Here is a 141,059-nt window from a genome sequence, read left to right on the forward strand (position 1 = left end):
CTAATCTCCGCTCTGCTGCTTTTCTGCTGTGTGACCTTGGGCAACTTACTTAACTTCTCCGTGCCTCAGTTTCCTCCTCTCTAAAGTGTGGATCAAAAAATACCTGTCTCCCTCCTCCTCAGACTGTGAGCTCCATGGGGGAAAATGACTGTGTCCAATTTGATTGCACTGTATCTACCCCAAGCTTAGCACATAGTAAGTGCTTAACAAATTCCACAATTTATTATTATTGTTATTATTATTATCTCTCCATCCTACAGGGGATGAGCCTGTAGAAAGACCCTAGTGTCTCACAACAGAGAAATGGCAGATCCAGGATTCATGATTCACAGACCCGTGCTCTTTCTACTAGGCCACTGTTTCCCATTTAGTAGTAAGACTCTGGGCATCAAGTTTGCCCTACAAAGGATTATGGCTAAAAAGAAGCTTTCTACTTTGGATTCAACTCTCCTTCAGCCCTATAGCACTTATGTATGTATTCATAACTTATTTATTTATATTAATGACTCTCCCTCTAGATTGCAAACTTGTTGTGAGCAGGGAACGTGTCTATTGTCATATTTTTTAAATCAATCAATGGCTTTTATTGAGCATATACTATGTGCAGAGCACTGTACTACACCTCATATTGTTATATTGTATTCATTCTATTGATTTACCTGAAATATATATATGGATATAGATACATATATATGGATTTATTGCCCTCTATATCCTTGCTTTGCAAATTAAGATCCTTATGACTGAGGAACATGCCTACCAACTCTGTTGTATTGTACTGTCCCAAGCACTTAGTACCGTGTTCTGCACACAGTAAGCGTTCAATAAATATGACGGATTGATTGATTGATTGACTGACTGAGTTCCCTGATGGGCTTGGAGACGGTCTCCAGAAAGGGATTGGTTAAGGAAATGAAGACCTTAGGAGCGCACTCACAGTTCACAATACGCAAAGCCCCATTCTACCAGTTTATGCTCTGTCTCCCAGCAGGGTAGAGTCATGGCAAAAAGCTCTCTCCTCTCATGCTCTCCACCATTTTACTCAGGTGGAAAGTAGTTTTATCAACTTCCATTCCCTTTTACCTGCACTCACTCACATCGTCCCAAATTTTCTTCCGCTTTTCCCATCCGTGAATGGTGTGTGTTCATGCCACCCCCCAGATTGGAAGATTCTTAAGGGCAGGAAGCAGGTCTACTTTACTCTATAGTACTCTCCCAAGCACTTAGTACAGTGCTCTGCACCCAGTTAGCACTCAGTAAATGCCATTGATTGAATGATAGTAAGTATGGAGATTTTTCCTTGAGATTCTGTTGCAGAATCAGGACTTGAAATGCTAGCCTGACATGGACGCAAGCACAGTAGCATGAGAATAGACTTTGAAAATTGATAAATATTTGGAAGAACGGATGCTATGGGACCCAGATCTTTCCTCCAAGGAAGTGACCACTCAAGTGGGACTTTCCACTCTCTCCCGTGTATAAACTGTGCTGCTATTTCTGACCAAACAAAAGGGTACGGTAGAACCAGCTGTCCAAGTACCCGTAAGTGCCGAGAGCCTCTGGCTGAGTCTGCGTGGGACAAACGTCTGTTTGAAAACCTCAATTCTGGGCTTCGTTTGTTTCTTAATGGCACAGAGCCGCGGCCTCATTTTCCATCAAACTGAGTCGGGTGGAGGAGATGCAGCTAAGGCTTTCTGTTTCAAGTAACAGAATGCATTTGTAATTTTGGAAGTTGAGGTCCCAGGAAAGATTTCGGCTCTTGAGATGGCATTGTCATGCCTGATGATGCGGCCTGCAGCTCTGCCTACTGAGACTACTGCCTGGCGCTGCTGCTTTTCCTTGGCTGTATTAAGAATTCATAGGACTTGAAATATGGATGATATTTCTATGGGCTTCTGCCACCACGAACGTGAAAGAATGAGAACCACCTAAATGTTTTACCCACTAGGGATCAATTCTTTTCGCGGAGGGGCTGTAGTTTGCAGGAGTTAAGGTTACATGAGTTGGAGTCAGAAAGCAACTTTTTTATTGATGTTTTTCTGAACCAAGGCCCAGCTTCTCTCTATCCTACCCCCTGGTCTTCCTGGCTTCTCTAAATTCATTCATCCTAGCAAGCTTTGGCTTATAGGATCCCAAGCCAGTCCCTGGCATCCTTCCAGACCCTCCAACTGCTACCATCTCCATCTTCTCACCTTTAATAATAATAATGTTGGTATTTGTTAAGCGCTTACTATATGCACAGCACTGTTCTAAGTGCCGGGGAAGATACAGGGTAATCAGGTTGTCCTAGGTGAGGCTCACAGTCTTCATCCCCATTTTGCAGATGAGGGAACTGAGGCACAGAGAAGTGAAGTGACTTGCCCAGAGTCACACAGCTGACAAGTGGCGGAGCCGGGATTAGAACCCATGTCCTCTGACTTCCAAGCCCATGCTCTTCCCACTGAGCCACACTGCTTCCACCCTTGCCTGTCTGGCTCCTATGCTTTCAGGGTCCTACGTCCCCTACTTAGGCTTTAGCGTCCTAAACTTAGTCTTGCTCTATGGAGTCTCTTAGCTCTGTCTCACTGCTTCTTAATGATTTTTCAGGCATTTACAGTTGAGTATTTTTAATGGTATTTGTTAAGCGCTTACTATGTGCCAGGCACTGTACTAAGCACTGGGGTAGATACAAGCTAATCAGGTCGGACACAGTCCATGTCCCACTTGGGGCTCACAATCTTAATCCCCATTTCTGAGGCAGGCAAGAGTAAAGTGACTTGACCAGGGTCATACAGCAGATAAGTGATGGAGCCAGGATTAGAATCCAGATCCTCTGACTCCCAGGCCTGTACTCTATCCACTAGGTAATGCTGTTTTTCATTTCCCCCTTCCTCCTTCCCCTCTCATTCAATAGTATTTATTGAGCGCTTACTATGTGCAGAGCACTGTACTAAGCTCTTGGAATGAACAAGTCGGCAACAGATAGAGACAGTCCCTGCCATTTGACGGGCTTACAGTCTAATCGGGGGAGACGGACAGACAAGAACAATGGCAATAAATAGAGTCAAGGGGAAGAACATCTCGTAAAAACAATGGCAACTAAATAGAATCAAGGCGATGGACATTTCATTAACAAAATAAATAGGGTAATGAAAATATATATAGTTGAGCAGACGAGTACAGTGCTGAGGGGATGGGAAGGGAGGGGGGAGGAGCAGAGGGAAATGGGGGGAAAAGAAGGTTAAGCTGTGGAGAGGTGAAGGGGGGGCGGTAGAGGGAGTAGAGGGAGAAGGGGAGCTCAGTCTGGGAAGGCCTCTTGGAGGAGGTGAGTTTTAAGTAAGGTTTTGAAGAGGGGAAGAGAATCAGTTTGGCGGAGGTGAGGAGGAAGGGCGTTCCAGGACCGCGGGAGGACGTGGCCTAGGGGTCGACGGCGGGATAGGCGAGACCGAGGGACAGTGAGGAGGTGGGCGGCAGAGGAGCGGAGCGTGCAGGGTGGGCGGTAGAAAGAGAGAAGGGAGGAGAGGTAGGGATTATTTCCCTGTATGACATCCAGTCTAATAGTTAGGGATTGACCACCCAACTTCCCTAGATGGTCCTTTCTACATTCCCAACACTCCCCCTGATTACCCTTATGGACAACTCATCGTAAACCTTCTGATATTCAGTCTACACAATGTCCTGGGATAACAAATTCACTATGATTAACCTCATCATCCAAACAGTACATATTTGTCTTCTTTCTTCGGAGCTCCCATGAATGTGAGTTGATTGGCAAAAGCAAATTTAGTCTTCAGTTTTCAGTAGTGATCTCCCCCTATTTTGAAAGTGTTTGCGTTCAGGCCTGTGGTTCTTGGAAAAAGTTGAGGGTGATTTCTCAGTACAGGATAATTTAAGATCTACCTCTATCACTAGACTGTAAACTCCTTGTGGGCAGGGATCATAACTACCGAAAATTATCATGTACTTTCCCAAGCAATTAATACAGCTCTCCGCACATAGTAAGCACTCAATAAGTACCACTGATTAATCAAACTCAGACTGTAATAGAACTAGATTGGTTAAGCTTGATTTGGTCCCTTTCTTGTAGGCCACCTAAATTCAGTTCTTTGGGATGGAACACCCAAGCAACTTCACATTCTAGCTTTTCTTATTTTCTCCTGAATTTATATCCCCTTGAAAACATGGAAGAATCTTTCAGAATATATTGTCGAAAGAAATCTGAAACATGTTTCAATTAACTTCCCGGTCTAGTTAGGTTTCATACAAAGAACTATTTTCAGCAAATTCTTTTCACTTCGCAATTTCCCAAATAGCAATGGCCTTGTAAGAGTGTAGAACTGGAAGCCGGTCATTATGTACCACAACAAAAGAGGGAAAGCAAGTTAGTCATGTTATATCATTTTTCTCCCTTCCAAATTCAAAGAGCCGTTTTCTCAAGATTGGTAATATAAATCCTCCAAAGCTTATTTTCCAGGAAAGTAGATTTGGAGATGAAGCAGCAGCCGCATCAATGGTGCGGCTTAGTGGAAAGAGCACAGGCCTGGATTCAGGCGATGCAGATTCTAACCCCTCTTCTGTCACTGATCTGCTGAGTGACGTTGGACAAGTCACTTTGCCTCTCTGGGCCTGTGTCCTCATCTTCAAAGTGAGGATAAGATACCTGCTACCTCCACCTCTTAGACTGTGAGCTCCAGGTGGGACAGAGTCCGTGACTGATTATCTTGGATCCACCCAGCGCTTAGCATATAGCCCGGCACACAGCAAGTGCACAGTAGATTTCATCGTTATTGGTGGGGTAAAGATCAACGTGATGCCAGAGATCAAGAGCTGACAAGCTCTCCGAGAGGAGTTATGGAAGCCTCAGACCGTCCGCTGAGTAATGCTCCTAGAGGAGCCAAGGAAAAATGGCGCTCAATAATCTGTTGCTCTACACTCATAGCAAATGGGGTTTAAATGAGTAGATGGTTACAAAACCAGGGAAGCCAATCCGGCATCCAAATGCAGATTTGGAACTTGTTAAAGAAGGATCTGTTTCATTTTTAATGGAGGGGACACTCAAGCCCAACAGCTATGTTTCACCCCCACAAGTCAGGGACTGCTTGAGCATAAGGCAGGGTAATTCAGCACACACTTCAAAGCACACGGGAACCCAAATGATTATTTTATGCCCTAAAGTGATGGTGTTTTCCTAATTTTGTATTTAGGCAATGACTTTTCAGTTGCCTCCATAGCAATGTGGTGTTGTGTACACAGTGAGAAGCCCCGATGCCAGCAGCATCTCTGAAATATGCTCAAACAATCTAAATTAGAAAATGTCAGCTCTTTGGCTCGAGTTGCTTCAGAGTTTCTTTTTCCTTTCTTGTGCCTCTATAATTTTATTGGGATGACTAAATCCATGAACTATGTTAGCAGTAAACAGAACTAATTTACCCCCTGCTTCTTTGAAACAGCTGCTGACAGCTGCACTATAATTCAATCAAGGATCTTTGTAGTGGAGCTTACAAACCATATTCATATTTTTCATTTTGTTCCTTCTCTCCTGTATTTAGCCCAAACAGCTGCAGTATATACTTGACAAGTACCCATTTCCCTCTACCGGTGGAATGACCAAAAAACTTATTAAAAACAGCGGAAGAAGAGTAGTAGGCTGGTTTGCATACGAGGTGGAAATTCTAATTCCAGTTTTCAAATCCATAGGTAGAGTGAACCCAGAAAATAACCACACTGGCCTACAAGATGAGATTTCTTTTTTATTGTAAAGTCCAAATTCTTTTATTTTCCTATTTGTACAAAAGTCATCTAACAACAACTGCTCTATGAAAAGAACCAAAAATGTGTACATATATTTTGCCAACTGTTAATAAATATCTTCTTAAATAAGGAAACAAATGTGTCTTAAGAGAGATGAGAATCAGTTTCCTCAGTGAATAATGAGGAAATTCAGAGATGGAAATAAATAATTTTTTTTCTGCTTTGTGACAATTATTTACAAAAAAAATGTACAAACAATGATGTTTACCCCAAGCCCTTGTGTTTCCACAGCAAGGGCAAAGAGCAGATTTTGACACATTAACACAGGCCCACGAGGGCAGAATTGTTGCAGTTTCGTTTTAGAGTCAAAAACACACAGGGTCCCTAAGTACCTCTGCTCAGGTTAGACGAGAAAATAGTAAAATCTAGGTGGTCCCTCCATGGTTCACTAGTTGGACAGCCTCATGGACTAACCTCCTGAGAAGAGGAAGGCAACCGAGCTCCAGATGTATCTATTTAGCTGTGAACGGAACAGAAATGGCCACCAGCTTGAAGCGACTGAAGGGCGTTTCATGGCTGCCTTACGGCATGGACTGTGAAATCTTAAGATATTTTGGTTTTCGATGCTCTGTGTATGTAGTGTATTTGGTAATATCTTCCACCCTCCAAAAGCTCAACTCTAACTCACCTTCACCTTGTTTCTCTATTTTATATCACCCAGTCCCTTCAACTTGCTTTACCTAATAGTTCCCTGACAGTAAAAAATAGGAAAAGAGCACCATATATCAAGAGCCTTGGCTTTCAATCTGCCCCTTCTATTTACTGGACCAATCCCCAAACTACCTTTCCTTAGACAAACTGGTGTACATGGACGGTGAGTTGCACACAGTCCACAAGCCACGCAATCCAGCACATACCTGCTCGTGGGTTCTGAGCCTGCTGATCCGAAATGGCTCCAAAGAAATGGTTCATTTGTGTTTGCCTGCTCGGTTGGAAGGGTTAGGGCTTTCCTTCTCCTTTGCTTGGAATTCTTTTAAAGATCCATTATCTACTAAATCCCATTTTCAAAGCCAGCCACTTTCTGATGATTTTCAGAGGGTGCACTCCTGGTGTCTTGCCCGAGGTTGCCTCTCTTCAAAATAATTTACATATTCCTGACAATGTTGGACGTGCATTCAGACTTCAAAGAGGCAGTAATTGAGAAAGAACCTTTCTGGAGTCTTTATTTCTACAGGTTGCTATGGATAAAGAAAACCGACAACTTGAAAGAGTAAGACAGAAAGCCCCAACTCTTTGAACGGGGCTACATATAGGCTATAGTTCCTGTTCTTCCACAATAGTTAGTAGCATTTCTAACACACTGCCTCAAAACCATTATGTAGCCAATGTTTGACACGAAAGAGTTGGAATTAAACCACAGGTTATTTGCCTTACTGTTCCCCCCTCAATTTCATCTTGGGAATTTTTTTTTTAATTCTCTCCTCCCAGAACTGTAAATTAAAATGTTCACTGGTGCTTGAAATCCTAATTTTCATTGCCACCATAGAATACAAATGAAAAGAGCAAGCTTGTTGCTTGAAGTTTATTTACTTTTCATTTTGTTTCTCTACCAATTAGTATCCACATGCCCCAAAAGGGGATTTCATTTTCCATGGCTGCTCTTGCGAGTGAACAGAAAATTTACTGTTGCGATATTAATGTGAACATAATTCGCCCTGCTACATAACCTTGGATTTTGTTTATGAAGACAGAGTAAATAATGAATCTGGGATAAATTGTTTAGGAAGATTCATTTGCTGTGTCCCAACCATTTTCTTTTAGTTATTTTATTGTGACATTTATTACAGGAACTTTCATATGCGTTTTGCTTAGCACATACCCAAGTGTACACACTTTTACACCCACCCACACACGCACTCACACACATATCCTGCTGGGTGGCCTCCATGCAGTGGTGTTCATAATTATCCCTGGAGAGTGAATCATCTCTGGGTGAGACATAGAAGTCAATTATCGCAGCCCAGCATTATTTAATACGGGTTTGCTTCTCTTGCAGCAGCTTGCAGCATCTTGCTTCCAAGAAGTGAAAGAGGAATGGATCAAAAGCCACCTGGATCCCAAATTCCGTACATTTTGTCCAATCGCTCGCTCGCCTAAACGAGGAACGAGGCCCTCCCGGATGGTGTTTTGCCGGCTTCCTTTAAACGAGCTCGTTGAGGAAGGCCTCGAGCCTCTTGCCAAATGGCACGGAGACACTCTTTCCAAAACGCATCAGCGTCCAAAACGGGTGGTTAGGTTGGGGCGACCCTAATGGCAACCACAGGCCCGGACAACCATGTTCCTGTATTTTTTTAAAATGACATTAGAGCTGTCATCAAAATAGAGGACGGAGATGGCATTGAGTTGCGTTGGGGCACAGCAGGGTTTCGGCACAGTCTCTGGATTTATAAAATGCACCTGGGAGACAACAAGGGTAAAAAACGGGGAAATGTTCAATCACGGAATATTAATATTATTATTAATGCTACTGGTACTAATAGCAATAACAATAAATGATATGTGTTAAGTACTTCCTATGTGTCAAGTATTGTGTTAAACACTGGGGTAGGTATAATACAATCAGATCAGACCCAGTCCCTGTCTCACATACGGCTCAAAGTCTAAGGGGGAGGGAGAACAGGTTATCGAATCCCTATTTTACAGATGAGAAAACTGGGGCACAGATAAGCCGAGTAACTTGCCCCGGGTCACACGCTAGGCAAGTGGCAAAGATGAGATTAGAAGCCAGGTCTCTTGACTCCTAGGCCTTTGCTCTTTTTATTAGATCATGCTGTTTCTCTTAGAGACTCTCTTTTATCTCTCCTCTGGTAACAGCACATAATCGTAATAATTGTGGTATTTGTTAAGCGCTGTGCTAGGCACTGGACTAAGCGCTGGGGTGGATACAAGCAAATCAGGTTGGACACAGTCCCTGTCCCACCCGGGGATCCCAGTCTCAATCCCCATTTTACAGATGAGGCAACTGAGGCACAGAGAAGGGAAGTGACTTGCCCAAGGTCACACAGCAGACAAGTGGCAGGGTTGGGATTAGAACCCATGACCTTCTGACTCCCCAGTCCATGCCCACATCTTGGACAAAACACTGTAAGCACCTTGGCAAATAAAGTCAAGTCCAAACAACAGTATTGTTGGGCAAACTCTATCATCTGAGTTATGGCTTTGAGCCATAGTGCTCAGGAAAAATGAGGAATCTCTTCAAATACCGAGCAGAATTACTTAGAGAGTAAAACAGCACTGCGGCTAAAAACAGTGCTACACCACTATTAATTAATGCTATTATTAGTAGTAGTAGTAATAAGCCTTACCTGACTAAAAGCTCATTTCCTCTATTTGCGCTCCCTTCTCTGTCATCTTTGTACTTGACTGTACCCCTTGAGCACTTGATATTCACTCGATCCCAGCCCCCAGAGCACATATGTACGTGTTCTTTGCCCTCTCTCTCTAATTTACTTGAGTGCCTATCTCCCCGTTTAGACTGCATTATCTTAGTGGGGAGGGATCTCGTCTACCAACTCTACTGTATTGCACTCTCCCAAGCATGTAGTGCAGTGCTTGGCACAAAATGAGTGTTCAATAAATGCCATCGATTGAGGTATTTGTTAAGCGTTTACTATGTGCAGAGCTCCGTACTAAGTATTGGGATTGAAACAAGACAGGCAGCATAGAAGAAGCATGGTGTAGTGGACAGAGCCTGGGCCTGGGAGTCAGAGGACCTGCGTTCTAATCCTCCATTTATCTGCTGTGACACCTTAGGCAAGCCACTTAACTTCTCTGTGCCTCTGTCACCTCATCTGTAAAATAGGGATTAAGACTTCTAGTCCCATGCATGGACTGTGTCCAACTGGTTATCTAGTAACTGCCCCAGTGCTTGGTACAGAGTCTGAACTAGTAAATGCTCAATGAATACTATGAAGAAAAAAAAAAGAAAGATCAGACCCAATCCCTGTTCCACATGGAGCTCAGAGAACTAAGAGAACGTAGTTTTCATTTCTGAATCCACCCATATTGTGGGGTGGATTCTAAATTCATTTGCCCGTAAACGTGTTGCCCAAATCGATGCGCTTAAACTTCCTGTTTGCTCTGTGATTCTACATTTCTTCCACCTCAGGGAGGTTGGCAGCCCAAATCCACATCCAGTGTGAAAGATTATCTTTGGGAGCTGTGTAGCGCCTCCACTAAAATCCAGCTCGCTACAAGAATGGGGATCAATACTACAGGAAACTCTTGGGCTTCTCATTGCCTGAAGTTAAAACCCAGGCTCAGGCTAAGAGTTTCCCTCCTAGCAAAAGCTGGGAAGATGAGCTGTTTTCCAGTTGCAGCAAGGATCCTTCCTGGCAGAAATTTTCAGTTGGTAGGATATCTGCAGTGGAGGCTGTCACCTTCTCCTCAGCTCTCACCCATCGGCTTCTCTACCTACATCTGAATATTTTTTGAACTTCCCCTCGCTTGAGAAAAGAGGGAACCAATTCTTATGGCCTGTAAGTCTTTTGAAGCCAAGCCAAAAGAAGAAATTCCTTGTGGCGAAAAGGGATTTCTTCAGTTCTCCATCGCCATAAAATTTCACAGCCCAATCCTTCGAGGCGGGAAGACCCTGGATCCCTACCCTACCTGGAGACGGAGCATCAACGACACTGAAAACCCACAGTCTCACGTGGGACAGGCCCTCAGAGGAAATCCAGACAGTCCTCAGTCTCCAGATCTGGCAAGTGGCCTGAGGATATTCTCCCTGTGCTTATAGCACCGTTAATGCCTGTAACCAAGAGTGATTAACCCTGCATGCAAATATTTATTCTGGCCTTAACACTCTGCCTGCCAAATGAAAGGGCAGCATTATCTGGCAGATTTCAAAACACAAGCCTACCATCCACTGGGAACTCTGGGATGGTTTTCCCCAGCTTAGATGATTCAGGCAGGAAACGACAAGCCGGCTTGCCTTGGCAAGTGAGGTTGAACCTACCAGTGTCTGAACAATTGCGTGGTTTGTGGCGTTCATGTAGGAATTCAAGGGAAAGGCACACTCTCCTTCACAATAGTAGGCGGCATAGCCTTCAGGAGCGATTATCCAGTCCTGGACCAAGAAGAAGAAATATAGGAAGACCAATTTACGAAAGAAGCCACTGAAATTCAAACCACTGGTACACCAGTTCAAGGCCATCCATCAACACCTTGGACAAATCACTGGTGCAGTGCCATTCACTAAAAACAGTCTTATCTCATCAGGATGTTCTGAAGAGAAAGTGAGATCACTGATATGGCAATCCTTTAGAAAAATAACAATCACTGTGCAAAAAATAAGATATTATTATTATTATTATCATTATTATTATTATCGTTATTGTTATTATTGAGAAGGTGAATTTCCTCTAATAAAATGAGGCCACCTCTGTTATATGGAGCCTTGTCAGTAGTCAGCACCCTACAGCAACACACTAGTCTAGAATAAGGCATAAAGAAAGTGCCCCATTCACTGGAAGTGGGGTCAAGACATTTAGCCAGTATTGTAAAAGTGTCTATTTCTCTTCTAAATATCCCATTAATATTAACTTAATATCCAAATGATAGCCAACAGCTGGATGGGCAGAAAGGCCCAGAGAGCTGCTTACCTGCCAACCGAGATCTCGGAAGCTGACGTAGAGCTCGTGTTTCTTGCAGGCCTGCCTCTGGTCGCTGCTGCTGTTTTCTGAGTTAGAACAGAAATGCACATTTTTTTTTTCCTTTGGTGGGGCCATCGCGTGAGCAGCTCTCGAATAACAGAATCTGGGAGTGTAAATTTTCCAATAAAGGCCGGGCCTTTAGAGGCCTAATGACTGGCTATCTCCAGCTTCCTCTACCCTGGTTGGGCAGGATGGCGTCAGAGAAAGCGGCACCAAAGTCTCCCTTGTCCTTACTAGGCAACGTATAACACTTGTCAGATCTTTGTATCGGTTTCAGTCTCTTATATTTTAATGATGATGAAATCAGGGCTGGATTCAATAAAAGTAATCAAGCCCCCATCTGGCTTTCCGCACAATGCCACAGAAGCCTTGCTCAGAGTAATCTTTTTCAGAAGGCTCTGAACCGACCCCGCCTGCCGACTTGCAGAAAAGTTCCTCGGGGAGGATTTTGAAACCCCAGTTTTCCTGAGCTGAACTCAAGTGTGCCAGGAGAATTGGCCAAGGAGATCTCCTCATTGCCCACTGTGTTCCCTGGGGAGTCTCTAAAGTAATACCAACGTGGTTGGTGGGAGGGAGGATTGGCACCTCCACTGGGTCTGGAAAGAGGGCTAGGGAGTCCGTTACTCTGAGTTTTAATAATAACAATAATTATGGTATTTGTTACGCACTTACTATGTGCCAAGCACTGTTCTAAGCGATAGGGTAGATACAAGGTAATCAGGTTGACCCACGTGGGGCTCACAGTCTTACTCCCCATTTTACAGATGAGGGAACTGAGGCACAGAGAAGTGAAGTAACTTGCCCAAGGTCACACAGCAAACAAACGGTGGAGTTGGGATTAAAACCCACATCGGCTCATTCCCAGGGCCATGCTCTTGCCACTAAGCCACAGAAAGCAATATGGCCTAGTGATCTGGAAGTCAGAGCACCTGAGTACTAATCTAAGCTCTACCACTCCCCTGCTGTGTGATCTTGGGCAAGTCAACTAACTTCTCTGTGCCTCAATTACCTCATCTGTAAATTAGGGATTAAGGCCGTGAGCCTTGTATGGGACAGGGATTACAACCTGATTAACTTGTATCTAGCCCAGCGCTTAGTACAGTGCCTGGCATATAGTAAACACCTAACAAACACCTTTTTTTTAAAAAAAAAAAAAAGGGAAATACTGACATGATTGGTGGAAGGACTGGCACCTCCACTGGGCCTGGTAGCCCGGGTAGCCCAGTCTCAGAGCTGGGCTCTGTGCCACTGGGCCCTGGATGGGAGAGTCCCACGTGAACAGTCTATTTGAGGTAGCACATAATGGCCCATTCAAAAGCAGACAGGGAGCAAAGGAGGCTCACACTCCCAGAAGAAGAGTGGCAGCTTGTAATTTTGAAAGAGAAGGCCTGATGGAAGGAAAGAAGGGACATGAAGTGACTAAAGTTCAATTAACCCAATCAAAAGAGGCCTTTCTTGATCAATGAACCTGCAGTGCTCTCTGAGTGACCCAAACCATCAGTCCTGCTTGTTCTCCTATATGTAAACACAGATGTTTGACTCAGCAGGAGACTTCCCCCAGCCCATCCAAGTGTACCAACTCGTGGCAAAGGTCACAGGAACATGAGGTGAGAGAAAGAAAGTGGGAAAAAAGAGCTGAAGACAGTGGGGGAGAGAGGAAAGAGATGAAGAGAATAAGACAGATGTAGACAGACAGGGGAAGTGAGAATGAGTAAGGAAGAGCTGGAGAAAGAGAGGAAAGAGGGTAGGGAGAGAATTAATATGCTCTCTTTAGTACCTAAAGGCAAGTCAGGAAGCAAGGTAAACAAGTGCAAGTGAGGAAACACGGGGATGTATCCGAGAAAAGATGGAGAAACCAGAAATGACTGGCCAGAGATGTAAAGGTGAAGGTCTGAGACTCTTCATTTTCAGCCACTGAGGCTTAAAGTGGGTGCAGGAACTAACCCCTGCTAACACACCAATTGTTACAGCTTTAGTTTCAACCCAAGTGATTATTTTGGCTTAACACTGAGCATTGTGATACATCCCAGAAGTTTTAAGAAGCTTAAAATGGTTGGCCGGGACCTGTAGGGCATGTTCGGCACAATCCCGGCTGTTGGGAAGCCAGCAACGTATCACGGGGCCTAAGCCTCTTACCACTAGGCGGAGACTGGGATGTTCCTTTCCTTCCAGGAAGCAGGAGCAATGACCTTAATCTCCTGGGACTTTCCAACCGAATTCCATCAGCTGATAAGCCAGCCTCACGGAAAGGATAAGGAATTTGTCTATGGGACCAGTGATGAAATGCGCTGGAATACAATGGGACACAAGGCGGGGAATTGTAGGGTGTGAGTGCTCTGAGCCAGAGGGGAGGAAGGGAAAGAAGAGGAGAAAGGGAGGGAGCTACCTGTGGTATTAATTATACTTCCCTCTTCTGATGCCTCGAGGTCTCCCCTGTTCAGATTGGTGCAAGGGAAGGTGAGATCCAGAAAGTCTCACTTCCCTAAAGTAAAGGGCAATGGGGATTGCAAGGCTCAGCGAGATCCACAGATCATCTCCAAATGTCATTTCGACAAACGATTTCAACTTTCATCCCGGCAGAGCTTTGACCGGAACTGATAAAAAGCTACAGACTGATCATTTGAATTTTGTCTTCTTTCCCTTGCCTTGATTAATGTTTGAAGAAGAGGCCGACGAGCGGTGAAACGGGCAAAGCAGATGTCAGGGATACAGGAGAAATGACAGGATATAGATAAGCTCCACTTTGAAACATCAGCCACTGGATTGGCATGGATCAATTTGGAACAAGTTCCAATTCCACTCTTGATGGAAAAACAATTAAAAAGGTCAAGGACACAGAAGAAAGAGAAGAGACCACCTACCATCCCCCATATATTATTATTAGTAACAATAATAATAACTGTTAAGTGCTTATTAAGTGCCAAGCACTGTACTAAGCATTGGGGTCGATACAAGATCAGGTTGGACACACTCCCTGTCCCCCATGGGGCTCACATTCTAAGCAGGAAGGAGAACAGGTATTGAATCCTCATTTTACAGGTGAGGAAACTGGGGCACAGAGAAGTTAAGTCACTTGCCCAAGGTCACAAGCAGGCAGGCGGAAAAGCCAGAATTAGAACCCGGGTCTTCTGACTCCCAGGCCCATGCTCTTTCTGCTAGGACTTGTTGCTTTCTTTTCTTCAAAAATACATTCCTTCGAATGGATGCATTAAATCCGTGATTTAAAAGTCTTCCTACTAAAAACGAGTTTCTCAAATTCAGACTAGCTAAGATCACTGCCAAGATTCAGACAAATTATCTAACTTGGAAGAAGGCTATCCAAGAAACACTACCTCACTTAGGTTCGTCATTTGAACATTTGATGATCTGAACTTGCATCCAACCCAATTAACTTACCTATAATTGATTTTAGTATCTCCTTCTTCACGTATAGTGTAAACTCTTGGAGGGTAGGGATCATGACTATTCACTTAGATCTCCCAAGCACTCAGAACAGTGTTCTGCACCATTTTTAAGTACAAAATAAAAACTAGTAATTAACTGTTTCATTGAGTTTATTCTAATTGCATCTACTAGGCCTCTCCAGCCCCATACAAAGTGGAGGTGTTGCCAAAAGATCACAGTGATGTCTGGGACAAATGTAGGTGCTAGAAGCTTCCCTCCCTTACTGGGTTCCTCTCTCCCAACATCCCATTCTTTCTGACCTTTGTCTTCTAATTGGTGGCATGTACTGAGCACTTGCTGGATGCCTAGCACTGTACTAAGTGATTGGGAAAGTACAGTACAATAATGTTAGTAGACACGTTCCCTGCCCACAGGGAGTTTCCAGACTACAGGGGGAGAGAGAGAGACATTGAAATAAATTAAAAATAGACATGTACCTAAGTGCCGTGGGGCTGAAGGTGGGGTGAATATCAGAGTGTATAAGAACAGACCTAAATGCATAGGTGACACAGAAGTGGGGGAGAATAGAGAAAATGAAGCCTTAGTCAGAGGAGGCCTCTTGGATGAGAGGTGATAATAATAATAATGGTATTTCTTAAGCGCTTACTATGTGCCAGGCACTGGGCAGATCTTAGCAGGGTTTTAAAAATGAGGAGAGTAGTGGTCTGTTGGAGATGAAATGGGAGAAGGTTCCTGACCAGAACGAGGATGTAGGTAAGGGGTCAGCAGCAAAGAAGACGAGATCAAGACACAGAAAGTAGGTAGGTGTTAAAGAAGCAAGAGTGGGTGAGTGGGACTGTACTAGGAGATCTGCAAGGTAAGGTAGGAGGCGGAGTTGACTGAGTGCCCTAAAGTCGATGATAAGGAGTTTCTGTTTGATGCAGATGGGCAAGGAATCCAGCAATTACCCTGCCCCATTCTCCCTTCCATCCCATCCAGAATCCACTACATGTTTTCAATGAGACTTAATGCCTGCCATGAGGGGATTCTTTGGAAAAGTTTGTGCTGCCCAGACCTCCAGCACGGCTGGAAGTGTTCATGAAAACCGCCGGTTCTCTACCTTATTACCAAGTCGCAGTTGATTAATTCAAGGTTCCCAGGGAACTGGAGCTCAGCATATGTGCCCTGGCTCATTAACATAACGAAAGGACCATTAGGAGAATGATGGCTTCCTGGCGTGTCTTACACTGCCAACAGTACAGTGGCTCAAAACTGGAGGCGTGGGGCAAGAAGTATGTTGGAGAGGAAGACGGGGGGAAATGCCAACCTCCAGTGGGAGACAGTCAGTCAGGCAATCCTATTTATTGAGCACTATGTGCAGAATACCGGACTAAGTGCTCGGGAGAGTACAATATAACAATATGAGACGATTTCCCTGCCCACAGAGGGTTTACGGTCTGGGGGGGGGGAGACAGACATTAATATAATTATAGATATGTATCTAAGTGGTGTGGGGCTGGGAGAGGGGAGGACTCCCACTCCGTGAAGCCCAGTCTTTGGAATGGGGAAAGTGTGCCTAAAGGTCAATTTGAAAATACTTGTCGGAAGATTACTCCATCCCAGGATATCTTTAAATATAGACCGAACAGCTACTGGTCCTGGCTATTCACCTGCCTAAGGGTAAATAGTCCCTTAGGGGCCTTACCCAACTAGGGCCTCATTTCTTCTTCTCCCACTCCCTTTTGTGACACCCTCTATTCACTCCTCCCTCAGCCCCACAGCATTTACGTCCATACCCGTCATTTCTTTATTTATATGTCTGTCTCCCCCGCTACACTGCAAGCTCATTGCGGGCAGGGAACACGTCTACCAAAGTCTGTTATATGGTACTCTCCCAAGCACATAGAACAGTGCTCTGCATACGGTAAGTACTCCATAAATACAATTGATTGATTGATAAGGGCAGGGGCTTGGCCTTCAAGGTCCAATGCAGCTCTAGGTTTCTAGGATTCAGGAGAGTTCTCCGAAGTTCAAGACAAGAGAAACGGTATGGTCTAATGGAAAGAGCATGGGCCTGGGAGACAGAGGACCAGAGTTCCAATCCTGGTTCTGCCACTTTACCTGTTGTGGGACCTTGGGCAGGTCACATCTTTCTGAGCCTCAGTTTCCTCATCTGCAAAATAGGGCTTCAACTCTCCCTGGCCCCTCGACTGTGAGCACCATGTGGGCCAGGGACTGTGTTTGACCTGATTTTCTTGTATTTAGTATAGCCCTTGGCATATAGTAAGCGTTTAACAAATACCCCAATTATTATTATGCTATTTTGATGGACTCAGGAAGACAAGCCTGGAAAATACAACTTCAGCTGGGATGAGGAAGGAGTACCATAGAAAACTCAGGACGGAAGAGTCCTTGATAGGTCATCTAGTCCATCCCCCTGCTTCCAGGCAAGGTCAAACTAGACCACCCTAGGCAGATGATAGCACTTCTTGTTCCTAAACGCTTCCAGAGAAGAGATCCTATAACTTTCCAATTAGACCTTATTATTCCCAGGTCTAATCTCCCTGTCAGGATATTCCTCCTTGTACCTATCAGGCTTCACTTTTTGCTCATGTCCTCATGTTTTGTCTTCAGTAGAATAAAAGAACTACTACTGGTCATCACTTCCGAAGGCTTTCATTAAGTCGCCTCTCAGGCTTCTCTCAGACACTTAAAATAAAAAAAGCTATGAGCAGTAACAATTAGCTCCATGAGGACCTACCTGCTATATTGGACATCCTCAGAGCTTCCTGGTTCTTGGGGGTTTTGGATCGGTTTTGGCTCCGTTGCTTGCCCCCCGCGGACCGGATGCTGCGAAGGTGCACTTCGGTGGCTTTGAAGAAAGCCACCATGAAAGGCTGCTTGTTCTGGGGCCCGTGTCTTCCGATGAGACCTGCTAACTTCGGGTTGATGCTTTGCCCTGAAGAAAAAGATCATCCACACAAAAACAAAGATACATCATTCTTTGGAGACTAAGTACTGCGGGTTTCCATTTAGATCAAAAACAATTGGATTGATCAACTATGATCAATCAGCCAATTGTATTTTTTGAGTGATGACTGTGTGGAGAGCACTGCACTAAGCGGTTAGGAGAGTACAATATAACAGAGTTGGTAGAAACGTTCCCTGACCACGAGCTTTGGGTCGAGAGGTGATACTGCCCTCAAGACTCTTCACATCCGCATAGTGGGAAAGTTTCTGAATGAGACCTGGGGTTATTTCACACACGTGGCTAACTTTACTTAAATTTGGTACTACAGTTCTTTAAGTTACATATCCTCACAATACAGTTCTTACTGGTATGCAAAATAAAACTCGACCGTCTATAATTATTTTACCTTAAATCCGCTTAACATTAGATTTTCCTACATTCTTTAGCAAGGTTTCTTTAAGTTCACCAACCTATAATTTGAAGTGATCCTATAAAAGAAACCATAAAACATAGCCCACAGGAGCTATAAATTCTCTTTGGAAGGTTATTAAGTCAAAATAAGAATGCCTTGCATGAAATTTTGACACCGTTCCAGATATATTAAATTTGAAAGATGCTTATGGTTCCGAAATGTAGTTCTGATCTGGGGGCAGTTTCTGAACTGTTGCAATTGTCTAGAATGTGATCGCCAATTCAGACACACTGAGGCTTCCTATTAGAGAGATTTGATGCACTCACTGCTTATTTAGCTTTTACCGACATAATTGAAGAAATAGAGTGAGAAGTGCTGACCTCTCCAGAGTCCATTTCATCTTATCCCCAGAACTGTGAAGACCAGGTGATAGACAGCAATTTTCCCCAGTCATTTCAACTTCACCCCACAGAAAAGACTTCTAAGAGCAAGTCTGCCTTTATCATGACAGAGTATGGATGGACCACTTTGAATCAAGTTGCCCATAAGCAATTATTACTACTACTAATAATAATGGTATTTATTCAGCGTTTACTATGTACCGAGCACTGCACTAAGCGCTGGGGTAGATATAAGATAATCGGGCCCCACACGGGGCTCACAATCTAAGTAAGAGGGAGACAGGTATTGAATCCCCATTTGGCAAATGAGAGAACTGAGGCACAGAGAAGTGAAATGACTTGCCCAAACTGACACAGCAGGTAAGTGGTAGAGACCAGTTTAGAACCCAGTTCCTCAACCCCCCCAGGCCCACGTTCTTTCTACAAGGCCATGCTGTTCCTGAAGATCAATCAGCTCATCAATAAATGTATTTTATGAGCGCTTACTGAATGCAGAGCTTGGGACAGTCCAGTAGAGTAAGGGAGACAGTGATGGAATTGGGATTGGCTTTCAGATATAATCTCTCAAGCAATTATACAGTATTCTGCACTCACTAGGTGCTCAAGAAATATCATGGATTGGTCAGTGACAGATGCAACCCGGTCCCGAACAACTGGTTGGAGACGAGTAAGAGGCCATCAAAAACCTGCCAATGCCATCATTCAGTCTGACACTAAATATGAAATGCCAATTTGAAGATAATAGAAAACCCTCCCCTATGCCCTTGGTTATTCTAATCTTTTCTGAGCATTCTTCTAAAGGTTAAGAAATTAATATTAGAAAGTTAGGTGTCTACCAACTCTGTTGTACTGTGCTCTCCCAAGTGCTTAGGACAGTGCTCTACATACAGTAAATGTTCAATAAACACCACTGATGATGATTACCAAGTGAATTAAATGACATTTCTCAAATAGGTCTTGAATTACACCTGTGTTCTTGGGCATCAATTCCAGAGTTCTACATGAGTTCCATGTGGATATTTGTCCAGAAAATACAGTCCCAATCTGGCCAAAACAGGTAACCACCATGATTCAGGAAGAGAGAAGTAGCTTTTTGGTTTTGGGGGTTTTTTATGGTATTTATTAAGTGCTTTTTATGCACAAAGAACTGTAAAGCACTGGGGTTGATGCAAGCTATGAGGGAACTGAGGTACAGATAAGTGAGGTGACTTATCCAAGGTCACACAGCAAACAAGTGACAGAGCTGGGATTAGAACCCAGGTCCTTCTGACTCCCAGGCTCGAGCTGTATCCACTATACCATGCTGCTTCCACTAGGCCATGTAGCTAGAAGGAAATGACACTTCTGGACAAATGCATCCAACTCCTCCTCTGGTTCCCCACTGTCTAGCAAGGGCTTGAGTTCTCACAACTAGAGTTGTGTGGGGGCAGCTGAAACTCTTAAAATAATCCAGGCTGTTTGAAATGGCCACCGAGTGCTTCTTTCCCTTCCTTTTTCTGAAGTGAGTGGATAAAACAATCTGGCCAGGACGGTGTTTTAGCAATATTCTTCCCTCACTTGAAAATTGCAAAAACATCCCCGTAGAGAGTGTCTCCTTAGAGAGAGGATGAAAAATAGAGATTATCTACCACAGTGCTTAGCAAGTAAGTGCTTAATGCCATAATAATAATCATTATAGACAGACAGGTATATAGTCAAAACCTGGGAGAGAAACTATTCAAAAACTTGTGAAGATTCCATTTTGGGAATGTTGAGTTAGGGTTTCTTTTGTGGGCTCCTGGTGCAACACTCAGGCAGCGGCATTTTTCATTGTTTCAGAATACAACTCTCCTGTTTTTAGGACCGCGAACATCTAACTGCTCTGAACGAGGCCCACTCCACAAGGACTGTATGTTCTCCATTAAAATAATTGTGGAAAAAACCATTATTAATTCCAGTCATTTATTTCAATTTCTTCATATAGCCAAGGACCAAATGTCAAGTGAGAATGTGGTTATATTTGAAGCCATCTGCCGAGGCTTAATTAACCAATTACATTCTTGTCTCCAATGAAGTTGAGCCCCTTGCCACTTGAATCACTACGCACAGTTGTTTAATCTTGAAGACCCATTTCTTTGTTCTCTGTGTTACTGAGACAAACAGGATATGAAGCAATAAGTAATGGGCTATGGGAAGCTACAGTGTCAGTTGCTGTTTCTGTGTGCTGCTGTCAGAGGGGAGCGTATTACGTGGCTTCCCTTGTTAATGGGCCTCAGGCTAGTGAATCGCTTCACCGTTTCTCGCCTTGGTTGCTTCAGTTTATCCAAATTTTATATGAACGACAAATACCTATTTCAGGACACAGATTCCTATTTTTTCCAATTCTGATATGAGTCAGTGCTCAAGGTATCTGGACGAATACCAATGTTAACGTCCCCTCACGCAAAGAGGAAGTTCAACTTTGGGATAGATCTTCACCAGTTCACGTTTATGTCCATTTCTAGACTGTGAGCTTGTTGTGGGCAGGAATATTTCTATCTGTTGTTATATTGTACTCTCCCAAGTGCTTGTACAGTACTCTGCATAGTAAGTTCTCAATAAATACTATTGAATGAATGAATTTTGGAAAAGATGTCCCAGTTGGGTGGCAGACCCAGGGAGGGAGGGCACAGTTACGGGGGAAAATCGCCGGAGAAAGGGTGACGTGTCATGAGCGGTGAAGAGTGTTCTTTGGATCAGAGAGAGGGTGGCTGATGGATTCAAGCCTGGAGTCTATTCTACTGCGTCTTTCTAGACCTCATTCCCCCTTCTACTACAAAGGGAGCCAAACCACCTTGACAGTTTGCAAAGAACTTTGAAATCACAGGCCAATTGTAGTTACAGGTGAGATCAGGAGATAGCTGGGGGCAGGGAGGCAGCCGCCCCAGGTACAGCGGTGAAAGAGGGACTGATATGTCCTACACTCTGTCTATTCTCTACTTTCAGGGACTGTCCTTTATACGCTCCCTGCTCTGTGCTTCAGGTTCCCCCTAGTGCTGCGGAGGTGAAGTGGGGCAGCTTCCATTTTCAGTCACCGAGAAAAGGCAGCCTGGCTCCTGCCCCTTCACCACAGTTCTTGGCCCCTGTCCCTTCACCATGGTCTTTGGTCACTGCTGCTATTTTGGGGCCATTCAGAGCCGGAAGTTTTAGGTGTGAGAGCCCCCAGATCTGGAGACTTGTCCCAGGGTCTTTTGGGTACGGAAAGAAGGACCATGGGGCCAGAAGCCAGCCCCTCCTTCTGCCTGCTTTATCCTCTCCACTGCCTCTATGGTGAGGAAAGAGGTGTGATGGCTTTCTGCGAGGGGACACTGAGCAAGAGCCTTCTCATGGGCACAAAACTGTGCTGTTCCAATCCCAAATTAGATTATTCCAAGGTGTGCGCTTGGTGTTCCACCTCCTTAGAACCCAGATCCGTCTCTAAGATCAATTTACCCTTCCAAAATCAGAGCCCAAAGTATCACTCCTCAAAACACAACTGACAACCTCCTGAGAAAACAAGGCTGACCTTTAGGAATCAACACAGACCAACTGCAATTGTTTTGGTGAATCTGACTTCATGTTTAGTCCTGATTTTCTTTTCTCTGCCTCTATCTGTAGCAGGCTGGGCTGCTCTTCTTCATGCCAGACCCAAGGGTGAGGCTGCAAAGGCGGGCACCCCATCAATTCTTATAATAATCTGTGGAGAAGCAGGTTGCCAAACCCCTGGGATTTCTTCCAATTCCTCCCTTGGTGAGAATATTCAGACACGACTTCCCCTGAAGAGCCTGCATTATAAGGGGGGGGAGCCAGATTTTTCTCCTCGATCCCCTATCACCTAAATGCTTCTCCCCTTGCATTCTCCAGAGATGTGAGCTGTGGAGCTGGGCAGGTGTTCTTGAGCACTTAGGGATGAGCTTCAGATGGTCAGTCCAAAACCACTAAGGGATCAAAGTGGGACTCTTCCTGCCCATAAAGGATCCAGTCTCCTGAAGGAACTGAATTCTCACCCAGCACTTCAAATGTGGAAACCACACACCTATGTGCAAGTTGAGAATTCAGAGTGTCTACACACTAGGCTCAATGATGCTCTTTCGTCTCTCAGAGGCAGCCACCTAATTTATAGTATGTGGAGGCTGTAAACGGCCCTTCCATGCTTAACATATAATATAGAAAGAGAGAAATCTCCTATGAAGCTAAATAGGGTATCAATGGACCAGTGGGAAAGAGATGCTGCCTGCGTTATATTTTCTCATTGATGAAGGGGAAGGGAAATTCATTTCCATAACTGTTGCTCTTCCTTTCTTTTCCCCCACTCCAAAATAAATAAATACACATGGAGAAAAGGAAAAAAAAAAAACCAGATGCTCCTCCAGTATAATCTTCTAAAGAAACTGTAATTATACTGCAGCAACCCACTTGCCTCCTAATATATAACTATGTATTTCGTTTCCACGTTTTCAGATCATGTCCAATTTCAGGATGCTCATGATGGGATGGATTGACTATGGAGAATTTGATGGCCTTCCAGTCTTGTGGATCCAGTTGGGCAGGCTATTTTCTATTCCCAGGCCCATCTCTGTCTGCTGGGTTACCTGAACAAGTAATCTAACCTCTCTGAACTTCGATAATACTGCTTTCTCTCTTCTTCTTCTTTTTTTTTTTTGGTATTTGTTAAGCGCTTACTTTGTGCCAGCACTGTACTAGGTGCTGGAGTAGACACAGGCTAATCAGGTTGGACACGGTACACGTCCCACTTGAGGCTCACAATCTTAATCCCCTTTTACAAATGAGGGAACTGAGGCACAGAGAACTTAAGTGACTTGCTCAAAGTCACCCAGATGACAAATGGCAGAGCGAGGATTAGAACCCAAGTCATTCTGACTCCCAGGCCCGTGCTCTCTTCACTAGGCAACACTGCTTCTCCCCGCAGGAATTAATTAGCTACCGCTGGCCAAACGATTGACATTTTTTAGACAAGAAGCCCTCATTAGAATAAATTTTCTATCAGTATGGGTGAAACTGGGGCAAAACAAAAACCAAAGCACAAATCGATCAGGAGGCCTTCCTGTCTATATTGGTAATAATTACCATAATTGGGGTATTTGTTAAGCATTTACTATGTGCTGGGGTAGATACAAAATAATAGCTCTGACACAGTCTGAGGAGGGGAGAACAGTTATTGAATCCCCATTTTACTGATTAGGAAACTGAGGCACAGATAAGTTAAATAATAATTAATAATGACAACAATACTAATAATAATGGTATTCGTTAAGTGCTTACTACGTGCCAAGCACTGTACAAAGCTCTGGGGTGGATACAAGCGAACTGGGATGGACACACGTGAGGTTCACAGTCTCAATCCCCGTTCTACAGATGAAGTAACTGAGGCCCAGAGAAGTGAGAAGACTTACCCGAGGCCACACAGCAGACAAATGGCAGAACCATGATTAGAACCCATGACCTTCTGACTCCCAGGCCCGTGCTCTATCCACTACACCACTAGGCCACACTGCTTCCGCCCCACTGAGAAATGGGAATGAGAAAAGTGGGACAAGAGCCTGCTGTGCATAAAAACCTACCTTCTCATCCAAAAGGTAGGGAGACCTAGGAACAGGTAAGGCAACAGCAGGAGACGAAGAAGTAGTTCCATTTGTTTGGATTGAATCCACTTGTGAGGGAATCTACTTATGTTCAGCACCTCTATAGGGGAAGTGGAGAAATCCCACTAGTCTGCCAGCAAAGTGGCCACTGACGACACACGGCGAAATGGATAGAGCACGGGCCTGGGAGTCAGGAGGTCATGGGTTCCAATCCTGATCCACTACTTCTCTGTTGTGTGGCCTTGGGCAAGTCACTTCATTTCTCTGTGTTTCAGTTACCTCATCTATAAAATAGAGATTAAGATTGTGAGTCCTATGTGGGACGGGGACTGGGTCCAACCCTTTGCTTGTATCTACCCTGGTACTTATTATAGCGCCCGGCACATAGTAACTGCTTAACAAATACCATTATTATTATTATTATTAATAATAATATCAAAAATCAATCAGTGGCATTTATTAAGCACTTATTGTGCATGGAACACTGTACTAAGCAATTGGGAGAGTACAATACAACATAATTCTAGACTGTGAGTCCGTTGTTGGGTAGGGATTGTCTCTATCTGCTCCCAAATTGTACTTTCCAAGCGCTTAGTACAGTGGTCTGCCCTCAGTAAGTGCTCAACAAATACGATTGAATGAATGAATGAATACGTTCCCTGCCCATGACAAGTTTATAGTCTAGAGGGGAGGTGGAAAGGTTCTGTTTTGCTGAACCCACAGGGCAGGTGAGTGTCACTGTGGGGACCCACTGTTCCGGAGCTGTTGTTCCCCACCCATTTCCAGTAAGCAGGGGCACCACTTCTGAGTCATGGCACCGGATAAAATCAGCCAAAGTAGAGGAAGACTGTTGCTTAAAAATAAAAATATGGGACATAAAGGGGTCTGGTGCCATATTAGTATCAGACAGGGGATAGACCAGCTGAAAATCGGACATGTGGACACTCTACCTTCCCAAGGAGTCGCATGGGACTTGCTCAAATTCCAGCAGGATTTAGTGTCCTGTCCTACCTTGGAGTTTACTTTTTGATAGAGAAAAGCAACACTGTCACTGGACAAGTTGCCCTAGAACAAATCATTCCCCAAACCCAATTGTGGGCTTGGAATTAATTTCCCAGTCCTTTTAGAGAATTATCCAACCCAGATCCGCCAGTGGAATAAATCTACATTCTCCTTAGCTTTGGCTCAGAAAATCCCAATTAGGAACATTAATCCTGGCTTGTGCAACTTCTCTGCTAAAAGCAATACTTTCCTCTAGGATCGTGAGCCCTGGGATGGCCAGGGACTGTGTTCGATCTGATTATTTTGTACCTATCCCAGGGTTGAGCACAATGCTTGGCATCTATTAAGAGCTTAATAAATACAATACATGGGACAAAAAAAGAGTCACGGTGCCACAATCCCCGAGGTTCATCTGTTGAACATAAAAGACCTATATAATTAATAAGAGAAGTATGTCTGCTTATTTCCCATATGTACACAGGGTTAAAAACATAAATGCTATGTTTTTAATATTTTCTACACACCTGGTGTGTTTTTCAGGGAATGCAGGCAACGACAAAGAATAGATTCCTGGGCAACAGCCCATGAATTCACATCAGAAGATCCAGATGTCACCTATTCAGTTTCAGAGCTTCAATGCCAGAGGGTGCAGAGCTCTGGCTCTAGAACAGAGCTCTGCTCGTGGAGAGCCTGCGGTCAGTACTACGTAGTGACTGGTTGATCCGCGGGCTGACCAGAAGGCTAAGCACCGAGGGAGCTCCTTCCTATTTCTGGGCTTCGATTCCATCATCCGTGAGAGAGACCTTGAGTGACTGTCAGTGAAAGGCTTGGAGCCCCTCAGAAGAAAGGTGATTTATTATCACCATTATTAGGCAGAGACCTAATCATTTAACCAACTGAGCAATCAATCAATGGCATTTATTGAGTGCTTACTGCATGCAGAGCACTGTAGTTTGTAGACATGATCCCGTCTCAGAAGGAGCTTACAGTCTACAGAAGCAGCATGGCTCAGTGGAAAGAGTCCGGGCTTGGGAGTCAGAGGTCATGAATTCGAATCCCGGATCTGCCACTTGTCAGCTGTGTGACTGTGGGCAAGTCACAACTTCTCTGTGCCTCAGTTCCCTCATGTGGAAAATGGGGATTAACTGTGAGCCTCCCGTGGGACAACCTGATTACCCTGTATCTACCCCAGTGCTTAGAACAGTGCTCTGCACATAGTAAGCGCTTAACAAATACCAACATTATTATTATTATTACAGGAGGAACTTACAGTCTACAGGATTTAGAGACTGATCCAGCTAACTGAGGGTTCTAATTGATTCAACTGATCCAACTAACTGTCCTGGCTTCACTTTGACTTGACAGTCCATTTCCTCTCTACAAACATAGTGTGACCTGGGTTGTTTCTTATTTATTTATGTTCTGTTTTGTATAAGGTGTTCTCCCACCAAGCCTTGGAGTGGACTCTGTGGGGAAAAGAGGCATTTTAGGCTCAACTCCCTTGGACAGATCTCATCTCCCCAGCCTATTTTCCCTCCCTTCTGCATCACTCGTGCACTGGAATCTGAACCCACTTAACACTTAAGGTAGTCACACCAGCCCCTGCCCCCACAGCACTTATGTACATATCTTTACACTGGGCTACTTCCCCCATCCTGTAATTTACTTATTGTCTGTCTCCCCTACTAGATTGCAAGCTGCTTGAGAGTAGGGATCTCTGCTCCAGTAACTACCACTGATTGAATGACTGAATGAAAGATGTGAAAGCACAGTCAGCTCAATACATAAGGAATAATAATAATAATATTTATGGTATTATTTAAGGGCTGTGTGCCAGGCACTGTATTAAGCACTGGGGTGGATATAAGCAAATCAGGTTGGATACAGTCTCTGTTCCACATGGGGCTCACAATCTCAAACCCAATTTTACAGATGAGGTAACTGAGGCCCAGAGAAGTGAAGTGACTTACCCAAGGTCACAGAGCAGACAAGTAGCATAGCCGGGATTAGAACCCATGAACTTCTGATTCCCAGGCCTGTGCTCTATCCACTACACCATGCTGCTTGTTAGTCCCCAGTGATCCTTTATGAATAATAGCTGAGAGGTGCAAAGCAAAATCTCTCTGCTTGCTTAGAGTGAGCTACAGGATATTCACTCTCTGCCCTCCTGACCTTCAGCAATAGATTATTCAATCCACTGCTGCAGGATTATTAAAGCAGAAGAGGCAGGAGAAGCACTTTTCTCTCACCCAAGTCAACCAGATGTGTGGGGAAGAACCCAACTAGTGCTTTGGAGAGGAGCCAGCGCTGACGAACTAGCAGAGAACTCCCGACTGGCCGTGTCAAAGGCACCAGGGGCAGGGAGGGTAAGGAGGCCTGGAAAATAGAGGAATCATTTCCTCAGAATTACCAGGAAAGCACACAGACCATTTAGAACGGGGAAAAAAGGTCCCACAGCCCCAGCATTAGGCCAAATTCAGATACCCCGATGCCCGGCTGACTCCAGTGGCTTCTGCCAGAATGAACATTGCCCTTCCTTCTCCCGGTCCCAAGCCCAGAGGTCTCTGAACCAGCCTCCTCTGCCTTCCACTTTACCAGATCCATCCTCACTCTTGGGTGTCAGCCTGAAACCATTTTGCAGGCCCTGGAAAGAAACCCAGATAACTGTTCCAGACAAGAACGGTGGGATGAGCTCCGGCTGTGACTTAGAAGAAAAAAAAAATGGGATCAGGAGCTGCCCCGACTTAATTAGAAATATATTTTCTTGGGAGGAGTGTGGCTGATGCAACCCGCCCCACTTATGACCTACTCACAATGATCTCGGATCCAAGCCGGATCCAAAGAGCTCTCAGAGCACACACTTCTTTCCCTTTGCTGAAGGCATCGGGTACAAAGCTCTTCTTCGCAAAGAGGAGGCAGGAGCTAGAAAGTGACCTAATATCTGTTCACTTCCATGGGACTGTAAGGACCTTTTAAGAGATTGAATCTATTACCCAGAGTAATCGGTGCCACGTTCGTCTCTTCCTTTTGGAATCGCAATCCTCCTCAAGCCTCTGCTCGAGGGCCGCCCCCCACATTTCAGTTTGCTGCCCATCAGGCTGAAGCTGAGAATTACTGAAGGGACAGCGACTGGTGAGACTGGAGTCAAGAAGAGGACTGCCCAATCCTACCAGTCAGTCAGTCCCTCAAAATACTGACTGAGCACCAGTAACCCCAACGGCTTATACTTCAAATAATTCTTTCCATCTGCTAAAATCGCATGGTCAGTAGGGATAAAGTTCTCCTGTAACCCACCACAGCCAAAACAAACCTATATTCCTTCATTCCAGGGAAGAAGAAATGCACTGCTCTTTCAAAATGATGAATTTTTAAAAGTAGCTTGGGAAAATCTGCCCTTTTGAAGAAAACTCCAAGACCAAACATTCTCAGGAGATCCCACTTAAACACATGATTACTAACCGTGTTCAGACTAGTCTGAACTAGAGCTCTGCAGCAGAAATGGGTATTTGTGGCTGACATCGCTGTCTGGGACTTACCATCTATACTCTCCACGGAAAGCTGCAGGCCGAGATTGTGCTGTGGATTCACCACCCAGTGATTACTGGTGGCTGTAATATCAAACACCAACCAACCCTCTTCTGCAGCCCAGATTGTTCGACTGTCAAGCAGAAACAAATCTGGATCCCTGAAAAAAGAAATACAGGGCTATGCGTCACCTAGGGAAGAGTCTTTAAGGGGAAGAACAAAATCAATCATTTATCAGATCAGTTTATCAGGTCATTTATGACATGGGGAGGCTATAGCAGGGATGGAGCCAAGATGGATAAATGAAAACTCAGTGAATACACTCCAGTCCCTTTGGGGGCTTGGGGCCTATTCATACCAAACCAAAACTTGAGCAGGAGGAGAATGAGGTTCTGGGGCTGAGGATGCTGGGATTCTAGGCCCAGCTCTGCCAACTCCCATTACTTCAGCTCTCCATACTTACCTTTCTTAGATACAGTGTCTAAATAAGGATTTACTGATTTGGATTTGGGGATCCGTAGGTTACAGATACTTGGTCGGCTTAATGCCAACCTCTCTGAAATGCACGGCAGCAACCACAATGCTGATTTCCAATCTCTTTTCCCCTTTTTTTCTTACTCCCCTTGCAGATTATGGCCAAAATCTCTAAGCCTGTTGTACAGTGGACACTGCTTTAAACTGTCATCCACCAAATTCATAAGCAACAGAAATAATTTCTAAGAAGCCCAGAACACGCATCAAGCACTCTGCTCTCTAGTTGGATGAAAGGCAGAAGGGAACAAAAATGAACCCCCATCCGGCCTTTAGACTCCAGCAATGGACCAGAATGCGAGAATAGCAAAGATCTGAGAGGATGAATGGAAAGACCTAAATGTACTAAGGGATGAAGGGCTATTGTTCAGCCAGGCAGAAGACATTACACTTGGGTGGTGGTTCTGCAGCCTCTAAGTGGAAATGTTTACAAGAAAAAAGGGAAAATGTGACAGGCCCAATGTGAGATCCTTTCACATTCGGCAATAGAAAGATGACATCCTGGGGAGTAGCGCTATGGCTCTAGTCTAGCGAAACCCTGGCCAAGTGATCCTAAAACGTATTTTATTACAAACCATGAAACCAAGGGCCAGATTTGTCAGTGCAGCACTGACTCATCAGTGAACCAATACGAGTTCTGAGGTGGTGTTTTTTTGTTTTGATTTGGCTTAGTTTTCCTGTTTGCGCCTGATCATTTGACTGCAACAAACTTCAAAGGCCATCAAACTATATTTTTTATGGCATTTGTTAAGTGCTTACTAGGTGCCAGGCACTGTACTAAGCACTGGAATAGATGCAAGTTAATCTGGTTGGACACAGTCCATGTCCTATATGGGGGTCACAGTCTTAATCCCCATTTTACAGATGAGGTAACAGAGGCACAGGGAAATTCAGTGACTTGTCCAAGGTCACTCAGCAGGCAAGTGGCAGAGCTGGGATTAGAACCCAGGTCCTCTGACTCCCAGGCCCATGCTCTTTCCCTGAGGCCACACTGTTTCTGGTAGACATGATTGCTGTCCTCTATGATCTTCCATCCCACAAGACCACCACACTGCTTCTATTTGCTTCTCATACTCTAATCTGTAAGCGTATTTCTAGGCTGCAAACTCGTCTCTAGACTCAGGGTGTGGGCAGGGAACATGTCTGCCAGCTCTGTTGTAATGTATTCTCCCAGGTACTTAATATGGTGCTCTGTACATAGAAAGTGCTCAATAAATACCATTGATAATGATGATGATTTGAAAAAGGCCAGGACCATATTTGAGAGGGCCAGGACAGACTCAAGACTACATTTTCATTCATTCAATCCTATTATTGAGGGCTTACTGTGTGTAGAGCACTATACTAAGCGCTTGGAAGGAACAACTCAGCAAAAAAGAGAGACAATCCCTGCCCACACCGGGCTTACAGTCTAGAAGGGGGGAGACAGACATCAAAACAAGGAAACAGGTATAAAGATAAATAAATAGAATTATAGGTATATACACATCAAAACAAGTAAACAGGTATTAATATAAAATAGAATTATAGATATGTACATATATACACAATGCTGTGGGGTGGGGAGAGGGGGTAAAGCAAAGGAACGAGTCAGGGCAATGGGGGGGGGGGAGCGGGAAACTGAGGAAAAGGGGGGCTTAGTCTCCCAAGCATTTAGTACAGTACTCTACACATAATAAGCTCTCAATAAATACCATTGATGATGACAATGATCATTCATAAAGGGCTAAACTATTATGATGAATGCTTAGTACAGTGACTGGCACAGAGTAAGCGCTTAACAAATACCATAATTATTAAGATCATTGTCAGAAGAAAGATGGGAGGTCCGGAGAAGAGTAACTTTAATTTGAGTTTTTACTGACTGATGGCTGTTTGGGGAAATAAATCAGCAGTCTGAATGTTACACTGAAAAAATATTAAAAGACCGAAATTTCCACTGGTAATAGTCCAAGAGTCAAAAATTGGTGAAAACTATTACATGTGGATTAGAAAACTCCACCTCAAAAACATATCTTTTCATCTGGAAGACCCTGAAATGCTCAATCAGAGAGAGGAAGGAGAGTTCCAAAGTAAAAAGAACGACGGTAAGACAACCTTTTATGCCTGGAGAAGCTTCTTGTTAATGTTTGGGGCAGCTTGGAGACCAGGGGCAGAGAGAAGAAAAAAGGGTAAGATGATGGGAGAGGAAAAGTGTTGGGGGGGGGCGAGAAAGAAAGAGAAGAGGGAGGAAGAAGACTGGAGAAGGAGGAAAGATGCAGGAGGCTAAAAGAAGAAGAAAAAGGAGGGAACAGAGGAAAAATGAGGGGCAGGAGAAGAAGAAAGGATGGACAAAGCCCCACCATATCTGTCCCAATCTCAGCAAACTATGAAGGACCAAGGCGAATTCTCTCCAGGAAGGCCTCACATTCCCCAAGGCTGGCCTGAAACATCGAATGACTAAAGATCACTAATACCCCTCTGCTGGACAGGCTAGCGATTAACCTTTATAACCGTAGCTACATTCTCATTTTAAGGTGTGATGTGGTGGGAAATGGACTAGTAGCTAAGAAAGAGACCACACATATGGTCACGATATGCTTACAACATTTTCCAGGGTTGAATCTGCAGCTGTTTGCAAACACTCCCCACCCCACCCCCACCGCCCGCCAGATACATTTGCCTTTTCTTTTTATCTGATGTATTTTTTTGGATGTCCTGAGTTTGGGTGGCCTTTGGTTTTATGTGAGGATGTTGGATGACTGCACTGCTTGTCAGGGGAGACTGCTCTGGGCTTCCTAGTAAAGCAACACCACACCAAAATTTTTCTACAATTCCATACGTACACTGTTTTCTCCAAATATGAGTCATTTAAATAGCATAAACAACCCCAAGCTATTTGCAACTGCCAACATACAGCAGTTGGGGGGCGGAGGATGGGGTTTGGGGGGGGGGGGGGGGCTACTATGGGCCGGCACATGGGTTTGTGGCTGACTTCAGGAAGATGTGACTGAACAATCCCAGGTGAATAATCCCAGCCTTGGACACTGACTCACTTCAGCTGCATTTGGTTACAGCCTCATTTCAGTTATTGCACCGGGACCGGAGAGTGCCGGCTGAGGTCTCGGGACTCAGCTCTCCCGCCCTGTGGCCTTGGCCCTGAAACTTGGTCTCCAGAACAGGGACCTGCGGCAGGGGTGAGGAAGGGACGCGGAGCAAGTGAAGGAAGTGTGCACATCCCAGTTCAGCCGGGACCGTCCTGAAGTTTCAGGGTCTATTCAGCCTCCTGAAAGGGGTTCTTCGGGATACATCCGCGTCCCAAAAACTTAAGAAAAAAATCAGTCAGCTGAGCCGCACATGCCTTCCAGATGATGGAAGGGGACGTGGAGGGAGGGAGATGCACGTCCACGTCGACCTGAATCTCTCCCTCTCAGTTCAACCTGCCAGATCCGAACCCAGAGATTTCAAGGCCACTGGAGCCCAGGATCGTGGCCCTGCCCTCGGGATTATGAAATGGGAAGAGACAGGAGAAGCCCTTTCCCCTCACCCAAACCAGCAAGGTGTTCAGGGACAAGACTAACTAGTGCTTTGGGAGAGGAGCCAGCACTGACGCACCAGATAATCAGGTCAGACACAGTCCCTGTCCCACAGCTCACAGTCTAAATGAGAAGGAGAACAGGTATTGAATCTCCATTTTACAGCTGAGGACGCTCAGGCACACAGAAGTTTAGTGATTTGCCCAAGGTCACATAGCAGGCAAGTGGCAAGTCTACACAAAAGAAGGAAATTCAACAGTGATAAGTGTGAGGCAGTGGGGTCTAGTAGCTTGCGTGCAAGCACTGAGAGGAGAATTGGGTTCTAATCCTGACTCTGCCATTTGCCTGCTGCATAATCTTGGGCAAGGCACTTAACTTCTCTGTGCCGCGGGGTTTCTCATCTGTAAGGGGATTAAATACCTGTTTTCCCACTTCTTTAGAAGTATAAACCCCATATGGGACAGAGACTTTGTCTAATCTGATTATTTTGTAGTTACCGGAATGCTTAGCTTAGAGTAAGCACTTAACAACTACCACTACGATTACCCTGAAACTAGTCCTGCTACCAAAACCAGCAGAAGGGTCCCTGATCTCAGGGGAGCTTGCCCTTTTGGGGCCATAGGTCCTTTTGGCCTGCAGGTTAGAAGTGTCAGAGAAGGCAGATGAGTATTATGATTCTGCTTTTGCCCTTTTCTTCTTTTCCTCCCCATTTCCTTTTCCTTCTCCCTTTGTCTTCTTCCCCGTCCTTTGCTTTCCCTTTTCTTTTTAATGGCTTGTGTTAAGTGCTTACTATGGGTAGATCCAAGGTAATCTGGTTGGATGCAATACCTGTCCCGCATGGGGCTCACAGTCTAAGTAGGAGGGAGCACAGGTATTGAATTCCCATTTTACAGTTGAGGAAACTGAGGCACAGAAAAGTTAAGTGTCACACGGCAATTGGCAGAGCCAGGATTAGAACCCAGGTCTTCTGTCTCCCAGGCCTGTGCTTTTTCCACTAGGCCATGCTGCTCCTTTCTCTTTTTTCCATGTTCTCTTCACTCCCTGCCCTACCCATTTTAGCCCAGTCCTCCTTTCAACACCAGGTTTCTGGTCACCTTACATGGTCTCGGGTTACAGTGCCCCAGAAGTGGGGCCAGAATTGTCACTGCTAAGGTGAAACAAAGATGTCCCCGGTAGCAAGACCCTGAATTGCCTCTTCCAAATAAAGGGGTTTGCTCAGAGACACCCAAAATGTATCCAATGAAACATGGTCCCCGGAAAAGCTTGACCAAGTGCATCTTTGAAATCTGTGCAAAGTTGGGCTCCACACTGACTGGAAAAGTGTTTTCAGAGCTTCCTGTGACTTTGATGTCTCTGCCGCTCTCTAGATTTGGAGTGTTCTGGGGACCAAACACTGTGGTCGTGTGAACACTAGCCAAGATCCTCACTATATCTATTGCTCAGAAGGCCAGGAGGGATTCAACTTTCTGTGTGCCCACGAGCTAGAACTTAATCTCTGTGAGTCTCAGCTTCCTCAGGCATAAAACAAGTCTTGGAAAATCTGCCCCTTCTGCTCCCCTCAAAGGGCTGCAGGCAGGATTTGCATGATATCCTAAAAATAGAAACTGCAAAATCATTTTCATCCTTAGACACAGCGCAGCCTAGGACCAACATTTTAGTGCTTTTGCAAATTTTCAGTTTGCTGGATGCAAGTGAATTTTTCTTTAAGCAACTCTTCCCAACGCAATTCCAGCATTCTATTCAACTCCAAGGGCGAGAAAGACCTAGGTAGCAGCATCAGATTGTGTAACACCAATTTAAATGGTTGTGTAAGAAACTGAGGGGGAGCAGGAAATGGGGAGGAGTGAGAAGGTGTTCCTACTTCACTTCCAAATCCCTTAAATTTTAAACCAGTTCTCCATCCCACTAGTGGAGGCCAAGCCCAAGAGAGAGATGAGAACCCTTGAGGTACTCGCTGGTGGGCCATGGCAGGTGGTAGCCACCCAACCTCCATCCTGACCCCTGATTCATTCATTCACACCTGCTCTAAGGACTGGACCCTTCAGGCCTTCTTCCCTTTGCTCCTTGGTGGACTGCCATTGAAAATGACACTAAAAGCTGCATGTTAATTCCTGTGTCACAATCGCATAGAAAAGCAGGTCTTAATACATTTCCCAGGCTAAGATGATGCAATCTGTGAAACCAGACTCAAATGATACATATTGGGCGAGGATAGTGGGGGAAACTATACCATCGGCTGGAGATTCTCTAATGATGCAAACTGACAAACAGTGGGCCTGTGGGGGAAATGGATCAAAAGAAAGTGTAGAAGGTAATCATTGTAATTGTGGTATTTGCTAAGTGCTTTCGTGAGCCAAGCACTGTACTAAACACTGGGGTAGATAATGAGGCAAGGCACAGTCCTTGTTACACATGGGGCTCACAGACTAAGTGGGAGAGAAAACAGCTATTTTACCCCTATTTTTTTTTAGATGAGGAAACAGGGAAGTCAAATACCCTGCGCAAGGTCACACAGCAGACATATGCAGAGTCAGGATTAGAATCTTGGTCCTTTGCTCCCCACCAGACCCATGCTCTTTCCACTAGGCCACTCTGCTTCATCCATCCCATGCCCAGGACCTTGGATTATCCAATCTGGGTTTGCAAGGAGTAACCTTCCCTTCGGGGTAATGGAGTCCATTCTCTCTTGAACTGCACACCAGATTACGAGTATGCTAGAGAACCAGCATTTTGATTAGTTGACTCACACTTTCTTAACTTCCTGGTTTGACAGCATGGCCTAGGGGAAAGAACTTGGGACTCGGAGGCTTGGTTTCTTATCCCAGTTTGAGCTCATTGTGGGCAGGGAATGTGTCTGTTTATAGTTACATTGTACTCGCCCAAGAGCTTACTAGAGTGCTCTGCACACCGTGTAAGTGCTCAATAAATACAATTGACTGACTTGTGGGCAGGGAATGTCTCTACCAACTCTGTTGTATTCTCATAAGTGCTTAGTACAGTGCTCTGCACACAGTAAGCGCTCAATAAATAAGATTGAATGAATAAGTGCTCAATAAATACCATTGATTGACTGATTACATTAAAAGACCCTGGTGAGACAGAGACTGTCTGAAGTAATTATCTTGTATCTACCCCAGTGCCCTGGGCACCTAGAAAGTCCTCAGTAAATATCATAATGAAATAGCTGAACTGGTTCACTTCAGAGATGGTCTTACAAAGTCAAGGTCCTGGATACCAAAAACAACATCCCGCCTCCCAGAGCATATTAAAAAGGTCTTGGACTCTGTAACATCTGCACTTCAAAACGGCATAAGCGAGAAAATTAATTGGGGGAGGAGGGGGGATGAAATCCTTAAAAATAGCTTCGTTCTGTCCTGCCACAAACACGGCATGGTCCCTGATTGTTCCCTGATTCCACAGTTGTCTTTCTGTATAACCTCCTCCAAATAACTACCACATTAATTAGCATCAATTTCACTCTCCCAAGAACTCTGTGAACATTGCAGGTCATTAGAAAAGTGTTGGCGTCCCAGGATCAGAAGGAATTAGTGATCTGTGCAGGTCAGAGTATCTCATAAAGCTCTTCAGCTTTGTGGGGACAAATCAATTTACTCCTTGTTCGTTACACTTCATTTCTCCCAGTTTGTGCCTGCACTGATTTCCTTTCACAGCTCAGCTCATTTCAATTTTGGAGTCTTTCTTCGGACAAGGAATCATTCATATAAATTAGGCTCCCCTGCAAATTGCCTTACTATTTAATCACCTGGATAACTAGGGGTATAAGAAAATGAAAACCTTCTCAGTAAAGATTTCCAATTAGCATATCAATCTGATTAAGAAACCAGACACTCTCTTCTCTCCCAAAGTGAGCAGGGTCTACTCTTAAAATCTGCTGTTGCCTTTTTATTAGCTATGGAAGTTAGCACCAAGTCCTCGACTTAGGGTCTAAATGAAATAGAACTCTGATCTAGAAACAGGAATTAAAGGTATTATGCCATCAAACTATTACCATTTCACTACTGGTTCTACAGAAGTGTAATTGGGATCCCCTAGAAATAGATGGTTAGTGAGCAGACTGTAAGCCCGTCAAAGGGCAGGGACTGTCTCTGTTACCGATTTGTACATTCCAAGCGCTTAGTACAGTGCTCTGCACATAGTAAGCGCTCAATAAATACTATTGAATGAATGAATGAATTACAGACTATCCAGAGTAACATCAGTGCTCAGGATGATCATTCATTCATTCATTCATTCATTCACTCATTCAATTGTATTTATTGAGTGCTTACTTTGTGCAGAGCACTGTACTAAGCACTTGGGAGATTAAAATATAACAGCAAATAGACACATTCCCTGTCCACAACAAGGTTACAGTCTAGAATAACCTAGAATAAACGTAAAACAAATCCCAGCACAAACCACAAATAATAAAATTATAAATACAGTGTCAAACATTGTACTGGGGTAGATATAAGATAATCAAGTCAGGTATGATCCCTATCCTATATAGGGCTCAGGGTCTAATTGGGAGGGAGAACAGAAATTAAATAAAGACGAAGAAACTCAGGCATAGAGGAGAAACTCATCCAAGGTCACAGAGTGGGCAACTTGGCCACGATTAAAATCCAAGCCCACTGGCTCTCAGGTCCATCCTGTTTCCAATAAGCCATACTGCTTCTCACACTAATCACAACCACCTAGGGGAATGTATACTATATTTGGTTTTAAAATGAATAAATTGTATAAACCTCAGAGCAACTAGGAGATAAGATGCTTCCTAACCCCAAGGTACTATTTTGATTTAAAAATCTGCAAAGAACACATCATGTTACAGCAGGGCGATTTCATCCTATGAAAGAATGGCAAGCTGTATAAACAAGGAGACACACATAAGCTGGGAAAATACAGTTTGCCCAAATTACTGCTACTGGGACACAGATGAGGAGCAGCATGGTAAAAGCACAGGTCTGGAAGTCAGAGGACATGGGTTCTAATCCTGGCTCTGCCAACTGCATGCTATATGATGTTGGGGAAGTCATTTAACTGCTCTGGGTCTCTGTTTCCCTATCTGTAATATGGGGATTCAATGCCAGGTGTCCCCACTATTTAGACTGTGAGCCCCATGAGGGACGGGGACTGTCTCTGATCTGATTAACTTGTATCTACTTCAGCACTTAGAACAGCACTTGACACATAGAAGTTCTTAACAAACATAATTTTATCATTAATAATAATTAAGAAAATGGCTTGGGCATCACAAACTAAGGGGAGAATCACTGTCCACCTGAAGTGAGTGGTGTCCCAGAGTGATGGTTCCTTTGCTTGGTCCTGAACAATATCTTTAACAACAACCTGAATATGGAATTTGTGAGTTGGCACAATAAGTTTTCAGATGCCAGTCAACTGTGGAGTTGCTAGCACTTTTGAAAACATGAATTTAAAACTGGATAAACTGAAAGAATTATTATCATTATTGATGATAATAATAGTAATATTTGTGGTATTTGTTAAGCTCTTACTCTATACCAAGTATTGTACTGAGAACTTGGGTAGATAAGAGATAAACAGGTCAGACACAGTCCCTATCCTATCATGTGGCCCCATACAAGAAGGGGGAGAAAGAACAGTGTAATTAATATCCATTTTACAGATAAGAAAACTTTAAGCAGGGAGAAGTTAAGTGCTTTCTCAAAGGTCATACAGCAGGCAAGTGGCAATTCTACCAAATGGGATGAAATTCAATAGAGATGAGTGTGCTTAAGGAGCAAATTCAAATACACAAACGTAGTGTGGGGAAAGACTGGTGAGACACAAATAGAGCAGAAAAGAGCTTGGGTTCCATAGTCAACCACAAACTGAATATGAATGAGCAATGCAGAGCTATTATTTTAAAAGTCAGTGTGGTAATGAGATGAATTTACAAGAGTATGACATGTAAGGGCTGGAAAATAATTCTTCCGCTATACTTAATATTAGTTTTAGAACTTTATTAGAAGACTGTGTCCTAACACAATTTAACAAGGAGGTGGAGAAGCTATAAGCAAAACTTCCCATGTTTAGCCTGGAGAAGAGTGGGCCTAAAGGTGACCTAATCATTTCTTCGAAGTGTATAAAGTGTTTCCACAAGGATAATGAAAATGAGTTTTCTCCAAGTCCCCAGGTGACCAAAAAAGAGAAAACAGACTTCACTTTAAGCAGCAGAGAATTCTGATACATAAGACAGATAGAGGTAGCACCTATACAGTAAGAAAATGCTGAAACAGAATAGCCAGGTGGTTTCCATTGGAGACTCTTGGGGAGGACGGATGTGATCGAGGCCGTAAACCCCTTCAAATGTGGGCAGGGCTTGAGGGGTGGGTCCCACTGGAAGTGGTATTGCCATTTTGGCAGCTCCCCACAGCACGGCCCAATGGAAAGATCCCGGGGCTGGGAGTCAGAAGGACCCAGGTTTTAATCCCGGCTCTGCCACTTGTCCACTGCGTGATCCTGAGCAAGTCACTTCACTCACTTCTCTGTGCCTCGGTTCCCTCATCCGTAAAATGGGGATTAAGACCGTGATCCCCACGTGGGACAGGGACTGTGTCCAACAGATAATCTGTATCTACCCCAGTGCTTAGGACAGTGCTTGACACATAGCAAGCACTTAATAAATACCATCATCGTCATCATCAGCATTTCTCTAATTTGCTTGCTGTTCACATGCTGCAGCTCCCAGTCCAGCCCTCCCCAATCCCGATCCCTTGGGTCTTGCCAGGAAAAAGATCCTGCAAATCCAGAGAGTCCAGTGGGGCTCCTGGGGACCTGCTTTAGCCTGCTCCCACCTCCATTAGGCTCCAGGATCCAAATGGGCTTTTCCTGTCTTCCCAGGGCACCAGGGTAGACAGCTCCTCCCCCACTGAAGGCCAGAAAGAAGAGTTTTTTTGACTCCAGAAGCCAATGCTCCTCAAACACCCTACCCATCAAAGCTAAGTCACTCTTGAGCTCACAATGAAAAGTTGGCACTACTGGTTTCAATCTCTGGAGAACTTTATCAAAATAAAAGACAACCAGACATGGGTGGGTGGATGAACCATTCAACTGCCCGGGGATTGGACCAGATCATCACGGTCCTACTAGCTCTCATGCATGTGTTCTCACACCATAGATACTCACATAAGGCAGGGGTCACTTAGTTTATGAATAATGCACTGCCCAACCCCAAAAATCCATATTCTGCACAATTAGTCCTTCCATAATGCTTGCTTTCCCTGTATGTTTTAGATAGACCTCAAAGGAAGAATCTGGGGACAGTCTTCCAGCAGTGTGTGTCTGGATTTAACATGTCTTGGTCTTGTAGAGTAAATTGGGTACATATACACTGTGTCAGACAGCAACAAACGCCTCACACAGCATTCTGCAAGAAAACAGCCACCGAATTATAGGAGAACGGCTGGTATCTACACTTTCCTCTCCAATTACAGTCATTTAAATAGTGTAAACATCCTGAAAGTGTTTGCATTTTATAGGAAGGGGTGTTCTCAGTAAGCTGGGACTGAAGCATCCCAGTCTATGACTTATGTGAACTGTAGTGGGCTACAGTTGCAGGCTTGGCACGACTACCGCATCCGTGCAGATTGGGACATTTGTTCGCTATTAAGAAAACTGAGGAGGTTGAAGAGGGGTGTCTAATCAGGTTTTATTTCTCTTTTTATGGTATTAATTAAGTGCTTACTATGCCAGGCACTGAATTAAGCACTGGAGTAGATACATGATAATCAGGTTAGACACAGTTCCTGTCCCACATGGGGCTCATGGTCTTAATCCCCATTGTACAGGTGAGGAAACTGAGGTACAGAGAAATTAAGTGAATAGGTGAATAGCCCAAGGTCACGCAGCTGACAAGTGGCAGAACTAGAATTAGAATCCAGGTCCTCTGACTCCTAGGTCCATGATCTTTCCACTAGACCACACTGCTTCTCTTCTGTCGTGTTGCTGTAGATTCTGTCCCCAAAACTTGAACTTTCTCACCTGGACTCGGGGAAAGATCTCTTGTCTCTTGTATCATATGTATATGTATGATCTGGAGGGCCTACATTAACACACTTTGGGACCAGAGTTAGGCACTGGCACAGGGGTGGTTGAATCACGCTGAAAAAGATACCAAGTATGATCAGATAAGGCTGCATATAAAATCCAGTTGAAAGCCGTATGTATACACTGTGTGTGGGGGTGTTGGATTATTCATTCATTCATTCAATCATATTTAATAGATGATGCAGGGAATATTATTGGACAAACAAGGCAACTGTTTGGTCAGTTGAAAAATCTATATTACAGAAGAGGAAGGTCCAAAGAATCCCCTGCTAGGCATGTATAGAGTTGCACCTCTGTTCTCACAGATATACAGGTTATTTCTGTTTATTTGCAAGGAGAACAGATTTGCTCCTTAGGAGGGTGAGAAACAAAGTATTTGGAGAAAGGATTGATGGAACGGGCAAGTGAGTCAAGCGCAATTTACGTGGAATGTTTGTAAATTTGGGTGCGGAAGTGGGGGGAGCAGCAGTGGAGCAAAGAGGGGAAGGAAGGCCAGCTCAGGTTCACCCCTTTTCTCTCACCCACATTAGAGATGGCCTTTAGAATGGCAGCCCTGCTCAACTTGAGCAGGCCCAAATCAACTATCCTCAGGTGGTTCACCTCAGCTTTAAAGGTCTGGAACGGGATGACAGCTATCAACTGTGGGCTGAAACTTCTTCCCACCTTGCCGGTTGTCGTTCAACACATACTTTGCCCTCGAAAATACCAATTGGCTTCCTAGGGGCACTTAGGGTCCTCCCATTTCCCAAGTCCCCAGTTGTTGTTAACACTCTGATCCAAGACATCTCCCCTCGGATGACAAAGTGTTCCAGCTTCTCAGCTGTGGTCCCCTAAATGTTCATCAGGGGTGCCCTGGACACGCTCCTGCTGATTCTGTTCTCTTGCTAGGTACTCTGCCTCACTATGTGACTCTCCTGTGGTCTCCTGAGTATCTATCTACAAACAAACTCTGGGTCCTGAAAGAGCCTGGTCACCAAGAAGGAGGCACAAGAACGAGAGTTCAGGTTCCAAAACAACCAATAATGATAATGGTGGTATTTGTGAAGTGCTTACTCTGTGCCTTTAAGCACTGAACTAAATTCTGGGGTAGATGCAAGCTAAATCGGGTCAGACACAGCAGGAGCTGTGGACTTACATGGGACTTACAGTCTAAGTAGAAGGGAGAACAGATATTAAATCCCCATTTTACAGATGAGGAAACCAGGCACAGAGAAGTTAACTGATTTTTCCAAGGTAACAGAGTAGGCAAGTGGCAGAGCCATGATTAGAACCAAGATGCCTGACTTGCATGACTTTCCTTTATTCATTAGACCACGCTACTTCTCTCTGTCAGGAGCCTGTTTCTTCTGGAGGGGAGGAGATAGTGATGAGTTTCTTTCTTTATTTTCGGTTTTTTGTTTTAAAAAAGGTACCAGATCAATGATCTGGCCAATCTGGCAGAAAGTCACCACTGTAGGCACATGGACACACACACACATACAAATACATACACACACACCCCTTCCCCTCCACCCCCCAAGAAATGACCCTCTGGAAATCCTTACAGCTCCTTTGAGCATACACTACCAACATATACTACAATTATACAATATAATATGGAATTTACAGCCACAGTAATCAAGGCTGGAACTAAAATGCACAGGAAATAGCCAGCTCCATTAAGCTGCTTCTCTCCATTACTCCTCTCTTTTTCCTTTCCCTCCTTCTGATACAAATTTCTAAAATGCTGGTTGACACATGTTTGAATGAATGTTAAAATGCATCCCCAAATAGGAGTTTTAGGGCTGCCAGAAAGAAGCATAGAGTAGAGGGGAAGGAGCAAGCAATGGAGAGAAATGGAGGCGAGGAGATGGGTGCCTCGAATCACTTTCAAACTCAACCCTTTCTCTTTGTCTGCCTTGAGGTTCCAAAGGTCTGGCTACAGAGTTACAGTAAAATCAGGGGCCCTGACCATTCCACTAAACCTAACCTCAATCTGCGCGGGAAACACGATAACAAGAGGTGAGCCAAGCTGCTGATTTCTGTGCTTGGTGACATATTTGTGGTGTAACTTAAAGATCTGTGGGATTCCCCCCAAAGAGCTCGCTTTGTGGGTGGAACCTGGAAATGTCTGACATGCCATGGAAAGAAAAATACAAGCTGATCAGCTGTCTGCTTCTGGTATTTGCAGGGAAGTGGGGGCCAGAGGGAGGGTGAGGGGGTGTTGGGGGGGATGTGGATTTTGAGGTAGTTCCCTCCTCCCATTTCTTTTCCCATCACTCCCTTTCCTCCAATGACTCTAGCTCTCTTCAAAAATAAAATGATGTAATCTGAGTTTCCCTCAAACTCAAATATATGTAGCAAGATACAGTATTTATTACTACAATTTAATTAGGGCATCTTTGTGTGTGTGTTTGTTTCAAGCCATTTTGAGCCAAATAAACACTAACAAAGTGAGAGTAAGGCATAAACACAACTCAGGAAACCAGCAGGAGAAAGAGAAGGGAGGGATGACCTAAGAGAGAGTGTTAGGGAAGTTGCCTCAAGTGTCAAGGACCAGGCGGCCCAATTGGGTGAGAAGCAAAGGTCTTTGAAGTTGGCTGCAGCAACTGAAAAAGGTAGAACTTAAGGTGGAGAAACTGGAGCTGGACAGGAGGACGAGGGGGATGTTGATCGCGGCATAAACCCAATGTTTTTCTTTAAGTAATAGAGAACACCAGTACTAGACCACTCTAGGGAACACCTTTTAGACACCAGGAGAATCGGGCAAGCTGCCCAGCGTGGAGACACAGAAAACGAAGTGTGGAGTGGAATTATGGGCGTGGGCCACCATTTGTTGAGCAGTGCCAGATAGGTTTCCTGACAGAGATAGGGAGACAAGTTTATAAATCCAGGAGCTATGGAAGGAAAATTGAAAACCCAGTAAATTGATTAAAATCTTAAAATCCAGATGGTACTGAAGTGACACCTTAAGTTGCCGAGTCTAGGCTTTTCCTGGCCTACCTTTCCATTTACATGGCTTCCCTTGAAAAGACTGTACCTTCCCCTCCCCATTCAGCTGTTCACCCACCACGGTTCCTCGGGGATGCCCCAGGTCACTGGGGTGAGGGTTCCCAGGAAGGAGGAAGCCGCTCGGAAGAGTCTCGGGTTTGGCTCTGCAGCCTCAACGCTGGGGATTCCCAACCCCTGAGCTCAGTGAAAAGCAAGAGGCCGGGTGGTCCGTCCGTTCCCCCTCCCCTCCAAGCATAATTTGGAAAGGCCCTTTCTCGCTCCACCCCCCCCCCCCCGCCCCCCAGAACTGGGAAAACGGGACTAGGTTGGAACATATTTTCCCCTTTTCTGGTCTGAAGTTGAAGTCATTGTAAATGACTCACAGAACAAAGTTATGTTCCTTTCAACGTTTATATTCCCAGTAAATACGGCTTATCGCTAAATCTTTATTGACGGCATTTGCACATATCAGTATTTAATACTTGCACAGGCTTCTCCATACTCTGCTACAGATGACTGCTTATGACCGAATTGAAAACTATGAATTCTCTTTGCCTTCTGCCAAAAAAACTAAACCAATTACAGGGTTTTGATATGAAATACAGATGGTAATGCATTTGGAAAAATAGCCTTCCCTAGGCAAGCCGAGTTCCAAGTTTTGAAATATTTTCAGAATTATATCCTGGATCAAGTTTTGTAGACCAATAGCTGCTAACATAAAAATCAATTCTATCGATATTAGTTACAAAACAAATCAGAGGATGTTCTGACTGTGGAGATTATATAAACCCTGGGGTGAAGCCTTCCCTAGTGGAGACTTCAACATCATCCAAATCTTAAACAGTGTTAATGCCCTATTGGCAGTCAAATGGTAAATAATACAGCATAATTATAATAATCAGAGGAGAACTTCCATAGAATTAATAAGGGACTGTCCTGTCTTTAAAAACCGGGTTTTTTTTGTTGTCATTGTTGTTTTATGGTATTGGTTAAGTGCTTACTATGTGCCGGACCCTGAACTAACCACTGGGGTAGATACTAGTTAATCAGCTTGGACACAGTCCAACCCGATCAGAAGCAGCATGGCCCAGTGAATAGAGCATGGGCCTGGGAGTCAGAAGGACCTGGCTTCTAATTCTGGCTCTGCCACTTTTCTGCTCTGTGTCCTTGGGCAAATCATTTCACTTCTCTGTGCCTCAGTTACCTCATCCGCCAAATGGGGATTTACACAGTGAGGCCCATGTCGGGCAGGGGCTGCGTCCAACCCAATTTGCTTATACCCGCCCCAGCCCTTAGTATGATGCCTGGCACATAGTGAGCGCTTATTATCATTATAATTACTTCCCACATGGGGCTCACAGTCTTAATCCTCATTTCGCAGGTGAGGTAACTGAGACACAGAGAAGTTACGTGACTTGCCCAAGGTCACAAGCAGACAAGTGGCAGAGGCGGAATTAGAACCCAGGTTCCTCTGACTCCCAAGCTCACGGTGACACATTTGGCAGCATTTCTCCATCACACTGCTAATGGGCCTTGAACCTGCTCCACAAAGAAATAGGATGTAGAGGTAGAGGGCCATTTAGGCCGAGGCACTATTCCAAACTCCTGGGTTTCCGAGGTAGGACTAAGGAACTAAGAACACATTTCCTTCAAAGGTAGCTGGCAGGCAACTCCCTCCGCCCCACCGGCCCTGGTATTTCCACAGAATCCTTTCATGTTTCTTTTCTTCTCCATACCCAAATGATTCTAGGGTAGGTGAACGATCTGTTTTTCAAACCCGGTTCTGGGAACTTGCTTCTGGGAAAGGAACCAAAAATGTCAAAGAAATCAAAGTCCTCGATTGCAATTTTCCCATAATTAGCTTGCCGGCTATCCCTCACTCAATGGTTTAATAATAATAATGTTGGTATTTGTTAAGCGCTTACTATGTGCCGAGCACTGTTCTAAGCGCTGGGGTAGACATAGGGGAATCAGGTTGTCCCACGTGGGGCTCACAGTCTTAATCCCCATTTTACAGATGAGGGAACTGAGGCACAGAGAAGTTAAGTGACTTGCCCACAGTCACACAGCCGACAAGTGGTAGAGCTGGGATTCGAACTCATGAGCCCTGACTCCAAAGCCCGTGCTCTTTCCACTGAGCCACGCTGCTTCTCTCTTAGGAGGAGTGCTGTCTGTTCTTTCCTCTGAACAAATATGCAAATTAATATTAATCTGGGGGTATCGTAATGCCTGCAAAGCAAAGGAAAACAGGTGATTAATGAAAATAAAGACCCACACCTGTCTCTCTGTGGCTCAGGGTGGTGGCTCTTTTTCATTAATGCCTTAATGGACCGGGCAGGAATGCAAGTGGGTATGCAAAGACACCTACCCTCTGCCGCTGTTCAAGTGCTTGCGATGAGCAGAATTCGGCTTGCTAAGTGACATGAAGATGTTTTGGTTACAGCTTACTAGAGCTTTAATGAGCCAACCCCGAGCCAGGATTTAAAACCAGGATTACCTTTTCCCAGAGAGCAGAGTGGCTGAGGTTCGGAGAGTTTAAGGCGATAACTAAGCCGGGCCCCTTGATTGTGCTCACCGGCTCTCCAAATGTCACTTCGGTTCTTCAGTGGTAGCCTCGAGTTACTTTGAAATAATGCGGGGGCCCCCTCGCCTTGAAAGTCAATAATGCTGATGAGAGCTAAGCAGGTAAATCCCAAGAGTGGAGGTCCTTGTGCCTCAGGGTGAGAGGCAACAGGGGGAGGAGTTGCAAGCCAGAGAAATAGAAAGCTAATCCTGCTCACCTAACAGGTGAGGAGATTTGGGGGTCTGCAGGGAAGTTGGGGAGGAGGAGGGACTGGTCCCGAGAATTGACAGTGGCTTTGTGGGCTTTATGCCTGCCAGTCTGCTTCCTTCAGAAGAACTCTTTGTAAGCTGAGATCAGGATGCTTCTGGGACAAGGGATCAATGAATGCTCCAGTTGATAAAGCTGATGTCTAGTCCTATTCATGGGAGAGGAAAATCCACAATGAGCCTGTAGCTCACTTCTTGGCTTCCCTGAATGATCTTGTCTATGCACTTTAAGTGAGTTGCATAAACCCACGAGATTGAATTTAACCCTTTTGGCTGAGGTTTTTATAATTACTTACTTGGATTTATATCGGCGTTTCTCAGAATGAGTTGAAAGTTCTCTAAAGGGCACCACTCCAGAAATTTGAGCATCCCACCACCCTCGACCTCAGTTTAGGCCCTGCATGCTGAGGGAAGGGACAACTCCCTTCTCCCACTCCCTTCTGGGATGCCCTAACTTGCTCCCTTTGTTCATCCGGCTCCCAGCGCCACAGCACTTATGTACAGATCTGTAATTTTATTTATTGGTATTATTGTTTGCCTCCCCGCCTCTAGACTCTAAGCTTGTCGTGGGCAGGGACTGTGTCTGTAATATTGTTATATTGTATTCTTCCAAGTGCCTGGTACAGTACTCTGCACACAGTAAGCCCTCAATAAATATGATTGACTGACCGACCGACCGACTGACTGACTAACATGAAACACAGAAAAGGAGTTTTCTGGATTACTAGGTGCAGGCCCTAGTTCTTACTGGGAGCAGCAGATGTCAGAGTTAAATCAGAGATCTGGAAAGACTAAATTCTGCCTCGTGTCAAAATTATTCCCACCAAAGGTGATGAGGGTGAAAAAAAATCCTCACTTTGTAGTGAAGAAATTTTAAGATACAACATTCCTTACATGTTTAAATTACCCATTGGCAAGCGAATTTCACTCCACTGGGAACCCCAGGAGCTATCCATCTGAGCTCTTTCCCATTGAAGCTACAGACCTAGCCTCCCCCACCTCCTCCTCAATCGAGTATTTATTGAGCGCTTCCTGTGTACACAGCGCTGCACTGAGCGCTTGGGTGAGTGCAATCCAATAAAGTTGTACAAGAAGCTTACAATCTTCTGCTACTTTCCTGTGACCCAAATTCACAACCCCTGCTTCCTCACTACTCCTGCACTTTCACCTTTCATTCTATTTCCACTTTTTTAACCGATGCTTTTCACAGCTCTAACTTTGCTGGGTTCCAGCTAGACCTCGCTGCTCCTGCCGCTACCATCCCCTGCTTCTTCAGCCCGCAATCTTCAGAACAGGTGATGGTGTCAGAGGAAAAGGAGGAGGAGGGGGAGTAGGGAGGGGTGAAAGTGCAAGGCAGAGGGAGGAGGAGACTGCCAAGGGGGCTTCCCCACCTCTTGTAACCTGCTCTCCCCCATCCCTCACCAGTCTGGTCCCGGTCCACCGGTTCGGGCAAAAGGTGGGCTCCGGCTGCTGCAGAGGGCGGCCATAACAAGGGGAGTAAAGGTTGGAACTATTGAAAAAAAACAGTTCAAAAAGTAGATAAAGAATAGAGAGGGAACCAGGGAGACAGAGGGTGAATCTGGAGGGTGGGCAGGGGGTCCGAAAAAGCCAAGAGTGGGGAAATGGGGAGGCTGGACTAGTGGGCAAGAGTATTAGGGATGGATAGGGATTCCTTCCCTGGAAAATCTGCAAGGTGGAAACCCTACTGGTGGTTCACATCAACAGGGATGTACAATGGACCGAAGGAAGACACTTCTTTAAGCTTAACAAGTCAAAGCAGCTTTGTCTGCAATGAATCAAGTGCTGAAAAGAAGGGGGAGGAAGTAAAAAAGATGTTCTTTACCTGGTAGTTTCATGGCCTTAATGCAAACTATGCCATGCTAATTCTTCAGCTGCTTGCAAATAATAATGCAGAATGTGGAAAATTCTCCCACTCAGTCCAGTCACCTACCCAGTGGTGAAGTAAACTTATAGGGCCATTCAGAGAGAACGGAGGGAATGGAAGAAACATTTAAGGCTTTGTGATATGGAACGTCACAGTGATTCATTCAGAAGCCGCAAGAGGAGATGTACAGGATGTAGATGGAGAGGACATGTCAGAGAGATTGGAGTGTCTCTCACGGGGTTAATCTAATAATAACAACTGTGGTGTTTGTTAAGTGCTTACTTTGTGCCAAGCACTGTTCTAAGCTCTGGGGTAGAGACAAGGTAATCAGGTTGGACACAGTCCCTGCCCCACAAGGGGCTCAGTCTTAATCCTCATTTTACAAATGAGGTAACTGAGGCACAGAGAAGTGATGTGACTTCCCCAGGGTCACACTGCGGACATATGGCAGATCCAGAATTAGAACCCACATCCTCTGACTCCCAGGTCCCTGCTCTTTCCACTAGACCATGCTGCTTCTGGCACTGAGTTGATTCATTCAGCCAACTAAACTCCCTCACTGTGCCTTGGGTCCCCCACCACCACAGGGCCCCTTCGCAGCTATCATTGGATCTCCTAATTCATTCAATAGTATTTATTGAGCACTTACTATGTACACAGCACTGTACTAAGCGCTTGGAATGTACAATTCGGCAACAGATAGAGACAAGCCCTGTCCAATGATGGGCTTACAGTCTAATCGATTTAAAGGGCACCCATCAGGGCACACCTGAAAGCACCCCAGCCTTTTTGTCTCTGCTCGCATCACTGAGACAGTAAAGCTAGGCAGAGTGTGGGACAGAATAAGGGCTGCCCACCCTCTATCTGACTGTAATACAGCCACTGGACTTCCCCTCCTCAAGGCCTGCCCGAGCCTGAATCTGACCTTCATTGAAAATGCTCGAAAGAGTAATCAATCAGTCACTGGAATGCAGCGGGTGCTTACTGTGTGCAGAACACTGTCCTAAGCACTTTGAGAGAGTCCATGAAAGCCCTATGGTGTAACCTTTCTCAATCATTGTTGCACTGTGGTCAGCAAGAGCATTTGACAGTTTATCTCCTGGAAATGATCAAATCCATTTGTTCTCTAACCTGGCTATTCATTTTGCAAAAAACAAATAGGCAAACTTTAGATTTCTTTTCAAAGTTAAATCAGTACCTTAGATGTGTGAGCTCAATACAACATAGCAGGGTAATGTGCTGCTGCTGCTACTGCTGCTGCTGAGGCTGCTGCCCTCCATGCTAGGACCTAGACGTATTATTATCATCATCATCATTATCATCACATTTGTTGAGGACTTACTACGTGCCAAGCACTGCGCTATGTACTGACCTAAATACAAGTTAATCAGGTCAGACACAATACCTGTCCCTCTCGGGGCTCACAGTCTAAGTAGGAGGGACAACAGGTATTGAATCCCCATTTTTGGAATGAGGAAACTGTGGCACAGAAGTAAATGACTTGCCCAAGATTACACAGCAGGCAAATGGGGGATCAGGATTTGAACCCAGATCCTCTTTCAGACCCATGCTCTTTCAACTAGGCCATGCTCCCCACCCTCCCTGACTGTCTGACCCATTCACCAAGTCCCTCCCTCTACAAACTTAGGTATTCACTCCACCCCACAGCATTTATGTACATATCTCTATACTCAGTTGAGCCCCTTACCTGTAATTTATCATAATGTCTGTCTTCCTAGCTAGGCTGTAAAATCCTGGAAGACAGGGATCCTGTCTACCAACTCTATTGTACTCATTCAAGTGCTTAGTACAGTGCTCTTCACAAAGTCAGCGCTCCAGAAATATGACCGACTAATTGATACACCTCATTCCAGATAGCTTGGTGATTCTCGTGAGTACATCCTTCCAGCCTCAGCTACATCCCAACCCAGGGCTCGGGGCCTCAGAGAAGACAATTGGTAGGATTGTGAGAACCATATGCTATGCTATAAACCCTGGACAGCTGTTTACACGGGAAAGAAGAGTTTCTGTTGCCTCACTAAGCCTATACCTGCTGGATGCATTTGTGTGCACTGTGGGCAGGGAATGTGTCTGTTTATTGTTACACTGTACTCCCCAAATGCTTTGCACACGGATAGAGCTCAATAAATATGATTGATTGAATGAATGTGAATGCAGAGCACTCTACTAAGCACTTGGGAGAGTACAGTGTAACAGAGTTGGTAGACACAATCCCTGCCCATGAGGAATTTACAGACTATCAGGGAGAGGTCAGTCAATTTAATTTCTTTTCTTGTCTGGCTCCATTTGTAATGTATTTGGGATGTTCTGTTTGGGTCATGGGCATTAAAAATTTACTGAGTTAAATTCTGCCCTTGGAATTATCCTCAGCCCTCTTCCAAATTAAATCCTACTCCTAGCTCCTCACTTGATAGAAATACTTCATTCTGCTGCCCGGGATTATCTTTCTACAGAGACGCTCTGGGCATGTCACCCCCCTCCTCAAAAATCTCCAGTGGTTGCCTATCAATCTTCATTTGAAGCAAAAACTCCTCACTCTTGGCTTCAAAGCTCTCCATCCCCTTGCCTCCTCCTTTACCTCACCTCCCTTCTCTCCTTCTACAGCCCAGCCCGCATACTCCGCTCCTCTGCCACCGCGAACCTCCTCACTGTGCCTCATTCTCACCTGTCCCGCCGTCGACCCATGGCCCACGACCCATGGCCACGTCCTACTTCTGGCCTGGAATGCCCTCCCATCCACCAAACTAATTCTCTTCCCCCCTTCAAAGCCCTACTGAGAGCTCACCTCCTCCAGGAGGTCTTCCCACATGGACACCCCCCTTTTCCTCTGCTCCTCCCCTTCCCATTGCCCCTACTCCCTCCCTCTACTCTACCCCCTTCCCTGCCCCACCGCACTTGTGTATCTTTGTACATATTTATTATTCTACTTATTTTATTAATGATGTATGTATATCTATCATTCTACTCATCTATTTTGATGCTATTGATGCCTGCCTACCATCAATCAGTGATAGAGTATATAGAAAGCAGAAAAATTGCAACTATAACCCCTTCCTCACCCATCTTCCTACCCCAATATTTACCACTCACAAGAGCCCCGTGATGAAATGGCAGTCTCTCCTTCCCCTCAGCTCTGCCCTCAGCCTGATGGACAGCAATGGGCAAAGGGTTTGCCATTCTGCCTCAGTGCCTCCTTCTCTCTTGAATATGCCACTGGCTCCCCTTCTGCCACTATATACAATTGTCCTTCGTAGTTGAAGAAGGCACCACTGAAATTCACCTATTAGTGCATGTGCAGCTGAAAATCCAGTAAAAGACCCACAGTTCTGGCCCCATTTGGGCATGAAAAGGCCATCCCTTGTACTTGATGTGTTGCCGTATTGCCTGGTGCTGTTTTCTCTTTTTTTTCCCCCTTGCCCCTCATTCCTCATGAAGTTTTTGTTTGGAAGAGACACTCCTTTCTTGATAGCATCAATCAATCAATCATATTTTTTGAGCGCTAACTGTATGCATAGCACTGTACAAAGCATTTGGGAGAGTACACTGTAACAGAATTGGTAGACACATAAGCAGCGTGGCTCAGTGGAAAGAGCACGGGCTTTGGAGTCAGGGCTCATGAGTTCGAATCCCAGCTCTGCCACTTGTCGGCTGTGTGACTGTGGGCAAGTCACTTAACTTCTCTGTGCCTCAGTTCCCTCATCTGTAAAATGGGGATTAAGACTGTGAGCCCCACGTGGGACAACCTGATTCCCCTATGTCTACCCCAGCGCTTAGAACAGTGCTCGGCACATAGTAAGCGCTTAACAAATACCAACATTATTATTATTATTATCACATTCCCTCCCCACAGAGAGCTTGTAGTTTAGATAGGCAGTAGTCCATGCTGGTCTACCCTTGAAAACTGACAACCAGTTTTCAGCTGGGAGGCAACACTGCCTAAGGCTTTGTTTTACATTATCCTTAAAATGTTGCCTCCGCCCTTCCCTCTTGACTCCAAGGTTTTACTGAGCAACTGAAATATATGCTAGGGAAGGGGATGGTGCTACAAAGTCAGAGCTAGGAAAATGAATCCTGGAGGAAAGGAATGAGGTAGTGAGACTAGGAAAAGCACAATGCGAGTGCTGCAGGGGTAGGGAGGGAGTGGGGGATTAGGGACCAACCTGTCACATCTTGAGAGTCTTGGGGGTGATGGTCCATTAAAGGTGGTGGCCTTTTCCTGCCAGTCTTAAATCCTCCTCTAGTTTTATGTGGCTCTGGAAGAAGGATGGCCTAGCAGAAAGAGCATGGGTCTGGGAGTCAGAGGACCTGGGTTCTAATCCTGACTCTACCACTTGCTTGTTATGATCACCTTGGGCAAGTCACCTAACTCCTCTGTGCCTCCATTTCCTCATCTGTAAATAGGGATTCAATACCCGTTCTCCTCCTAGATTTTGAGCCCCATGTGGGCTTTGATTACCTTGTATCTACCCCAGCACTCAAGTACAGTACTTCACACAGAATAATGAGATGCAGTTCAGCCTCATGAATCGAGCAAGGGCGTGGGAGTCAGAAGAACCTGGGTTCTAATCCCAGCTCCCGGACTTGTCTGCTGTGTGACTTCTGGTGAGTCACTTTACTTCTCTGTGTCTCAGTTACCTCATCTGTAAAATAGGGATTAAGGTTGTGAGCCCCACGTGGAACATGGACTATGTCCAATTTGATTAGTTTGTACTAACCTCAGTGCTAAGTACAGTGCTTGGCATATGGTAAGTCCTTAACAAATGCCATAAAAAAGAAGCGCTTAACAAATATCACAATTATCACCATTGACCAACATGAATGAGCCTACAGCTTCCACCTAGCTATGACATAATTCTCGGTCCAAAATGTTTCAGAAGTTTAAAGGCTAAAACATGACTTCCAGGTGTCAGTTGGGATGAAACGGAGCTCTTGGCAGTGAATGGAAAGGCCACAGGTAATCGATTTTAAAGAAAACCTCTCCCTTTCTCTTCTGACCCAGCCCAATCTCTAGCCCTCCAGCTGCTCTGCTAGCGGTCAGCTCAAGGTCCAGAAAACAAAGGCTATCTCTCCAGGAAAACAATGCCTCCAGGTGATGTGAGCCAAGCAGTACCCCGACTCCTATCCCAACAACTTTCCTGTTCTATTATGTCCTTATCTCCATCTGCATTCCGGGTTTGGAAAGACAATGTTCCCCCTCTTGTCTGTTTGGCCTTGCATGGGGCTTTCTTCTGGCTCACCCTCACCCAGTGGCCACTGCCATAGGCAAGCTCTTATCGCACTTCAATTTACACCACAGTTTCAACAAGTCCACCCAAGCCCCAAGCCAGCCGGGCAGCCTATCATCAATCAGTGGTATTTATTGAGGGCTTACTGTGTGCAGAGTACTTTACTGAACGCGGGAAAGTACAACACAACACGAGTTCCCTGCCCAGAAGGAGCCTCTGCCTTTCCCCACCAGTGCAATACACTAGGTTGTTGGACTTTGGCTGCTGACAGGTCCCAGGCCTGGACTGCATCCACCAGGCCTTATTATCGGAATTTAATTTGGATGAAAGATCAAGAGGAGTCAAAGGAAAGTGACTCCCAAGAGGAAAGAGACAACGCAGCCAGATCCAAAGCCGACTAATCCAGCAGTATCCCCAAGGCTTTTGTGGAGCTCCAGATGCTACAGCTCGCATACAGCTGTGCATCCTTGCCCTGTTAATGTCAGCAAAGTGCGTGCCTTCTTCAGCTGAGGAGGCAGATCCCCTGCTAAAGCAGAGATACAGAGACAGAAAGGGAGACAGAGAAAAAGGCAGAAGATTGGAGCAGCAACAGAGAGCCAGGAAGGGAAATATATATCCAAGAGAGTTATATATCCAAGAGTTGGCTTCCTTGGATTTGGGTGTCTAATAAATATATCAACAGGTAGAGAAGGGAAGTATCAGGCCTATAGGAAAGAGCAGTGAACCAGAGTCGGGAGTTCAGGTTTCAGTCCCAATTTAGCCATAGATTGTGAGCCTTTCGGGGACACTGTTCAGGTCTAATTCCCACTTTATATTCTCCCAGCACTTAGTACAGTGCTCTGCACCCAATCAGCACTTAATAAATCCCATGACTATTATCAACGACTACATTTGTGACCTTAGGCAAGTCAACTTCTCCATCTCCTCATCTGTAAAATGGGGATAAAATACCTGCCCTCCCGATCTCTTAGACTGTGAGCCCTGTAGAATAACGACTGTGTCCAAATCGATTATCTTGTGTTTACTATCTATAGGTAGAGCTTGGCACAGTCAGAGCTTAACAATCACCATCACTGTCAACAGGTATTTTTCGGTAGGAGAGAGTTCATGAATAAAGAAAACCATTCCAGAGGAGGGGGATATGGCCAGTGGTTTCAAAAATGCAGCCCATCTCTAGTTTCCACAAAAGCTGGAAGCGTTTGAAGCTAGGAGGTTTCCACCCCACTATCACCAGGTATTTCGCAGAACTATGCAGATCATCATGGAGAGCAGAGGGAAAGGCAATTGGTAAGAAGCTGGAAATCTTTCCCTGGAGAGACTGATATACTATCTTATCCTTGAATACAGAGCCCTCTTTCCCTAGGGCTGAATCAGATATGGTAATAGGATCATTTGATTCCTTGAATTTAGAAAGCAAATGTAATTCCAAAAAAAAAAAAAGGAAGATTGTGAGAACAACACCATTCTTGGGATTCTGGAAGATTTTCTCTTCTGTTTTTGAGCCTGCAGAGCTCCCTCCCAGAGGCCAAAGTAGTCTAAAGTATAAGTCTTGGAGGAGCCCTTTCACACCAGAGGAAACTTGGGACAAAAATTCAGTCTGACAGGTTGGGCCTGGGATTTAGAATCCCTCCACCTTTTGCAAGGGAATCGAAGTTCTCCATCACGATCATTTTCCTCAAACACTAGTTATCCAGCCCCTTGGGGAGCACAGCGCTACGCTGGACTCTATAAATTCAGCCCGCTAATGACTACTCGGCAGGATCGAGTGGGAAGACAAAGTGAACCGTAAAAAGAACCAAACCGTCATTTAAAATCCAAAGAGCTTTAATAATTAGCACAGGCAGCAAGAAGAATCATGGAGAACAAGGGAAAGGTTAAAGGGAAAGGCCCTTTTCAGAACTAGTTGATGAAGTGAAAGGAAAAAAAGAAGGGTTTCCCCAGCAGGAAAGCAGTTTTTTTAATGTTATAGAAAGTTGGGGGGGGTGTATATTTTTAAAACTCTAAAGCAAAACTCCCATATTTCCCATATTACTCAATCATGCAACATGAAAATCCCGATGCTATGTACTTTATGTTCTTCGACTATATAACGTGCCGAACAGCTGAAACAGGACTGGAATATTATTACTGCAGGCCAGCTAAATTCCAGAGATTAACTTCTTGACCAATATTTTTGAAGGAGATTTTGTGAACATAACTATAGCAAGCTTTTATGACTGTCAGCGGGACTAGGGTGCAAGCTAAGCATGTGGACTCGAGTAAGACAACTGATTGAGTGCTATTGATAAATTGCCTTTGAGGTTCTTGTAGTCCCAATTAATCAGCCTAGATGAGAAAATAAAACATATGGTCTTGTTCAAGTGCCCCAAGGGATTTGTCAGAGAGTGGAGAATACATTAATAATTGCTTGGAGTAGGTATAATGGCTCATCTTGTAATTTTGCACATGGAAAACAATAAATCAATACGAAGACCACGGTGCAGTCTGTCTGAGTTAATTAGGAAGTCTGAATGCTTTTATCAATAAAGAACTGCAATTAAGATCCCTTATGTTCTGAAGAGAAAACATGTAGTCTGAGGTCAGCGTGAGGAAGTAGGCGATGCTTTCTGAAACTACCTAGAGGGAAATGCCTGCCTTTCCCTCCTATGGAGCCAATTTGGTTGGAAATTAGTACAGGTAACAACTAAATTATTGTTGGTGGTATTATTATCATTATTATTATGTGCTTATGAGGTGCCACACACTGCTTTAAGCACTGGAGCAGATACAAGGTAATCAGACTGGAAACAATCTCTGTCCTATACAGAGCTCACAATCTAAGAGGTAGGGCGAAGTAGCATCTTGGCCCTACGATACAGATAATCAATCAATGGCCTTTATTGAGCATTCACTATGTGCAGAGCACTATACTAAGCGATTGGGAAAGTACAATGCAATAGAGTTGGTAGGTACGGTCCCTTCCCACAAGGAGTTCACAGCCTACGGGAGGGTACAGACATTTAAATAAACTATGGGAAACGATAGAGTATAGGACGTGCACAGAAGTGCTGTGGGATGTGGAGACTGAGGCTCAGAGAGATTGAGAAAAGGTGGGACTAGAACCCAGATCTGTGAACTCCATGTGGGACAGGGACTGCATCCAAACCGATCTGCTCATATCCACTCCAGTATTTAGTACAGCGCTTGGCACATAGTAAGCATTTAACAAACACCATAATTATTATTCCTATTATTATCAAGCAGTAAAAAAGACTTTCTCGAGAGGCACTCAAGATTGGCATTCGAAATGGCCAACTGGCAAATGACACTGGAGATTCCCAATGGCAATAAGGTCTATAAGACCAGCTTTAAATTGAAAAATTGTTTTTCCTCAAACTCGGGCTCTCTCCAATCACGTTCTCAGCAATGGGACTAAACTATCCCAGGAGTGTCTGTTCCGGGGGGGCGGTCAGTCCCTCAACCCCGTGTGCTCAGGCACTTACCTTCCTGGGTGCTCCTGGAGAACCTGGTAGACGCTTATCTGGAAAGTTTCATTATCAAAGCGTTCCCGGATGTAATCCTTGTATATCCTGAACTCGGCCGCTGTCACGGCTTCCCCCTCTGGTATTCTGGAGAGATCAAACCGGAATTCCCGATGATGATAGCGCTGGTGGAAAAACTCTTTGTCGTGCTCCACTGCAAAGAGAAAAACGGTCTTGAATTCTAGGCTTAGATTCTGACGTTCCTCTTCCAAGAACCATTTTCCAGTAGCATCATCCTGCCACCTGGGGTCAGCAGGAAGGGACAAAAACATTCAAGCGGCAATTTACTGATAATTCCCTTCTCCGTTTCCAGCACTTTCCAGAGGCAGAGATCACAGACCACGTTCCCGTTCTTCACCCACTTCTTCTTGGGAGCATCCAGTGAACATTCCGGGCTTACTATCAATCATCCCCATCTGATCGCTTTGATTATTCACCTGTAAACACATTCGGTACAGTGCACAGCAAATAATACATAGCCCCTACCCTTTAGGAGCTTGCGTTTTACAACAGATGCTAGAAAAATGCAGAGAACCCTTGAGGGGTCTCACAATCACAACCACAGGGCCCTCTCAGACTCAGAAATCCAAGGTAACACTAAGGACCTTAGGACCAGCCTGAGTTCCAGGTTTGAGGGTGCTAAAGGACACCGCTTTCAGCCTGTCTCTGTGGCCAAATTGTACATTCCAAGCGCTCAGTACAGTGCTCTGCACATAGTAAGCGCTCAGTAAATACTATTGAATGAAGGATGGTGCCAGTCATTGGGCTTATCAGCTCCAGTTACCAGTGCTGCAGTCTTGAGTTTAAAGGGAAATGTGTATTCAGAACTGCTGAGGGTTGGTCAATCATATTTCTTGAGAACTTACAGTGTGCAGATCACTGTACTAAGCGCTTGGGAGAATACAATATAACAATGTACTAGTCACATTCCTTGCCTGCAATGAGCTTACAGTCTAAAGGGGTAGGCAGACACCAATTTAAAATGAATAAATTACAGATATGAACATAAGTGCTATTCCTTAGCTTATTGGCTAGGATGGGAAAGGAGTGGCACTGAAAAATATTGGGCCAATACAATTTTTATAGACCAAAAAGAATTTGGATATGAGCAGCAGTTTTTGAAAAACCTTACTTTTTTGCAATGTTAGATTTTATATTGATTCAGATGTGTTACTTGTTATAACAGCACTTCCTTGATTATTGTCCATAGGCAGTGGGGAAAGATCTTACCGAGACCTCCAACCCTGCCCATTACCTCGCTCCTTCCTTGACCTGCCCAAAGCCAAATGGTCAAGCCCCAAACCTGTCTTCTTCCCACCACCGTAGACAATGTTTTGAGGAACGCCAGAGAGGTAAAACATTTTCTCTCCCCTTCTCTAACACTCGTTTTGAGGTTTCTCTCACCAATTTCCAAACTGCACAGCACAGGCAGAGCCTAGTGGTTAGAGCACGGTCCCGGGAGTCAGACCTGGGTTCTAATCCTGGCTCCGCCACTTGTCTGTTGTGTGAGCTTAGGCAAGTCACTTAACTTCACTGTGTCTCAGTTACCTCAGCTGTAAAATGGGGATTAAAACTGTGAGCCCCATTTGGGACAGGGACTGTGTCCAACCTGATTAGCATATATCTACCCCAGCGCTTAGAACAGTGCTTTATACATAATAAGCACTTAACAAAAACTATTATTATTGTTAGTTAAAATATCCTTTGCCCTGACATTTCTGGTAGGCAAAGAGCAAGGCTCTGGAACAGCACACTTATCTGCCCTGTGGATGTCACCGTTTCTGCCCTGGCTCCCTCTGTTCCCGAGCATTCTTCCGCCTCTGGGATGCTCCTTCAGGACCCCGTGTGCTGCCTGGAGTCTTTGCTAACAGGGAGGAGGCGTAAATTGGGAGTGAGGGTGCTTGGAAGCCCCAGGGGCAATATCACAAAGGACACAGGAACAGGCAGAGCCCCCGATCTGAGAGTGAAGTGTCTGTTCCTGCCCACCCCCATCCCACCCCTGGCCAGTGAGAGGCAAGGCCGGCCAAGCCAAATAGCCTGGCGTGCCACTTTGAGTGCTCAAGCTAATGGTGGTGGTGGATGATGCCAGTATGAGGTCACGAAAAGAATTCCAGAGGTTTCTGAAAACATTTCGAAGCACCTTTCGAAAAGATCTCTGGGAAAGGTCCCCAAACCGGGTAGCTTATTTGTGCATGCGCCTCAGATAAAGTAATTGCTCATTTAATTACTCTCGCCCCTATGTAAGTGGATATACCCATGAATTGTGAGAGGCCCTTTAGAAATGCGATCTTTGATATTAACACACATGCTTCTCCAATGTAGTGCAGCTGTTGAGAACATGTGGAGAAACAGCCAAAAAAGGAATCTCAAGAAACCATTCCATTCCTTGTTTATCGTTCTTCCTGCTTCCCTTTACACTCTGGATGAATCTACTGACCCAGAAGTAACAAATCCTTTCTGACCTCATTTATGAGAAATACTGACCTTGGGCCCACATATTAGACAATGATAGTAAATTGCGTTAATTAAATACAAAAGCCAACTAGAGTACATCGAGCGACTGAGGCCGTCCCAGAAACGCAGGGATATTCAGGATGAAATTCTATCCCTAAATCAAACTCTCGTTCCGCAGAGCTTCGACACATATGGTGCCTAAGATCCCGCACTGTTTGGTGACCCTAGCGATACCTTAAACATAACAGTATGAGGTAAGCACCGAGTGAGAAACCTTAAGTCTGAGTTTCCTAGCTTCTGTGGGTTGAAGCCAGGCCTTGGACAGTGTGTGACATAGTCTGATTAACTGCCTAACGGGAGGGGCTGGCTCTTGAAAAGAAAAGAGTGGGAGAATCTGTTATGTATGTGAAATAGTCATTTGAAACCAAAGCAGGTTTCTGGAATCCAGGCCATTCCCTGACTAAGACTGAACTGGTTCCTTGGTGCCGTGATGACCTCAGATGGGTGGGGACCTGCTGATACAATAGGCCATGTCGACAATTTTTGACCTGTTACAGCCAGTCAGAGGAACAGCTGCTGTTGCCCTAAATCTAAGGGGGCCTATGAAGTGCTGCTGCAGCAGACATGATCTAGCTCCGAGGAGCACAGAATTAGACTGCCTTTCCCTGAACAGTTCATTCATTCATTCAATGGTATTTATTGAGCGCTTACTGTAAGCAGAGCACTGTACTAAGCACTTGGAAAGGACAATACAGCAATAAAGAGAGGCAATGGGGGGGGGAGGGCAGGCAGAGGCTCCATGGCTTGTTGTCAAAAGAGGATTTAGACTAGGTCATGGTGAAGGAGGGCAGATTTTTGGGGACACAAGACTGCAGTAATGCTGTCTCCTGGATAGGGATCCTGGACTGAAAGTGATGCTCAGGAAGACTAAATTAATCTTTTTCCCCTTCTACCGCATCACCTATGCACTACGAACCCTCTCTCCCTAGCACCTGGGTATTCACTCCCACCCTCAGCACTTACTTATTTGCCGCTCCCCCCACCTATAATTCCCCCACAGCACTTGAGTGCATTGCCAGAATTTATCTTCGTGTCTGTCTCCCCATCTAAAGTTCCTTGTGGGCAGAGAATGTGTGTACCAACTCTGTTATACTGTACTTTCCCAAGCACTTAATACAGTGCTCTGCACACAGTAAGCGCTCAGTAAATGTGTTTGATAGATCATTTATTTCAGTCTGTCTTTCCCCCATTCTCCCAACTCTAAATTTCTTGCGGGCAGGGATTGTTCTCCAACAAGCTTTCTCTGATTAACCTCATTTCTCATTTCTGCTTCGCCTAAGCACTCTGATACTCACCCCAGCCCAGCCCCACAGCAATCATGAGCATATCCTTATTCTCTAATAGTTCCTCCATCTGTAATTATTTTAATATTTGTCTCTCCCACTGGGCAGTGAGCTTTTGAGGGTAAGGGCTGTGTCTACTAACTCGACTGTACTGTACTCTCCCAAGTGCTTAGCACAGTGCTCAGAACAAACAGGGCAAGCACTCAAATACCACGGATTGATTACTAACTCTATTATACTCTCCCAAGCACTTGGTAGAGTTCTCATCACAGAGTAAGTGCTCAGTTAAAACGGCTAATGATGGATTGATAGAAACCTTCAGGAGACTTCGGCTGGCCTGAGGAGGCAACTTTGGAAACCGTGCCATTTCTGAGTGCACCAAGTATAGGTCATTAGGTGTTAAATGTGAGGTGAAGCTGAATCTCCATGCCTTGTGCTACAGACCCGGGGATACTTTAGAAAGAAAGGGCCCTTTGTCTTGGCAATTAGCATAACAAGTCTCAGAAACTTGCAAGCCTATTGATTCAGGCTGCAGTAGCATATCACAATTAGGATGGCATTCATGGTTGGGATAAGCAGTTTGGATAACACAGGGCCAACAGATCTGGATTCAGCCCTTCAGGGGTTTTGAAAATGTATGCCAGAGATGATTTGATTGCTTTGTTTCTCTTTCTTCCAAACATTACTGCGCTCCAGTCAGCACAGCAAAGAGGGTTCAGGAGAGGAGGGTCCGACTAGTCCGACTACCTTTCCTGCGAAAACCAGGCCTTCGCAGGAGAAAAATTTAATTTGGAATATTTTTTCTAGTCGCATAACTTTCCGGTTAAAGTCTGGTAAATGGAGGAAGAGGAAGGGAAATAACCGACTACAGGTAATACGATTGGCAATAAACTTGGAGTTACAACTTCCTTCTCAAAGCAGTGGACCCAGAAAAGCCCATATGCCTATACGTGAATGTTCATATCAAATATATGATATATATAATTTATAATTAATTATACATAGTAATTTAGTCTTCAAATATTCTTGGCATTCATATCAATTAACCTTCATTTGGACATTCATTTTCTTTCCCCCAAAGGCACCTGCTTTCTGCACTAAAGAGCACGAAAAGAGTCACTGGAGTAAATTCATTGTTCTGTCACACCTCGCTTTTGTTCTCTATGGGAATGACACAATGTGGTGTAATGCAAGGTGCCAAGTGAAACTCAAGAGAAAAGTCATCCTGGATTGATACCTGAACTCGTTAGCACTGGTGACTGAACACTTGTCTGGGGCAGTTGTCTGAGTGATGTTACAGATGTTGATGCCAAAGATGTAATCAATTAATTGTATTTCATTCATTCATTCATTCTATCGTATTTACTGAGCTTTTACTCTGTGCAGAGTACTGTACTAAGCACTTGGGAAAGTACAATATAGCAATATAATAGAGTTGGTAGACATATTCTCTGCCCACAATGAGATTTCATTCTAGAGGACTGTATAGCCAACATCTACAAGCTCAAATCTGCATTTTTAGAGAAAAAATAATTTCAGCAGAGGATATTTTCATTTGCACTGGAACACCCACTTGGGTCGATTTTTTTTTAACACCTAGTGAAAATGAAATATAAATTGCAGGCCAAATAGCAAAATGTTGTCATGCCTTCAAGGTCATTTGCAAATATTTGGCCACTTCTCTAAACGACAAAACTTCATCTCTCAAATTTGTTCAAGAAAATTATACTTTATATTCACCATTTTTCTCTTCAATGTACAAAGTTCTTCAACTTTCTAGCAATTCTCATTCATTTCTGGGGATGAGTGGTGATGACAATGTGCTAAAAAAGTTGGATTGAAAAGAATAGAAAAGTAGAAGAGCAGTAGTAGTAGTAGTATTGCATTTGAACTGCATTTCACATGTGAATGTAAAGAGGACAAAATTGCTCTTTAAGAAATGGAAACAATGCAGTGGGGTAAACTGCTGCACTTTAGGTCTAATAATTCAATTTATAGACCCTATTGATCTAGATAATTTAATCATCACTGCCAAATTCAAATACAACCTTTAAGACACATAAATAAAACATCTCATTTTTCTGTAGGCCCTTCCTGATCCTACCACATCTTATTATACTAAGTCTTATTATATACTATACTAAATCTATACAAGTCTATACTAGGTCATATAATGACTCTGTCAGAAATGCAATAAACAAAAATTGCTTCTCATCTTCAAAATAAAATAACCTCATGAAGAGGAATGTAAAGTGGGAAGCTAGCAGCTTTCTCTTCCCCCTCCAAAAGGGCTGGGAGGGATTTGCAAAGGACTTTAATCTTAACAAGATTAAAGGGCCTGAATTCCTGAGACCAAAAGATAAGTCAAAGAAAATGGACTCCAAAGAACACCACCACCGGGCAGCAAGCTATAAACCATAAGACAGTTGGGGAGACCAACTACAGTCACTTATCCAAAGGTCTGTGAAGCCCAAAGGGGATGCAAGTATCAACCAATGTGAAAATTAGATTCCATGGGCTCTGTGGATCTACAGTTGCTAATGAATGCTGTGACCAAATGGATGCTGAGGAGGGGAAACAGAGGTGGGCATAAGAAGAACACTTTGGGTTTACCCTTTAATTACAAAAATTGAGTTTTAAAAATCATTGTGGATGAACATGTTGGGGATAATAAACTCAGGCTCTGTGCTCATTTGTTACGTATCCATAAACCCTGATTTTTGCCAATAACATTCAGCACAGTGGTACACCTACTGTTTCTCTGGGGAAACATTTCAGTAACTATGTTGTCACTAACTACTGCTCGAATTACTTCCTATGCCAGCAAAGGAGAACACCCTCCACCATATCAAATACACCCTGCTGAGCTCAACACCATCCTGCTCCATAAACACCTTTCCTGCTCCCATATCTTTAGACTCTGCCCAAAATAGGTGAGGCGGTCTACGTTCAACCACTCTGCTTTCACTGTTGTCCAAGCCACGCAATAATCCAGCTGGAGTTGTACTTCAGGGTGGGGAAGGTGGATTTGGGAAGAGGAGTGCCATGATAATTCCATTCTATCTTCCCAGTTCTCTTATGTTAGCTTCAAGAATGAATTTCTAGGCACCGGTTTTCAGCATACTGAACAGGCAAGTTCACATTGCTTATTCTCTCCCGAGCTCAGGAAGAATTGTTTAATTAATTAATTTATTTATTGCTCTTTTTCACAAACTTGCTTTGTACTAGTTACCACATATATAAGCACATTTTTATCATTGAAGAAGGGTCCTAAAACAACATCAGCCCTCAGAAGACAGTCATGTATGCTTTGCTATCTTAACTACTAACAGGATTTATTCACATCCAACAGGATAAAAAAGAGGAGGTTAGGCCCAATCTGCCCATGAGGAACTCAAGCACAAGATAGGTTCTGGAAAGCAGTTTGTTAAAGAATTCTGTGAAAGGAGAGAGGGTTTCTCCTGTTCCTACTTCCCTTATGGTTTTCACAGGCCCAAGGGAAAGGGGAAGGTCTCTGGGAGAAAGGGTAGGGCCTGTGAAGATGGTGAAGTTTCTGATCGAGGGAGGATGGATACAGTTTTCATCGATCCATCTGTTTCTTATTTGGAAGTCTTCTCCTGCTTGGGATTTTGCGGGGCTGATGGATGGGAGAAAATAAACAGCATTATCTCCCTGCATTTAGCTCCTTCCAGAACCTGGGATTTATCTAGGTGTTTTTTTCTTCCAGAGAACCCAAAGCATTCTCCAAACATTGCCTAGCTAATCCTCACAACCTCCTCAGTGAGGTAGGTGGGGGCAAATCTTATTATTCCTATCTTGCAGAAGGGAAACTAGGCTAGGACAGAACAAGTTAAGGGACTTTCCCAAGGGCGCACAGCAAGGGCATGAAAGAGTCAGCTCTCTGGGCTGTTTCCCTTCAATGGACAAAGAACTAAAGGGTTTTCCCAAGGGCACACGGAAAGGTAGTCAAAGAGTCAGCCCAATAACCCAGTTCTCCACATGCCCAGACCAGCCCAGACCATGCCTGCCCTTACTTTGGAAAGAATACAGCCCGGCGAGTCAGAGGACATGGATTCTGATCTGGGTTCCTCCACTTACCTTCTGGGTGATCTTGGGCAAGTCACTTAACTTCTCTGTGCTTTGGTTTCCGCTTCTGTAAAATGGGGATTCAATACCTGTTCTCCCTCCTATTTAGAGTATGAGCCCCAAGTGGGATAGGGATTGTGTCCAATCTGTTTATCTTGTGTCTACCTCAGCTCTTAGCACAGTGCTTGGCCCATTTCTTTCTTTGCTGTTCTCCTCTCATTCTCCCTTATTCCTACCCAATCATTCGATCAGTCAGTGGTATTTACTGAGTATTTATTGTGTGCAGAGCACTGTATTAAGCGCCGATTGCCCCGGATGGGTTAAAACCAATCTTGCCCTACCTCTTACAACTGGTCCCACATCCCAAATTTTTGCTTATGGTTATAAGACACCGGCTGTTGAGGATTCCAGGCATCACCTGAATAGGACCTGAAATTTCCTAGGACAGGAAGTTGGAAGATGATCCGGCAAGTCTTAACAGTCGTTTCCTACAGATGGGCTGTGAAAGCACTCAGCACAAACACATTCCCTGCCCCCTCTCCCTGGCAGTCTCTCCTCTGGTGACTTCCATTCTCCACATGGATGCACTCAAATGGGGCAGCTTGGGAGCTGGATCTCTCGGGCATTTTAGGTGTGCTCAGCCATAGACTTCCTCCTCGACCCGCTTGACAGCAAGAGTTACTGAGACCACTGTCATGGGGGATTTATAGCCACAAGGCTTTGGGAATGTGAAATTCAATGATTAGTTTTCATTCATTCAAACCTCTTGACTAGATGATTTATATGCTGAGATTAGGCAGCTTGAAAAAGCAACTAAAGGCACACTATAAATTGGGAGTTCTGGAAAACAGAGCAAAAGTCCTATTTTGGGGAGTAATTGAGGTGAAAATGTTCTTTTAATAACACTACTAATACAGCTTTTGGACGAAACTGTGGTCTCTGATTGACTTTTACTGTCCAGCCATTCTGAAAAATGGCTGTTTAGAGTATTTAATGAAACCCAAAGCAAAACAAACATAGCTGGGATTTGGGTCTGCAAAATTGTATTTGCTGGCAGGAAGACTTGGGAGTTGTTATTTATTTCTTCAAGTCAATAATGTCTCCTATCACCTTGTTCAGCCTCTGTCATGCAGCCTCTTTAAAACTCTGGGAGGTTCTTCTCAGGGGAGACACAGCCCGCCAAGCAAGAAGCCATCATTTGCTCCTGGGTCTCCTCATTTCCCCATCCCAGGCCGAGGAAATGATTGTTGTTTTTTTCTGAAGCCAGAGTGGCCATATGTTTGACAGCTTGAAAACCTCTTCAGGCCCAAAAGCCCTTGAACCAGGCTCAAAATTGGGCAGATGACTTTTTCTAGAGGTGGGTAAAGGGAAATGCTCCAATGTTCTTATTTTCCCTTTAACCCAGCGATAACGTTGCCCAGATGACCACCAAGAGGAGAATCAAATGGCGACCCTGTGGGACTCCTCCAAACACTGACTCCTTGTTAGAAGTTCAACTCTGCTAATACCAGCGGTGCCCTGAATGGAAAAGGATGGCCTCTCCGCTCCACCATGGCACCTGGGAAAGACATTTTCAGCCCAACCAGGCAACAGCCTTAGCCGTTCCTTTGTCAACAGGGCCCTCGGCACAAACCGTTTTCTATCGTGCACAGATGTACAAGAGGAAATAATGGAATACTGTACCACAAGATTAAACACTTTAATGTCAACATGTGTGCAGCACTGCTCCGAACAATATTATCATTGTGAGTGAACGAAAGGGGGTGGGGGTGGACGGGGAAAGATGGGTTTAATTATCTGTGGAGCTGAGGCAAATTCTTTACCCAAGAGATTCAAATGTTACTGAGTAAGACTCTAAGCTCAAGTGGAAAAGAATACTGAACCCAAAGAAACCCCCAGTAATTAGAACACAGTACTTTTCTTTGAATACAGTGCTCAGCACACAGTAAGCACTCAATAAACGTAATGGATTGATTCTTTGAAGATTCTTCCGTCTCTCACCAAAAAAATGAATGGAGCCTCCCTACTCCCCTGAATAGCATCAATGAGCCCATTTTACAGTCATGAAAAGTGAGACCTTAGGAGAGGTGATTAATTTTCTAAAAGGACACACAAGCTCTTGGAATAACCACGAATAGTGGCCCAAGAAGCCTGCATTGTCCATTCCTAATGGCCAGGGGTTACTCCTTCTTCTCTGCCATTACCACACACATTTTTAGTTCTCCATATTTTATCAATTGATCCTAAACAACTTGCTGCACACCTCTCTCTTCTCATACTCATGGAAAGGCTCATCCTATCCTCTGCACTCCCTCCCCTTGTAGGCTCAGCCCCTCTTTATCCCCTCCCACTCCAAAGCCTTGCTGCTCACTAAAGCTTCAACTCCATAGGGAACATCAAGTAGACAACTGGGCAATTATCCTGAGAGTCTGATTAATTCGGGCAGCAACTCTGGAGAAACTGGGACTCAAGATTGTCTTTTTCACTGACATGAGGAGGAGCATGGAATAATGTATAGAATATGGCCCGGGAGTCAGAAGGTCCTGGGTTCTAGTCCCTACTCCTCCACTTTGTCTGCTGGGTGAGCTTGAGCAAGTCATTTCACTTCTCTGTGTCTCAGTTACCTCAACTGTAAAATGGGATTAAGACTGTGAACCCCATGTGGGACAGGGACTGTGTCCAAACCGATTAGCTTGTATCTACACCAAAGCTTAGTACAGTGACCGGCACATAGTAAGCCCAACAATACCACTAAAAAACCCAAAGGGGTGATTTTGACCTAAATTATCTAAGTAATTATAACCATAATATTAATGGCATTTGTTAAGCACTTACAATGTGCCAAGCACTGAGGTAGATAGAAACTAATCGGGTCGGACATAGGCTCGGTCCCAGGTAGAGTTTACACTCTAAGTAGGAGGGAGAACGGGTACCGAATTCTTGTTTTACAAATGAGAAAACTAAGGCTCAGGGAAGTTAAGTGACTTGTCCACGGTCACAGAGCAGGCGAGGGGCGAAGCTGAGATTAGAACCCAGGTCTCCTGATTCCTGGGCTTGTGTTCTTTCCACTAGACCCCACTACTTCCCCAGGTCTCCTCTTCTTTTTGCCTGCATTGGCCTTCCTCTTTAAATGCACCACTCCATAGCCATATTGTCCCCTTCCACCTCCGTTTTTTTGACATCTCCTGAAACCTCACTTCTTTGAAGACACTCAATAAAATGAAAATGCAGAGGAAAACAAGAGGGAGAAAAATGCCTGAGACTTTATCACCTTCTCATTTGATAGTTCCTGTTCTAATTGTATTGTCTAGGCCATTTGGGCTTCGGGCCCTCAGGGAATGGGACTGTGGTAGTCACAAGTAAGCATGCTTTGCAGAGTTGAAAACACAATTGGCATTGAGACTATAGACTACAATAAAAATAATAGCTATAAAACTTCACTAGGGAACCCTCAAGCCTAATTTCCCGGAGTCAGAGTTGCTCCTATCTGTAAATTGAGATGCGGAATACAGGCTAATTTGAGGTCTCTCTCACTGTCATCCCCTTGCTTAGGTTCTTCCTCTAACCTGGAACTCCCTCCCACTTCGTAGCCAATAGACCACTATTCCACCAACTTCAAAGCCCTGCTAAAATCACATCTCTTCCAGGAAGCCTTCCCTTACTAACCTCTCTTTTCCTCATCCTACTCACCCTCCCTTTTGTGTCACTCCTGCATTTGTGACCATACCTCTTAGGCTCTTTGATACTCACCTCCGCCCCACAGTATTTGTGTACACTTCTTTCTTATACTCTGCTGCTTTCCCTCTCTGTTATTTATTTGAATGTCTGTCTCCCTGACTAGGTTATAAGCTCCTTGAAGGCAAGGATTAAGTCTACCACCACTAATGGATTGTACTCTCCCAAGTGGCTTAGAACAGTGCTATGCACATAGTAAGCACTCAATGAATACCAGTGATTAATCTCTGGCTCATGGCTCTGCCTCTCTTTATACAGGGTGCCTTTCGAGTTCCACGATGCAACATGCTACCACTTCAGTTTAAAGGAGAATGTTTGTGATGAGCGCCTATATCTTTCATTCAATCATATTTATTGAGCACTTACTGGGTGCAAAGCACTGTACTAAGCACTTCAGAGAGTACACTATAACAATAAACAGGCACATTCCCTGCCCACAATGTTCTGGGCCCTGCCAATCACTGGATAAACACCCCTCCCTTTCCCATTTGAAACAAATTTCAGAACTCTCAAAGCCTAAGGAAAAGATCTTCCATCTGACACTAAAACTAAAGTTAATGCAACCTTTTGGGAGGGTTTATAAAAAGAAAATTTTTCTAGAAAACTGGGCGTAGTACGATTGCAATGCCAGGTTAGTGTTTCCGTTTCCTCCAAATTACTGATCGACATGCAGTTCAGTGCAAAAGTGATCAGGCCTAGTGCACTTTAATAACACAAGTGGACCAATGAGGTGAGGATGTCTGCTTTCTCACTGCTCTAATTATCTTTCAGCTAGCTGAATTTCCATCTACTTGGCTTCTGTTCTCTATTACTGTGAAGGGACAGCATAAAGTTACCAATACAGCAGAGGACTAAACATCATTTGCAAAATCGGCCTGGAAGGACCGGATTCTAGACTGGTACAGCTGGTTTAAGGTATTTTAGAAGCAAATGAAATCAAATGAGAATTTATAATCCTTCCTGAGGTCTGGATTCCATCAGGCTAAACTCATTAGGCAGTAAGATGCAGGTGCAGCTAAAAAAAAAGGATTGTTCTGCCTTCCTTAATACCACAGATTTGCATCTTGTGTTCAAAATAAAAGTCTTTTAAAAGCATATGTATTCATTGTGCATCTATTGGCAACACTTAAAACAAAGAGATTGTTTGATAGAATCTTCAAATGTTTTATTTATGTAAACGGAATGTGCATATATTTGCACTAATGTCGAATAGACACTTCAGGGGGATACTTTGCTGAAACAGTATCTCTGTTTTGAAATCTTGTATTAATTTTATTTTGCTCTATCTCAAGACTCTCTGGTATCAGAACGACCCTAACTGCACGTCTTCTTCCTTTGTGTTTTAATGTCAGTACAATTTAAAAAACCAAGCACATAAAATATAAAGTGAATTTTTAAATTAGAAATGCTTATTGTAAATTACAGTAAATAATAATGAACATGAGAAACAGATTTCCAAATGGCTCTTTGTTTTGTGAAGGAGCCATCTTGGTATCAAGAGTAATTTCTGGTTCCTACATGTTCAATATGGTAAAACGTATTGTCATAAAAATGTGACCACCCAAAAAATCATAAGACATCTAATTGGCAAGAGTTTCCTAACTTGCTTTCAACATTAAAAAAAAACTTGCCATCTTCAACATGATCATTCAAACAAATACTATCCGAGTTCGGTATTAGTTCAATCATTGTACTTTGAATACACAGAGCATCTTTTCTCTAAGAAACTCAAATCACTTAAAAGCTGTATTCACCTTAATTCTTAAAACATTTGCAGTAAATAATTATGGCATTTGTTAGGCACTTACTACGTGTCAGGCACTGTACTAAGCACTGAAAAGGGAACTGGAGGTAGATTGGTGTAATCCCGAGCCCCATGGGGCAGAGGCTGGGTTACCATCCTTATGGGTTCAAGACTATCTAACCAGGGTAAAGGAAGTCTTTTAAAGTTAAAATTCCTCTCTAATGCTCAGCCTGGAGACCAGAGTAGCTTGATTGGAGGAGAACAAGAAAACTCTTTAAAACAATCTTCCCCATGGTTCCAACTGAAGTGTTGGTTACTATTTGTTGATCACATACTGTGGACTGTTACCTCCAACATTAACAGGAGTGGATATCCTTTTTGAAAAAGGTTGTTTTTTTAATGGTATTTGTTAAGCGCTTACTATGTGCCAGGAACTGTACTGAACTAGGCTGTACTAGGTACAAGCTAATCAGGTTGGATACAGTCCCTGTCCCACATGGGGCTCACAGTCTTAATCCCCATTTTACAGAGGAGGTAACTGAAGCATAGAGAAACTAAGTGACTTGCCTAAGGTGACCCAGCAGACAAATGGCGGAGCCAGGATTAGCCAGGTCTTTCTGACTCCCAGGTCCATGCTCTGTACACTAGCCCATGCTGCTTCTCTAAGCAAATAGTACTGAAGCAAATAGTAAGCAAATAGTATTGCCAAATTGTACTTCCCAGCACTTAGTACAGTGTTCTGCCCACAGTAAACACTCAATAAATACGACTGATTGAATGAAAGTGTTAACCTGCCAAGATTTTGCAGTTAGAGAAACAATAGATTAAATGACTTGCACAAGCTGAGCTGAATTCTTCTATATTTTGAAAGTTGTGAAAATTCATCAGTGTTATGTTGTATGGGATTTCAGGGGGTGGGGAATAAAAGCAAGCAACTGACAACAAAGCACTTACTGGTTTCTGGCATTTGCTCCATTTAATCCAATATACTTTATTAACCCCCTCTCAATGAGGGATGAAGTTCCATTGCTAATCAGGGCTATGAATCATACCTATGTTTCTCAATTTTTTTTAATGTTAAGCACTTACTATATGCCAGGCATTTTGCTAAGCACTGGGGTATATACACGCTCATAAGCCTGATCACCCCTTCTCACTATACAATGTAGAGTAGATGGCTTTCCTTTCATTTGATAAAGACCTACAACCTCTTAGGTCAAAGAAGCTCAATAAGGCCTTAGATCCAGGCTCTGCAGGAAAACAGACTATGGTTTCCATCCTCTGATCCTCACGACGGGACTCTAAAGCACTGTTCTGTGCACAGAGCTCCTATCAACATTCCAATCTGGTTGGGATTTCAAAACAGTCAGTGAGGGAAGTATACACACCAGAGAGCTGCACCTGAGACTAGTAATCTGGGGATTGGAAAATAGGCATTCTTCCCCCCCACCCCCACACCGTGGCCTCTTGGGCTCAGATGAGTTGCTCACTTAGGATGGATTAGAGAAACCCAGTTGGCTCATCATCATGTTCAACCACTATTTATGAAGAACTTTCAGGGTCAGGGAACTGCAAGTCCTTTCAGTCAACAGAATCATCAAATGTTGAGCATTCTGTTACTCTGTAAAAGCTATAATAAGTTACCTGTTGGGAAATGATTGGGGGAATAAATAGGAATACAAATAATACTATTGCTAATAATAATCTACATTCAGCCCTTATTATGTGTGAAGTGCTAGGGTAATGGTTATGGAATTTCTTGAGTGCTTACTACATCACTATGCTTAGCTCTGGGGTTGACACAAGATAATCAAATCAGACACCGTTTCAGTCTCACAAGGGGCTCACAGTCTAAGAGGGGCGGGGGGGGGGGGACATGTTACCTTGTCTCCATTTTACAGATGAGAAAATTGAGGCACAGAGAAGTTATGCAACTTCACACAACAGGTAATTGGCAGAGCTGGGACTAGAACTCAAGTCTCCTGAGTCCCAGTTCTGTCCTCTTTCCACCTGCTATTCCCATTCAAGGACTGTAAATGGAAAAAGTAAAATATCTAAGCCTGGCCCACCTGTAGATTATACAGTTTGTCTGTCATGTCTGTCTCCCTCTGTACAGTCTAGAGTTACTACAGTCTACTTACAGTCCTTAGACTGTAAACTCGTTTGGGCAGGAAATATGTCTGTTCCATTGTACTAGCGCTTAGAACATTGCTCTGCACACAGTAAGCGCTCAGTAAATACTATTGACCGACAGCTCCATTCTTAAAGTCACCAAAGGTCAAAATAGACACACATATAATGCAGGCAAATGTCACAGTGATTTTTGAGGCACTGAAATGTCCTGCGTTTTTACAAAAATACTGGAGAAAATGGACCTCATATCACCCACATAGACAAGAGACCGGATTTCTGCTACTGCTGCTAACCACCTAAAAGGGAAAGAAGGAAGGACATCAGTGTCTGGTGCTTCGAGAACGGGGCCAACTCAGCCTGGTCTTGCTCAACACCAATTACAGAGAAACTCCTCCCCTCTAATTAAAACAGGCTACTTTCAACATGGGCCCTGCTCTGACAGGACAGAGGGGAAAAGGAGAAAGGCGGGGAGAAGATAAAGATAGACAGAGTAATAGTATAATAGTATATATTCCTTCCCCTCTGAAGTTAGTAATGACAATAAGAATATTTGGTAAGCGCTTACTATATGTAAAGCATTGTTCTAAGCTCTGGGGAAGATACAACATAATCAGATCCAATACAGTCCCTGTCCCACACAAGGATTGTGCGAGTGAGAGAATGGGGATGAGAGTGAGAAGATCAGGAGAAAAAGAAAAGGAGAATGAAGAAAAAGGACGCAAACATGAAGAGGAGCAGGAGGTGAAGGGGGGCAGAGGAGGAAGAGGTGATGGGGGCAAAAAAGGAAATGAAGGAAGAAGAGGAGCTGGAGGAGGAGGTGAGGAGATGAAGGGGAGAAAGAAGAAGGAGGATGGAGAGAAAGAAAGGATATGGAGGAGGAGTTGGGGGAAGAGAAGGAAAGAGAGAAGGTCCAAGGGAGAGGAGAGTCGAAAAATATGACAGCCCAGTGCTCCTAACAATTCTTGTGAGGAATGTGTCGAACTGTCTGGGTATCTGAGCATCAACATCAGTTTTTCTTATCTTTTTTCTCTTGAGGATCACTCTTATGTCTTTATGAGGGTTTCTCTTAGTGTCCGTCTCAACTATATTTCTCTTATGAACAATTCTGTTTCTTTTCTCGGCCCCAACTCTCCTGAGTTTTTATTTTTTCCCACACATACATTTGGACCATTGGTTACTGGCCCCCCTTTACATCTTCCCCCAACCCCACTAGCTAGCTTCTCCACTCCTAGGTCAGAGTCCCATTTTCACCCTGAGAGGATCATCTGAAATCAACTGCTTTTTTTGTAAGTCCCTACATATGCACATTAGAAATGCATTTGCTTGATAAAACTGTGTTAGCATACCAGCAGCACCTATTTAAATAGTTTTAAAACCACGTGTACACCCTTGCCTAGACTCCATTTCCCAGTGTAGCTGCAGCCAAGCGGTAATTCAGCCTGGGGCTGGTCACTTTATGACCTAATTCTTCAAGGTGTGCTAAGGCATAATGGTGCTTGCTTTCAAAGTTCTTTAACATCCTTGGGGAAAATGTGATGTAAAAGTACTATTGCCATCTAAAGATAATACTCGTCTGCTTATGGACTTTCCATTTGAGATCTCTTTATTAATGTATTACCCTCACACTTATTTCTGTCTTCATTTCCCAGATACCTGAATGTGTTGGTCCAAAGTACCAGTGATCCCAAGAGGAAGCTTACATTCTGAGTCTACCATAAAATAACAAAACCAACACCATCAACATGAAATGCCACTTTTTCACTTAACCTTAATGGGAGAAAAAAAACACACCGAACAAAGATTTAAACCTCCACTTCCATTTCCAGTATCTTGATTCAAGAAATCACTTGCCACCCAGCTAGAATAGACTTCCAAAAACAGCGAACATATGAACCGCAATGAGAGAGAGTACAGATTATTTTTGGTTCTCTGCTTTGGTTTATGATGAGGATATAACTCCAATTAAGAGTTAAGTGGTAAAGTAGTTAAAATGCAACTAGGTTCATTTATTGTTTCCTCTGAAAGGAAACAACCAACCAGCAGCCTATAACATTTATTACGCTATGAAGATTATGAGACCGTTCCATTTTTAAAGTCCTTTTTCTGAATGAATGTTGAATTCCAAGCAATTCAAATGGTGGAAATTGAACAAAGCAAAATATGTGTGTGTGTGTGTGTGTTGGTATGCATTTGTACATGTGCATATGTGGGTGTCTGAATGTGTGGAAAGGCAGAGAAAAAGAATATGAAACATAGAAAAACAGAGTTGAAAGGGACTTCTAAAAATCACTCATTCGTTCACTCAATTATACTTATTAGGCACTGTACTAAGTACTTGTGAAAGAACAGTACAATAATAAACAGTGACGATCCCTGCCCACAGTGAGCTCACAGTCTAGAGGGGGGAGACAGACATCAATACAAATAAATAAAATTACAGATATATATATAAGTGCTGTGGGGCTTGGGGGTGAATGGGGGAAGAGAAAAGGGAATAAGTAAATCAAGGCAACCCAGAAGGGAGTGGGAGATGCGGAAAACTGGGCCTTAGTCTGGGAAGGCATCTTGGAGAAGATGCCCCTTGAATCATCCGCACAAATCTCTGCTTCAAGGCAGGCGAATAATTAAACAGGACAATGTCATCTTTATCTTACTCTGACCATACTGCTTTGCCATATTTAAAGTAAAAATGTGGATGCTCAACATAAAGGAGACAGAGGGGGAGGTAGGCAAAGACACAAGAAAGGGAGATGTGTAGGAAGAAAAAACGAGTGACCGAAAAAGAGAGAGAAACACTCCTCAGAATGCTAGGAAACACTTTTTGTTAGCCAGACCATGCTGCTTTGGTATAGTAATGATTTATTAAGCACTTATTATGTCAAGCACTATGTTAAGCACTGGGGTAAAAATAAGATAATCAAATTGGACACTGTCCCTGTTTCATATGGATATCTCAGTCTAAAAGACTGTGGCCTAGTGGATAGAGCACAGGCCTGGGAGTCATAAGGGCCTGGGTTATAATACCAGCTCTGCCACTTGTCTGCACTGTGACCTTGGGCAAATCTCTTCCCTTCCTTGTGACTCAGTTACCTCATCTGTAAAATGGAGATTGAGACTGTAAACCCCCTGTGGGACAGGAACTGTGTCCAACCCAATTTGCTCGCATCCACCTCGGTGCTTTGTACAGTGCTTGGCACATAGTAAGCACTTAAAATTTATTATCATTACTATACTAAATTAATACACAATTATTATTAATACTAAAAGAGAGGGAGGACTGAGGTTTCAAACTGGAATCATAAGAACTTACAAGGTAAACGAAGATTAGATGGGTTATGGATAAGGAGTATCAGATGTTAGTGGCTACAATTTTAAAGATCTGCAATGAGACAATAAATGACACTCCTATATTTTTGTGTGTTTCCCTATTAATAGTTCGCAAGTCATTCTACCGGTTACATCAAATGATTAACTCCCCTTTCTCCAGGAGACTGTGTTTAGCATGGGTTAAACCCTTTTAATTCTTCAATAAAAATGACAAGAATGCTAATGATTTTGAGATCAGATCCAACATATAGGAATGTTGTTTCCCTGCCCCCACATTTCACAACACTCATCACCTGTTAAAGAATCATTTCATGTGTTTTTCTAGAATGATAGCATAGCCTGCCACCTTAAGGATCTCAACCCAGCTCTTCAGGCACTATAATTGTAAACCTTTCCAGGCAATTGACTAAACTCTGTCAAAAAAAAGCTGGAAAGGTTTCGTGTCTTATTTTTTCCAGCCACAGGAGCAGTAAATACTATCCAGTTGAAGAACTGCCTTATTGCATTAAAAAGATGCTACTTGCACTGGAAGAGAGCACTCATGTTCGTGCACGTGAATTGGTGGAAAAATGTTGGAGCCTTAGTTAGAAAGCTACTTCTAAAATCTAAACTGTTTCAAAATAGGGAAGCAGCGTGGCCTAGTGGATAAAGCACGGGCCTAGGAGCCAGACGACCTGGGTTCTAATCGCGGCTTCACCACTGTCTGCTATATGACCTTGGGCATGTCACTTCACTTCTCTGTGCCTCATTTTCCTCAACTGCAAAATGGGGATTCGATACCTACTCCCCCTCCTACTTAGACGTGAGCCCCATGTGGGCAGGGACTGTGTTTGACCTGATTAACTTTCATGTATCCGGGTACTCGGAACAGTGCTCGACACATGGTAGGTGCTTCAAATACCGTGAAAGATACCACTGTTCTCGTCAAGAAAAGTTGAAAAAGTAGTTAAGGTACAGAAAAGGCCAACTCAAGTTCAGTACCTGAAAATATTGAGCTTTAGTTGTTGAAAACAGTGAAAGTTTTTACTGACCGGCCAAACTTAATTAAAACAGACAACAAAAGATTCTAACCTGAAAGTTAGCCCTGGAAGATAAAGATGTTTAAAGCATAACATATGACCTCGGAAGATGCATGGAAACTTAATACTTGGTGGGTAGAATTTTTCAAACAGCTTGGAAATAGTTGAAGGTAATTTATGAGAAGACTTGAGTGACAAAGCACATTATTTGAAGTGCCTTTCCTTTGCTAGGCACTTTCTACATTCTTTCTCTTTCATTTCTTTACTCTCGAGGGGCTTCTAAATTCACTGAACCAAAACAACACTTTGTTTGTTGTTATAGTATAACACTGGCACAGATGGTAGACACTGCACCTGTTCCAATAAAATGAGAAAGTTGGGAGATGCAAAACTGAAACATTCATCAAAAGAACTACACTCAAGGAAGGTCAGTTTGAACTCTGTCTCCCATAAGGGAAAAAGTTCTTCTCCATCATGTTAAATGCAAGTTATAACAAAAGCGAGCTTTTAAAAATTACAATAAGAACTGAAACAAATGCAAGTGAACCCGAGTTTTCCTTATTTCGCCTCTAAGTATGTCTGGGGTTTTTAGTTTGTATCTCAGATCTTTTTAAACGATTGGTTGATATTTTAAATCAAAGTGGCTTAATCTCAATATCGTTAGATCGGGTAATGACACCTGAAATTTTAAAGCATGAATAAATCAAGGCGGAAGTAAGAGCAGTCACAAAATTAGGTCCGGCGACACTCAAGAAAAGTCAATACCCAGCTGTCAGGGAGACACAAGCAAATGAACTATTCAGCACCTGACGGATAAAAAACTGGCAGGCAAAAAAAAAATCAATAAAACGACTAGCTGAGAGTCTTATGGAGTCACACCGAAAAATCGCGCAGCTCCAGTTCCATCACTGAAGATCAGTTATGGCTCTCGGGTGCAGCATCCCAATATCACACACACAAAGGATTAGGTACACAATGTCATAAAACCGGACAAGGAAATTCCTGAACATCATTTAATGCTGGAAGCTTTGCACTGTAAAGCCATTTATATAAAACTGTGGTTGGCAGCTCTCACTCTTCCATGGGAACAAATTAACATTGGCATTCCAAACACAGGAAAGTAAGGAAATTAGAAACACAGTTTATATTTGGCCAGCTCTTTGAAATACTGTACCATGCTACTGATGTCAATTAATGAAAAGCAGAATTTTGCTGAGAGGGTCTGGTTTTGAAACACATTAACACACGTTAAACATGTTTGCACAGGAACCAGATTATAAGCATCTTGGTTCCAAAACAATAAAGCAATTACACTAAAACTTGTAGTCTCCGAGTTGCCATTAATTCAAGCCACTCAAACTGGATCAGAAAAGGCTTTTCACTGCGCTCAACATGCAGTTGACACAAATGTTGAAAGAAGAGAAACCAGCATGCTAATCTGAATTTTTACATAAGCATGTGTCAAGCTTCATGCCCTCTGAATAATCCTCAAATTCAGAAATGCTCCCATTTTTGTATTTCCTTAGAGAGATGAATTGTGTTGCTATTCAACTCTTGATACCAGCAATTTTTCATCAGGGAAGGTTAAAACCGGATGAAATATCTGTTTTGTATTAAGAAATATCAAGTCACATTTTTTGTCAAATATTATTTGTCAAATACTATTTGTTACAAAAACCAGAATTCAATTGCAGCTGAACAACACAGATTCAACTGCTAATAATAAGCAGGCAGCATAATGGAAGTGGGTATACATTGCGATCATTTGCTGTAAAAGAAACCCTCTTCCTCTATAAACAGTTTCAAGATTAGGAAAGAAAACTATTTGAAGCCTAGTAATAAAATACTGTGCCTTGATTCACTCAGTGCAAGGACCTTGTCTACTGCTAGAACTGGAACTGGGGTTTCAACTCGAAACAGCTGCAAACATATTTCTTTGGAGTTCTCAGAAAGGGATAATATATTTTAAATGAAAGACTAAATGATGAATTAATGACCCTCAATTAATATTTTGGAGGGATTTCCTTAAGGGCTGACCTCCTGTTCCTGATCCAGGCCATTTTCAGATCAACTTAACCTATGAAATGAGCAGAGTTGTCAGATGGGAATTAAAAAACAAAAACAAAACACCCAAAACACTTAATCCCTCCTTTCTCCTGGAACTGGTCATCCCCAAGTATATCCCCTTTGGATTTTTGTCATTAATATTTTCTTCGTGGTTCATTTGCCCGAGTAACCTCATCCCTCCACTCGGCACAGGGCTGGTATTTATCAAGTTTGAGCAATTTGGATATGTAAACCCAAATACCTTATCATTTTCACACAAATTAACAGTTTTTGTGTAAATATTGGTATTTGCTCACTCACTGTAAGAACAGAAGACATAATGGCACTAACAACATATTTGATTTAAACTAATTAAAAACAGGGGCTCTTGCAATTTAATATATTGATTTTACCAGTGGGACTTAAATCTTTTATAATAAGTGTACACAGCTGCACCACTCACCCACCACCACTTTTAAACCTAATCCCCACATTCCTTCTGACAATAACATGACAGGATCCACACATCCCTGTATTAGCCTTAACCCCAGTGACACTGCCAAAATGTATTAAAGTAAAGCATAACAGTGTCCGGAATAAAAGAAGCCTGTCAACAACCCCAACTGGGCCTCAGTAGTTATCTTTTTTAAGAAATTAATGTTTCCAGCTTCTTGTTGTCACTGTTCCCCCTTGCTAAGTGTTCCTGCCAAACCCTAGTGGATCAAGGGGGAAAATGCAAAGAGACACTCAGAGTCCTCCGGCAGGCCAAAACAGGGCCTTCCGGTAAGACATTCAGGTTTAAGGAGTCATCACTTAGTAGGAACTTACTTAGTAACTGAGGAGGAACAGTAACCCCGAAAGGCCGTCGGACCTTTGCTCGCAGGTTGGTTGTTCGGTCCCTGGCCAAGTCAGAAATGCATCATTTCGGCACGTGGCCATAGTTACATCCTATCTCCCCCAGGAGCTGCTTTTCCCTTGCCCCAGACGGTCAGTTGTGCCCTTATTGTCTCGCTCAACCTATGGGCGGACTGGCCCCGGCCAGGAGGACCGCGGCGAGTGCGTTAGCTAAGAAAACCCGACGGTCTGGCCGAAGGTAGGGACCGAATCATGTGATCCTGAGCTGGCATTTGGTTCAAGATTTAATCTGCTTTGTTTCAAGTGGGAAATACGTGGAAGATCAAATAAGTTCAAATCCAGGTCAGATATCCTTGAAAAATCTTTGATTTATATAAGCAGGAAAATGAGGTTTAAAAGAAGTGATTATGAAAGGGTTACTAAAAACACAGCTGTATGTGTACTCTTATATCTAAGGCTCGCCACAGAAAAACTGTGTGACATCTATATTAACCTTTGGCTGCACACCAATGAAGGCCTGCAGTGTGTTGGAATGCAGTGCAGCCCCTTCCAAATTTTAACACAAGCCAGGTTACAGCTGCAAATGCCTGTAGCCCATGCTCACTTTATAAAGTATTCCCTGAAGGAAATTTTTAAACTGTTACAGAATCTTTTTCTAATACCCTACAGTGGTAAAGCCTGTTATTAAAGGGCAAAAGGATGGTTCCTTATGCCAAACACTTGTCAACAAAAAGATTCGCCAGATGGTATAAAATGAAATAAAATTGGGGGCTCTTCAGCTTCTTGATTTACATGAACAAAAGCCACTTTTATGTGCTGATTCCAAAAGTGACTAATTTTTCTATTCTCTCCTTTTGCTTTTACAAAGATTAAACAATTTTTAATTCATTTATAATCGACAACTGGAGATCATCGCTGATCCCATATCTCTGATGCTTGGGCCTTTGAAAAAAATTCTGAAATGGGCCGGTTTACCAAGTAAAGCATAGTAAGGACATCCAATTGGACTCAGCTAACAAATTGCAAGCAGCCGCAGGGACTGTTTTCTAGTGAGTAGCCTGTTTTGAATTCTGAAATTAAGTCTACACAGAGAAGTCCAGATCTTGCTAATCCAAACCAGTTTACAGACCACACTATATAACTCCGATATCCAGGCTTATTAAAATCTGAACATGAATTAACTACGTCTAACGTTATATTCTGTTTTCCTACAAAAATTGGTGCCAGACTCTTTGTTAAGGAGGAAATATCTGAAATCCTGAATCCCTGAGCTGTTACTTGACTGTAAATTCTCCTCCGCTTTACTCCTCTATGCTCCTCAGCCAAAAAACTTAGAATCCCCCCAAACTGCCACTGAGAGAAAAGGCTCGATTTGCTGCATTTACACAGCAAGGAAAAAAAAAAACGCAGTTCGAGACGGCCTGCAATAATGCAGCAACTGATATCGCCAAAGGAAGACATATCCTCCTCGGGACGTTTTGTGACGTTATGACATTTTCTGCATCTGCTGCCTTGGAGTGATAATAGACGTCGTCCTTTGAAATACGGTTCCCACAGCCTATCTTTTACCAAACTGGGCCACAGTTTAATTCAGGTTTCACCTAACAATTCAGCTCTACTTGAAATGGAATCACGGTAGAAAGTCTTCATTTTTTAAAAAAAAGCATCTGCTCCAAAATAGATCATCTAATTCCCTAAGAATTGATCATAAACTGTACATATTACAGCCAGTACTGTTTCGAGTATACATATATATATATATACACACAATAGCCACTAGCTACCCTAATTTGTTTAAAAGTTCACAAACAAACCAGTCTTTGTCCTTTAAAGATGAAAGAAGTATGACTATAATGGGATGAAAGGTGTACACGGCCGAGGAAGAAAGCCATTATGAATCTGTGTCCTTTTTAAACTCGTCCTGGCATGCACCGTTGACAAGGGAACAAAACAGCACAGATAAACCTCTCAAAAGTGCCTTGTTAGTAATAATTCCACCTGTCTATATAAAACCATTGGATCTGGCCTACCCACAAACTAATGACTGACCATGCTGACAGCAATTAAATATAATGGAGCATTTTGCATGAAGGGCACTTTTATACTTTCAGAGCTGACTACAAAAGCCAGGATTTAACAAATGGTTTTTTAATGGACCCAGTCAGGATTTTAATGCTGCACTGTGACCTGTCTAGTTTACTTGTACTTGCCTGCAATCCTCTTTGAAGAGAGTCCTGGGATACTGTACTTTCCTACTCATGATGCTATTTAAACTGGGTATTGTACAACCTCTGGAAGATTAGCTCTAGCCTCACACTTTCATGGAAAGGCTCGAACACAACACTATTTATTTTTAGAAAGTGTGCTTGAGGAGGCTTTGCTGGCTTTAATTAAAAAAAAAAAAGACAACTCTTCCTCTGAAAATATATCAGGAAGGGAAACGTTAACTATTTGCCCTTTCCCCAAGTTCCACTTTTTTCAGGTGCAGTGTTGATTTAGCTTCCGTATTCCAACCTCAAAAAGAAATCTCTTAGTTTAAATCACTTGTTCTTACCTTGTTTGGGTTTTGGCAGGAGCTTACATATGTAAAAAAATGTAAAAAGCCATAGGGTACACTGATTTCAATGTCCCTGTTATCTCTGAAAGCAAATATCTGCTCACCGGCTCTACATTTTGCTCCCTAAATGTTTGACGCTAAGGAGCAAAGTAGGTCTCGGCGATGGAATTGTTTGGGGAGCGGCCAACTGATATGGGGTGCGATCTCTCCCGGAGGAGGGAATCTGGGGGGCTGGAATGGAGCTGAGGGGGCGGGGGGAGGTTGGCCAAGCAGGGCCAGAGGTAAGGACGGGGTGGACTACAGATCCTATGATGCAGAGCAGCTGATGCCAGGGGGTCTGGCTCCACCACCGGCACGCCGACTGCCACAGGGCCCGACGGGCTTCTGCCCCGCAAACCCCGGGCCGTGGCAGACCCTCGGCGGGCGCTGTGCACAGCGGGCCTGGTGCCCGTTTTCCAAACTGCCCTTCAGCTTCGGTCTCACCATTTGGAGAGTCCCAATCTGTACGTTTGGTGGTTGCCCGGCCACACGTGATGAGTGCTTAAAATGGATCCGGGCAGCCCCAACCTATAATTACCTATTTAAAATAGAACATTTTGCAATGGCAACGTTTTACTCAAATCCGGCCGAATGAGTCAAAGGGAACGTGTTATCTAAAAGAAAACAAAAATCTGTTGGGATCGCAGGGTTCAATTAAGGAGGTCCGAGCCTGGATATGCAAAAGAACTGGTTGCACTTTATGCGGCCAGAGGAAGGAAGGCTTCTTCCTTCCGTGCGCCTGTGGGAAAAAGTGAATCCACTGTCCACGATTGGGTCCCAGGACGGACCTGAAGGGACTGGCGGGGGGTGGGAGGGGGAGACTGATCTTTTAGGGGGTTGGGTGGGGGGAGGTAGAGATGGATCAGTTTAGGACAGGTTAACCAAGCTCGGCCCTTTAAATCTAGCTGAGGCTGGCTTCCCCCATCTACTGGGATCTGTCCATTTGCAGCTCCCCTAGCGCTCTCATCGTTCACATGACTGGAGCCTTGTCTTTGAACTGTGCCGCAACTCCCGGCTCGGTCCCGGTCTCTCCTCTTTCTCGGAGGTGCACGGCCCAAGGAAGAAAAAGCCCGCAGAAGGCTTCGGCTCTCCTCCCCGGGGGGCGAGGGGGGAAGGCCCGCTTGGGGCTCTGGGGAGGGGCAGAGGAGGCTTCAGGCTGGAGAGAAAGGTGTGTGGCTTTGGGGCAGTGGGTTGGGGAAGCAACAGGACGGGATACGAGTCTGATTGCGGGAAGCCGAAATGGAGCCCCTGCTACTGAATTGCCTGGGACCCTCTCGGCCCCTTCTCTTTATCAGAGTAAAGAAGGCGTATCCTCATCTCCCTTTACCTTCTCTTCCTACCTGCATCATAAACAATGCACCCCGCCGGCCTCTCGCCCCCTTTACTGCTGTCACCGGGGGGTGACACACAGACACACCCCCCGCCAGACACTCCTCTGCCCGCTTTTCAACTTCTGCTCTCCCCCCCCCCCAAACACACACACACACATACCCCACCTCCGCTGGGGCGGATTGTGCATTCACCGCCCCTCGCCCAAACGGTGCCCAGGCACTCACCCAGATTTACGAAGCTCATGACCATGTCGGCATCTGTGAGAAAGTTACTGTCCTGTAAGCTGGCTAGCGGCGGCCCCTGTGTGCTGAAGATGGGCTTGTAGGGATAGGAGAAGCCCTCTCCCTCTTCGCCCCCCTCCTCGTCCACTGCCATGGCATTGTAGAGATCCAGCATGAACATGGGGGCCGAGTTCTGCTTGCCGTGCAGGTGGGGCCGGGGCCGGTGGGGCAGGCCCAGGATGGACAGGATCTCCCGCTGCATCTCCCGGCGCTCCTGGCTCCGCAGCCTTCTGTGGATGAAGCTCGAGTGCACCTCGTTATCCAGGGTGAAGTCCGCCAGGATGGAGCGCAGCAGGAAGAAAGGAGCCCAGAGGACCAAAAGGCAGGGGGTCCCTTGGCTGAGCCACACCACATGCATCTTCTCTCCTCCTTCGCACCGCTCCCCCCGCCGGGGAGATAAAGAGATCGACTGGGCTGGGGATCCAAACTAAATACTTTACCATTAAATACGGCTGAAGGTATGAGGTGCGAGTGTGTGTGTGTGGTGTGTGTGTGTGTGTTGTTGGTGTGTGTGTGTGTGCGCGCAGAGTCGGCTTCGAAGTCCCGATCCCTCGCTAAAGAACTGCCCCAGAAATCAACCGCAGGGCAGTCCTCATGGCCAACTTTCCAGACCTGTTTGCTTTTTGCTCCTTCTCAGTCTGTAAAAATCCATCGAAAGGAGAAGAATTGGATAGTGGACTACGGGAACTGATTGCTTTTGCCCTGAACTCTCCTAGGTGGCTGGTCTCTCTTCTCCCTCCTTCAGTCTTTCTCTCTTCCCCACTTCACACACGCCAAGTCAAAGTGTTTGAATGCTGCTTTGCAGACAGAGGCAGCAGGAGGTTGTATCTAGTGGGAGGAGCAGCCAGCAAAACTCTGAGGCGCTTTCATTCTCTCTCATTCTCTCTCTCTCCCTCCCTCTCCCTCCCTCTCTCTTTCCCCCTTCCTCCCTCACCTCTCTCCCTTTTTTCTCTCTCTCCCCCCCCCCAACTTTTCACGCGCGTGCACCCAAATCCACATTAAACTCCTTAAAAAGAGAAATCCAAGTTACAGCCCAGAGGACGATCTCATCAGGTTGCTTTTCAAGATGTTTCTCAGGCTGCAGGCTGAGAGCAGGGTGGGCCTTTCACAAGCAGTTAACTTAATGTAAACGGATTAGGGGCTGGTCGCAAGCTGCCCTTGCTGCTTTTCAGGACTGTGTAACAATAGTTGTAAAAAGGGAAGAGCACTGAGACACAGTGCCCCTCCACTCCCTAGGAGCCCAGCCCCCGCCTTCTCAATCTGCTCCTCACTCTCCTTGCCCCCCCGCCCCCAAACCAGCTGCTGCTACTGCTGCCAGGGGAAATCCCAGCTTGCCCCTTCCCCCTCACCCCACCCCACCACAGCCCTTCCCACACGCATGCCCCTGGGAAGTAACACCCTCATCCTAGGGAGCCAACAGTGCCACCCTCTGCCCCACCCAGCCACCCACCAGTTGCTGCCATCAGGCCGAGAGGAGATCCTGGATGAAAGCAAATGCCTCCTGCTTCCAGCTCGTGTTCTCTCTAACCCGTAGGGACTGCCCTCGAGGAGAGGATTTGGAGAGGGCCAGATGGACCGTCCCTTCTTTCTCTTCTCCCAGCAGAATTTGGGAGAGCCAGGGAGGTCGTGCGGCTGATGCTCAGCTGCTTTCTATCTTTCGTTAGTCGATCGTTCCTGCCCTCAGATTGGGGACAGGAGGAAGTGAGTCGGTGCCATGTCAGCTAGGGATGAAGTGGAGTGCCCGGGATGGGTGTGTAATGGGAGCAGGCTGGACCAGGTATTTGGTCTTCTTTTCCTTTTCCACACTCAGTGACTCTTGCACTCCACCCTGTGGACCTTTCCATGGGACGATCAAATCCGGCTACCAAGAGACTTGCACTTGGATCTGTGACCTTTGGACCTTTGCCCCACTCTCAGCCCCAGAGCACAAAGGCACATATCTGTAAATTTGATATTATCGTTGATCTATTTATAGTAATCATCTGTCTCTCATTCTAGATGGCGAACTCGTTTTGGTCATGGAGCATTTCGACCAAATCTGTTGTACCGTACTCCCCGAAGTGCTTAGTGCAGTTCTCTGCACACAGTAAGTGCTCCATACCAGTACCGTTGGTTTAATGGATCGATCGAGTGATGAGACAGATGCTCAATCCCCATTTTACAGATGAAGAAACTGAGGCACAGGGAAGTTAAGTGCTGCTCAAGGTCACACAGCAGGCAAGCGGCAGAGCCAGTTTTACAACCCAGGTTCTCTGCCTACCCCTTGCTCTTCCCGTTAGGCCACACTGCTACGCTTCGTGAATAACATACAATTATTCCCCAAAGACCTTCTCACCCAAGTAACTTACAAAACCACATCCCACTGCCAGAGCCTGGTCTCCATTTCAGCTGAATGCCAAGTCACATCTTTTTCAACCCTCCTTCACTCCTCACCCTTCCTTCCCCAATATTTCATAGCATCAAATCGTAGAAGAGAGTGATTCAAGGCCTGGTGTAGCAAATATTACGGAAAACAGCTGGCTGGACTGGGCTGGGGCCATTTGTGAGCATCTGGGTGAAAAGAAGCAAAGAAAACATTTTTAAAGTTTAGGCTCTTAAAACACACACACACACACACACACACAAAGTCTCTCCCCACCCCCTTCCCGCAGCTTTCCTGAATGGTTCCTTTTGCTATGCAGAAGGAAGAGAATTTATTCAGAGCTGATAAGCAAAATTCCCCTCAAGGTTTAGATGACCGATTCCAGGAAAGAAAAAGATCTTTTGAAAATGAGGGTGAGCCACATTACATATTCTGGAGATTCAATCTTTTTCATTCATTCAACTCCCTGTCCCACCTGCCCAGTTCGCCAGTTATTCCACTAGTTTCTATCTAATTTTCCCTCCAGCCTTCCAGCCCTAGCAGCTGGCTGTGGAGCCAGTGATGGTAAATGTGTACCATGTTCCGTTTCAGAAGTGTTTGCATTTCATTGCTGTGTAATCTGATATGCAAAATTAGCCTGCAGAGCTCCTTGGGGTTAGGTTCTTCAGGATGAATGATGCTGTATAAAGGAAAGGTATTGTTATTATCTGACTCCATAGCACCCAGAAAAGCAGAGAGACTATACAGCACTCTCTATATTCTCCAGGTGACGGGCAAGGATTTTTCATATCATACATCATCGGTCACATCTTGTGAAATGATTTTACTAACTTAGCATATGTCTCTAAGGCAATAAGAAGAAGAAAAGCATTTTGCTGACTTGTACATTATTCAGTTAAGTACAGACTTAATTTTCATTTGTAATGCCACCAGATACACTGTTAGAAAAGTGTTAGATGGCTTGGAAAATAAAACTTCTTCCTTTGGCTCCTCAGAGGCTAGATAAGCAAACACTCTTGGATCCCCTCTATCTCTCACTTCACCACACAGTATCTCAGGACCTCCACTGGTAAAATGGGGACAGTAATCCTTCTTAGCAAGAGGCCGTGAAAGGCGTCCTACCTATAAAAAGGAGAATTTTAACATAGACAAAGTGTATAATTCATTTCCAATGAAAATCTCCTTTAGTTTACCAGGGTATGAACTATAAAGCCCAGCCCCACTGCCCTTCTGTACATATCTGTAATGTGTTTATTTATATTAATGTCTGTCTCCACCTCTAGGCTGTAAGCTCATCGTGGGCAAGGAATGTGTCAGTCTATTGTTACATTGTACCCTCCCAAGCGCTTAGTACAGTGTGCTGCACACAGTAAGCTCTCAATAAATACGATTGAATGAATGAATGAATCTGTGACTATCTTTTGTGTTTTCATTATCCAAACCAGTAAGAAAGACAGAGAATGAATGTCTTTTGTTGAGTTTAAGTACATGTGGCAGAGATGTGGCAGAGTTCCAAAATGGGAAATGTGCACTCACACATACACACTCACATACACACTGCTCCAAAAAAATTTGTTGCCCGATCCACAATTTGATGTCCTGCTCACCCAAGCTGCAGACTCAGGCTGTAACACTATTTATTACTGTTGTTGTCATTATTCTTTTTGCTGGAATTTGTTTTTAGAATTTACTATCATGTATTTCCTGTGAGGAAGAGTATACATAGGATGTACAACACCTAACTCCAGTGCATAGTCTTCTGCCCAAGTGGATGAGCCCCACAGTTTTGACCCCTTCTCAGGCAAGAAGAAAGATTTTCACTGCAGCACACCTACCCCAGTTTCCCTAACCAAACCTCTGTGATTTCATTCTCTCCATCTTGTTTCCAAGCTGTGCCAGTGACCCTGATCTAGAAATGGCTAGTGGCCAATGTTATTCCTCTAGGTCCCTTTCCCACCAACCCTGGGAAACGTTCTTTAAGTTCATTACCTGGCCAAATCAGAGATAAATGTTAGCTTATCTCTATAGATTGGAACAATCCTCATTCTTTCATTCACTCCTTCAACCATTCATCTATTCCTCAAGTATACTGAGTACCTACTACACCGGGGTGGCCCAGCCACAAGAACCAAAGAACCTCAAACCAAAAACATAATATGGCCGAGCCCCACAAATCACAAAAACAAAAAAAAAACTTCCTTTAAGAGGAACGGCAAGCAGTGGGCAATGGAGTGGCGACGAGTGATAAAAAGCTAGTTTTGGAGGTGGAGGAGGGAGGTGATGAGCGGCAGCAGCAAGAGACAGGTGGGGCAGGAGCTGGGGATGCCCCCCACAACCTGAGCCCATATCAGCAGAGATAGCATCCCCAAAAGGGCCCAGGCAGCAGGACACTGCAGCTATTGCCAAACCACTGCAGCAAAAAATACAGAGCTAGAATGTTGTGCCCAATCCACACAGCAAGTGAACAAGACAACGTTTTGGCTCACAAGCAACTGTTTGGCCAGCCATCCCCGTACTAGACATGTGAGAATATACAAAGAAGATATAAATTGAAGATAATCCTCACCCACCAGAAATCTGGGGAGTAAACACAGAAACAAGGAACAATTGAACATGGGAGATAACATCCTAAAGCTGTGCTGCATCTCGATGGCTTTGCCCTTCTCCCCTTCTCTCTTCCATCCCCAGTCCTGTAACAGGAAAAAGCCAATAGTTCTCAGTATTTACAGAGGTTCTGCTCCCGTGAGGGCTGGATTTAGGCTCCTTGATGAGGTGTGACACTGTTGGGGTTAGTGGGACTGAGATGTCAAACCCCAACCTTATCTAGTAATTGTCTCTTTCAGCTCTCTCCTTTCTCCTATGGCTAATTCACTCCATTTCAGGTTAAAAACAAAAAACAAAACAAAAAACCTTATATTTTCGCTACCATTAGGTTTCTTTCTACAGAAACTTTCAGGACATGTCACCCCCTTCCTCAACAATCTCCAGTGGTTGCCTATCCACCTCCATATCAAAAAAAACCTCCTGACCATTGGCTATAAACACTCCAGCATCTTGTCCCTCCTACCTCACCTCACTTCTCTCCTTCTACTACCCAGCCTGCATACTTCCTTCCTCTGCTGCTAACCTTCTCACTGTGCCTCTATCTCTCCTGTTTAGCTGCCGACTATGTCCTGCCGTTGGTCTGGAATGCCCTCCCTCCTCAAATCTGACAATTACTCTCCCCACCTTCAAAGACTTAATGAAGGCAGATCTCCTCCAAGAACCCTTCCCAGACTAAGCCCCACCTTTCCTCATCTCCCACTCCCTTCTGTGTCACCATATCTTGCTTCCCCCTTTGCTCTCCCCCACCCCCAGCCCCACAACACTTATGTATATATCAGTAATTTCATTTATTTGTATTGCTATCTGTCTCCCCCTCCAGACAGTAAATTCATTGTGGGCAAGGATTGTCACTGTTTATTGTTGTATTGTTCTTTCCTAAGCACTTAGTACAGTGCTCTGCACACAATCAGTGCTTAATAAGTATGAATGAATTAATGTTTCCAATATATTGTCTTCGAGGGAGAAGGCCTTGGGGGAAAAGAAAGGAAGTTGGAGAATAGGAGAAAAGAGGGATCCACTCCCTGGAAGGAGATGCAGACTGGTGAGAGTCAAGCTGAAAAAAGAAAGGTGGATTGATGGAAGAGGCCAGATGTTCTATCTGTAAATATTTAAACTGCATTATATCAGTCGACTTGCCTTTTGCCTCCCATAGAGCTGTTCATACCAAGATCCCACCCTGTCAACCTCCCTGTGCCTATATACAATCATGCAAATAACAATAATAATAATAAATCATGAAAATTGTGGTATTTGTTAAGCACTTACTTTGTGCTGGGGTAAGTACAAGATAATACAATTAGACATAGTCACTGTCCCACATGACACTCACAATCTAAAAGGAAGGGATTTAATTCCCATTTTACAGATGAGAAAACGGAGGCACAGAGAAATTGTGAGTTTCCCAAGGTCATACAGCAGATATGTTCACCAATCATGATGGGGATAGTTAGGGAATCCCAGCTATAATATCTATAGTATGTACTGGGTTCTAAACCCCTAAGTAAATTATTATTATTATTATTGTATAATAATCATTATGGGCCAATATCAGAAAAACGTCCCTGATCCAAATGGAGCTCCCAGTGCAAAATGGTATAAGTCATTACTAAATTGTTTTAATCATATCATAAAATAGAGGGGCAACTGCTGGTCCCAGTCCTTCAATAAGATCACTCAGAAAATCACGAAAACATCGCCACCTCCAGGTTGGGGCAGAAGAGGGCAATTGCCCAGAGTTCACAGGATAGGTCCCCGTCACTTCTGGAGATTAACTGAACTGCTTAATTCAAAACTAAATTGGCCCTGAAATCAATGGTTCCAGCAACCCGTGGACAGGTGGGGTGTCGGGAGAAAGGGAGAGAGTCAAAGGTAGAACTATTGAATCAGCGTGCAGCACTAGACCAACAGCCCTGCACCAGATGACGAGCTAGACCCGACACCCCAGCTAGGGATAACCCTGCGTGGCAAATCCACCAAATCCATCCAGATTGTCACATGAGTTGCTTTTCAATATCCAGGAAATTGCATGACAGCCAGTGTTTTTCTCAGACGTTCAGCCCTAAGACCACCACTAAAACGTTATGGCAGAGTCAGCACACTTTATGTGACTCTGAGATTCAGTTCTTTTGTTTGTAGAAGGAATATTCTCTTCTCTTCCTTCCCTCTTGGGCTTCTGAGAGAGTACAATTAAAGTGGTCTATTCTGCTTGGGAAGAAGACTCCAGTCGTGTTGCCAAGGACAGAAAGCCAAGCAAAGGAACCCTTGGTCCAGTAGAGCCATCTTGTTTGTTTTTGGGGGGGTTTATGGTATTTGTTAAGCACTTACCATGGGCCAGGAACTGTATTAAGCACTGGAGTAGATACAGGCTAATCGGGTTGGACATAGTCCATTTCCCACGTGTGGCTCGCAGCCTTAATCACCATTTTGCACATGAAGTAATTGAAGCATAGAGAAGCCAAGTGACTCGCAGAGGAGTGGCGGAGCTGGAATTAGAGCACTGGACGGAGCACCGCATGCGGCATCGCCCACTCCAACACCCCTGGAGTCACGTTCCCCATCCTGCTGCCAATTTGGATGGCCTCTGGACAGTCCACAGAATCCATGAAATCTGTGGTATTTCCTGAGTGCTTACTGTGGGCGCAGCACTGTATCAGCATCTGGGAGAGTGCAATACAATCAACTTGGGAGACCTGATCCCTGCCCACAAGGAGTTTACTATCTAGTGAAGTAGGTGACAAGGTTGAGGGGAGGAACGCCATGCTGCTACAACCTCTGGCAATGCTACTAAACTCTTTCGGCTCACATTATGAGCAGTCTCTGAATAAGAAAAAAATATTAATTCATTTGATAAATGACACATTTTTCCAATATATAAAGAGTATCCATGACCAACTCGGGATGAAAAAGCATCCTAGGAAGCAACGTGACCTAATCCAATTCCACCACTTGCCTGCTACGTTGACCCAGACCAAGTCACTACTCCTTCTTGCCTCAGAAACCTCCCTTGTTCTCCCATCGTCCTCTGTGAGACCTATTCAGGAGAGGGATTGTGTCTGAACTGATTATGTTGTATTCTACCCCATAGTAAGCGCTTAACAAATACCGCTAATATTAGTAGTAAAATAAATAACAATAATAATGATAATTACGGTATTTGTTAAGCTCTGGGGTAGATAAAAGGTAATCAGGTTGGACCCAGTCCCTACCCCATATGGGGCTCACACTCTCAATCCCCATTTTACAGATGGGGTAACTCAGGCACAGAGAAGTAAAGTGACTTGCTCAAGGTCACACGTAAACAGTATCATCCCCCAAACAGTATGGTATTCTTCTTTCTGTTTGAATAATCAACTTTTGATGTGTAAGTGCCTTGGCAGGGAACTTTGTCTACAATCTCTGTTATGTTGTTTTCTCCCAAGTGCTTAATACAGGGCTCTGCACAAAGTAAGTATTCAATAAATATGATTGATTGATTGATTGGTTGAGGCAACATGGCCCGGTGGAAAGAGTTGGGTCTGGGAGTCAGGAACCCCACCCAGTTGCTTCTGATCCCGGCTCTGAAACTGGCCTGCCATATCAATTGATTAATCAATGGTATTTATTGAGCACTTACTATATGCAGAGAACTGTACACTCTTGGAAGAGCACGTGGAGTTAGTTTGTAGATACCATCCCTGCCCTCAAGGAACTTCAAATCTATATGACCTTGGGCAAGTCACTGCCTCTCTGTGCTTCACTGGTAACCTCATCTGTAAAATGGGGACCTGTAGATTGAGAGCCTCAAGTAGACAGGGACTGTGCTAGATCTGATTATCTTGCTTCCTTCCCAGCTCTTGACCCAGAGTAGGTACTTAATAAACAGCATAACTAAGAAATACCTTTTATAATGTTATGGGATTGGAGTTACTTTATTTTGAGTAATCTAGGGCAACAGCAGATCCAGACATTGACCTCTGGGTAGCAGTCATCAATTTTCTGAGTCAATCCATCAGTCAGTCGTATTTTTAGAATGCTTACTATTTACAAAGCACTATACTCAGCAGTTGGGAGAGTACAGTGTAATAATAACAGACACATTCCCTGCCCATAGCGAGCTTACAGTCCAATCAGAAGACTCAGAAGAGAACAGACAATCTCACCTTAAAAATAATCCATCTGGCTGAGCAAAACCAGGCATATTTGAGACAAAAAGTGCTAATAGCACATCCTTTCCCCTACCTCCAGAGCTCATCTAATGAGTTGGATCCCATTAGGACATGGGTCCAATCCATATAATTTGTCCAACCTGCCTTTGGATGGCTCTGTGCAGACACAGCCACTTTGTAAATTCCAGATGCTACTGTAACAATAGTTATTTTCATTCAATAGTATTTATTGAGCGCTTACTATGTGCAGAGCACTGTACTAAGCACTTGGGGTTCTCATTGTCCCAAGCCAGGTATCTACTGCCAGTCTGAAACCTAACATGGCAAATCTTCAATAGTCTGGGTGGCTAGAGTCCACCAGAAAGATGCCAGTGATCACAGAGCTAAGAAAAATACGTGATGGTCCTGAGCATAATCAAAGAACCCTCAAAAGGGTTGCAAAATGCCCATTATAGGGATTGTGGTCAAACCAGATAGTCTTCCAGATTGCTTTTTGGGTTCTAATTGTTCAACCAACTTCTTTTTCCCCTAGAGCATGATGTACAGAGGGTTCCCCCCTCCAAAAATCATTGTTTTAAGTTCTGTTTAAAATCTTTGATCGTAATGAGCATTTTTCTTTTACCCTGACATTATTGCAACTATTGTTCTAATTTAGAATTGTTTGTTCGATTCCCAAACACTTTGTGTGGGGAACTTGAGAAACAAAGGAGGATTTATGGTCATTCAAAAGAATCATTTATAACCAGAAAATTTAATTTTCAGCCATTCGGTCCTTTCATTTCGTTAAAAAAAAAAATCAATGAATTTAGCTGTAGTCAGTTTCCCTTGGCTTGGCAGTTCCCAGGCATCTTTGACTTCAGAAACTCCTCTTGGCATTAAACAATAAACAGTCAGACAAATCCCACGCTGGGATTAAAAAGCGTTACTATCTCTGAGGCAGCATTTTTATAGATAGAACAACAGAACATAACTCACGGAAGTCATGTTGTTAAAATGGCCCCATATGGACCCACAAGCTTTTCCATTCAGAAGCATGTTAATATGCAGCTGTACAGTGAACTTTTCAGGTTTGTGGTCGGGCATTTGTAGGTTTATCACTATGTAAAGATGTAACTTTAGCTGCACTGTCTCAGACCCCTGAAAAAGATTCAAAGGAAGATGTTACATTTTTTGATATTTTATGTGACTGTGAGTCAGCAATGCAGTGCTGTCATTAAAAAGCGAACATGAGACTGGAATGCATTAGCAGGAGTATGCCACGCAAGAACTGGGAGGTGATCCTTCCGCTAGGCTGTGGTCGGGACATTATTAGAGTATGGTATCCAGTTTGGGTCACCATGTTCTTGCTCCTTCAATTAAGCTGTGGAAATGGGACTGTGCCCTTGAAATAATTTAGTTGATGCTTAGGGGTAAACAGTCCTTGGGACTTATTCGAATGGTGAAATGATGCTTGCCGTAAGCGGATGGTGAAAGAGGAAAGAAACAACAAGTAACTGCAGGACCCTATCTATTAGAGAGATTTGGAAAAGATGGACTCAGAGTGGTTATGTGACTTATAGTCCCAAAACTCTCCCTTTCCCCCCGCCCCCTGGTTAATAATAACAATAATAACTGGGGAATTTCTTAAGCACTTACTAAATGCTGGGGTAAATACAAAGCAATCAAGTCAGATGCAGCCCCTGTCCCACTCAAGGCTTACACTCTAAGTAGAAGGAAGAATGGGTATTGAATTCCCATTTTACAGGAGAGGAAACTGAGCCACAGGAAAGTTACATCACTTGCCTAAAGTCACACAGCAGACAGGCAACAGAGCCAGTATGAGAAGCCAAGTCCTCTTAATCCCCAGTCTATGTTCAATCCCACTGATGCTACCAGGCACAGAATTCAAGTCATTAAGAGAAGATTTAGTGGTAACAATTTTAGTACCTTAAACCCATGCTTCCCAAACTTCTTTGGTTGAGGGTACATAAATTCTGGACTCTAAAATATTAAATTTTACTTCACATTCAGCAGCCTATGGATGAGGTTGGGAACTGTGCTGAGCATTTATGGTGAAATTAAAGATAGCAGTTTGGCAAAAACTCCTGGGCACATTGGAAACACTGTACTAAATGACCTGGAAGAAATAGAAGAGTTTCTTAGACTGGCTCCAGAATGTAGCTTACATACTCGGCGTATCCAGGTCCTTAAACACCTGTAGACATATCTCACGGGTTCGGTTTGTTTTGCTCTTTTGAATCAGACAGTTAACAATCGATCACATTTACTGAGCGCTTATGGTGTGCAGAGCACTGTACTAAGCACTTAGAAGAACACAATATAACAGAGTTGGGAGACATATTCTCTGCCTACAGGATTACCGTCTAGAGGTCTAGAAATATGAAAATTCTTATATTTGAGCAGATATGCTATTTATAAGCAATCGCTGACATTTATTGTGCACCTAACTCATACAGACCAATGCACTAAGAAACAAAGCATTTAGGAGAGTACCACAGAATTAGAAGACATGATCCCTGACCTCAGGGAACTTAAAGTCTAGAAAGTTTTACACACAACGATGATTTCCCTTGACCTCTTTATTCCTCAGAAGGATTGCTTAAAATACCTCAGAGAATTGCCAGCTAATGGTGTTCCTAATTATTGTAGCCTTATAGCTTTTCCCCCAAATCATTTTTTTAGAATATCATTTACACTAAAATGAAAGAAAATCAAAAGAGGCTTTTGTTTTTAGAAAGAAGTGGTGGGAGTATGCACTGATAGGAAGACCCAAGCAAAAGATGGAGATTTTGTCATTGTTTCATGGAAAATAGAAACAAATGGGGGTGACAAGCTGAGGGTGCTCGCTTGAGAATTATGCTGCTCAAGAGTTCCATCAAAGCTTTCTGATTTAGGAACTGTCAGCCAGAAAGCTTCCACACGACTCCTAATGTGAATGTTCTCCAAAAGGGGTGAAAAAAAAAAACCCCAAAACTAGCAAGAAAACCAAATCTGAAGTGAGATGATAAAGTTCAACTTCCATATAACAATCAATTGTGGCCAAAACCAGAGTCCTCTAATTCTTTATGCACGTTGGACTTGTGCTAATTATTAATTCCTTTGCAAGTCATTAATGAGTCATACCAAAAAGAAATATTAAAAGCATAAATCTCCAATGTAATTGCGCTTTCCAATTATGTTCTAAGACACAAATTGACTCCAACTGTTCTTAATAATTAGCTATTTTTCTTAAAACTCCACCTTTATTTTCCATGGTTAGTTCTCTTTAAGTGAATGAGAAATCCAAAACATGAAACCAGAGGTCTCCAGAACCAGTAAGAAGGGTTCTTTTGATAGTATTTTTTTTCATTTTGGTGAAAATGTTGTTCTGCATAAAATGATTCTAAGGTGATGTTAAATAACCAATGAAGTTGATAATACTGCCAGCTGCCATCTCTCTAACAATCTGGATGAGCACTAAAGAGGCTGAAAGATGCATTTTGGAGTAAAATCATTTCTATAAATGGCATCTCTGCTCAATAGATATTCCTATAAATGTCAGTGCCCTGATCCAAGGTGGGGGAGAAGCTGAACTCATTTGATATTCCAAGGAGTTGACCACAAAATTCCCCTTCCGCAATTACACATAAACAACTACACTTTGACCAGATTCTCCATGGTTTCAGAAAGGTTCCAGAGCTCACTGCCTGACTGAAAATGGTTTGCCACAAATGCCCCAGCCTTCATGAAGCAATCTTCCAGAGCAGCAGAAAATCACTAACCACAAGGGTGACTAGGAAGGCATTTAAAATAAATCTTAGAGACTAAACTTTTCAACATTGCTTCTGCACTTCTATTTTTTTATCACTAGAGTATCCGTTTGGTGCTTTCAAAGCAAGGTTGCCCAAAGTAGTCAACTTTTAGGGGATGCAAATGCATAAATATAATCAACTTTGTGTAGAGTTCCCAGTTACTATGAAGTTTCTGAAAATCTTTAATAGAAAACATTTTTGACCAATAAAACAACTTTTCCACAAGTTTGGCCTGGGTTTTTTTTTAAAGGATTTTTTTTAAGAGGCTAATTTACATAGGCAAATAGTTTATTAGTTGGTTAAGATAGTTTTGCAATTTCAACGGCAAACTGTACAGGGACAATAGGAACAAAACACCTTTTGTTCTGACTAAACTACTCCTAACGATTCCCTCTCTAAACAGTGCCACTAGAAAAAGGTCTATCCGAGGCTCTCATTGAGACCTCTTTGAAAAGGACAAACAGAGCAGAACACAGGCAGAAACTCTTCGGGAATGACTGCACTTTGCTCTGCTTTGGTGGTCTGACTACAAAGGAGAAGTCGTTGCATTTTGTTTGTTGTTTAAAAAGAAAATGGAAAAACTTGCAACACAAATTTCCATAATTAGTGCCGGCAAAGTGTTATGTCCTTAAAAAAATGAGTGGTCTGTACAACATCAAGCTCCATACTGAAGTGACAGAGTTGATCGAATCATCTAAAAAAACAAAGTGGCAGGAGCTGATATGCAAAATGACGGGAGCTGAAAAACTATGTCCCACTGTCACCAGATCTGTGACTCCAGTGTGGACTGCCTGCCTTTCATTCAGAGAGTTTGAGTCACCACTAGCTACAACAGGGCAGGAAACAGTTGAAGCGTACAGCGCAATTCCCAAGGCCAAATAATTCTGGGTTCGGTCACCAAAGCCCTGTTAGTAGACCCCTTGTTCTTCTCAGTCAGGTGACCTAGACCGAACAGCCGGGCCATAAACAGGGCATCTTCACACAATTATAGGTTATGGAAGTTATGAATCACTTCCTAATTAGTTCCAGTACAATTTCTAAATTCACTGGAACAATACAAGAGAATGTGACTCTTGGGATCAGAGTGGTTTAGTGTTTGTTTGGTACTAAATCTAGTTGTAAATTGGAGTTAGGGGGAGCCTCGTGATATGATTTAGTTACATTAATTAATCTTTCAGTAAATCAAACCATATGGACCAATCTTCTCACCCTGTACCTAATTAGCTAATCATTAAAGGTCATGCAAACCTCCATTATGTGGATGCTTCGGGACTGAAGATAATTACATTTCTCTAAAGAGCTGCTAACGTTGCTAAAACAGGTTGAAATTTGGGTTAGATTACTATTTGATTTAATTAATGCTTTCCTATTGCTTTGAATGCTTGGAAGGCAGACTGTCAGGAGAGACTAAAGATACTTTAGGTATCCCACATTCCTTAGGGGGGGAAGGGCAAAAAGCATTGGTTTGTCACCTACCACTTACACAAATGGGCACACAAAACCTTAAAAGGAACCCGGTCTGGTTGAGAACAGTGGCTAAAGGGAGTGGAAATCTTCTTTGCGTCACTGTGCATTTCTCCCATCTGGCAGGACTTTTGCAGATGGTCTCCCTGGAAGGAGAAGCCTCAAACTCATTTCAAGTTAACAGAGGTTTTCCCTGCCTTGGCAGCCTCCACTGTGACAACACTGGCCACTGCAACTGTTCTGGAATTCTCCCTTCTATCTAGGTCACCCTCACCATCAGGAAGTATTGAGCGTCTACTTCATGCAGAGCACTGTACTACGAACTTGGGAGTATTCAATAGGAGTAGAAGAACTATTAAGGCCTGTTCTCTAGGGCTCTATGATCTTGATGAAGGAGGTAATCCTTGGGAGAAGCTGAAAAATAGTCCATCTGTCCTCCACTCGCAGGAGGAAGGAGGATACATAGTTAGCCCTGCCCTCCTCCCAAACGCACTGTGAGCCGAAGCTCTCGCCCCATCAACACCGTGAGCCTAATAAGCAGCTGTTATTTCTAGAATGGGAACATTTTGCAATCAATCTGGGGAGGTTCCCAGAAAAGAACTGGTAGGAGATCATGTGATAAAACCAGGGATGCCCTGTGGGTGACAGCGCCTAGGAAAATATATGAGTTGAAGGGCCAATTGACTTGGTAAATAATCATTAGCAAGATTAGATTCAATTCATGCCGTTAATTATACTCGTTCTTATAAATTTTTGCAACAACGTGGTTATTTGGCTGTTGTTGCCTCTCGTGACCAAAGATGTGCTGGCTAATCGTGATAACTAATACTCATTCAAAAGTTGTTTTTAAGAGGTTGGATCGTTCACTGGATATAACACAGAACCTGGGAGTCAAGAGACCTGGGTTCTCTCCCTAGCCCTGCCGTTTGCCTGCTGCCTGGCCTTGGACAAGTCACTTAACTTCTCTGTGCCTCAGTTTCCTTTTCTGACAAATGCGGATTAGATACCTTTGCTTTCTCCCCTTGGACTGTGGGCCCCACATGCTGTAGGGACTTTTTCTGATCTGAATGTGTATCTACTTAACTGCTTAGCACATAGTGAACTTTAACAAAGTTGCTTCCCACCCCCAATTGTGAGGATCTCTCAAGCAGCATGGCTCAGTGGAAAGAGCATGGGCTTTGGAGTCAGGGCTCACGAGTTCGAATCCCAGCTCTGCCACTTGTCGGCTGTGTGACTGTGGGCAAGTCACTTCACTTCTCTGTGCCTCAGTTCCCTCATCTGTAAAATGGGGATTAAGACTGTGAGCCCCACGTGGGACAACCTGATTCCCCTATGTCTACCCCAGCGCTTAGAACAGTGCTCGGCACATAGTAAGCGCTTAACAAATACCAACATTATTAAGGTTCAGTTCCTGGTCCCCTTCTATTCTCCAACTTCATTTATTGCCTTGGAGAACTCATTCACTCCCACAGCTTCAACTACCATCTCTTTGCAGATGATACCAAAATCTACCTCTCCTTCCCTGATCCCTCTCCCTCTCTCCAGGGTCGTATCTCCTCCTGCCTTCATGACATCTTTACTTGGATGTCCTCCCGTCACCTCAAACTTAACAAGTCCAAAGCAGAGCTCCTTATCTTCCCACCCAAATCCTGTCCTCTCTTGGGCTTTCCCATTACTGTAGACGACATCACCATCCTTCCCGTCTCACAAATTTATAACCTTGGTGTCATCCTTGACTCCTCTCTCTCATTCAACCCACACATTCAACCTGTCACCAAATCCTGTCACCTTCACAACATCACTAAAATCCTCACTTTCCTCTCCATCCAAACTCCTATCACATTAATACAATCATTCATCCTATCGCACCTAGATTACTGCATTAGCCTCCTTGCTGATCTCCCAACCTCCTGCCTCTGCCCGAGTCCACACTTCACTCTGCTGCCCAGTTATTTATCAAATAAACACTCTACACCATTGGCTTTAAAGCACTCCATCACCTCGCCCCCTCCTACCTCATCTTGCCTTTCTCCTTCTACGACCCAGCATGCACATTTCACTCCTCTGGTGCTAATCTTCTCACTGTGCCTTGATCTCGCCATTCTCGCTGCCTACCCCTGGCCCACGTCCTAACTCTGGCCTGCAACGTCCTCCCTCCTCCAATCCGCCAGACAATTACTCCCCTTCAAAGCCTTATTGAAGACACATCTCCTCCAAGCGGCCTTCCCAGACTAAGCCCCCCTTTTCCTCATCTCCCATTTCCTTCTGTGTCATCTTGACTTGCTCCCTTTGCTCTTTCCCCCGTCCCTGCCCCGCAGCCCTTATGTACATATCTGTAATTTTATTTATTTATATTGATGTCTATTTGTACTGATTTCTGTCTCCCCCTGCCCCCACCCCCACCCCCACCCCCACCATAATGCAAGTTCATTGTGAGCAGGGATTGTCACTCTTTACTGCTGTATTTTACTTTCCCAAGCACTTAGTACAGTGCTCAGCACAAGGTACGTGCTTAGTAAATATGATTGAATGAATGAATGAATGAACATATACCTCACTTACTGTCATTAGTATCCATGCTTCTGGAAGCTGAGTCTGTGGGGATGATGAAGGCAATTGACCCTCTGGAGGTTAACAGGAAGCCCTGCTATTGTTGTTATTCCCATGACCTGCAAATAGGCTGCCCTGGTTAGCAAAGAACAGTGGCTGGCCCACATCTGAAGTCAGTTTGAAAGGTCTGGCTCCTCTGTTCCCTAAATCGGTTGATGGGATGGAGGAACAGGAATGGGCCAGGCCCTACTGGTCTTCTGCCCCGACCCTCAACAACCTTGGAACCCAATCTGGAGAACAGCACAGGGATTAAAGGCACATTTTCTTGGCAGCTCAAGATTCCAGGTGCTTCATAGAGGGAAATTGGAAACTAGAAACAACTTGAGGAGGGTGCAGAAGTCTTGAAGAGGAAGGGGAGGAGGAAGAGGAGGTTAGAAAGAACAGAAAGAACAGGTAAGTGGAGTAAGGGAGCTTTGGCGAAGTGAGATCAAGAAGAGGGAAGAAGGCCTCTGTCTTTACCTATCTCTGTCTCTGTCTTTTTTACGTATTTTCTCTTTCTGGCTTCTGGTTTTTTTTCCCTCTTCTTTCTCTCTCCTCTGTCTCTGCCTCTCTCTGACTTGGCACTCTTTCTGTGTGTGCTTTGTCTATCTCGCCAGTCTTCTCTCTTTATCTCGACTATCTTATCACTGTCTTACTTGTCCTCTCTCTTTCTCTCTCTCTCTGTATTCTCTTTCTACTGTCAGAATCCTATTTCTGCCTTCCCTCCTCCCTTCCCCATAAATGCTTTAACTCCTCGAAGCCCATCCTCCTGCTCTGAACACGCAGCGTGTCCCCATACTCAAGATGACAAGTTGACACCCATGCCCACAGTCTCTCATTGAGTGTCACTGATGGATGACAGGCCGGAGTTAGGATGCCAGTGTCCCTGCAGGGCCTTGGTAGCTTTAGATAACTGCTAATATCCACATGCCCTATCCATTTGGCATGCCTTTGCAGAAAGCATGACATAATGTTTACCATAACAACCACTGTGGTCTGAATTACTAACCTAGTGACTGGAGCTTAAGTTAAAGAGTAAAAGGGTAGAAACCACGCCCTGTGGGACCTATACCCATCAGTTCTGATGAATCATGTTGCTCTGCCATTGCTTGTAGGATTATCCCAGGCTTGGCAAAAGAAAACTCAAATACCAGTGGGCATTAACCCGAGGGACTGAAAAAAATCTGTTTTGTGGTTGAGTTGTGTACCAGGAAAAAAGGACTAATGCACTCAGCATCCTTTTACTACAGTGGAGTTAGTTCGCATCTTCTCACAAGTATAATCACAGAATGGCTATGTTCTCCAACAGCAGGAGAACTACATGGAGATCTGGGACTCCAGGGAGACCATCAATGAAGTGTCATAGCAACCAGAAGAATGTGATGACTGGGTAAATCTAATGGAGACTTCAATTAATGAATATGAATATTCATAGAGAGCCTCACACAAGATTCCCAAACATCCATGTGTTTCAGATTTTTAAAAAGGAAACATTCCTTTCTTCTATTTTCACAAGGAGGGAAATCACTTAGCAACCTTAATCATTTAACACTTAATAATGTCCTTGAGTTTGAAAAAAGCATAGAAGCACCCAGGGGGCAGAGTGTCTGAAAGGTTAATATCTTCAGATTCATGTCCAGTAACAAATATACTGCCTCACAAAATACCTCTCATATTTTCCCTCCCCCTGCCAAAGGCTTTTGTTTGTAGTGAGGTTTTTCTGATAAACATGAGTGACTACAGTTGACTGCAATTTTCTGGCTGAAGCTTCAAAGGCTTTGGGGTTTTAAATTCCAGACTGTTAAATCACCTTGCTGCTCCTGGACACACCTATGGTAGATAATGGAAATATGAATTTAATCTTCAAATAAAAAATAGAAATGAAGGCTTGTGACATTTAGATGAGCTTAAATATTTATAATCTGGGTCGGATCAGTGCGGACAGGTTCCAGTGGTAGAAAACCTATAAATCACGCAAACACATAGGAGAAGTCCAGGAGAGGTTCCTGACTACCCCAACTGCAGAATGGACTCCGCTCAGGGAAAGACCAGACCTCCAAATGAGTGATTCCTGTAATTAAATAGCACCGTTTTGCAAGGAGTTCAAAGCACTTTGCAGATGTCTAATTCTTTCTCACATTCCTATGAGGTAAAGAGAAGGAAAATATTACTCTACTCCCTTTACAGATGAGAAAACCGAGACCCAGAGAGATTAAGTTTCTTTCCTAAGGTAACACCAAAAAAAAATTAAAAAAATAAGTTTGGAATAAATCTCAGGAGTCCTCACTCTGACTCCAGTGTTTCATGCAGTACCATCTGACCTCCTTAAGGCAAGAAATGGAGAAAGGGAAATTCCATCAGAAGGCCTCAGTAAAGGCACATATCGCTGGAGTTCCTTAAAGAATCGTTCAGTTTCTTGCTTGCAACAAGGGAAGAAAGGGTGACCCAAGTTACCTAAACTGAGACCTGGAAGGCAGAAATATTGGTCATATTGGAGAATGACTATAGGAACTCAATCCCCTCAATTTATCCATCTTCTCATCTGAAAAATGGGGGCATTTAGCAACCTCACTAGAGAGGAACGCTGTGGAATACATATTCACTTAGTTTTAACTATTTTAAAGAGCTTTCTATAGATGACTTTAGACTTTGGAATTGTTCAACTGGAATTTGGATAGTAATGTGTGTTGAGTTTGATTCATCCCATTCGCATCTGAGCCACATGCCTTCTGGATTTTCTTCCTTGAACTAGGCTTCACAGAAGCTGCCAGAGGGAAATTTAAAAAAAAACCCCAAAAAACTGCTTCCTTGGGCTACATCCAAAGCAGACCAAGGAAGTAACAGTAGGGAAGGACGTGGCATAATCTGGAGATTCTCCAGTCACACCAGGCCATCCAAGGCCCCACCCCACCAATGCTTCTATAATGAATCCCTTGAGAGAGTGTGCTGACAGGCTGAGCGTGTGGAAGCAGAAGAGCACTGGTCACACTGCACATCACAGGGTTGAAATAATTCTCAACTCCCCTCAGGGTTCCAGGCAGGTTGGCTCATTTTGTGTTGCGAAATGTTAATGAGGAGAAACCCTTCAGGAGGATATAGCAAAGGAAGTGTTTTTAACAGTTACTAGTGGATTGTCTCGCAGTTGAAATGGTTAAGTTGCAGGGGGAGGTGCCGGAGAAGAGGGAGGCGGGACTTTTCTTGAAGCCCCATAGGAGGAAAGGACTCATGCGCAGGAAGCGGAGTGTACACTGGGATCATCCATATACATGGTTTCTTCCAAAACTGAAGCGTGCGTTGCGGGGAGGGGGACGTGCATGCACGGTCTCCGCCACAGTGGCGGCTGGAGCGGGGAAATCAATCGAACGTATTTTTTGAGCACTTACTGTGTGCACAGCACTGTATTAAGTGTTTGGGAGAGTACAATATAATAGAGTTGGTAGACATGTTCCCTGCCCACAACAACAATAATAATAATAATGGCATTTGTTAAGTGCTTATTATGTGCCGAACACTGTTCTCAGCACTGGGGTAAATACGAGGTAATGAGGTTGTCCCACCTGGGGCTCACAGTCTTAATTCCCATTTTACAGGTGAGGTAACTGGGGCACAGAGAAGTGTACAAAGTCACACAGCTGATAAGTGGCAGAGTCGAGATTAGAACACATGACTTCCGACTCCAAGTCCGTGCTCTTTCCACTAAGCCACGCTTACAGCCTCAAGAAAAGCAGTGCATTTGCCTCGGCTGCCCCAGCTCATTAGCTCAGGCTCCAGATTGGGGAAAGCAGGAAAGCATCTACCACTCCTTGCTAGACCCTGGACCCCGTGGGTTCGTGCCGCCAAGGCTCTGTAGCCCCATTTGTCGTGCAGGTTCTGGAGCGGTGCCCGGAGCAGGGAAAGCAGGAACAGCGGGTTGACCCGCCCCATCGTGTTTGTTTTCTTTTCATTTAAAAAATATGAAAAATAAATCTGGGTTTGACTTTTCTTTTCCATTTTCTGAGTGGGCAGGTGTCAGATTGTGTCATATGACTCGTAGGGGGAGGCGGCACCAAGTTGGATCGTAGTTCAACCTCTTTGCTAACAGGACTGGTAGAACTGACAGGATGCCCAGGCACATCTGTAAGCCAACCAAAAGCTTCTTAGGCAAATCGCACCTGTCCTGGACCAACTTCCGTCCCACCCTGTTCTTCCCACCCAAAAAGCCGCTGATATTTCAATCAAAAATTCCAGTTCACTAAGAATCAGAGCTGAAAAGTCAGAGGGAATCGTTTCAGGAAGGTAGAGTCATACGAAGAGCTAGCAGGAGCCACATAATTTGGAATAAAGCCTATTGGGCTTAGGAAGCACTGCAAACAATCGGCCTTTTTTCATGGTATTTGTTAAGCACTTACTATGTGTAAGACACTATACTAAGCCCTAGGGTAGATATGAGATAATCATATTGGATGCAGTCCCTGTCCCACATAGGGCTCACAGCTTTAATCCCCATTTTACAGATGAAGTAACTGAGGCACAGAGAAGTTAAATGACTTGCCCAAGGTCACCCAGCACACAAGTGGCAGAGCCGGGATTAGAACCCAGGTCCTCTTTTCAGTAGGCTAAGTGGCTTCCAGACTCTCCACCATCTGGGTCCACTTTATCGTCTCTCTTCACCCACTACTCTCAAACCCACTGACTTCACTCCTCCCAAGCCAACTTTCTCGTTGCATGTTGCTCTCAAATCTCCCGGTTCTGTCTCCTCACTCAGGTTCATCCCATAGCTCAGGACTTCCTCTCTTTCCACATCAGACACATCTAAATTCTCCCCAGATTCAAATCCCTCCTCTTAAAAATTTCACCTCCTTCAGTAAACTTTTCCTGATAAATTTATCAGGACACTAAGCCATATCATTTTTTTAGCCAACTCTAGCACTTATGAATGTATTTACAACCTTCCTTAGCCCTTATGCTCATATGTTTGCTGCATTTATTTATTTTGACCATTTTAACTGCAAATATCTTTTATGTGTTTCTGCCTCATGAGAATGTAAGTTCCTTGTGGACAGGGAATGTGTCGCTTCATTATTCTGTACTTCTCAGGTTCCTAATACAGAGCACTGTACCAAATGGATGCTCAATAAGTGCTACAACTACCAATCAATCAATCATATTTATTGAGATTTACTGTGTGCTGAGAACTGTACTAAGTGGTTGGGAGAGTACAATACAACAGTACAATAGACACATTCCCTGCCCACATTGAGCTTACAGACTAGAGGACTGCTCTGCACACAGTAAGCGCTTAACAAATACCAACATTATTATTACTACCACCTAATGGTCACCTCCTCCAAGAGGCCTTCCCAGACTGAGGCCCCCTTTCCCTCTGCTCCCCCTCCCCCCCCCTCTCTCCCACCCTCTACTCCTTCCCCCTCTGCTCAGCACTGTCCTCATTTGTATATATTATTACCCTATTTATTTTCTTAATGAGGTGTACATCCCCTTGATTCTATTTATCTTGATGATGTTGTCCTGCTTTTGTTTTGTTCTGTTTTGCTTTGCTGTCTGTCTCCCCCATTTGGACTGTGAGCCCGTCATTGGCCAGGGATGGTCTCTATCTGTTGCCGAATTGGACAGTCCAAGCACTTAGTACAGTGCTCTACACATAGTAAGTGCTCAATAAATACTATGGAATGAATGAATGAATGAATGAATGAATAATGGTAATGATAATTAGTACTACTACTATTATTCTACTATTAAAGCAGAGAGAAGCTGTTCACTGTTCCTAGCCATGCTTACATTCAAACATTTAGTGAGTACACAGTCCTTGGAAATCTGGGGATTGAAGCTGACATTAGAAGGGGGATGATTGAAGAGCAAGGAGATCAACCTTCTCCCTTGTTACCCAAGCACCATACAACCACTGTTGAAGGTAGAATATTGGGATAGATGGATCATTAGCTCTGATCCAATAATGCCACTGCTCTTGAATGCTGGACGATTTCAGACATGATGATGATGATGGTATTTGTTAAGCGCATACTATGTGCAGAGCACTATTTTAAGCGCTGAGGTAGATACAGGGTAGTCAGGTTGTCCCACGAGAGGCTCACAGTTAATCCCCATTTTACATATGAGGGAACTGAGGCACAGAGAAATTAAGTGACTTGCCCACAGTCACACAGCTGACAAGTGGAAGAGCCGGGATTCAAACCCATGATCTCTGATTCCCAATCCCGGGCCCTTTCCACTGAGCCACGCTGTTTCTCACAGCTTTCCGACTGGTGAAGTACCAGATAACAAACCAGATTAGCTCTAGTTTGTTCTCAGAGAATCAACACAAAGCTGGAAGGGAGTCATCCAACCCACCATCTTGCCTCCAGAAAGTAATCAGACTTTCTACCGTCTACTGTGTCACTGTTAATATTTTTCTAACTCAGCTTTCTAAATGAAAGGGAGGAAGGGAAGAATCTGGGTTAAATACCAATGACATCAGCTTGCTAATATCTAGGGCAAGACACTGTGTTTGGGAGAGAATGGAGAATAATTGATTCAATAAAGTGCCTGAATATTTGGAGCCTTTTGGGTGGTCGATTTATGTTTACAGAAACAAATTCGGCTTGCTGAAGTGGCCAGGGTAAAACACAACAAATGTGTTTGAGGTAACATACCTCCAACATTACCCCCACAAGATTTCCTAGGTCTGTCATACTCCAGGATTAGTACAGGACCCAAAATGGACAAAGGCTATGCACTTCTTTGTCGCATTAATGATTCAACTTAATGGGGTGTTGGAGTAGAAACATTCATCACCTATTGTGCCACAACTTTTTTTGGTGATACCGAAATGGCTAAGTAGGTAATAAATGCCTATCAGACCCACTATTATCATTCCTTTAAACCATAAATCATGAGTAGATTATTATTATCTTGATGAATTAATACTTCCAGGAATCTGTCATTAGATGGAGTCCAACCTTAAACTAAGGGAACATGCATGTAGCAAAGAAGAAAAAATGTTTACTTTCAAAAGGGTTAATCTAGTGACCCTGGGGCTAGTCCCAGCTGCTTTGGGAGTCAGACATTCTCAGCTCCTCTTCATTTGGCTGCATTAAGTGCCATCTGAGCAATTTGTTTTTAATACCCCTCCCCTTCCTTCTCTGCACACCACCAGTCAGAAGGTTGGAAGCCACAGTTTCCAAACTCTAGCTCAGCAAAAACACATTGTTGTAAAGCCATTCAACCTACTCACTGGACCTCGACCTCGCCTGTCTTGCCAACAACCCCTCTCCCACTTCTTGCCTCGGGCCTCGAATTCCCTTCCCCTTCAAATCTGACAGAGGATCGCTCTTCCCACACTCAAAGACTTATTAAAAGCACATCTCCTCCGAGAGGCCTTCCCCGACTAAGCCTTCATTTCCTCTTCTCCCACTCCCTTCTGCGTCACCCTCGCATTTGGATTTGCAACCTGTATAAGTGCTGAGGGGGAGCCTGAATAATGCCTGCTAATACCTAATAATTCTGAGCCAAACAATTCAAAAATAAGAGAGTGTTGACCAGATAAACTGTGGGATATGCATAAGCTTTAAACTTGTAATCTTGCACAAGATGCTCTCTACCCTTCACCCTACTGGAATGGAAAGCCAAGGGGAAGAAAAAATTAAATTTTCCCATTGGAGTGATTGCCAGATTTCACTTTTGTTCAGAAATCAGGCAAAGGAGTGGGAGCGTCTTTTCATCAGCTAACATGGTGGCTGAGATCATTTCTCCATCCACCTGAACTGGAAAAGCATTTGATATGGAATTACTTTCTGCATCTAAAGGCAGAAATGGATCTATCACTGTGTCACTGTAGATACGAAGCTGCTTGCTATATCTTAGTTCAAAAGAAAAAAGTGTTTCCTTGTGTCAGCAACCACGCAGTTCCTGTTGGGGTGAGTCGCAGGGTGCAGGGGGTGCAGCAGGGGGTGGAGCAGTCTGAGTTTTAGTGGTGATACAAGAGAAACTTCAGTAGTGGTTACTGTATTGCAAGCTACTCTCTTGGTGGGGTGCAAACCGCAATTAAAAGAAATATGTACACATGTCTTGCATTACTCATTTTTTTTCCTTGCTTTCATCTTTTTTCCTGAAATTGGTCATTTCCCCTCCCCTTTCCTTCCCAAATTTGCCACTTTATGTTGGGGCTGACAGGGAAATCCACCTCTGCCTAGGGAATGTAACTGTTACTTCAAGGGGGAGGAAAAAGGGTGAGAGAGACAATGGAGGGAAAATAGCAGAAAATCAGGGCCAAGAAGAAAACAATCCTACCCAGCCTTTCCCTTACCACTACTTTATTACCAGTCCCAGGAAGCATACGTATACACACTGGAATCACCATCTCACCAGCAACTAATATTTTTATCTTTTCCCTTTATCCCTCCAAAATTTTTAAAAATTTCTTCATTCATTCATTCAGTAGTATTTACTGAACATTTACTATGTGCAGAGCACTGTACTAAGCGCTTGGAATGTACAAATCGGCAACAGATAGAGACAGTCCCTGCCCATTGATGGGCTTACAGTCTAATCGGGGGAGGGAACTGAGGCCCAGAAAAGTGAAGTGACTTGCCCACAGTCTCACAGCTGACAAGTGGCAGAGCTGGGATTCAAACCCATGACCTCTGACTCCTAAGCCTGTGCTCTTTCCACTGAGCCACGCTGCTTCTCTACTTCTTTTATCTAGTATGCAGGTATTCTCTTTGCCTCCTCTCTGCCCCATTTCTGGCTCTGTGCCTGTTTTCTGTCAAATATCCAATGATTTGTACTATATACAGGAGGAGGAGAGAACCAATCTAAAGAGTCAGGAGATGCCAGCCTGCATCCCAATCACTCTGTGACTTGGGGTTGAATCCCCTAACTGCTCTGAACTTGTTTATTTCTCTATAAAATAGAGTACCCCTCTCGGGGTCATACCTGGAGAGTTTCCAGTACTCTACCAGTCTCAACTGTGGGAGGTAGCAGAGGCATATCCATTCCATTCCCAGCTTGGGCAGCGGCTAGCGAGTGGAAGGCGATCTACAAATCAAACCTCACCTGTGCTGGGCAGCAGAGGCATGGAGAGAGTCGAGGGTGGAGACTCAGGTTTACTGTGTGGAAGGAGGCAGTCATAAACAACTTCTGTATTTGTACCAAGAAAACTCTTTGGATCCACTACCAGAACCATTGTAGATGGAGGCGGAACATTCTGGGAGACATGTACCCGTGGTGTCGCTCAGGGTCGGAGACGACTTGACAGCGTAAGGCAAGACAAAAATAGAGTACGTAATGCTCTATACTATCCAACTAGATTTAATTAGCGATTGTAAAGTTTTCTTCGGAGGAAGGAACAATAAAAACAACATACTGTGTATTATTATAGATTTTCATGACAGCAGTAGTAATAAAGACTTGCTAGCTGTCCTTCCTAGCCTCAGAAACAGTAATAATAATTGCATTTGTTAAGCACCCGCTAAGTGCCGAACATTGACAATGCTGGGGTAGATACAGTGTATGTAGATCATACACAGTTCCTGTCCCACATGGAGTTTACAGTCTAAGCAGGAGGGAGAACCGGTAATTTAATCGCTATTTGACAGAGAAGGAAACTAAGGCACAGAAAAGTGATTTGCTCAAGGTCACCCAGCTGGCAAGTGGCAGAGCCAGGATTTGAACGCAGGTCTCCTGACTCCCAGGTGCCTGCTCTTTCCACTAGGCCGCTCTCTGTTGCCTGACAATAGTCCCCCTGAGGTGGATCAAGCCCATTAAATGGCCACAAGCATTGGCTATGCCACCTAGAACTCACACCACCCTGCTCCACATCAATCTGGGACCTCACTCCCCACCTGTCTGGCCTGGAGCCAGATGGGAAAGGACTCAAGCAGCAGCAAGCAATGTTCCTCCACAGATTTTAAAACATTGGCTAAGCTTTGGCTCACTGCCTCATTCTGATCCCTCTTTCAGTGGATCTCTTGTTAACGCCCTCCTTTCTTCCTGGGGCTCCTTCCTGCTTCCTATCCAACCCCTATCTCCAAAGTCCTTCTAAAATTACATCTTCTCCAGGAGGCCTTCCCTGACTAATTCCTCATGATCCCATCCTATTCCTCCGTTAACTCCATCACCTTTGCCCATAAATTCTCATCCCCTGGGCACTTAGGAACTCACCCCACTCTTCCCTCAGCACTTGTGTAAATGTCTTTAAACTCTATTTGTTCCCATACCTGTAATTTATTTTAATTTTTTATGGTACTTGGTGCAAGCACTGTCTAAGGGCCGGGGAAGATAGAAGTTAATTAGGCCAGACAGAATTCATTCATTCAATCGTACTTATTGAGTGCTCATTGTGTGTAGAACACGATACTAAGCACTTGGAAAGTACAATTGGGCAACAAATAGAGACAATCCCTACCCAACAACAGGCTCACAGTCTAGAAGACGGGCTCACGGTCCCTGTCTTACATTACTCACGGCCCAAGTAGGAGGGAGAACAGGTATTTAATCCCCCTTTTACAGACAAGGAAACTGAGGCTTGGAGAAGTTAAGTAACTTGCCTAAGGTCACACTGCAAGTGTTAGAACCAGGATTAGAACTCAGTTCCTCTGACTCCAATGCCTGTGCTCTTTCAATTATGCTTTCCAGGTTGCTTCCCTGTCTTCCTGCTAGATTCTAAATTACATGAGGGCAGTGATCATATCCACTAACTCTACTACATTCTCATAAGCTCTTAGTATAATGCTCTGGACAAAGTAAGCACTCAGTAAATACTATTGATTGATTGGCTGTGGTCTTTGTGACAAATGGCCTCTTGGAAGTAAGTAACCTGAAAATGGCACCTTCGAAAGCAATGTTCTGGAACTCTTATTGTGTCGAGCATTGTCTTGGTAGTATGTTGTAATTTTGTCTTTATGTGTCCATCTTTCCTCCTGTGCCCTCCACCAACCATCCATATCCCCAATTTCCATTTTAGACTGCAAGATCCCCGAAGGACAGATACCAAGTTTACTTTAACTGTAGTTTTCCTCGGTGTCTAGTACAATGCTTTACACACATATGCGCTTATGTATATATGGTTATATCTATAATTCTGTTTACTTAAATTGATGCCTGTTTACTTGTATTGATGTCTCTCTCACCCCTTCTAGCCAGTGAACCCGTTGTGGGCAGAGATTGTCTCTCTTTATTGCATGTTGCACTTTCCAAGCACTTGGCACAGTGTTCTGCATACAGTAAGCGCTCAATAAATACGATAGAATGAATGAACTAGAGAAGGTACCAAAAGTAAAGTCAGCCAGCTTGATGGAGGCAAAATTACACTTTAGTGATTGAGATTGGCAACCCCAAGTATCTTTCTGTTCATCAAAATAAGTTATTGAGTGTCTACTGTGTACAAAACACAGCTGCATCTGTTAGCCCAATTGTATTCTGCCAAATGCTTTGATGATAATAATAATACATATTATTATTATAAAATATTATTATTATTATTATTATTGTCCTTTTATTGACTACTGACCATATCTAAGTTGCACCTACAGGTAATACACTGCAGAGTGTTGTTTTCTATAAATTCTCTGCTCATCTCAGATTTAAAGATCTCCAAACTGTCAAACCTAATGCAAAATCCATCTTTTAAACTTGGTCTTCCCTGTGGGATGGCATTTTTTTAAAGGAGCATAGTTTTTACATTATAGTCTGTAATTTGAATTGCAACTATTGTTTTCTGTATTTTAATGGGTGCATTAAACTTGGATGTAACTTTATAAATCAAGGATGTAACTTTACAAATCTAAAGAAGAAATTTCAAAGAATCCATCAGAAAAATGTTATTTTGATTTCCATTTTTCAAAAGGAGTTGTTTTCATTCCAGATTTAAGAGAAGCAGCATGGCCTTGTGGAAGGAGCTCAGGTTTGAGAGTCAGAGGACCTGGGTTTTATTCCCTGTTTAGCCACTTGCCTGCTATGTGATCTTGGGCAAGTCACTTCACTTCCCTGTGCCTCATTTTCCTTCATCTGCAAAATAAAGACTAACTACCTGTTTTCCCTCTTTACTTGGACTATGAGTCCCTTGTGGGACAGGGACTGTGTCCAACCTGATTAACTTGCATCTGCACCAGCACTGAGAAGCAGCATGGCTCAGTGGAAAGAGCCCAGGCTTGGGAATCAGAAGTCACGGGTTCTAATCCCGGCTCCGCCACTTGCCAACTGTGTGACTTTGGGCAAATCACTTAACTTCTCTGTGTCTCAGTTACCTCATCTGTAAAATGGGGATTAAAACTGTGAGCCCCACGTGGGACAACCTGATCACCTTGTATGCCCCAGCACTTAGAAGAGTGCTTTGCACATAGTAAGTGCTTAACAAATACCATAATTTTTATTTTTTATTTTATTTTTTAGAATAGTGCTTGACACATACATAGTAAGTGCTTAACAAATATTATTATGCTGATGATATTACCTATGTTTTTTCATTTTGGTATTTTTATAATAGAAAAATTTTGATCTCCCTTTAAATCAAATTTTCATGGTGATGCAAAACTCCCAGAGAATCACAGAGTAGGAAGGGGAACCTGAAAGGTCATCTATTCCATCAACCATTTTCTAACAGGACAACACCTAAACCATCTGAGGGAAATGAAAATCTATCCTGCTTTAAAAGATGCTCGGAGAAGAAGATTCAGCAATCCATCCCACCCAATATTTAACCTTCAAGTTCAGGAAACTCTACTCTATGTCCATCCAAATCCCTAATATTGTAGTTGAAATCCACTTGTGTTTTCTACCCTTGGATGAGATTAAGAACAGCTGGACCCATCATATACTCAAAAACTCCTAATTGAATCAGCACTGCCCTTCTCCACTTCCTTTATCTTTTCTGCCGTGGTCTTAGTTTCAAACAATCTTTTCTAATGTGAGTCGTGTCCAAGTTTTCTATATCCTTCTTAAAAACCCAATTCTGTAATATGCTCTAGTGACTAGTACTCCTGCCTCTCATTTCCATCAGTGAAGGGTATTTATTAAACCTTTGCTGTGTGTGCAGAGCACTATTAAGCTATTGGGAAAGTACAACAGAGTAAATGGACACGATCCCTGCCTTGGAGGACTTTACAGTCTAGCAGGACTCCTACTCCTTAAACACGCACAATTAATTACAACTTTTCCTCATACATCCCTTGCATTCACACATCTCATTTCTTTCCTAAAGCTTATCTCCTACACTTTTCAATTCACAGCTCTCATCCCATATCCCATAATTATTTTTCTGATTCTTACTTATTTTACCTAAAGGGAAAAGTATTCATTTAAATAAATAGTTTTCCTCTGGCTTCTTAGCCAGTCTCAAATTCCCCAAGAAGTTTTATTCTGTTTTGTTTTATGGAGAACATGACATATTATACAAAATAAAATACATGAAATGGGAGGTCGTTCCAGTGTAATTTTTAATTAAGCTATATCCTTTAGGTGAAACCAAGGTTCTATCTGTGCAAGGATGCAGGTAGCCAGGCAGAATTTCCTTTCTGTCTTCCTATTTGTTTCTCAACATCGTTTATGTGAGAATGTCTTCATCCTTGTAGAATATCTCTGCAGTCAGTAATAAGCACACCCTTAAATGTTTGATGACTTAGAGATCACATTAAGCCCACCCTGCTGAAACACCTGTCTACTTAGAAAAGCATTAAGATCATAAATACCCCATTCATAACCCAGTGCCATGTAATGACTGTATCTAAAGGGCCTTTTATCTAATTGCAGGTTTCAACAAGCTACTAAACAGCATAAAGCTTTCACCAGAGAAAGCGTAGATAAAACTCAACTCTTCATTTCAATAGTTTACCAGATTTTCATCTTAAGTCTATTTCCAAATCCATATTTCTTTTCGTAGCTTTTTAGTCATCCTTAATGAACATTTTCTTAAAAGGAATGTAACAAAAATTTCATCCCCAAAGCTATTAAAACACAGCAGAAGGCAAGATCCACAGTCAGTGGAACCAAATGCTGTCCAAACTGGGTATTTGTAGATTTTAGATGTGTGGGCTACATATTATAGCCTATGTTCAATCAATCAATTAATCATAGTTATTGAGAACTTACTATGTGCAGAACACCATTCTAAGCATTTGGGAGAGGACAATATAACAATATAACAAACATATTGCCTGACCACAGTGAGCTTACAATCTAAAGGGGGAGACAGACATTAATATAAATAAATAAATTATGGATACGTATATAGGTGTTGTGGGGCTGGGAGGGGGCATGAATAAAGGGAGCAAGGCAGAAGGGAGTGGCAGAAAAGGAAAAGAGGACTTAGGAAAGTCCTCTTGGAGAAGATGCACCTTTAATAAGACTTTGAAAGCGGGGAGAGTAATTGTCCGTTGGAAATGGAAAGGGAGGACGTTCCAGGACAGAGAGAGGATGTGGGCGAGAGGGAGACGAAGTAGACAAGACTGAGGTACAGTGAAAATGTTGATATTAGAGGAGAAAAGTGTGTGAGCTGGCTTGTAGTAGGAGACTAGCACAGTGAGGAAGGAGGGAGCAAGGTGATTGAGTGCTTTAAAGCCAATGGAAAGGAGTTTCTGTTTAATGCGGAGGTGATGAGCAAGTACTGGAAGTACTTGAGGAGAGGGGAAACATGGACTGAATATTTCTGTAGAAAAATTATCTGGGCAGCAGAGTAAAGTATGGCCTGGAGTGGGGAGAAACAGGAGGCAGGAAGGTCAGCCAAGAGGCTGATTCAGTAATCAAGGCAGGAGAGGATAGTGTTTGGATTAACATGGTAGCAGTTTGGATGGAGAAGGAGGACAAATTTTAGCAATGTTGTGGAGATTGAACCGACAGGATTTAGTGATAGTTTGATTATGTGAGTTTGAATGAGAGAGAGAAGTTGAGGATAACGCCAAGGGGATGGGCTTGTGAGACAGGAAAGATGGTGGCGCCGTCTACAGTGATTTGTGTGGGAAGATAAGGAGTTCTGTTTTTGACATGTAAGTTTGAAGTGATGGCAGGACATCCAAGTAGATGTCTTGAAGGCAGGATGAAATGTGAGACTGCACGGAGGGAGAGAGATCAGAGCTGGAGTGGTAGATTTGAGAATCATCTGCATAGAGGAGATAGTTAAAGCCATGTGAGCAAATGAGTTCTCCAAGGGAACGGGTGTAGATGAAGAAGAGGGGTGTCCCAGAACTGAACTTCGAGGGACACCCACATTTAGGGGTTGGGAGGCAGAGGAGGAGCCCACGAAAGAGACTGAGAACATGCGGCCAGAGAGATAGGAGGAGAACTAGGAGAGGACAGTGTCAGTGAAGCTGAGGTGGGATAATGTTTCCAGTAAAAGCGGGTGGTCAACAGTGTTCAAGGCAGCTGAGAGGTCAAGAAGGATTAGGATGGAGTAGAGGTTGTTGGATTTGGCAAGAAGGAAATTATCTGTGACCTTTGAGAGGGGTGTTTCTGTGGAGTGAAGGGGACAGAAGCCAGATTGGAGGGGGTCAAGGAGAGAATTGAAAGAGAGGAACCTGAAACATCGAGTGTGGACAACTTGCTCAAGGAGTTTGGAGAGGAATGGTAGGAGGAAGAGGGGGCAATACTGGGGGGAGTATTGGAGTACTCCCAATGCTGGAGTACTCCAGTATTGGAGAGTTGTGGGGTCAAGAGCGGGTTTTTTAGGATAGGGGAGACATGGGCATGTTTGAAAGCAGTGGGGAAGAAGCGATCGGAGAGAGAACTATAATAGGGTTTTTATAAATAAAATGCTGGTTTTAAATGATATCTGCTTGTCATATAGATAATAATAATAATAATAATGGTATTTGTTAAGCATTTACTATGTGCTAGGCACTGTAGTAAGCACTGGGTTGGATTCAAACAAAACCAGTTGGACACAGTTCTTGTCCCATATGGGGCTCACAGTCTCAATTCCCATTTTACAGATGAGGTATCTGAGGCACAGAGAAGTGAAGTGATTCGCCCAAGGTCACACGGCAGGCAAGTGGTGGAGCCGGGATCAGAACCCATGACCTGACTAGACAGATAGATACAGATATTTTGAAGGTAATTTAGTGAAACATGACATGAGTGTAAATATATGTAGCTACAGTTCTGGATATTTGCAAAATTTGAGCTCCGATTAATTTTTTTTCACCTTCTATTGAATCTCCTCACTCCCCCCAAAAGCCTAAATTATGAATATTGATTAATTTACCATATTATTTTGCAACAGTACTGTTATTTATCTAAATGAAGTATCATTCTCCATAGCATGCCACCTCTGGCTTTGGGAGGGTCAAGGTGGGAAGAGGAGGAAAAGGATTTGTTCAATGACTCGGGGCTCCTCCACTCTCTGATCCCAAGGTGAAGAATATACTCAGTTCTTCCATAGTGTATGCTTCCATCATGGGAATCTGGCTGTGTTCTTCTGAGAACACAAACCTCATTAGATACAGCACGACTTGGTGTTTATGCCCATGGTGTCAGACACAGCAACTGTGAGTTTTCCTCACAGTGGGGTGTGGTAAGAAGGAAATAACCTCTATGTTATAGTGAAGTTCCACTTTCCCAAAGAACAGAGAAGAATATGAACTCCTATCTTCTTCCCTCCCTCACCCCCATCCGGCTCTCCACAACTCAAGCAGTAATGAACTGGGAAGCAACGTGGCTCAGTGGAAAGAGGCTGGGGAGTCAGAGATCATGGGTTCAAATCCTGGCTCTGCCACTTGTCAGCTGTGTGACTTTGGGCAAGTCACTTAACTTCTCTGTGCCTCAGTTACGTCATCTGGAAAACGGGGATGAAGACTGTGAGCCCCACGTGGGACAACCTGATCACCTTGTATCCTCCCCAGAGCTTAGAACAGTGCTTTGCACATATAAGCACTTAACAAATGCCAACATTATTATTATTAGTGTTGGATCTTGGAATCAGTGTTATTTTGGGGCATTGAATTTTAAGTGTTGGTTTTTCCCTGTGAGTTTGTCCTTCCTCTTTAGATTCTGAGTTCTCTATGGCCAGGAGCCAATCTTAATTGCTTTCTATGTATCCTCCTGAGCACTTAGTACAATGCTTTACAATATAAATTACTATGGTGATGAAGCACTGTGTAGTTCCAAATCCCTTTTCAACCATTTTCTCACTCGTTTACATTTTTATTAATGTTGTATCACACTATGCCATAACACAAATAAAAATCCTCGCACACCTATGGATTCCCTTTGGAATGAAGTCAAATGATTTTTCAGTTAGACATTTGCCTAGGAGGAAAAGTAGACAGATGATCCAGTTGTTCTAATTCTCAAATCACATGTGTATAACTGCATGAATGTAATTTTCTGAGAAGGCTAATAGAAATAAAATATGATGCACTGCCGCATTATAGAAATATCACTTCAGAAGAAAGAGTAAAGAAAACACACTGCTTGTTTTAAAACAATTTACCCTCAGTTCTGCCGTAAGGCACGTTTTCACTAAACATTTTGGCTAGGACACTGCTAGGGAATTAGGGAATCTTCTTTCAACAATGCCAGACTGGATAAGTGACAAGGTACTAGAAGAAAAGGTTAACGTACATGGATGCAGCACTGGACGCGGTAAGAACTCCAGAGCAAGTTTATAATTATAGAGAAGCAGCGTGGCCTAGTGGAAGGGGATAGAGCTTGAGGCTGGAAGTCAGAAGGACTTCGGTTCTAATCCTTGCTCTGCCACTTGTCTGCTGCGTGACCTCGGGCAAGTCACTTCACATCTCTTACAACACCTGGGGTTGAAAACTGTGGGACATGGACATGATTAGGGACATGGATATTATTAGCTTGCATCTATTCCAGTGCTCTGCACAGTGCCTGGCACATACTAATCACTTAACAAATACCATGAGATCCTTAATGAAAGGATTTGCAATAACAAACCCTTAAAATATAGGAGAATTGAGTGTCTTGTCATTGTCGGGAAAAATATTAAAAATTTGGGGTTGAAGACAGAAAACAAAAAGTAAGGAAACTTATAATTCCTGTCCTAAAGCAAGGATTTACTTGCCGACGGGGACGTAAACTTTTCATTTTGAATAGAGCAAGGAGCACAGAAGAGGCAGGGCTTTGAGGGGGCAGGCATTTAAAGGGATGAGGAAGGAAGATGGAAAGAATGGCACTGAGCAGACATAAGAAGAGAGGAAAGTAGTGGAGAGGAAGGAAGAGAATGGGGAAGGAGAAGAAGTAAAAAGGGATTTGAGACTGTGTCTCTTTTAGTTTACTCTCCCAAGTGTTTAGTTCAGTGACCTGGACATGGAAGGCCCCTAATGAATTAATTTTCTCTCCCTGCTGCATTGACACCATTTCACCCTCCTTCTCTGCTGACACTACTCCTCAGATCATCTTTGCCAGGCTGCGGGGTTGGGCCAGGGGCTACTCCCACCCCTGACCCCAGAATCCATCAGGACAACCGAGCCACTGTGCTTTTTGCCCGCCAACTCACTATTGCTCCAAGAGCAGCACTGAAGGTGGTCCAGAAGAGTTAGGATGGCTACTGATGACACTTGAAAAATACTGGACATGGAAAGGCACGTGGCATGACGTGGGCATGTAGTAGAACAAGATGACATCATAGGTGCCATTTTGCAGAAATGCTCTGGGTTCACCCATATTTAGAGCTTTTCTTGAGGAGATCCCTGCCACCCCCTTTGCTCCAGAGCTATTGTATTTCCTTCCCAGTTTTCTTTGAACTTGGACACCACTTACAAGCTATGAAACCTGGTGGCAGGGGCTGTGGCAGAAGGTGACTGGGTGCTTAAAAAAATTAAAATATCAGTTATAAAGGTGTCCTGTGCCTTATCCGAGGAGGACAGGGGACAGACCAGCTGAAAATCCGACTGTCTGATTGCTCTAAAACAAGCTGAAGTTGCCAGGGCTCATGCTTCGGTGATGGCAGTGGTAATGGTGACCCCAGCTTGACGGGTCCAACCTCAGCACCGCTGCTGACTGCAGATGACAACAGAGGTGTGCCAACCTGAGAAAGGGCATGGTGAGGCTGAGCAACTTGCCCTTGTGGGCAACGGGGCTGGTGTTGGAGGGAGTGGCCTCTGGTCTGACTCTGGAGTCGAGGGTGGAGGGTGATACCATGAGCCCCAAGGTCAGGCCAGAGTTGGCATCCTGATGATGGAGGGGAAGAGAAAGAAGTGCCACTTGGCTTCATCTTGGCTTCCTTTCTGATTCTAAGGGATGAGGCAAGCTATTTGGGACTGCCCACCCTGCCCGAAAATCTAACGGCAAAGTTATCGGTTTCACCCCTGCATGGGGGTGTCCAATGCATGGGGGTGATCGCCACTGTTGCCCTCATGGAGTTGATGCCTGTCCTTCTAAAAATGAAAATTCTAACACATACTCTGCTAATACTAACGGAAACTGAATTTGGAAGGCAGAATACTAGTCGGACTAATCAGTCAATGAACCAGTGTTATCTATTAAATGCCAATTGAGTGCAAAGCATTGCCGTATGTGCTTAGAAGAGTTCAACTGAAGCAAGACACAAATTTCCAGCCCTCCAGGAGCTTACAGTCTAACTCGGGAGGTTCCAGATAGTTTAAATTTTCAAAGGCCACTATAATAATAATAGTAATAATGTTGGTATTTGTTAAGTGCTTACTGTGTGCAAAGCACTGTTCTAAGCACTGGAGGAATACAAGGTCATCAGGTTGTCTCTCTTGGGGCTCACAGTCTTCATCCCCATTTTACCAATGAGGTAACTGAGGCCCAGAGTAGTTAAGCGACTTGCCCAAAGTCACAAAGCTGACAAGTACCAGAGTCAGTATTAGAACCCATGACCTCTGACTCCCAAGCCCAAACTCTTTCCACTGAGCCACACTGCTTCTCTTCACTATGAATCCAAGATATTGTATGTGGGTCAAGACCATATGATCAGGAGCTACTTTTATCAGTTTCTACAGACCAGTTTAGCTGACATTTGGAACTGGGCCTTCTCCATCTTGTATCTGACCACATTTTACAGGGGAAATGCATAGCAAAAGGCAACAGTGCAACATGAAAGAAGGTACACACCCGTGACTAAGCATGTAAGAACTTGCAGTGCTATAAAAGAATGCTCACACTGGTAGACATTCAGTTGCCTAATACCCACTAATGGCTGGACCCAAGAGAGAACCCAAACCAATAGGAGAATTACAAAGAAGGTGAAGTCTGTAAGTGTAGAGTAGCTTTTAGTTCATTCTCATCCCAGGGACCATGTCTCAGGAAGAAATTAACTTGGCTAGGAAGGGATAGGATAGGAAAGGAGAAAATGGAATCAACATGAAATTTTCCCCAGATATTTAGTCACAAAGAAACCAGACTGCATACACACACGGGAAGCCGTGGAACAGGTTTCTGCTTTCTACTGGCTGTTAACCTGAGGAAACCTGACTTGACTGTAAAGTGCACCCTAATTCTTCTAGTGGAGTGGCCCTTTCATCTAATAACTCTCTTCCTTGGAAGGGGACTCTCTATGATTCAGGCTGGCCAAGAAAATCGCACAGCTAAAAATAATTAAAAGGTCCCCTCTTTTAACCCAACTGAATTTCATTCCCTCAAACGTGAAAGGTTTGGATGGACAGAAATAACAATCAGTGGTCTTCATTGGGCATTTACTGTGTGCAGAACACTATGTTAAGTGTTTGGGAGAATAAAATGCAAGAGAGATGATAAAGGTGTTCCCCACCCACAACAAGCTTACAGTCAAGAGGATTGGATAGAGAAGTATAGCTTACTACAGAGGATTGCTTCTAGAGGAATGCAGACATATGGATCCTCTTGACTGGGAATAAGATTTCACGCCAGGATTGAGATCCTCCCTTGATCAATCCATTGGATATCCTTCCATTTGCTAAGAAAATGAGCAGAAACTTTTAGTTCAGGTGCCAGGAATTAATAGTTTAAATATAAGAACTGCATCGTGGCTCAGTGGAAAGAGCACGGGCTTTGGAGTCAGAGGTCATGAGTTCGAATCCCGGCTCTGCCACTTGTCAGCTGTGTGACTGTGGGCAAGTCACTTAACTTCTCTGGGCCTCAGTTACCTCATCTGTAAAATGGGGATTAAGACTGTGAGCCCCATGTGGGACAACCTGATTCCCCTATGTCTACCCCAGCACTTAGAACAGTGCTCTGCACATAGTAAGTGCTTAACAAATACCAACATTAATACTGGTAGCCTGGCCTCTGATACTCAGCCTTTAAAACAGCATCATTTAAAAATTCAACCAGCCTGATTTTATACCAAAGAAAATAGCCATGGACTATCAAATCTAATGCTACTCTGCGTTGAGAACTCTTTCACTGAAAAAGTGTTTTTCTGGGGTGAATAAATACATCTTTACCCACTGAAAACAACCAATCCATTGGCCTTCAAGTAGTATGCATCAGCAATTTTGGCTGTCTCTTCTCATTAGTTAAAAGATCCAAATAAGTTATTCTTTTTGTCTATTAACTTATTTGGGCTTAGTCATCACAAAGAGAGAAATATAAGTTGATTTCAACATCAGGCTGCCAGGACTCTGAGTCATCCCTCTAACACTTGCTCATTGAAAGGACAGGCAAAGTATACATTTCCTTACCATTCTTCTTTTTCTCCAATTCATGGGAGACCCTCCAAATGAGAGCGCACAGCTACGACAAAAAAAAAATAATACAGGAAATATGGTGTAATTTGCTGTTCAGTGAGAATTTGGATATGACAAATGGTGATTAGATGTGACAGCCTCACACCTTCCATAATCATAGTGACCATAAATTTTAGTCTAGATGCAAATGTTAATTGGCATTACAGTCCCAAAGGAGAATGGCTAAATATTGGCTTTCATTATTGATGATGATGATGATGATGATGATAATAATAATATTGAGTACTTAGTGAGCTTCTAGCCCTGTGAGTCAAGAATCTAGAGTCCCAGATGAGAAAAAGTGGGACTACATCCAACAGATTGCATCATCCTGAAAAAGGAATATTCTACTCTTTTCACATAAATACCTAGGGGAGCTAGAACTTTTAAATTTTTATCAAGTTTGTGTTAATTAGACATATGCAAGGTTCTGCAAGATATTTCATCTAATACAGAAAATGTCCAAAATGTTTAAAATATAAAAGTGCACTCTATTTTAATTCCTTTTTTTTTTTTTTTGAGATCTATGTTAGCTGTAGTTTTGCGGTCCATTCGATGTTGATGCTACTAAATTGGGGTTCACCCCAACACAACATGTCCATGTGTAAATCCAGGCAAAGTAACAACCACTGATCCATTTAAAGATTTTCCCTAGGATGCTTTGATGTCATTGTGTTCATATGCTTGTTAAGGTGGAAGATTTTTTTTTCCACTGCTTCATTTTCTCTAGTGGGAAAAACATTTACAAACCAGCTATGTGGAGGGGTGGGGAAATCATTGTGAGGAAAGGAGCAGAGGATTTGTATCTACCCCAGTTCTTGATACAGTTCCTGGCACGGAGTAAGCGCTTAACACATATAAAAAAACATAAAGCATTAGTAGTAACGATGCCCTGTACTAAGTGCTTGGAAAATACAGCTGAAGCACAAAGGCACAAGAAACTTACACTCTAATGGGAGAAGCAGACTGAGAAATATTTACAAGCAGGATAAACAGTACAAATAAAACTGAATGTTCCATTGACTAAAATACATACGCACATATATAGTGTCAAATGATTTTGTAGGCCTCCTAATAGAGGAAAAAAGGGTCTTGGGTTTCCTCCACTTCTGTCCCTCCCACACTGCAAAGATCAGGGCTGTTTATGTGGTCTTGGGTCTGAAATCACATTGTGATTCAGGGAGTGTGTGGTGAACAGTCTTCTTCAAAAAGCTAATAAGCTAAAAGCTAATAAGAAGAACTCTCGCTAAGATCTTCCTGACAATGGAGAGTAGAGAGGTACGATAATAGTTTATGCAGTCAGATCTCTTACCTTTCTTCTTCGAGATGATGATCTCTCACTATAAATAAGGGTGTGGGTAGATCTGTGTTACATGAGAATAGCAATAGAGCAATAAGGTGATCAACGTGAGAGAATAAGAACAAAGGGAAAGCACTGATTTGTTGCTCCACCAAACAACAGGGGGGAAAAGCAACACTTGGAAAACATTTACATTTTTTTTTAATGCTTTGACTGCTTTATTACTTACTGGCATTGTGTGGGGCTGAGACGTCTCAGTTAAGCAGCTGAAAAGAAAACCGCATAGTTTGCAGGAAGATAAGAGGATAAATAAAAGGCCACTTTCATCCAAATTGGACAATGGAAACTCACTGTAAGGAAGAGATTTGTTTTACTTGCAAGTGGGAAGCAATGTCACCAAACTGAAGCTTATTTATGCTTCTGCTTACTTATCCAAACATACTCTCCAACTAAACCGACTTATCCAATGACAGAAATGGACGTTGTATATTCTGGGAGCCGAGTCTGTATTCCTGTAAAGAGTCAACTATTTGAACCAATGAGACGGAGATTTTAGGGACTGGCTTTTTCAGGTTTGCATAACAATTATGTTGCTAAGAAGACTTCTTTTGGAATAGTTGACCTAACCTTGGATTGAACAGCCAGCTTGAATATCTACGGCGCAGTAATATCATTTTACCACACTATTAAATAATTTACTGGTGAAGTTGGAGAGGTTGGGAACTGCACCCTCCACCTTTGATCTCCCCCTTTTTACCACTCGATTTAGCTTGTCTGGACAACAAGCTATAAAACTAATAGAGAAGTTGAATAGTTGGCATAATACCACTCCTAAACCCATTTTATTGAACCAATTCGATTGATACTTTAAAAGCCTAACATTTCATTGCTGAAGGTTTGGGAATACATGAATTTACTGCCATGGGATGATGTAGATAGATGCTTCTTTTTCAAACCATGAATGAAATGATCTAATTCAGATCAAGAAGATTCCTAGATAGGGAAGCACTTCTCCACTTGTTCTGCATCATTAAAAATCCATAAGGCAATGCAAAGTGAAACTGAGAAAACTGCAGTTGATTTAATCAGGGTTTAGATCCAGAAAGACGGCAATGACTGTGAAATGCAAAAATCGACCAAATTGACTGTACCCTTCACCTAACATTTATCCCTATGGTCTCATTCTATAACCAATGTTCATAGAATGCAAAGTTCTTTTTTTTTCCTCTTGATGTTTCCTCCCCTCCGGATTGGGGACTGGTTCTTTAAAGAGATGTGTTTGGGAAACGTTTGTGACTACTGAGAAATAAAGACTGCTCCAGGAATCGTGCAGCAAGAATGAAACGAAGGGAATGGGCAGGTGAAAGAGTTGGGCAGAAGCAAAACAGGGAGTAGGAGGAAATTTAAATGAAGGACTCTCCCCCGACTCTAGCCTCATGAAGTAGAACCTTCTATGGAATGCAATAATGATGGTTAGGCAATTGCAATAATTTCTTTTATGATGTCCCTGTTATGAGGCATGTCTTTAAAAATCATCCAACTGATTTGGTGTGATTGGCAGAATACTTGTTAATAGAGTAGCAGTTAGAATGAAAATGTTCTTCAAGAGTTCCCAGAACTTGGGGAAAATCATTCCTGGCATTAAAAAAAAATGGCAGTTTTCCCGTTAGAGAAATCCCCTTTTTGATCAAAGTTGAGATTTCCACGGAGGTTGCAATCAAACTGGTTGAAGAGGTTCCCAAGCACAACAATCTAGCCTCCGCTCCAATGACCTCATTGCATATTTTAAAATATTTTTTTTCATTAATCTTATATTGCTCCAGCTCTTTTCTGTCAGCTTTGGAACTAACACAAAGTAGGGAACGCTCCTTAGATGGACAGGGAGATAGATATAGTTATTTGTTTTCAAAAGCAATGCTGCTGACAGAGGATTTCGTTCATGAGTGCGAGTGTGGCTGAAAAGACAATATCCTCCCACACTTCTCACATGCAGAAAAAATAGCTCCGCTTTTGCTAGCCCTTTTCCACCTGGGGTGAGTGATGTATTCCTTTTAAGACTCCACTACACTGTAAGCTCCTTGTGAGCAAGGAACATGTCAATCAACTCTGTTACATTGTACACTTGCTCTGCACGCGGTAAGTGCTCAATAAGTTTGATCGATTGATTGATTAATTAGACAGTAGATGGCAAGGATCCTACTCAAAGCACTGCTACCTTTTAATTCACTAAGAAACTAATATCAGGAGGCAGTCGAATATAGAAGGCCTTCAAATATAGAATTTGGAGATTGGGTAGGGAGGATGAAAGTATATTTATGAGCAGAACAAACCCACATTGATTTTCCAGATGAGATATGTAACCTACAGGGTGCATTAGATAAGAAGCTCCATGAAGACTGTGTCTTTATGCCTAGTGAACCTTCCCAAGTACTTAGTATAATGGACTACACATAGTAGAGGCTCAGTAGCTACTACTGTTTTACTGTGAGCAGGGATCGGAAGAGCAGTCTGAAATCATGGAAGAAAAAAAAAGTCTATCATTAGACAGATACTTCCGTGTCTTCCACCTCTTTACTTAGAGAAGCAGTGTGGCCAAGTGGAAAGAGCAAAGGACCTAGATCAGGAGATCTGGATTCTAATCTTAGCTCAGCAATACTTGCCTACTGTGTAACCTTGGACGAGTTGTTTAACATCTCTGTGCCTAAATTTCTCATCCGTAAAATGGGGATTAAATAACCCCTTACCATCAGCTTTAGTAATCAATCAGCTCTCTCTCACTCACCTCACTGATTTCCTACTGTAACCCAGCCTGCACTCTTTGCTCCTCCAAGATGAGTCTGATCACTGTACCTCGATCTTGTCTAGTTCACCATCAGTAGCTTGCCCACATCCTCCTTTTGGCCTGGAAATCCCATCCCCTTCATATCCAAGAGAATGCCACTTTCTCCACCTCCAAACCTATCCTAAAATCACATCTTCTCCAAGAGGACTTCCCCAACTAAACCCTCATTTCCACTACTCACTCTTCTTTCTGCATCCCCTATGTACTTGGATTTATATTCCTTAAGCACTAGATGTTCACCCAGCCCATGACATTTATGGACATATCCTTACACCCTGCCATTTCCTTTGCCTATCTGTCTCCCCCTCTAGTCTACAAGCTCCTCGGGGATCGGGATCTTGTCTACCAACTCTATTGTATTGTATGGTCCGACGTGCTTATTACAGAGAGTACACTTCATACTCTATACAGAGTAAATGCTCAGTAAATTCCATTGACTGGTTGACTGATAACTGTTCTCCTTTCCCCTTAGACAGTGATGCCCTGTGTGGGAAGGAATGGTGTCCTATCTAATTATCCTCTATCTACTTCAGCGCTTAGGACTCTGTTGTCATACAGCAAGAGCTTAACAAATATCACAGTTATTATTCACAGGTCATTGAGACTAGCAAGCATGTTAACCTTTCAAAGAATTGAGGCATCATTTCTTCTTAAAATCAGCAGAATTCAACACTGAAAGAAACTAGGCAGATATGCCACACTAAGGCATCTGATGTACTCTATGTTTTAGATGAACATTATCAAGAGAGTTTTAGAGGTGAAAAAAGGGACAGAAATTTTAAAGTTTTGCTTTCTTGGCACAAATTTGCAGATAATAATAATGATAATAATACTTATGGGATTTGTTAAGCACTTACTATGTGCCAAGCACTATTCTAAGCGCTGGAGTAGACAAAAGGTAATGAGATTTTCCCATGTGGGGCTCCCAGTCCTAATCCCCATTTTACAGATAAGGTAACCGAGGTCCGGAGAAGTTAAATGGTTTGCCCAAGGTCACACCGCAGACGGTGGTGGAGCCGGGATTAAAAACCACATCCTCCGACTCCCAAGCCCGGGCTCTTTCCACTAAATCACACTGCCTCTCCAATGGACAGGACCCATAATAATAATAATAATGATAATTGTGGTATTCGTTAAGCACTTATTATGCGCCAGGTAGTGTATTATAGCTCCGGGGTAGATCGGGCTGAACACAGTCCCATCCAAATTTCTGTGTCCCACTCTCCCCAGGAATCAGTGTTCTCTGCCCACCTCCAGGAATCATATCCTTCAAAGGGAGCCCATCTCCACTAACAAGTATAATTTGCACTGATGATGATGACGATAAAAATAACTACCGTGGCATGTGTTAAGCACTTATTACAGTCTCGAGCATGCAAGTAATGAGTGGGGTACATACAAGATCATCAGATGGGACACAGTCCCTATCAGAACATTCAGCCCAAATATCATGACCACCCCTCACCCCCAAATGCGATACCGAGAGGTCAAAAATCAAAACCTCGCTGTATCTCCGAGTTATTCTAAAGAACTCACTGAAAACACTGTCACCACCTAATGATGGACTTCTCCCGTCATTCTTGACATGAGTGAAACAGAATGAAACCACAGATGGTTCCCTTAGTAGCCTGGATATGAGAAACCTGCAGCTGTTTCTATGTTTTTGTTACCAGTTACTTATTTTGTTTACACTTGCCCCAAACTTTCCAATCTGCTTTTTTCAAGCATCTAGTCTGTTTATTAAATTGTTACTATCTGTTGAATATTACTCCAGGGGACCTTTCATTCTTCAAGACATAGTTTACAGAGTACTCCAATGAAAATTTTTCCAATTTTTTTTTTGGTAGCCAACAGGCCTTTCTGTTTTTTTACAGTGTTATCGCAACTTGCCCAGTTCCTTTCAACCATTTTTTCCCACTAGGGGGCATTAGGATTTTGTTGCTCAGCAGGACACAAATCAGTCAAGGATTGCGATTTCTAATACAGTTAAATCTTCTATTTTACCATAATACTAATAATAATGTTGGTATTTATTAAGCACTTACTATGTGCCAAGCACTGTTCTATGCACTGGGGTAGATGCAAGGTCATCAGGTTGTCCCACGTAGGGCTCACAGTCTTCATCCCCATTTTAATAATAATAATAACATTGGTATTTGTTAAGCGCTTACTATGTGCCGAGCACTGTTCTAAGCGCTGGGGTAGATACAGGGTAATCAGGTTGTCCCACGTGAGGCTCACAGTTAACCCCCATTTTACAGATGAGGCAACTGAGGCACAGAGAAGTTAAGTGACTTGCCCACAGTCACACAGCTGCCAAGTGGCAGAGCCGGGATTCAAACTCATGACCTCTGACTCCCAAGCCCGTGCTCTTTCTACTGAGCCACGCTGCTTCTTACTATGTGCTGAGCACCGTTTTAAGTGCTGGGGTAGATACAGGGTCATTAGGTCCCACGTGGGGCTCACAGTCTTAATCCCCATTTTCCAGATGAAGGAACTGAGGCCCAGAGAAGTGAAGTGACTTGCCCAAGGTCACACAGCTGAGAAGCGGCAGAGCTGGGATTAGAACCCATGACCTTTGACTCCCAAGTCCGGGCTCTTTCCACTGAGCCACGCTGCTTCTCTATAGAATAGATTGACATTTGAGAAAGGTGATCCATGCTGCTTCCATGGTATTCAATTGTACTCTCCCAAACACTCAGTAAGGTGCTCTGCACACAGTAAGCACTTAATAAATTCCAATACCAATCAGTGATTGCTGCTGCATCTAGAGTGTGCTAAAATGGGGAAATCCAGGAGGCAATGGGAGCAGCATGCAAATTCCTGCAGTATGCAGTGATGAAGATCTTGGTTGTATGGTGGGGTTGCAATGTGGTTGTGACTGTAACAAGGGGAAAAAAAGGCAGACAGATACATGGAATATTACTTGAGAAGTAGCAGGACTTGGTGGCTGAATGTTGGAGGAAGTGGTGAGAGACAATAGTCAATGATAATTTCAGGATGGTCAACAGGTGAACCAAAAGAGATACGAGTGCAGAAGAGTTAAGAGGAGGGAAGAATTTGGGGAGAATGAGGAGGAGTTCCATTTTTGTCATGCAGCATTATATTTAAAACGGTTGTAGGACACCTATGGGGAAGTGACAAAGAGGGAAAAGGAAATAGGAGCATGAAGAGCAGATAAGAAGTGAAGATCGGAAAAACTGAATTAGGAGTTATGCACATAGTGGTAGTAAGCTTGCTTTCAAAGCAGACATATCCTAGATTACAACCACTCCTTAGTGCAACAGTCCCAAGGATGCAATTGTACTATTTAATACCTTATTTCAAATCTACGCCCACCTAACTCCAAAATTCCATCTGAGCACTCTGGATAAATCAATCTGTTTCCATGACCCACCACACCAGCTGGGACTAAGATTACCCAATCAACAAGAAATGGATCATAGAGGAAGTGCTGCCCATAGTTTGTGCCAGGTTGTCAAAGTGTTGAGGAGACCCATGAGCAGAGAGGCGGAGTTACTGAACTGGAGAGGCAAATTAGTTTAGAAATGAATGCTGCAGCTATCATTGAATTAATTGCATCTCTTTCAGAGGACTCATTCTTCAAAGAGGAATACATCAAACTTAATCCAAGCTACTCCCCACTGCAGGATGCCAAAAGAGATGAAGAAATTGTGGTTTCTCTACTACCACCTAAAATGCTGTGATTAAAATGATTTGCATCAATTTTCAAGAAATAGATTAATTTATATATATGACTGAAGGAGACCCCAACAGAAAGACAAGTTCAAAGGTGCCCAGGGATGTTCAGAAGGTGTTAGCCTGCTTGCTCAAGGTGCTGAAAGGAGGAGAGTGCTGCTGTTCAATTTAAACTGGGCAAATAATTCACTTAATCCACAACAGTCAGCAGTGCAAGGTTTTACTTCTACCACCAGCTGCAAAGACTCATATAGTAAGACACGTTATCATGTCTCACATTTAATATTATGTTATACTCTGAATTATTTTAATCAACATTGAACAATAGCGGATTATATTCATCCTGACAGTAAACAGCACAAAAAAGAATTTCATATTGCTTTTCCAGAGGTTCCAGTAAAGATCCTAATTTATAATGTGTGAATCTGTGTGGGATTTGCCTGTATTCCAAAGTCTCCCACAGAGAAGTGAGTGATACATTTAACAGTGACATATTAAATCACTGAAGGCACAGAGTTATCTACAGCTGAGGAAGGAACCTGGTGATAACGGACCTGTTCAGGAGTCTCACATCAAGCGTGGCCTAGTGGATAGAGCACGGACCTGGGAGTCTGAAGGACCTGGGTTCTAATCCCAACTCTGTCGCTTGTCTGCTGTGTGACCTTGGTCAAGTGACTTATGACTTAACTTCTCTGTGACTCAGCTACCTCATCTGTAAAATGGGGATTAAGACTGTGAGCCTCATGTGGGATAACCTGATGAGCCTGTATCTACCCCAGCACTTAGAACTGTGCTCTGCATGTAGTAAGTGCTTAACAAATACCAACATTATTATTATGTGGGGCAGGGACTGTGACCACCTTGATTATCTTGTATCTGTCCCAGCTCTTAGTACAGAGTCTGGCACAAAGTAAGTGCTTAACGAATACCATAAAAAAACATTACCATCATCCTGAAATGAAAGAGCAGAGAATAGATGAAATAAGGAGTAAAAAAAAATCCCAAAATCCAAAGAGCCAAAGGACCCAGAAATGAGCCTACAGGTCAGGTTAAGAGTCAGCCAAAGACAAAAAAAAAGATCAGAGAGAAGAAAAAAGTTTCCTTGAAACTATGGCCTGCTAGATTTTTGAGGTGATGCTAATCTACAGTGCCAAAGCTAGCAGAAAGGTCAAGAAGGATTAAAACAGATAAAAGATCACTGAATTTGGTGCGCAGTTCATTTGAGGCCTTAGTAAGAGCTGTCTTAGTGGAGTGAAGGGCAGGGAGGCAGATTGTAGGGGATAGAGAAGATTGACAGAAAGAAAATGGAGGTAGTTATGGAGTTTAGAAAAGGGAGAAGGAAGATGGAATGATAGCAGGAGGGGCAATGAGGTCAAGACTTTTTTTGTTTGTTTGTTACAAAATGGGGATGACAAATGGGTTTGAAGGATAAAGAGCCAGTAAAAGAAGGGGAGAAGAGGGCAGAAGAGCCATCCTAAGCTGGAAGGGGATACAAGTGGAACCAAAGAGTAAAGGGAAGCAGCATGGCCTAGTGGAAAGAATCTGGACCTGGGTGTTCTGCTGTGAGACCTTGGATAAGTCACTTAACTTCTCTGTGCCTCAGTTTCCTCACCTGCAAATTAGGGATTCAATATTCTTTTTCCCTTCTACTTAGACTGTGAGCCCAAGGTGGGACAGGGATTGCATGTGTCCTGATTGTCCTGAATCTACCCCAGTGTTTAGTACAGAGCTTGAGACATGGTAAGCACTTAATAATTAATGTAATTATTATTTCTGAGAGACAGCAGGGAGGGAAGAGAATATAGATATAAGCAGAGGATAAAATCAAAGAGAAAATGGAGGCCTTTGGGGAAACTGGCCCTGAATAGATTCAATCTTCCCAGGAGTTACTAATGGAGAAGATGTGGGGGCCAGAGGCTCAAGGAGAACACTGAAGGCTTAACCAGCGGTTGGAGGCAATCAAGGGGCCAAAGTGTCAATGAAGGAGGAGCAAAATCATTATCTTGACACTGTAGGGCAGAGTTGCAAAGTGATGGAAAATCTGAGGTAAAATGAGGCCAGTATGGCTTTTGAACTTACGCCAGGAGTGCTCAGATACATAAATGCAGGAGGGAAGGACACAAATGTTGGGAATGACTAGCCAAGTATGAAGGAGGGGCAGAGCTACAAAAGATTCAAGAACACTGCTGCGGGCCACTTCATAGAACGCATCCTCAAGTCTGGAGGAGGAAGGGAAACGAGGGTGTATGGCAGACAAGTCATGAAGAACACTGACTTCATACTTTCTCCTCAGGTGGGCTGGTAGAGGTTTTTGGGTTGGTAAATTTTCTGACTGTATTTGCCATACTGCCTAGCAGGGCTCCTAAACTCTGGTCATGGTCAGACTATTACACAGCCTACTTGCTGCTTTCCCTCTTCCCAACATCACTTCCTTCCAAACTATTCTTCCTGCTGCTGCTTGGATTATCTTCCTGAAGCATCACTAAGCCCACATCTCTTCTCTCCTCTCAAAACTCTCCCCTGGCTCCCTGTGTCACTTTGCACCAGAAAAAACATCTCGCAGTTGGCTTCAAGGCTTTCCACAGCCTGGCCCCACCTTACCTGTCTGCTCTCTTCTCCTATTATTCTCCAACTCACTGCCGATTAGACTGTGAGCGCATCACTGGACAGGGATTGTCTCTATCTGTTGCCGAATTGTACATTCCAAGGGCTTAGTACAGTGCTCTGCACCTAGTAAGCGCTCAATAAATACTAGTGAATGAATGAATGAATGAATGACAGATAAGAGACCATCACATTCGGTAGACAGAAGTCATTAGAAGCCCAAGTAAGGTTAGCGTCAGTGGAATAAAAGCGGTGACTTTCAGATTGTAGGAGACTGAAGAGGAGGTTGGCAGAGAGAAAATGGAGGAACTGAGGTGTAGGGGGTAGGGTTAAAGTTTTGGGGAATTGAACAGGGTTAAGAGAATGAAGATCTCAGAGGGGGCAGAGAGTTGACGCAGAGGGAGAGGAAAATGGGTACGGTCCAAAAGATTCATCAGTTCGGAGGTTTAAATCATTGAGCGTCAACTACATTTAATCCCGTAGCAATTTAGTTATTTCCGCTTGATCAGCCTTCCGAGAAGTATAGAACTGATCAGCAGCCTCTTTATATATCAGTTTAAAACAATCAATATTTATTGAGTGCTTATTGTGTGCAGAGCATTGTACACCACTGCAGAGCATTTGGAGAGTACAATACAATTAACAGGCAGGATCCCTGCCCTCATGCAGCTTACAGTCTAGACTAGAAGGCCAGGTCTGCTTTAATTGGGCCACTAACCAAGTTCTCTGTACCGTCTTTAGATATACATTTGTACCCAAGCCTGTTGATTTGGCCGGGGGCCTTTTTGTTTGGGGCTTGAGTATAATTGGTCTTTAAAAATAACAGCTCATTTAGGAGGAATGGGAACTACTGTTGAGGTTCTGGTGCTAACTTGGGATGGTGCTGAAAATTATAGAAAAGGTGACATTAGGAAAAAGCGGAACAAGACATATTCTCAATGCTCCAAGTATAGAGTTCTGCACAAAATAGCCCCTCACTAAATAATCATGGGAATAACAATAATTGTACTATCTGTTAGGCACTTACTATACTGGGGTCCATACAGTACAATCAGAAAGGACACAGTCCCTGTCCCATAAGGGACTCACAGTCTTAGGGGAGGGAAAACAGGTATATAATCCCCATTTTGCATAAGGAGACTGAGGCACAGAGACGTTAACCGATTTGTCCTAGATCACACATCAGGCAAGTGGCAGAGCTGGGATTAGATGCCATTTCTCCGGATTCCCAGTCCTGGATTCTTTCCACTAGATGATGAAATACTATCGATGATGATGATAATGCACTCAGAAACAACAAAAAGAGTTTATTTCAAATTATAATAATAATAATGTTGGTATTTGTTAAGCATTTACTATGTGCTGAGCACTGTTCTAAGCACTGGGGTAGATACAGGGTAATCAGATTGTCCCACCTGGGGCTCACATTTTTTAATCTCCATTTTTACAGCTGAAGTAACTGAGGCACAGAGAAGTGGAGTGACTTGCCCTAGGTAACACAGCAGACGAGCAGCGGAGCCGGGATTAGAATCCACGACCTCTGACTCCCAAGCCCGGGCTCTTTCCACTAAGCCACACGGCTTCTCTAATTATATTTACTTTTTCAAAAAGGCAAAGTGAGGACTAGAATCAGTGGTATTTACTAAGCGCTTACTTAATTTTTTTAATGCATCTGTTGAGCGCGTACTATGTGCCAGACACTGTACTCAGTGCTGGGGCAGATACAAGAGAATTGGGTTAGACATAGTTCCTGGCCCACATATGGCTTCCAGTCATAGTCCCCAATTTTCAGATGAAGTAACTGAGGCCCAGAGGAGTTAAGTGACTTGCCCAAGGTCATATAGCAGACAATAATTAATAATTACAATATGCCAAGCACTGGCAGTGCTGGGACCCCCTGTACTAAGTGTTTGGGAAAGTACAGTACGACAGAGTTGGCAGATGCGTTCTCCGTCCACAATGAGTTTACAGTCTAGAGGAGAGACATACGTGTTATCAATCTGACAGTCTTTCACCTAGTCTGAAATCCCACAAGAAAAGGAACTGGTATCATCAAAAGTCCTGGCTCCTCTGGGTCAAATGAACAATTTCAGACAAATCCTAAATCAATAATTATATTGGCCGCATGTGCCTGTGACTGTAACATTTTTTAAAAAGCAGAATGGTGGCACCGATAATACGTACCCATTTTGAGTCATTTTTATGGAAGTCCCACTGCAGAAAGGAGAAAGCAATTTGGGTTATTTAATCTGCTACCAAGAAAACCCAAGTGTCGGTTTGTAACCATTCCCAAGTATATTGGAAGTTATTAAAAAGAGGGTGCTGTCCAGCTGTGCTTTGTCTCCAAAGAATACAGATTGTGGAAATGAATTTAAACTGCAGCAAGGGAGTTGCTGGAAATAAAAGAGGATTTTCAGATAATAAAAATGATTAAACATTAACACATCTTGGGAGCCTGGGGGATTTCTTTCCTGGGTCGTGTTTAAGAACTGGACAGCAGTCAAAGCCTTGTACTGTTTTACATTTGCATAGGCAGGGCCCTGGCAAAGATGACATTTCGGAGTTTGGGTCTTGTTTGTTTTGAGAGGTGGCCGATCTTGTTGCCACAACCTTTAATTCTTCATTTTTCTCTCTTCTCTCTCAAGTTGCAGCTGAGAGTGATTTTTTTTCTTAATGAGAACCATTACAATTTAATCCATCCTATTCATATAAATATTTTTCGTGTCTACTTCCTTCCTACTTAGACCGTTCTGGAAAGGGACAAGTTTTCCTTCATCAGAGATCATATGTCATAAGATACCAAAGACCATAGCATTTTTAAACTGCTTTATTTTTGAACTACAACAATATTTCAAACGAGTAATGCTTCTTACTTGCAGGCGCTGTTTTTTTGACCCAAAAGTGTTTCCCAACAGCCAGTTAAATCAATAAAAAGCATTGACCGCATGCTATGTACCTTGCAAATCATTCAGTGGAATGTACTGAGCACTTATTGAATTTTAGGGACTGTAGTAAGTGTTTGGTAGGGAACAATTCAACTTACAATTTGATGGAAAAGACATACGAGAATTATTTATGGATAATGAAAGCGGGAGGAAGAGTAAGGATAAAGCAGTAAGCAGTATAAACATATGGCACAATGTAAAGCTCTGGAAAGAGTAAACTCAAAATAAAAGACAAGGCCCCTGTTATCAAGGAGCTTAAAATCGAATGGAAACACTAGGAATCTCACCAAATTTACATATGAAGGATTTTGGTTGTGAATCTAGAGGGGGAGACAGACAGAGAAGGAGCATGGCTCAATGAAAAGAGCCTGGGCTTGGGAGTCAGAGGTCATGGGTTCTAATCCCAGCTCTGCCACTTGTCAGCTGTTTGACTTTGGGCAGGTCACTTCACTTCTCTGTGCCTCAGTTACCTCATCTGTAAAATGGGGATCAAGACTGTGAGCCCCACATGGGACAACCTGATCAACTTGTAATCCTCCCAGCACTTAGAACAGTACCTTGCACATAGTAAGCGCTTAACAAATACCATCATTATTATTTTGAGTGCTGTGGGGTGAGGGTGGGGTGAATATCAAGTGTTTAAAGGGGACAGAACCAAGTGCATAGGCCACACAGAAAGGAGAGGGAGTAGGAAAATGAGGGCTTAGTCGGAGAAGGCCTCTTGGCAGAGATTTGCTTTTCAGAAGATACTGAGGTCTCCCCTGATCACTTTGGTTGTTCTTCTCTGTAGCTTTTGCACTTCTATTGTGTCCTTCATAAGATGTGACCAGAAATAATAATAATAATGTTGGTATTTGTTAAGCGCTTACTATGTGCAGAGCACTGTTCTAAGCGCTGGGTTTAGATACAGGGTAAACAGGTTGTCCCACGTGCGGCTCACTGTCTTAATCTCCATTTTACAGATGAGGTAACTGAGGCACAGAGAAATTAAGTGACTTGCCCAGTCACACAGTTGACAAGTGGCAGAGCCAGAATTCGAACCCATGACCTCTGACTCCCAAGCCCATGCTCTTTCCACTGAGCCAAGCTGCTTCTCTAAAGACATTAGAATGGAAGCACCTAATTCTTTACATTCTGAACCAGGCTGTCTTTCAAAAGACTATTAGACAAACCAACCAAAAAGTCTTTACAATTTTTAACTGTTTCAATCTTGTTCGAAGAAAACCCTAATAAATCTAAGCGATCCTCTTATTCAGTTCTCAACCAGTCCTTCAATAAAGCAGAGACTAGACTTCCATGCAGTGTTCGAAAACAGCTGTGGTGGGGTGTCTCAAGGTCACCGCTTTAGCTATTCAGCCAAAAAAAAAAAAGATTAATTATCAGCCCAGTAAGGGTGTGAGAAGGAAAGCTGCAATCAAATAAAAAGCAGAGGGGGTGAGTCAGGCTCCCTTTGTGGCAAAAGGCAGTGTTGCTATAGAAAAAGGAAGGAATCAGTGTGGCGGAATGGCAGTGCTCGAAATGCTTCATTACATATTTTCTGTATTACTAGGATGAGTGGAAGAATATGATTTCTCTGTTAAAAAAAAAAAGCGTGTGTTGACCTTGCATAGTTCTCTTGATTATCTTGTATCTTTAGTACTTAGCACAACAAGAAGTGCTTAACAAATACATTATTATTATACTTTTTAAAATTTTCCATCAGAAAAAAATAAGGGCAAAATAAAAGAATACCTTTAGAGGCCCCAATCTTTATATTTCCTTTGGAGAATGGTTTGCCCAGTGAATCTATTTAGCACTAATTGATTGAGGGGCAAAATGATTTTTTTTCTTACTATAATTCTGTAAAATGATTCCTTCTATAAGAAACTGCAACTTTTATAAAAATGCCTTCTATTCTGCAGGGTCTCATTCTCTTTACACATTCTATGCCATTAAGTGTTTTTCTATAAAAGTTGCCTACACTAACAGGAGGGACTGGTTTGGATCCCAAACCTAATTACTTTTGCTGCAATCAAAAAGCATTACAATATTTACCTTACACATTTCCCCTCAAGGACCAACGTGTCTACAAAACTTTTTTAATAACTACGATTTACTGAACAAATCATCTTTCCTGACTGTAACAATTATAGCACCATCTCCTGGCTATTTGTGACTTTCTCTGAGGCTCAAAAGGAAAAAAAAAAACCCCTTCCTGACCCTGGCTATTTTTTTTGTTGTTGTTCCTTTCCCTTCCTCAGCTCATTAGCACTGAAAGCAATAATTATTCATAATCTAAACCATGTTTCTTTCCAGTGTGCACGGAACACAAAGGTGGTATACTAACTCAGGCAATTCCCTGGATGGTCACTTTAGCTCCTCAGGTTTTGAGTAAAGACAGATTTTTTTTGTAATGCTTTTAATTCTGAAATTGCTGCTTGTTGCCCAAGCTATTTCCCCAGTAGTTCAGCATTTGGATCACGCTCGCTTGCAAATGTTGAGGCCTTAATTACTTCGCTGGAAGGAGTAATTCATTAGAAGAACTCCCTGCAAGTTCACATTTGCCAATTTATTTACAATCTGTGGCTAAGGGCATAATATTGTTTCGCTGGTTCTATATCAAACATTGAAGTCTGGAACACTGTTGACTTTGATGTGGAGTTGTTGAAAAGAGCTGCAGGCGTTTTGCATAAATGTTACCTGAATGATCTCAGGATACCTGGAGGCGGTAGTATTAAGATTCAAGATCTGAGCATTTGAAGGATTTGCTAATTCCTCCCCCTTTTGTCTGTGTGTGAACTGCTATACCTTGCTTTCAAGTTAGTTCCTTGAGGTTTCCCCTGTTAGAAAGGAAGGTTTATTATGGGTTCAATCCACTGCCCTGATGACATACTTATTCGCGCTCAACAAGCCTAGGACTTCAACACTGTACTGCGGTGGATGGACTTAACTGGTCTTGTTCTTATTTATTCTAACAGTACTGGAATTCAATAGAAAAAAATCTGAATTTATTCTTGCCGAGTCCTTCAATCGATCAGTGGTATTTATCGAGTCTGGAGAGACTCTAGACTTTGGACGGTAATCTCCTTGTGGGCAGGGAACATATCTACCAACTCTGTACTGTTTTCTGCTAGGTGCTTAATTCAGTGCTCTGCATATGGTAAGCACTCAATAGATGGCACTGATTGATTGATAGACTGCAGAGCACTGTACTAAGCACTTGGGAGGGTACAGTACAGAGTTTAGAGTCTTCAAAAGCTGCTCTTTGTTTCACTGCTTCCTATTCAACTGACTAGCATAGAATATTCAGTGACATACTAAGAGACACTACTCCTAAGGAGTAAACCAAAGGACTTTCTAACACATATCTCCCTATACCAACTGTGGGTATCCTCATCCTTTTCGTCACACATGAAGTGCATTACAACAAGTAAAGTTTCGCCACTCCTGCAAAAGAAACGAGCACAAATGCTTGGGCTGATTCATTCCTTAAAAACAGACAAACCACTTTCCTTTGTCAGCTATAGGTGTAATATGTGTAATTAATGGTACAGGTCCCTAAAAACAACAACAAAAAAATCCCTTTTCTTTGGCTCTAATCCTGGATCTGCCACTTGCCTGCTGTGTGACCGTGGTCAAGTCATTTTATTTATCAGTCCTCAGTTTCCTTATCTGTAAAATAGCGATTAAATACCTAGTCTCCCTCCAACTTGGAGTGTCGAGCCCCATGAGGAACAGAGAGATCGTCTGACCTGATCATCTTGGATCTACCTCGGTGCTTAGTACAGTGCGTGGCACAAATACTACGGATAGGATTATTGTAATTATTATTATTAGGGGCTGAAGGGAGAGGCCGGGAGAGGAGGGAGTGGTGAGTTGGGAGCAAACTCCAACTCCGGTACAGTGCAAGGAAATCTCCCTTTTGGCTTCTGCTCTTCCCCTTCCTACAAGCCCCAACAAAACAATCGCACCGAGGTGCCTGGGTTCAAAAGCATTGAGGAGTCCATTAGTTAAAAAGGTCCAGACTCGTTTATTACCAGGAACTGTCCCCTGGAGCCTCTGGGCAAAAAGCCTAGTGATTCCCCCCCCACTCCACCCCACCCCCTTTAACCCTAATCTTTCCTTCCAAACAGGACCATCTCCTCAGGCCAAATTGCTCCCAAATTGAAGAGCGTATTTAGATAACAATAATAATGTTGGTATTTGTTAAGCGCTTACTGTGTGCAGAGCACTCTTCTAAGCGCTGGGGTAGATCCAGGGTAATCAGGTTGTCCCACGTGGGGCTCACAGTCTTCATCCCCATTTGACAGATGAGGGAACTGAGGCACAGAGAAGTGAAGTGACTTGCCCACAGTCACACAGCTGACAAGCAGCAGGGCCGGGATACGAACTCATGACCTCTGACTCCCAAGCCCGGGTTCTTTCCACTGAGCCTCGCCGCAGATATAGCTGTTTCAAGTCTAATACTCTTTTTCAACAGGAAAAGGGGTCGAATTTGGCAGAAGGTTAGACAATCAGCAGTACGGTCGAATGGAAAAAGCTCAGGACAGGGTGTCGGGTCCTGGGTTCTAATGCTGACTCTGCCACTGGCCCGCTGTAACCCTGGCTAAATCATTTACCCAGAGAAGCAGCGTGGCTCAATGGAAAGAGCCCGGGCTTGGGAGTCGGAGGTCATGGGTTCGAATCTTGTACATTTCAAGCGCTTAGTACAGGGCTCTGCACCTAGTAAGTGCTCAATAAATACTATTGAATGAATGAATCCCAGCTCTGCCACTTGTCAGCTGTGGGACTGTGGGCAAGAGAAGCAGCGTGGCTCAGTGGCAAGAGGCCGGGCTTGGGAGTCAGAGGTCATGGGTTT

General features: G+C 43.6%; 1 protein-coding gene across 1 annotated transcript; it reads right to left on the bottom strand.

Annotated features, from left to right (window-relative positions):
- Window positions 1-5,711: 5,711 nt before the first annotated feature.
- BMP7 (bone morphogenetic protein 7) lies at window positions 5,712-85,094 on the bottom strand. Its single transcript, XM_001510274.5, has 7 exons — window positions 84,204-85,094; window positions 57,271-57,463; window positions 28,751-28,899; window positions 17,590-17,787; window positions 11,394-11,470; window positions 10,748-10,858; window positions 5,712-8,187 (listed from the first exon to the last, which is right to left on the bottom strand). Exons 1-7 carry the CDS (start codon window positions 84,616-84,618, stop codon window positions 8,038-8,040), a joined length of 1,293 nt encoding a protein of 430 aa, XP_001510324.1. The 5' UTR covers window positions 84,619-85,094; the 3' UTR covers window positions 5,712-8,037.
- Between the last annotated feature and the right edge of the window lie 55,965 nt (window positions 85,095-141,059).

Source organism: Ornithorhynchus anatinus, chromosome 8, assembly GCF_004115215.2.
Source record: "Ornithorhynchus anatinus isolate Pmale09 chromosome 8, mOrnAna1.pri.v4, whole genome shotgun sequence".
NCBI lineage: Eukaryota > Metazoa > Chordata > Mammalia > Monotremata > Ornithorhynchidae > Ornithorhynchus > Ornithorhynchus anatinus.

Coding starts and splice junctions, on each gene's coding strand:
- BMP7 (XM_001510274.5), bottom strand. CDS start 84,618: ATGCATGTGGTGTGGCTCAGCCAAGGGACCCCCTGCCTTTTGGTCCTC. Junction 28,900..57,270: donor CTCCAGGAGCACCCAGGAAG/GTAAGTGCCTGA, acceptor TTCTTTTTTCAG/GGATCCAGATTTGTTTCTGC. Junction 17,788..28,750: donor TTCCGTGGAGAGTATAGATG/GTAAGTCCCAGA, acceptor CTTTTTCTTCAG/GGCAAAGCATCAACCCGAAG.